Here is a 144179-nt window from a genome sequence, read left to right as displayed (position 1 = left end):
GAAAGGAGTGGGAACCAGGGAGTCTATTTCCAGGTAGGAAAATGCAAAGTCCTGGAACTCTAAGTGTATTTAATAGAGAAAGATTTATCTTGATTTGTACTCTGCCAGCAGTATACACAAACAGTTTTACAAGATAAAAAACAAAAATGCAATAGCAGAATGCAAGCATTTCAAGTGAAATGTAATTTACTCCCTTATGCATTGTTTACTCTGTCATGGCCATGTATTAGATACTTCTTTATTGACAACATTGATTATCTCCATGAAACCAACAATTCGATTAAGTAGCAAAAGCTTCAGGTCTCTCAATTTTAATCTGGAAGGAAGAGGGAATTTTTGTTGCTAGAGATGAGCTTCCACTGCTCATTAAGTCCAGCTGCCCATCTTGCTGTTAAATTACAAAAAATAAAAATAAAATAAAAATAAGATGAACTAAAATAAAAGGAAAAGGTGGCTGTACTTTCATTCCTCTCACAGGTTGACTCCCTTTTGAAAAAGATTAAATTTTATAAAGTTTTAATTTTTACAATGTAAGCTAGAGAGCTTGAGTACAGCCTTTGTTTTTTCTTTTAACTGATATATCCCTTTAATAACAGATGGACATGTGGCAAAATCCTCTACTCAGCATATTACCTAAATGGAGAATTAAGTAAGAATAAAGAATCTTTGCCACCTGCTTAGGCGTCTTATCTTCCTTGGTTTGTAGGGACAGTTATTTTTACATCTTTTAAGGGGTTCTCATTAACTTCTTATAGTGTCACAACGTTCTCTGATCATAAATGCTTGCCTTCTCTTTGTAAGCCATTCCAGTTTTACAGCTTGTCTCTTTCATCTATTGCTTGATCCGAGATCAGTCTTTCATTTGTTTATAGATAGTTTATTTCTACTGGTTATTTGGGATTTTCAAGCACAAAATGTCAATCAAAGTGAGAAGTTCAGAAAAGAGACTCAAGTACTTTGAAGTAGAAGACCTTTAATTTCAACCGGGTGCAACCGCCTTTGCAAAATTAGGACTGAGACAGTGAAAGAGATCTAAAGTAACTGATTCCATCTTACCTCTAACCTTTAAGCTGTCCTTGTTATTTCCTGGGCATAGACTGGCTAACGTTGGGAGGAACTTAGTTTATAGTTTAAAACAAAGACAGTAACAGCCCTTTCCTAAAACAAGTCTCGTTGTTGCCCAGCGACTAGAATGCCTTTGTAGGACTAACAGATTAGCCACAGGATTAGAAACTATGGTTTAGAAGTCATGCACCTGGAAGACACAAGATTCTGACCCTCCCTAAACTGTTCCTAAGGTCAGTGCTTGAGATATTTTCCTGCACTTGATGGATCAGCTGGCACCACCTAGATGGATAAACTGGCACATCTGATCTTGTGCCCCCCCCCCCCCCCCACCCACCCAGGAACTGACTCAGTGCAAGAGAACAGCTTCAGTTCCCTATGATTTCACCTCCTACCTGACCAATCAGCACTCCCGGCTCACTGGCTTCCCCAACTCACCAAGTTGTCCTTAAAAACTCTGATTCCCAAATGCTCAAGGAGACTGATTTGAGTAATAATAAAACCCCAGTCTCCCACACAGCTGGCTCTACATGAATTACTCTTTCTCTATTACTCAGTTGGCCAGTGGGCAAGCTGAACGCATTGAGCAGTTTCATGGTGAGGGGCGTTCATACTCCAAAGGTGAGAAGTCTCATAAAGGTTGAGAGACTGGTAAACTCATGAACTGACTTCTAATGTCTCATGTAATTTGCTTTTAAAAAAGAAGCAGTGTGTTTGTAATTTGAGTTCAAAATAGAGTACACACTGATATGGCTCCGATGAGTGGAGGATCACCAGGGTTCTTTGTCTCTAGTCGAGTTAGATAAAATGACACGGACACACGTGGAGTGTTTTACGGAGCAGAGAGTTTAGTAGGCAAGTAAGGAGGAAGAAGCTCCCTCATACAGAGACAGAGGGGGCTCCAAAGCCAAGAGAGGAAATCCCTTGTGCAGAGGAAAAGTGGCTGCTTATACGAGGAGAGTGGAGGAGGTGGTGTCTGATTTGCATAGGACTCAGGGGATTGCTTTGACCAGGAATGTCACTCACATAGCCCGCAAAAAAAAAAAAAAAAAAAAAAAAAGAAACAAAAAAAAGGCCCTCCCACCCTAGTCTTTTAATATGCAAATACAGGGCACCATGATGTTCTACACGCGTGGGGATAGGTGGGGGCAAGGAAGAAGACAGCGGGAATTTCCATATTTGGGTGGACCCAATTTCTAATGGCCAGTATTTGCATATCAAAGGTTGCCTGCCCAGCTCTAAGACCCTGGGCTTTCCTGCAAAACAAGAAATGTTTCTGAAGCTGCTTTCAAGGAAATAAAAACTTTCCAAGTCGCCCTTTTCCTCTCTATCTGCCTAAAATAATTTCTTAATAACTCCTACAACAACACAATGAGAAAATTAATACTGAACTTTAAAACAATTTTTTTTTTTTCCCATGCAGATGGGGAATTTAGTGTGGAAACTGGAAGAAATTGATCCTGCAGCCAGCTAGTGGTACATATTAAAATATAAATTATGTAAGGAAAAAATAATTTTGTCTCTACCATGGTAAGTTCTTGGCTAGGGTCCTTGTAACAAAAGACAAATTGACAGGAGCAAAACAAACAAGTTTATTAATATTTGTATTTCATATATATATGGGAGATACCCAGAGCAATGTGTAGTTCAAAGTGGTGGCTTAGATTCAGGCCTAAATATCACCTTTAGCTAAACCAAAGGAAGAAGGATGATAGCAAAGTCAGTTACAGGGAGGAGACCAAGAAAAGCACATTAGACAAGAATAAGTTTTGCTATGTAGATTAAAGTCAGTACCTTCTGCATAGACGCGACTCTCTTGTGATTGACAGTCATCCTGATTTTCCTGGTAGAGAGAAGGAGACACCATTACAAATGGAGATTTTCTTTATAAATGTAAATTTTCCTTATAAAAGGGTAACTTCTACTCTGTTTTTAGAGCTTTTCCTGTGTCTGCTGTTCTCAAAATAATCAGCTCAAAGTAATCCTTATGCCAAAGAGGCATATTTGAGGTGGCATATTCTGGCCTCCTACAGTCATATTTTGGGGTGGCATATTCTGGTCTCTTACAGTCATATTTTGAAGTGGCATATTCTAGTCTCTGACAGTGGTAGTATTTTTAAAGCATATTTTAAAGCAATCCAACCCAATTACAGGGTTAAAGTTATTTGAATCCTCAGCAAGTTTTCAAAATTTGCAAATTGTTTTGGTTTTCTCCTTTTTTTCTATCTTTTACTGTTCTTGTTTACCCTTGTGCTCTTTTGGCCTCACCTATATTTTAGCTGTTTAAATTTCATCTGGCACTTAACATCCCATATGCCCCCTTTTTCTTCATGTCCTTCAAAAGTCTTTTCTCTGTAAGGTGATTTCAACTAGGTGTTAGAAGTTGTTGATGAAAAGCGATGAACTCTAAAATATTTAAAGAGATGTATTCTGAGCCAAATATGAGTGGCCATGGCCTGTGACATAGCCATCAGGAGGTCCTGAGAACATGTGCCCAAGGTGGTTGGGGCGCAGCTTGGTTTTATACATTTCAGAGAAGCATGATACATCAATCAAACATTTAAGAAATACATTGATTTGGTCCAGAAAGGTGGGACAACTCAAAGTGAGGGCTCCCAGGCTATATATAAATTTAAACATTTTCTGATTGACAAATTGGTTGAGTTTGTCCCAAGACCTGGGATTGATAGAAAGGGAATGCTCAGGTTAAGATAAAGACTATGGAAACCAAAGTTCTTTTGAAGTCTTATAGTGGCTTCCCTTAGAGACAATAGATGACAAATGTTTCCTATTCAGATCTTAGTTAATCTCTTTAGGATTGGGAGGGTCTGGAAGAAAAAGATCTAGCTGTATTAACAGAGATTCTTTACAGATGCAAATTTTCCCCCACAAAGATTAGCTTTGCAGGGTCATTTCAGAATATGGCAAAAACAAAACAAAACAAAACAAACAAAACACAAAACCATGTTTTGGGGTTAAATATTTTGATTTTCTTGCCTGTCTTGTAATGTTATGCCAGAGTCAGGCTGGAAAGTAAGTCACAATATACATGGTTAAATATAACCCATCTAATGAGGATTTATGATTTGTAGGGCATGACTCCCCAGACCCTTTAGATAAGAATTTGGGCAAGATTCAATAATCAGAGTTTAGTCCTTAGAGTAAATAACTTGTCTTTACTAGACTAGTTGTGAAAAATATACTTGGAGAAAAAAATATCTTATTAAAGTAACAAAATTCCGATGTGATGGCTGCTTACTGGTATTGTCCGTTCTGGGAAACAGAATCTTGATGTTGTGAGGGCCAAGTTCTTTGCTCCCTTAAAGACTCACTGAAAAATCGACATGAGGCACATAATTAATGGGAAAAAAGGCATACAAATTTATTTAACATTTATACATGAGAACCTTCAGAATGAAGATCTCCCCACAACAAGGTACCTACACTTAACATACCATCTTGAGATTATAGAAAAAAGGTGGGCTTAGATTCTGGTAAAACATATTATGGGAGGAGGGAGAAGAGGAATTCTATTGAGGGGCAATACATGATTACTTGGGGGAATGATTGGATCAGGAAACAAATTCTTCATAGGTTTCTTTGGAATTCAATGATTCGTAGAGATAGCCATTATTTTGCAATGGGTTTGTTTAGATGTGGTTATATTCTTGGTCCTCTTTTCTGCTATTACGTAGAGGGGGCGGGATAAATTGTTCTCTTTGGTGGGTCTGGAATTTAGGCAGACAAAGGAATCTTCAGAAAGGTTTCACCCACTAAACACTGAGTTGGTAGCTGTGGAGGGAAAAACTGAGTTAATAGCTGAGTGGAAAAGGATCCGATTGAACCATTCTCCCGTTTCTGGGAATAGGCCAGTCTCATTAAACAGCTGTGTCTTATGTAAGGATATGACATTGAAGATGGGTTTTCAAAAGAAGAACACGAAGATTAATGTTGAGAGCAGTCTAAGAACCCATGTTCTTAGAGTCTGAAGGGCAGCCAGTTGAAGTGTCCAGATGTTAGACTCAAAGCATCTTCAGTTAAAGTGAAAGAAGGCAGTGGCAATCTGACAAGTTTTTCTCACCTGTATTTCAAAGTATGAGTTTAAGTTTGCAGGGCCTTAGGAAAATGGCAGTGGTGGCAATTTCATTAAGCTCCAGTGAGAAAAACAGAAGAAAAATATAAAAATCTTAATTTGGAGACTTGTAGTCAGGAAAGAATTCAGCATTCATTCTAAATTGTAAGTAAATAATAAAAACTGAAAAACAATGGAAGAGGCTAGAATTTAATAACAAGTATACTATAGTTTTTTATTTTATTTTATTTTTATTTTATTAAGTTTCAGGATACATATGCAGAATGTGCAGGTTTGTTCAATATGTAAACGTATGCCATGGTGGTTTGCTGGACCTATCAACCCATCACCTAGGTATTAAGGCCCACATGCCTTAGCTATTTATCCTGATGCTCTCCCTTCCTCCTGCCCCACAACAGGCCCTGGTATGTGTTGTGTTGTTCCCCTCCCTGTGCCCATTTGTTCTCATTGTTCAGCTCCCACTTGTGAGTGAAAACATGCACTGTTTGGTTTTCTGCTCCTGTGTTAGCTTGCTGAGGATGATGGCTTCCAGCTTCATCCAGGTCCCTGCAAAAATCATGATCTCATTCCTTTTTATGGTTACATAGAATTCCATGGTGTATATGTACCACATTTTCTTTATCCAGTCGATTAGTGATGGACATTTTGGTTGATTCCATGTCTTTGCTATTGTGAATAGTGCTGTAATAAACATACATGTGAATGTATCTTTATAATAGAATGATTTATATTCCTTTAGGTATATATCCAGTAATGGGATTTCTGGGTCAAATGGGATTTCTGATTCTAGATCCTTGAGGAATTGCCACACTGTCTTCCACAGTGGTTTAACTAATTTATTTTCCCACCATCAATGTAAAAGTATTCCTATTTCTTCAAAGCCTCACCAGCATCTGTTGTTTCCTGACTTTTTAATGATTTCCATTCTTACTGGCATGAGATGGTATGTCATTGTGGTTTTGATTTGCATTTCTCTAATGATAAGTGATGTCAAGCTTTTTTTCAAGTTTGTTGGCCCCATGAATGTCTTCTCTTGAGAAGTGGTCTGTTCATGTCCTTTGCCCAATTTTTGATGGAGTTGTTTGTTTTTTTCTTGTAAATTTTTTTGTTTCCTGTAAATTGTGGATATTAGTCATTTGTCAGATGGGTAGATTGCAAAAATTTTCTTCCATTCTGTAGGCTGCTGGTTCATACTGATGATGGTTTTTTTTTTTTTTTTTTTTTTTTTGCCATACAGAAGCTCTTTAGTTTAGTTGGATCCCATTTATCAATTTTTGCTTTTGTTGCAATTGCTTTTGGCAATTTCATCATAAAATCTTTGCCCATGCTTATGTCTTGAATTGTATTGCCTAGATATTCTTCAAGGGTTTTTATGGTTTTGTATTTTACATTTAAGTCTTTAATTCAACCCAAGTTAATTTTTATATAAAATCTAATGAAGGAGTCCAGTTTCAGTTTTCTGCATATGGCTAGTCAGTTTTCCCAGTACCACTTATTAAATAGGGAATACTTTCCCCATTGATTTTTTTATGTCAGGTTTGTCAAACATCAGATGGTTGTAGATGTGTGGACTCATTTCTGAGATCTCTATTCTGTTCCATTGGTCTATGTGTCTGTTTTGGTACCACTACCATGATGTTTTGGATACTTTAGCATTACAGTATACTTTGAAGTCGGGTAGCATGATGCCTCCAGTTGAACTGCATTCTTTTTGCTTAGGATTGTCTTGGCTATATGGGTTTTTTTGGTTTCATGTAAATTTTATTTTATTTTATTTTATTTTATTTATTTATTTTGAGATGGAGTCTCACTTTGTCACCTCGGTTAGAGTACAGTGGGACAATCTTGGCTCACTGCAACCTTCACCTCCTGGGTTCAAGTGACTCTTCTGACTCTCCTGCCTAACCCTCCTGAGTAGCTGGGATTACAGGTGCATGCCACTGCACCCAGCTGATTTTTGTACTTTTAGTAGAGATGGGGTTTACCATGTTGGCCAGGCTGGTCTCAAACTTCTCACCTCAGATGATCCACCTACCTCAACCTCGCAAAGTGTTAGGATTACAGGCATGAACCACCATGCCTGGCCAGTTTCATGTGAATTTTAAAATAGTTGGTTTTTGTTTGTTTGTTTGTTTGTTTGTTTAATTCTGTGAAGAATGTCAATGGTAGTTTAATGGGAATAACATTGAATCCATGAATTACTTTGGGCAGGATGGCCATTTTTATAATGGTTCTTCCTATCCATGGGCATGGAATGTTTTTCCATTTGTTTGTGACCTCTCTTATTTCCTTGAGCAGTGGTTTTTATTTCTCCTTGAAGAGGTCCTTCATATCCCTTGTTAGCTGTATTCCTAGGCATTTTATTCTCTTTGCAGCAATTGTGAATGGGAGTTCATTCATTACTTGTCTCTCTGCTTGTCTATTGTTGGTGTAAAGAAATGCTTGTAATTTTGTCACACTGATTTTGTGTTCTGAGACTTTGCTGAAGTTGCTTATCAGTTTAAGGAACTTTTGGACTGAGATGATGGGGTTTCCTAGATATAGGATAATGTTGTTTGCAAACAGAGACAATTTGACTTCCTCTCTTCCTATTTGAATATCCTTTATTTCTTTCTCTTGCCTGAGTGCCCTGGCCAGAACATCCAATACTATATTTCATATGAGTGTTGAGAGAGGGCATCGTTGTCTTGTGCTGGTTTTCAAAGGGAATGCTTCCAGTTTTTGCCCATTCAGTATGATATTGGCTGTGGGTTTGTCATGAATGGTTCTTACTATTTTGAGATATGTTCCATCAATAACTAGTTTATTGAGAGTTTTTAACATGAAGGGATGTTGAATTTTATCGAAGACTTTGTCTGCATCTAGTGAGATAATCATGTGATTTTTGTCATTGGTTCTGCTTCTGTGATGAATTATGCTTATTGATTTGTGTATGTTGAACCAGCCTTGCATTCTGGCAATAAAGCCACATTGATCATGGTGGATAAGCTTTCTGATGTGCTGCTGGATTCAGTTTGCCAGTATTTTATTGAGGATTTTCATGTAGATGTTTATCAGGGATATTGGCCTGAAGTTTTCTTTTTTTGTTGTGTCTCTGCCAGCTTTTGGTATCAGGATGATACTGGCCTCAGAAAATGAGTCAGGGAGAAGTACTTCCTTTTCAACCATTTGGCATTGTTTCAGGAAAAAAATGGTACCTGCTCCTCTTTATAATTTGGTAGAATTAGGTTGTTAATCTGTCTGGTCCTGGGCCTTTATTGGCTGGTCAGCTATTTATTACTGCCTCAATTTCAGAACTTGTTATTGATCTATTCAAGGAATAAACTGAATAACAGAAATGTATCCATTTATCCAGAAATTTATCTATTTCTGGTAAATTTTCTGGTTCATTTGCATAGAGGTGTTAATAGTATTCTCTGACAGTATTTTGTATTTCTGTGGGGTCAGTGGTGATATCCCTTTTATCATTTTTTATTGTGTCTATTTGATTTTTCTCTCTTTTCTTCTTAGTCTATCTAGTAGTCTGTCTACTTTATTACTTTTTTTCCCCCAAAAAACCAGCTCCCAGATTCACTGATTTTTTTGAAGGATTCTTTATGTCTCTATCTCCTTCATTCCATTCTTAGTTATTTTTTGTGTTCTGCTAGTTTTTAGATTTGTTTGCTCTTGCTTCTCTAGATCTTTTAGTTTCAATGTTAGAATGTTGATTTGAGATCTTTTGAGCCTTCTGATGTGGGCATTTAGTACTATAAATTTCCTTCTTACCACTGCTTTAGCTGCATCCCAGGGATTCTGGTACATTGTTGCTTTGTTCTTATTCCTTTCACAGAACTTCTTGATTTCTGCCTTAATTTCATTATTTACACAGGATTTATTCAGGAGCATGTTATTCAATTCCCATGTAATTGTGTGGTTTTGAGTGAATTTCTTAATCTTGAGTCCTAATTCAATTGTGCTGTGGTCTGAAAAACTGTTATGATTTCAGTAGTTTTTGTATTTGCTGAGGAGTGTTTTACATCCAATTATGTGATCGATTTTAGAGTAAGTATGAGAAGAATGTATATTCTGTTGTTTTGGGGTGGAGAGTTCTCTAGTTATCTATCAGGTCCACTTAATCCAGATCTGAGTCCAGGTCCTAAATATCCTTGTTAATTTTCTTTCTCAGTGATCTGTTTAATATTGACAGTGGGGTGTTAAAGTCTTCCACTATTATTGTATGTCAGTCTAAGTATCTTTGGAGGTCTCTATGAACTTGTTTTATGGATCTGGGTGCTCTTGTAATGGGTGCATATATATTTAGTATAGTTAGCTCTTCTTGTTTATTTGAACACTTTACCATTATGTAATGCCCTTCTTTGTCTTTTTCGATCTTTGTTGGTTTAAAGTCTGTTTTGTCAGATGTAAGGATTGCAACCCCTGCTTTTTTCTGTTTTCCATTTGCTTATTACATTTTCCTCCATCCCTTTAATTTGAGCCTATGTGTGTCTTTGAGATGGGTCTCTTGAATACAGCATACTCATGAGTCTTGACTTTTTACTCATTTGGCCAGTCTGTGTCTTTTAATTGGGGCACTTAGCCCATTTACATTTGAATTTAATATTTTTATGTGTGAATTTGATTCTGTCATCATGATTCTATCTGGTTATTTGGCACACTAGTTGATATGGTTTCTTCATATCAACTTGTATTTCAGTGTGTTTTTGCAGTGGCTGGTACTAGTTTTTCCTTTCTATGTTTAATGCTTTCTTCAGGAACTCTTGAAAGGCAGGCCTGGTGGTGATGAAATCCCTCAGCATTTGCTTGTCTGGAAAGGATTTTATTTCTCCTTTGTTTATGAAGCTCAGTTTGGATGGACATGAAATTCTGGGTTGAAAATTCTTCTCTTTAAGAATGTTGAATATTGGCCCCCAATCTCTTCTGGCTTGTAGGGTTTCTACTGAGAGTTCCGCTGTTAGTCTGATCGGCTTCCCTTTGTAGGTGACCTGGCCTTTCTCTCTGGATGCTATAACCTTTTTTCCTTCATTTCGACCTTAGAGAATCTAATGATTATGTGTCTTGGGGTTGATCTTCTTCTGGAGTATCTTACTAGGGTTCTCCGTGTTTCCTGAATTTGAATGTTGGCCTGTATTGCTAGGTTGGGGAATTTCTCCTGGATGGTAAGCTGAAGTGCGTTTTCCAACTTGGTTTCATTCTCCTCATCTCTTTCAGCTACTCCAGTCAGTCATAGGTTTGGTCATTTTACAGAGTCCCATAGTTCTCGGATGTTTCATTCATTCCGTTTCATTCTTTTTCCTCTATTCTTGTCTCCCTACCTTATTTCAATGAGATAGTCTTCAACCTCTGATATTCTTTCTTCCACTTGATTGATTCAGCTATTGATACTTATGTATGCATCATGAAGTTTTCATGCTGTATTTTTCAGGTCATTTATGTTCCTCTCTAAACTGGTTATGTTAGTAAGCAGCTCCGGTAACCTTGCATCATGGGTCTTAGCTTCTTTGCATTGGGTTAGAACATGCTCCTTTACCTCAGCAAAGTTTGTTACTACCCACCTTCTGAAGCCTACTTCTGTCAGTTCATCCATTTCCTTCTCTGTCAAGTTTTGTTCCTTTGCTGGAGAGATGTTGTGATCATTTGGAGGAGAAGAGGCCCTCTATCCTTGTGAGTTTTCAGTGTTTTTTCACTGATTCTTTTTATCTTCATGAGTTTGTCTAGTTTTGATCTTTGAGGCTGCTTTGATGAGGTTTTTGTGGGGACTTTTTGTTGATGATGTTGAGGCTTTCTGTTTGATTGCTTTAGTTTCAATAGTCAGGTTCCTCTTCTGTAGGGCTGCTGAAGTTTGCTGGGGATTCACTTCAGGCCCTATTCATCTGGGGCACTCTCACACCTGGGGATGTCACATGAGGAGGCTGGAGAAAAGCAAAGATGGGTGCCTGCTCCTTCCTCTGGGATCTCTGACCTCAAGAGGCACTGACCTGATGCGACTAGGAATGCTCTTCTGTAGGGTGTCTGGTCACCCCTGTTGGGGGTGGTCTCACCCAGTTGAGGGGCATGGGAATCAAGACCTATTTAACAAACACTTTGGCTATCTGTTGGTGGAGGGGGTGTGTTGTGCTGGGGGGAAAGTCACTCATCTGGGCTGCTTGGATTCCTCAGAGCTAGCAAGGCAAAAGGCTAAGCTTACTGGTCCATGGAGACTATGACCACCCCACCCCTTAGGGGTTCAGACCCAGGAGATCACAGTTCTGTCCCTAAGCACCAAGCTGGAGTTGCTGGAGTTACTGCAGGGAGGCCCAGCCCAGTGAGGAAGGATGGGTCAGGGTCCGGCCTAAAGATGCAGTCTGGCCATGGTCTGCTACAGCTGGTGTGCTGTGCTGTGGGGAATACCGACTGGGACCAAGCCATCTAATCTTCCCAGCTGCAGCACGGGAGAAATGCGGCCTGGAGGTATGGTGATTGTTGCTGCCCTTCCCCCCGGGAGTTCGGTATTTTAGGCAGTTAGCAGCCACCATGATGGTGGCCATCTCTCTCCTGGGGAACTTAGTTTTCTTAGGCAGTTGGCAGCTGCAGTGATGCTGGCCACCCCTTCCTCAGGGAGCTCAGTTTTCTTAGGCAGCAGTGATGATGACTGCCACTCTTCCTCCAGGGAGCTCAGATGGCTTAGACAGCAGGCAGCAGCAGTAATGACAGCTGCCCCTCCCTTTAGGAACTTGGTGGTCTTAGGCAAACTCCAGCCGAGGGGCTGATGAGAATCCGCATGGGTCTGTGGTTGGGGCCCAAGGACCTGGTAGTATAGGCTCCTGAGATTTTCTGATCTGTAGGTTGCACAGTTCCATGGAAAAAGTACTGTTTCCTAGGCTAGGTAGCATGCTCATTCACCCCCTTCCTTGGCTGGGGGCGGGGATTCCCCTGCCCCATGTGGCTCTCAGTGGGTCAATGCACCACCTTGCTTTTCCTTGCTCTCTGAGGGTCATGCCAACTGCCTAGTCAGTTCTGATGATAGAACCTGGATATCTTGTTTATTAGTCCATTTTCATGCATACCCAAGACTGGGCAATTAACAAAAAAAAAAAAAAAAAGAGAGAGAGGTTTATTGGACTCACAGTTTTACGTGCCTGGGGAGGCCTCACAATCATGGTGGAAGGTGAAATGTACATCTCACATGGAAGTAGATGAGAGAAGAGAGCTTGTGGAGGGAAACTCCCATTTTTAAAACCATTAGATCATATGAGACTTATTCACTATTACAAGAACAACAAGGAAAAGACCCACCTCCATGACTCAATTTACCTCCCAGTAGGTTTTTTCACATGTGGGAATTATGGGAATGAGATTTGGGTGGGGACACAGCCAAACTGTATCATTCCACCCCTGACTCCTCGTGTCCTCACATTTCAAATCCAGTAATGCCTTCCCAACACTCTCCCAAAGTCTTAACTCATTTCAGCATTAACTCAAAAGTTCATAGTCCAAAGTCTCATCCAAGACAAGGCAAGTTACTTCCATCTATGAACCTGTAAAATCAAATGCAGGTTAGTAACTTCCTAGATACAATGGGGATACAGGCATTGGGTAAATACAGACATTCTAAATGGGAGAAATTGGTCAAAACAAAGAGGCTACAGGTCCCACGCAAGTCTGAAATCCAGCAGGGCAGTAAAATCTTAAGGCTGCAAAATGATCTCTTTTGACTCCATGTCTTGCATCCAGGTCACACTGATGCAAGAGGTGGGTTCCCATGGTCTTGGGTAGCTCTGACCCTTTGGCTTTGCAAGGTACAACTTCCCTCCTGGCTGCTTTCATGGGCTGGCATTGAGTGTCAGTGTCGGTGGCTTTTCCAGGTGCATGGTACAAATTGTTGGTGAATCTACCATTCTGGGGTCTGGAGTATAGTGGCCCTCTTCTCATGCCTCTACTAGGTGGTGCCCCAGTAGGGACTCTGTGTGGGGGCTTCAACCCCAAATTTTCCTTCCACTCTCTCCTAGCAGAGGTTCTCCATGAGAGCCCTGCTCCTGCAGCAAACTTCTGCCCGGGCATCCAGGAGTTTCCATAAGTCTTCAGAAGGCAGAGGTTCCCAAACCTCAATTCTTGACTTCTGGGTACTTGCATGCTCAACACCACATGGAAACTACCAAGGCTTGGGGTTTGTAGTCTCTGAAGCCATGGCCCAAGCTCTCCATTGGCCCTTTTAAGCCATGGCTGGAGTGACTGGAATGCAGGGCACCTAGTCCCTAGGCCGCACACAGCATGGGGACCCTGGGCCTGGCACACGAAACCACTGTTTCCTCCTAGCCTCTGGGAGGGGCTGCCAGGAAGGCCTCTGCCATGCCCTGCAGACATTTACCCAATTGTCTTGGGGATTAATATTCGGCTCCTCATTACTTATGCAAATTTCTAGAGCCAGCTTGGATTTCTCCTCAGAAAATGGGATTTTCTTTTCTATTGCATTGTCATGCTGCAAATGTTCTGAATTTTTATGCTCTGCTTCCCTTATAAAACTGAAATGTCTTTAACAACACTTGTCACTTCTTAAATACTTTGCTGCTTAGAAATTTCTTCTGTCAGATACCCTAAATCATCTCTCTCAAGTTCAAAGTTCCACAAATCTCTAAGGCAGGGGCAAAATGCTGCCAGTCTCTTTGCTAAAACATAACAAGAGTCACCTTTGTTCCAGGTTTCAATGAGTTTCTCCTTTCCCTCTGAGACCACTTCAGCCTTAATTTTATTGTCCATGTTGCTATCAGCATTTTGTGAAAAGCCATTCAACAAGTATCTAGAAATTTCCAGTTTCCCACATTTTCCTGTCTTCTTCTGAACTCTCCAAACTGTTCCAACTCCTGGCCGTACCCTTTTCCAAAGTTGCTGCCACATTTTTGGGCATCTTTCCAGTGGTGCCCCACTCTACTGGTACCAATTTACTGTATTAGTCCATTTTCATGCTGCTAATACAGACATATCCAAGACTGGACAATTTACAAAACAAAGAGGTTTATTGGACTCACAGTTCCACCTGGCTGGGGAGGCCTCACAATCATGGTGGAAGGTGAAAGGCATGTCTCACATGGGGCAGACAGGAGAAGAGAGCTTGTGCAGGGAAACTCCCATTGTTAAAACCATCATATCTTGTGAGACTTATTCATTATCATGAGAATAGCACAGGAAAGACCCACCCCCATGAGTCAATTATCTCCCACCAGGTCCCTCTTATAACACATGGGAATTGTGGGAGTTACAATTCAAGATGAGATTTGGGTGGGGACACAGCCAACCACATTACCTTGGTTGCCAGTGCAGGATTCACATGCTGTTTTGGTTCTTCTGGGTAGGAGCCTCCAACTGCTGCTGCTTCTAGTTGGCCATCTTAACCCCACCCCTCTACAGTTTTCTTTAGAAACATAATTTTCCCTCTCCTGCTTCCCATTTCTACCAAATACAAGTCACAATAGGAACAACTTATTTGTAAAATGTATTTTAGTCTTATTATACTTGGTGTGATTATTTTTATATTAGTGTATGCAAGTAATAGTTATTGGCTATATAGACTCTTTTAAAATTGGCTTTGCTGGACTATTTTCATAAATAATTTTAAGTTATTTATGTTTTTTCATAAATAATTTTAAGTTAGACTTTTACAAGCCTCTTGATCCAAGCCAAAAATTTATCTATGCCTGCAGATACCTGTATGAAATGGGTAAATTCCTCTCTTTTTGAGGTTCTAAAATAACTTGGTGTTCCTGGGCCTGTCAGAAAGTGGCATTCTTTACTTACTACAGGAATTTTGTAAAGAAATTATATTATATAAAGGAAGTATCAGAGCAGTCTTTTCAAGGATCCTTTTCTCACCTCTATAAAGTCAACCTTAATTCTTAAAAGTAGTCTGGTCATATCTGGAAAATATGACATTTCAGTCAAAGCCTTGGTAAAATAACCAGTGTTTTGTATTGTGTCCTGTTATAAAAGAGAGCAAATACTTATTGAGCTTATTCAAGTAATTCTAATGCCATCAATTAAGAATATTCATACCTGGGTGATGGGATCATGTATACCCCAAACCTCAGGGTTACTCAGGTAAGAAACATGCACATGTAACCCCTGAATCTAAAGTCAAAGTTGAAAAAAATACTCAAAAATATTTTATTCCAGAGAAATCAGATGGAGAGAAAAAGGTATGCTTTAAATTTTCCTTACAAGAGTAAGTATATTTTGCCCAATTTGTTGTAAGTTATACGCAGCCCAACAGAAAAAAGTTCATCACTCTGGAAAATAAAATATAAAAAGAATCAGTATTTTTCACATTTTAAAATAAAAGTTTAGTTCTCTATTATTTCAATCTCAGGCAATTAACTGTTATTCTGCTTAATATTGGATTAGGAATCCTCATGAACAGATCAGCTTTTTAGTTAAAGTCTTGGAAGATTTTTTCCAAGCCCAAAGGTATAATCTCCAAAGTTATCAGAAACCTGTACTCAACTTGTCAGAGTCCTTTCTACGATTTTCTTTAAAAAAGCAAATTTTTGACTATAATCTATTTTTTTGAGAAGAATCAAAGTAAAACAATAATTGCTTTGAATGTCATTAGTCTTAGAACAATCATAATTAAAGACAAAATTGACAAGGAAATTTGGTTATTTCTGTGACACACAAGAATTTACCATAATAATCATAATTATTAATCCTAACATACAGTAAGACATCAGAGTTTTAGGAATTTCATGCAACTGTGGGACACATGTTAATAACATGTTTTTATAAACATAACCCACAGAAAGTTAAATATCATTTTATATTTGGCACTGCTTCTTGTATAATTTTAATAGGCTGATTATATCTCTCTTGGACTTTCAGGGGCCCTAATATCCAAACTGTTAATTTGAGGTAAAAAAGATTAAATTTATAATTTGAAATACAATTTTGGAAAGTTTGTCAAATATCAAAGGTCTAAAAACTTGATATCACAAAATAGTTTCACAGGTCACTATAAAATAAATCATTCATTTAGCCAATGTGATAATTCAAAGATTTCAAAAAGCAAAGCAAAATCCTTTACTCTTTTATAGAGAGAAGACTTTGTTTCCGAAGCAATCAAAATACATCAGAAGGCAAACTGAATCTATCTCTTCCTCTTTTCCTCTTTTTGTTTGTTGCTTACTCAAAAAGTAAACAAAAATATTTTATTTCTTCTTATTATTATATGGAAATCTTTCTAAAGAGAAACCCAAATTTCACTTTTACATTATGGTAAAATTTGCAAAATGTCTAGCCTTTCCGTATTTTAATACCTAATGTGCATTTTCAACAGCATATTTATTATCAGGGTCACTGAGATCTGCTCCCTCCAAAGCCCTCTGAAAAACATAGGCTTCTTGTATATGTTAACAACCTGTGTTGGGTTTTTTTTTTTTTTGTCTCTACGTTTAATGCTGAAGTCTGTTTCTTTGGGACACTTCAAACTCTCCGATTCATAGCCATGTGAACTACCCCTCTGCTTTCTGCTGCAAACAGGAGAAAGTGCTGCAAATAAAAAATTCTTTAAAGTCTGTCTTATAGTGTGAGCTTAAAACAACTTTTTTCCTACTTACACTATCTTCCTCCTCAAATGAATAAAGATATAAACACCGTCACAATTTCTATGTTAAATGCTCTCATTATTTAACTACGCTATACTGCACTTCAGGCTGGGCATGGTAGCTCACGCCTGGAATCCCAACACTTTGGGAGGCCAAGGCGGGACCCAGGAGCTTGAGACCAGCCTGAACAACATAGGGAGATCCCATCTCTAAAAATAACAATAAACAAATCAGCCAAGAGTGATGGTGCACACTAGTGGTCCCAGATACTCAGGAGGCAGAGTTAGGAGGATCACCTGACCCTTGGGGGGAGGGCTGAGGCTACAGAGAGCCATGATTGGGCCACTGCACTCCAGCCTAGGTGACAGAGTGAGACTCTGTCTCTCCATCTCTGTGTGTGTGTATGTGTGATACATACATACACACACACATACACGCATATATACATACATATATATACACACACATGTATACTGCACTTCCAAATCAAAAAATAATTTTATTCACTCATTTGAAAGTTAATTGTAATAAAACCTAATAAACAATTACATTCTTAGTCAGTTTGAACACAAGGTAATATGGTTGTTTTGTAAGGGGCACTTCCTGCTTCGCTCAGCACTTCTTCCTGCTGCCTGTGAACAAGATGCCTTGCTTCCCTTTCACCGTCTGCCATGATTGTCAGTTTACGGAGGCCTCCCTAGCCATGCTGAACTGTGAGTCAATTAAACCTTTTTCCTTTATAAATTACCCAGTTTCAGGTAGTTCTTTATAGCAGTATAAAAATGAGCTAACACACAAGGTAAGATTACTATAAATCTTTCATAATGCTTTACAATATTTTCCATTCTCTTTTTTCAGCTTTCTATACATTGTTTTATTTATCATTCTTTTTGGTTATTTCATTTAAAACAATCCTTAAAGCCTCTAACTTAGGCAAAAATATTTTTCCTTTAACAAAAATCACATCATTATCATGTCTTCTTATAATCTTTTAAATCAAAAACACATCCTGCTTTTCTTATACACTTTGTATATAGAATTGTTTATCTCATGTCTAGTGCTTTTGATTATATACATTAGTTACAGTGTTAACTGTTAGTAACCCTTGTTTTTAGTGAAAAACTTAGAAGGTAAATACTTTTAAAGATGCAGAACCCAGGACAAAGGCACGGAACTTAGATATAAACAAAGGTAAGATTTGTTATGTAAACTTTAAGCCATTTTCTTCTCCATCCTAAAAGTTTGTAAAGGTTTAGGTGCACAGAGGGAGATGCTCTCACAAATGGAGATTTTTGTTTATTGATGTAAATTTATTTTCAAAGAGTTTCATAATAGCTAAATAAATGTCAGAAAGTTGTATTTTGGCTTTTTAACTTAGCTTGTATCTTAATTACATTATTGGCTTCCAGGTGGAGCCCTTTAATGAGAAGAAAGAAAGTATGCAGTTTATAGTGCTAAAAATTTTAATGTGAAAAGCAGGCACAGATGGAAGGTAGAAAACAGGTCCCTCAAAATCAGGGATCCCATTTTTACGTTAAACTCTGGGTCCCAAAAGTAGGGAAACACCATGGGACTAGAGAGTACAATGCTTCCACGGAATATCTAGCTGCAAGCACATTCCCATTCCTTAGAGGCTGGTGGGCAACCCACTGTCAGTCAGCCCACTCTGTAATCACCTAATTCCCCATGAGTTTTATGCCTCAGTGGGGAGTGTTTCCATAGCCTCTAAGGGTCTCCAAATCAGCCTTTCCTTATCCAAATGCACAAAGAGACAAGTAGCCCCTGTGGTGATAATCATTTATTGCCAACAACTGTCATTAGCCATTTCTAACATAGTGAATAGTTCTATTTTCCAAATATTTGTGAAACCAGAACTCTATCCCGTTGACATTCTTTGAGAGTAGAATTTGGAAGAATATATTCTGAAGAAAGTTCCTAAAAGCATAACTTATGCAGGAATGTGTGAAGCAAACTAAGCAGAATATATAATTGTGTTACATATAACATCCTCTTTTGGACACTAAGTAATTGTTCCACCTTACCAGAACAACTGCAGTAGTACACAACATAATGCAGTCATTTCTTTCATTTAAAAAAGCAATAGGCCAGGTGTGGTGGCTCATGCCACCACTTTGGCATGGCTGAGGCAGGTGGATCACGAGGTCAGGAGGTCAAGACCAGCCTGGCCAACAAGGTGAAACCCCGTCTCTACTGAAAAATACAAAAATCAGCTGGGCGTGGTATCAGGCACCTGTAACCCCAGCTACTCAAGAGGTAGGCTGAGGTAGGAGAATTGCTTTAACACAGGAGGCAGAGGTTGCAGTGAGCTGAGACTGCACTCCAGCCTGGGTGACAGAGCAAGACTCCGTCTCAAAAAATATATATAATAATAAAATAAAATAAATAGAAATCTCTTTATTGACTGCACTCAATTACCATCCCATTTTCTGACTCCCTGTTCTGCTCATCTCATTTAAAAAGTTGTCTGCATGAGCTGTGTTTTATGCTGAACTGTGTATCCCCTCTAAATTCATACATGGAGTCCCTGACTCCCTAGTACCACAGAATATGACTACGTTTGGAGACAGGGCCTTGATTAAGTTAAAGCGAGGCCATTAGGGGAGGCCCTAATCCAATGTGACTAGTGTCCTTAAAGAAGAGGAAATTTGAACCCACAGAGAGACGCTAGGGGGATGGGCACAGAGGAAAGACCACGTGAGGATCCCATGAGAAAGCAGCCCTTTGCAAGCCAAGGAGAAAGGCCTCAGGAGAAACCAGACCTGCCAACACCTTGATCTTTGGACTTTCAGCCTCCACAATGGTGAGGAAATACATTTCTGCTGTTTTAACCCAGAAGTCTGTGATGTTTTGTTATAGTAACCCTAGCTGACTCCAATTCGTCTCTTCCTTTTCCTCTTGAGCCTACTCCACCTGGGTTTTTACCAACACAGCTCTTCCAAAATGACACGCAGCAAGGATAGCACACTGCATGTGATACAGTTGATTACTCTTTCTTCCTTAAAAACCACTTTTCAATTGGCTTCTAGGACACCAAACTCTACTGGTTTTCCTCCTACTTCCCTGACCATACCTTCTCGGTCTTCATTCAGATTTTTCCTTGTCCCCCTAACCTCTTGAACAACCCTCTCACCCTGGGATTCAGTACTCCACTTTTCTTCTTCTGCTCTCTCAGCCCATTATTATCTAGCTTGCATACTTATTATTATTGTCTAATTCCAACACAGGAAGGTGAGGATTTTCTGTCTGTTTTATCCACTGATAGATTACCACCTAGAACAGTTCCTGGCACATGTTAAGTGAGCACAACAAATGCTTTTTGAATGAATACATTAGACGAAGTCAATCAATGCACTTAAGAAAATGGTATTTTGTTTAGTGTAGGGTCCTGCCTTTCTCATTAAGTTCTCTTCTGATGAACTTTTCTTGTGTTTCTTTGTTTGGAAGGAGGAGAGGTTTATTTCAGTAACATTTCTGAAGTTCTAGGATAGTCTAGTGTGAAGAGCATGGGCTTCAGACCGACCAGATGTACTTTCACTGGTTTAACCTTTCTGTGCCTGCTAACTCAAATTTGAACAAAAGCTAATAATTATTTCTCCCCATAGGGTTATCATGAAGGTTAAGTGAGAGAATGACTATGTAACACAGAGCCTCTTGCCTTGCAAGTCCTCAGTGTTATCTTCCATCATTGATATGATCAGAATATCTCTAGCAAAAATACATCAGTTTCTTGAATAGAGGAATCTTGGCTTTTCTTTCTTTTTTTTCCCCCCCACCAGTTGTTATTATTGAAATCTGCATAATGAAGACACTCAGAAATTCTCCCCAATAACCTATAAGAAACCTCCTAACTACCTAGGAGTAAGGAGACAACGGAGTCCCAAAGGTACAGACATCTCTGTAGAAAAGTGCCAGCACTCATTTTTATTTCTCTATTCAAAGCTTCACATGATGTCCAAAATATCTCTTGTAATTCTGTGCAAAAAGATGGAAGACAATTTGGAATCCTCTTCAAATTTAAGAGTTATGAGTTAATAAAATTATTTTTTGATTTGGAAGTGCAGTATATGTGTATGTGTATATATATATGTATGTATATATGTGTGTATGTGTGTGTGTTTATGTATCACACACACACACACAGACAGAGAGAGAGAGTCTCACTCTGTCACCTAGGCTGGAGTGTAGTGGCTCAACCATGGCTCTCTCTAGCCTTGGCCCTCCCCCCAAGGGTCAGGTGATCCTCCTAACTCCTGAGTATCTGGGACCACTAGTGTGCACCATCACTCTTGGCTAATGTTTTTATTGTTATTTTTAGAGATGGGATCTCCCTATGTTGTTCAGACTGGTCTCAAGCTCCTGGGTCCCACCTTGGCCTCCCAAAGTGTTGGGATTCCAGGCATGAGCCACCATGCCCAGCCTGAAGTGCAATATAACATAGTTAAATAATGAGAGCATATAACATAGAAATTGTGACGGTGTTTATATCTTTATTCATTTGAGGGGGAAGATAGTGTAAGTAGGAAGGAAGGTGTTTTAAGCTCACACTATAAGACAGACTTTAAAGAATTTTTTATTTGCAGCACTTTCTCCTGTTTGCAGCAGAAAGCAGAGGGGTAGTTCACATGGCTATGAATCGGAGAGTTTGAAGTGTCCCAAAGAAACAGACTTCAGCAGTAAACATAGAGACAAAAAAACCCCAACACAGGTTGTTCACATATACAAGAAGCCTATGTTTTTCAGAGGGCTTTGGAGGGAGCAAATCTCAGTGACCCTGATAATAAATATTTTGTTGAAAATGCACATTAGGTATTAAAATAAGGAAAGCCTGGACATTTTGCAAATTTTAAAAAGGAAATTACAGGCAAATAGGCAAGCAAATGTAAAGCAGGACCCAGTTAGCATAACAAGTGGTTTAGTACAGTTGGAACATAGTGTGGGAGTGAGGTTTTCAATATGCTTTTGTTTATAAAATGATTTTTAGATTGTTGCAATTACTAGCTCTCCCCAGTCTTGTAAGCCAAAAGTGGACCAGAGTTTTCATTTTCCTGGTATTGCATGAGAGATTTTGGACACTACAGTGCAAAACTCTAATAAGGGAATGGATTAAAGTTGCAAGAAGGGTTTAAGCTCAGCTTTGGTAAATGGTATAGTATAAAACTTGACAGATGGGCTTCGAGTTCAGGAAAACTAGGTTCATATTTCAGCTCTGTGACTTGTTAACAGGATGATCTTAGGCAAGCCTAAATTCTATTTTACATAATGTAGAGATATTGCCTTCTTCACAGATGGTTGTTAGTATTAAATAAAATTATGTATAATAAAAAAGTATTTAGCACAGCACATACCATGTAATTAATGTTTGGTAAGGGTAAATGATGTCATTAATGTGGACAACAGCAATGATTGAAATAGACCTAGAAGGGAGATATTGGGAAAAAATCTTTTTGCTTCAGAGAATGGACAAAATAGGCAAAAATTTAAATAAACCATCTTAGTTTCTACATTATGCTGAGCGATAAGAACCTCAAAGCTTCACAAGCAAGAATGTGCTGGAGTACCGGAACTTCTTGCATAATAGAAGGGAACTGGAGCTTGGGAGAGTAAGAAAATGTAATCAACTTTCTGCCTTGGTACTTGGCATGTAGCTCACTTAAGAATGCTTTTCTCCAACAGATGGCCAGCTAGTGTCAAAAGATCAGTGCTAATCTCAGTGAACTCCAACAAGCTTGATTCTAGAACTTCAGAAAGCCATAATACTCGCTTACTGGGTGAGGCCAATAACAGAGAGAGAAATAGTCTCAATGGATTGTCAAGAATGAAAAAAGAGAATGTTTATTTTTAAAAGTCCTTTTGGTCTTAAAAAAATGTGTTTCTTTTGCAGTGATATTTCAGTTCTGTAGTGCTAGTCAGGTCTTATACTAGAAAGGATGTACAAATGCTGTCAGAGGAAAATTCCTGCTGCTCTTTGTTCTAAATTTCACAATCACCCTTTAAGACTATGCCCCCCATGGAAATGTTATATAAAGCCATCATTTTTCCTAAATTGTTTATTAAAACAATTTTTGAAATGGTTGAAGATTTTTATCTGTTACCATAATCAATACCATGTCGATAAAATATTTTCCTGCTGATCTTCTCAGACTCTAAAGAAAAGCTTTCTATCCCATAATATGCTCTGATTTCTGAAATGATTACATTTTATGCTGGCTCATGGTATAAACTTTCAAAGCCACCAGCTGAGTTGTCATTATAGTACAGCTGATTCCTTGACTGATATACAGTGTCTGAGATGTCTTTGTTCTCCTGACTTCCCACTGGTTACGAGATTACAGATAAGAATAAAAGAAAAGAGTGTGACAACCAGAGGAACACTGGGGTCTCTAATGATATCAGAGGTTACCTTCTCTTTAAGAGAGGATTTGTTACTTTAAAATTATTGGATCATCCTAATATGTCATGCTGTGCAAGTCAATTCAGCTAAAGACGGAGCTTTGGAAAGCTTTCTTCCTGATCCGGAGTTCATCTAAGTTTTGGCTGTAGAAAATCTATGTCCTGAGAAATTAGATGTCTGGAATGATCTTTAATCTCAGTGGATGGCTTTTTTGGTTGTTGTTGGAGTGTTGCCCAATTGTGAGGAAAAATATAATTTTCCTTATAACACAGGGAAATAAAGGATTTTTAAAAAATTTTTACTTTATTATGTAAAGGAAAGTATTTAATCTGGCATATTAGTTTGCAGAAAAGAGATAATACTTTCCATTTGCTCTGAGAAAATGGTGGCCTGTTTTGTTTTCTTTTCTTTCACAATGAAAGAAAATTGGCATATTGAGACATTCCTTGGAAAGTGTATAGGACATCTAGAGTCAACTTCTGTTCTGTGTATACTCAGCCTATCAAAAGATTCAGAACTAAGCCTTGATCGGTTAACTAATTTTTCTGTTTTGGAAACTTCTCTGAATCCATTATTATGTAAAACAAATAAAATTGGTTTTTCTTTCAAAGATAAACATCCACTGTGCTTCAATACGTGTCAGGGTTATGACTTCCTAGCTGCCTATTTACCATTCTTCTACAGAAATGGAAACTCTTCCTCCTCCTTCCCTCTCATCTTCTCCAGAATGCAATAGCCAGGTGAGTTTGAGAGTTGAACACTTTAGATTTAAAATCAGTTCACTGAATCCCATCTGTGAGCTTTTACTCCTAATGAAATGCACTGATAGATCTCACACACTTGTGTCATGCAACAGCTATTTGGTGAAAGAAGTCAGCATGCAGATGTATCCTCTAACAAGGAAAACTAAGATAAACCATATCATATTGTATTTGAATTGGTATAGGCTGAGCTCACCACAGAGAAAATGTATAATCTATTTCAAACAGCCTAGGAGGAGAGTTTGAAACAAAAATCATTATGTTGAACAGTATTCTGCTTGACAGTAAAATTTGAGTTGTTATTTTATATCTATGGAGGATCTTTTTTTTAAGAAAACTTTTAAGGTTCAGGGGTACAAGTGCAGGTTTGTTACATAGGTAAGCTTGTGTCATGGGGGTTTGTTGTACAGATTATTTCATCACCCAGGTATTAGCCCTAGTAACCATTAGTTATTTTTCCTGATCCTCTCCCTTTTCTCACCCTCCACCCTCTAAAAGGCCCCAGTGTGTCTTGTTTCTGTCTGTGTGTCCATATGTTCTCATCATTTAGCTCCCACTTATAAGTGAGAACATGTGGTATTTGGTTTTCTGTTCTCGTGTTGTTTTGCTAAGGATAATGACCTCCATCTCCATCCATGTCCCTGTAAAGGACATGATCTCATTCTTTTTTATGGCTGCATAGTGTTCCATGGTGTCTATGTATTACATTATCTTTACCAGGTCTATTATTGATAGACACTCAGGTTGACTCCATGTCTTTGCTATTATGAGTAGTGCTGCAGTGAACATACACATGCATGTGTCTTCAAAATAGAACACAAATAACAGTCAAGCTGAGAGCCAAATCTGGAATGAACTCCCATTCACAATTCCCACAAATAAAATGCCTAGGAATATAGATAACTAGGGAGGTGAAAGATGTCTCCAAGGAGAACAACAAACCACTGCTCAAAGAAATCAGAGATGACAAAAACAAATGGAAAAACATTCCATGATCATGGATAGGAAGAATTAGTATCAGGAAAATGGCCATACTGCCCAAAACAATTTATAGATTCAATGCTATTTCTATTAAACTACTATTGACATTCTTCAAAGAACTAGATAAAACTATTTTAAAATTCATATAGAATCAATAAAGAGGCTGAATAGCCAAGGTAATCTTAAGCGAAAAGAACAAAGCTGGAGGCATCACAGTACCCAACTTCAAACTACACTACATGGCTACAGTAACCAAAACAGCCTTGTATTGGTACAAAAACAGACACATGGGCCAATGAAACAGAATACAGCATGATCTTATTTCATCAGACAGTTTCACCTTGTTCTATTCAGTCCCATTGTACCAGACTTGGGGGTTCAGTCCCAGTGAAGGAAACTAGAATATGTCACCCCAGAATATATCTCTTTAACATAGAGAAGGTAACCTCTAATTTTTTAACTAAAGGCAATTAAGAAGCAGCAAAGAGAGAGAAGCTCTCTCTAGCCTCCTTTTCTGCCTAAAGATAGGGTAGAAATTCTTTTTTACTGGAGACAGTTCTTATCAGCTCAGAGATGGCACCAGAGGAATATGCAAACAAGCCTTGCTCTATTAGTTTATTTTCATAAATTTACCTTCCCACAGTTTCCCACCTCTGCTTTCCTTTGTCCTGTTACTTCTCTAAAAGTTACTGTTCTTTGTTGAAGGTCCTATATAAGCCAGGGTTTTAAGGCAGTGCTTTGAGTCACCTTTCATTGAAGTTTCTTCTATGTGAAGTACACTGCATGTATTTGTAAACCTACTTGTTTTTCTCCTGTTAATCTGTCTTTTGTTACAGGAGTCTGTCTCACCTACAAACTTATGAGGGTCACAGAAAACACCCACAAACTTATGAGGATCATGGAAAACACCCCTACCCCAACTTAGAGCCAATCTATTCAAGCTGCATTGTTAGCACGTAAGACTGTTTGTTCAGGGCCTACCTATAATGGTAGAAAACACTTTGTTTTCTTAAAAGCAGACCTAAGAGGCTCTGACTCCTTCAAATATGCTGATCTTCTTCAAATAGGCAATGTACTGGTCTTGTTCGTCACAGTGGGAGAGGCACGCAGCTGATCCCTCTGATCCGTTTCACCAACAGTGCAGAAAAAAAAAAAAAAAAAATTCGTGGCTGGAATTGTTATCTTTTACCTTGGAACCAAAAGTTTCACAGAGCTAGTGGGCATGAGGGCTGTGACAGACAGCTATCGGTAGGATAGTATGGAGCCAGCACATGGATATTTCAGAATAGCCACTCTAGCTAAGGAGGCAGAATAGCAAGGCATAAGATAAAGCAAGCTTGGAGGAAAGTATCTTTAGTAAGAAAAGTTTTTCCTTGGTTCTACTGGCCCCTCTGGGATCAGATTCCTATGATAAACAATATGCTCCGTTAATTCTTTTACCCTGTGTGTCTCATGTAAATAATAGTGTGATTTATAGAACGCCTAATTGTGGTGCCTAAACAGGCACTGCGTATATTAACTTAAATTCTCTTCTGTCAGATATTTGTATCACATCCTTCCTGTTTACAGATGAAAACTATGAGACTCAAGAGATTAAGTAGCGTTCCCCAATTCACACAGCTAGTGCATATGTATTAGGATTCAAATCCACATGTATCCAATTCTTGTATTTTAATTACAATACAAACCTGTCCCATTTCCTTTCTGCTTTGGCTATTCTCTCTCCTAATAATTCTCAGGTTTGATTGTCAAGTTACTATCCGAGAGCAGAATTCTTCCTGGAGCCTCCTCACTAAAGAAGTTGTCTATACTTGTAGGTCATTAAGACAAGGACACCAACTGAGAACTGGTACTAATTGCTTGACCACATGTTCCAATGCAAAGTGGCAATGCCGATGGACCTCTGTAGACATGGATTTTTTTTAAAGTAACTTTCAGCAAATAAATAGTATCGACTCTGTGACACTGACTGAGCTTAAATTATTCTCAAGCATAATGTTTAATGAAAAACAGAGACACAGAGATACTATCTAATTTTTTTCAGTGGACCCACTGCTGGATCTGTATTAGGTCTAGGCACATGCTTAGGGCTCCAAGAGTTGTAGTTATAAATGTGTTATATTTACAGCATAGCATGATATACTTGCAGTATTCTATACTGAAATAGATCTTAAATTATTGATGTTTGGTGATGATACACATTCCAAGCCTCATAGGCCTTAGGCCAAGACATTGAAGTCATGTGTTCCTATTATGCTGTTTATAATAGAAAATACAGTATTCTTCTGATTTTAAACTCTCAAAGCAATAATGAGAGGAACCTAAGGAGATGGGCAAGAGAGGAGTTGAAGATGCTAATTAGCTGAGAATAGAGGGTAGCTGTGAAGTCTGTCTCCAGCCATGAATCCCCTGCCTACGGTTCCTTTTTGCTCCAGTACAGCTGAAGCTGCTGAAGAGCAGACCCTATGCCTAGGAAAGCAGGACTTCAGGCCTTTTGAATTTAAAAACACACTCGAGTTGTTTTTCCTTGATTAGCAGCATTCTCTTTTGGTTGACGAAGAGCGAGTCATTGATGGAGAGGAGAACATTAAGAAATGTAAGTTATAATCTCTAACCCAAGAAGCCCGGTCGAGGTGGGGAGTCGGGCAATGTTTTAGATAGGTATAGTGTTTAACACAAGCACTTGTAAAATGTTGAGTGCCACAGTTGTGGGGTGAAATTTCAGAGGAAGGGTAAAGCATGTGATCTCATATGCTATATTCTAGTCACAACAATAGCTCATAGGTATAAGTGAATTTTTCAGAGGTCCTATGAGTGTGTGTGAGTGTGTGTAACTTACATTTTCTTTTTGTGCAACTATCTCCTTATCTATTTTTTAAAAATCATTACTAATTTTAAAAAGCCTTATTGTATTAAATGTGAGGAGTAAATGAAGTAATTTATATAAAGATCTCAGTGCAGAACTTGGCACATGGAAGATTCAGTAAATAATACTGTGGCAGATATTGTTGATTGCTTACTTAATATTCATTCACTCCTTCTTTGCTGACAAAACTCCAGATTGGGGAGCAATGTGCCCAGATAGATGCTCATATTTCAGTTTCCCTTGAGCCAACAGTAGCCACATAGCTTCATTGCTTGGTTCTGTGTGCAGCTGTGCTTAACACGTGGTAGATGGAAGTCTCCTGAATGTTTGGGGAAGGTTTTGCTTTCCTATTAAAAGGGGACACATCTGCCTGGTATCATCCCTGTCTCATTTTTCTTTCCTTGAATGTGGATCTAATGTCAGGAACTGAAGCTACCATATGTGACCCAAGTGTTGGGGCTCAGAAAATGATATCCCAAAGTATGGCACTTTGGCATGCTGAGTACTTAGAACTAAAGGAGATGGGAAGGCCTTAAAAGCAAAATCTTGGCCGGTCGCGGTGGCTCACACCTGTAATCCCAGCACTTGGGGAGGCCGAGGTGGGTGGATCACAAGGTCAGGAGATCGAGACCATCCCGGCTAACACAGTGAAACCCTGTCCTACTAAAAATACAAAAAATTAGCTGGGCTTGGTGGCGGGTGCCTGTAGTCCCAGCTACTCGGGAGGCTGAGGCAGGAGAATGGCGTGAACTCGGGAGGTGGAGCTTGCAGTGAGCCAATGCCACTGCGCTCCAGCCTGGGTGACACAGCGAGACTCTGTCTCAAAAAAAAAAAAAAAAAAAAAAAGCGAAATCTCTCTCTGACCTTCTGCTCTCTTTCTCTCCTGTAGTGAGTGGTAGAATTCTCTTGCCTAAGGTGGGTCATAGAAACTAGAACCCTTTCCCCAAAGCAAGCCATAAAGCTTAGAAAGGTCACTCTTTTCTCCCTTAAAGAACCTCATTTTAGAGGGGTCCTGACCCATATCTGGAAGAAAGGAATTCTACAGAAACCCAGAAGAATCTGAACAGACAGGGCTTACTAGGTTTTCCTCTCAGTCTTTTACCACTCAATCACCTTTTTTCGTCTAATCACATTTCAACATGGATGTCCACTCTTTATCAAACCTAAGCATAAAAATAGACAGTTTTCGCCAGGCTCAGTGGCTCACGCCTGTAATCCCAGCACTTTGGGAGGCAGAGACGGGTGGATCACCTGAGGTCGGGAGTTCGAGACCAGCCTAACATGGAGAAACCTTGTCTCCATTAAAAATACAAAATTAACCGGGCGTGGTGGCCCATGCCTGTAATCCCAGCAACTCGGGAGGCTGAGGCAGGAGAATCGCTTAAACCTGGGAGGCGGAAGTTGCGGTGAGCCGAGATCCCGCCACTGCACTCCAGCCTGGACAACAGGAGAGAAACTCTAGCTCAAAAAAAAAAAAAAAAAAAAAAAAAAAATAGTTTTCCCTGGGTCCTTTGGTCTTCATTTCTGAAGGTTCCTGTGTCACATAAAACTTTGATTAAACAAATTTGTCATGCTTTTCTCTTGCTAACCTATCTTTTATTATAGGAGGATCAAACACAGCACTTACGATGGGTGAGTGAGTGCTACGTTTGATCCTCCTACAATATCAAGTTTTCACACCCTTTTCCTGCCCCTACAGTTTCTGGTACCCAATGTGGGGTCATTGAAACACCTGACTCACAGCAGAGCTTGGGACAACTGACAAAAAATCAACAACAACGACAACAGAACACATTTTTTTTTTTTTTTTTTTTTTTTTTTTTTAGCCAAGGTCACCTCTCCTGGATCTCTGCCTATAGTGACCAGTTAAGAATGGAAGGTAAGCATTTCTTTTTATCCCTTCCTTCCCAAATTCAGATTAGCAGGAAGAAATCATTTGTTTGGATTGTGTCTTTCCTGTAAATTTGGTTTGGAAATACATATTTGTTATTGGTCTTTTCCTTTCCAGAGACAGCCATTTCTTTCCTGTTTGTCTAGTTCTGTGTCCTGAAGGTTTGGTTTTATGATCAGTGAGAATATTCTCTCTGGTCTCTGCCAGCTGGAGGGTGCAAGTATCAGCTTACATCAGGCAGCCAGTCTAAATAGGCTGAGAGTCTGAATGTCTTTTTTGCATGTAGTGCCAGCTCTCAGGGGAATTTGTCTTATTAGAGGTTTCAATTAGTAAGGGGTGTGTTTTTTGTTCGTTTGTTTGTTTGTTTTTCTTTTGGTCTCAGCCTTCATTGCTTAGTTCTGTGGCAACAAAGGTCTTTCTTTCTTTCGACTATCTTTGGGGGATGATTCTGGATCTTGGGAGGACTACATTTTTTTGCACCCTCTTTTCAGGACATCTCATTCATCCTTGGTTAAGTCAAAAAAGACTTACTGATTTTGGTTCTGAGTCACTTGGTAGGAGCCTCAGTTTAAAAGAATAAAAAAAAAAAAAAAGCCATAAGTAGTTCAAGCAGTCGCTGTTTGTTCTGGCTGAAATCTGAAAATAACAGATTCGAAAAGTTTTTTGTTTTGTTTTTTTTCTTCAAAGAGCTCTGTGGTCAGAAGTCTGATTAATTGAAAGCTGATATTTAGGCTTTCCTTTTTTTTTAAGGCCTCTCTCTTCTCGCTATTGGATATTGCTTCTTCCATGGGGACTTAGTTGACTGAAACTCCTCTTGTTGAATCCCTGCTAACTATTATGCTCGGTCCTTCTGTTTTCTTTTTTGCTGGCATGATTTTTTTGCTGAGGAGAATGTAGAATATCATTGGTTTTTTAGGGGGGTGGGGAAGGGGACTTAAAATCTTCTTAAACTGGCTCCTCTAAAACCTTCTTAGAAGGACTCTGGTTTTTGTGGCCAGATTTTTGTTAGGCTCCTAAACCTTCTCCTAGGTCCATCTGTGTATGTCCTTGTAAAATCCTGTAGTAAATTCCCACAATTTTAAGTTACCTCAGCATTCATTTTGAACTTCCTCTGTGTCTCACTTAATTGACATGCCTGAGCCTAATTATCCTCCCAGTCAGGGCTCTACCATAGAGTAGAGCCTACCATAGGCTGTCTTGATAAGCCCATCTCTCTCACTAGAGAATGTCTGTAAACACTCTCCAGTGAGAACTCGGACAAAATTAGAGAAAAATGCAACAAATTCAGTTGTGACAGAAATGGATAACTCGTCCACTCAGATGGGTCTTTGGAGACATTCAAACAGCTGTAAGATGACTCCTCAGTCACCAGCTTACAATCTAGTTCGTAGCCTCCATAAGATTGGTCTCTGATAGTAGGCTTTCTCTGTGCCTTTGATATGTAAATTTTCTACAGTTTTCTCTAGAACTTGATAGTTACCTTTTGCAATACAAACTTCAGGGAGATGACTTTCATAGGAAAGAGGGAAAAAAAACTGTTTGGAAACTGGTCAAATGAAAAATTTTAAAAGCCTTCTCCAGAAGAATTGATAAAAAGCTGTAGCCATCTGAGTAGATAACCTTACCTAACCCAATTTACAGATCCAGCTAGTGAGCTTTAAATTATCGAACCTGGCATGTGTCTAAAAGTTATAGAATAGAAACTGTAAAATCTGCTTCTGTCTGTATGTTTATATCATTACATCTAATACACACACACATTTTTGCCTGGGTTTTCTGTACAGACAGGTTTATATTGTCTCTGTTAGATGTTCAAAGGTTATAAAACTAGAACTCTAGCCTAAAAGCAAAATGCACAGTAAAAAAGGAATTGCTTGATGCATGTCAGTTGCAAAAAATAAATAAATAAATAAGAGGAGAGAACATGTTTAACTTTTTAGTTTCTTTGTGTCTGATTTTTTGATACTTCTCTGATTTGTCAGCAAAAAAGATAAGATAATGGTTGGCTTTATTTAATGTATCATAAAATTTTCATAAGCATTTCAAGCATAATTCTTAAAGATGAATGAATTAGATGAATGTGAGATAAAAGTCTATAAGTAAAATTTTCAATATAATTATGCTTTATAACATATATCTCCTTAAGAATAGCTTCAAAAATCTTTTTTGGTAACTTAAAACCTTAATGTGAGATTAAGTAATATGTACTTACTACATGCCTCAGTAAGGTAAAATACTAAAACATTAAGTACTAAGAATAAGTTTAGGTTTAAATATTTTAGCATCCTGTTTTTATATGGCATAGAGAACTACATATATCTGAGCCTGGTAATAAGCATGAAAAATTGAGGAAATATCTTTCTGGAAATTATAAAATGGTAAATGCTGATGTAAGCCAATTTACAATACTTGCTAGTTTTCATTTGAAATTAAGGTTACTAGAGTTAAAGATTATAATTAACATATGTTATTAAGCTACTAGAAATTACAAGCATACCTTGGAGATGTTTCAGGTTTGGTTCCAGATCATTGCAATAAAGTAAGTCGTACATACTTTTGATTTCCCAGGGTAATAGGAGTTATTAAGAAATTATTTTAAGCAAACAAAGAGGAAAGGGGGTCTTTGGGAAGTTTTTGTTTCTTTTAAGCAGCTCCAGAAACATTTTTCCCTAGCAGGAAAGCCCTGGTTCTTAAAGCTCCGTCAGCAAGCTTTGATATGCAAATGAGCCCCTTAGAAACTGGGTCCACCAAAACATGGCACTTCCTGCCATCTTCTTCCTTGCCCCAACATGTGCCAGGCAACATGGCTGCCCCCACATATCCCCACGTGTGTAGAACATCAGGGTGCCCTGCATTTGCATATTAAAAGACTAGGGTGGGAGGGCTAAGTTTTTCACAGCTCCGTGAATGTGAATGACCTGCCTGGTTAAAGCAGCCCCTGAGCCCTATGCAAATCAGACACCACCTCCTCCAGCCTCCTCATACAAGCAGCCACTTTTCTGTTGCACACGGGAGTTTCCTCTGTTGGCTTGGGAGACCCCCTCCCTCTGTCTCTGTATGGGGGAGTTTCTTCCTTCTTTCTTGTCTATTAAACTTCCCGCTCCTTAAAACCACTCCATGTGCATCTGTGTCATTTTATCAAAATCGGCATGATGCTAAGGACGCTGGTGTTCCTCCAGTCATCGGAGTCGTATCACTAGTGCATATAAAAGTCATATTTATACTCGACTGTAGTCCATTAAGTGTTCAACAGCATTATGTTGAAAAAGAAATTGTACATACCTTAGTTTAAAAATACTTCATTGCTAACAAAAATGCTAACAAAAACAAAGTGAGCACATGCTATTGAAAAAATGATGCAAATAGACTCACTCAACTTAGAAGTGCCACAAACTGTCAATTTATTAACAAATGTAATATCTGCAAAGCACAATAAAATGAAGAGCAACAAAATGAGATATGACTGTATAGAGAAACAACTCTGAGGAAAATAAGATGTTTTTGATAAAGAAAGGCACAAATTTTATTTTTTTAAAAAAGCTTATGAATATAACAAAAAGTTATAAAAGGCTTGTAAAAATTTTACCTTGACTGAGATTGGATAAATTTATTTATAAGGTTTTTTTAAAGTTGGCTATTTTACACTGATCTAAATAGAATTTCTTTTTCTTAGTTTAAAATCATGAAGTTTTCTTGGAGTATTGGTCTGAGAATGTGACTTTTTTTTTTTTTTCCTTTTAAATAACTTGTTAGGAAACAAATATTTTGTGTTTTATCAAGATAATTTCTAGGCCGGGCATGGTGACTCACACCTATAATCCCAGCACTTTGGGAGGTCCAGGTGGGTGGATCACCTGAGGTCAAGAGTTTGAGACCAGCCTGACCAACATGGAGAAACCGTGTCTCTCCTAAAAATACAAAATTAGCCGGGTGTGGTGGCGCAAAGCTGTAATCCCAGCTACTCAGGAACTCGGGAGGGTGAGGCAGGAGAATCACTTGAACCCAGAAGGTGGAGGTTGTGGTGAGCCGAGATCTCCCCATTGTACTCCAGCCTGGTCAGCAAGAGCAAAACTTTGTCTCAAAAAAAAAAAGATAATTTCTTATGTTTTATCTTTATGTTATTAGGTCTTTGATAATTTTTTTTTTTTTTTTTTTTTGAGGCAGGATTTCACTTTGTCACCCAGCCTGGGGTGCAGTGGTATGATCTCAGCTCACTGCAACCTCCGCCTTCTGGGCTTAATTAATCCTTTCATCTCAGCCTCCAAGTCCCAACCTGGGACCACAAGTGCATGCCACCATGTCTGACTAATTTTTTGTAGTTTTTGTAGAAATGGAGTTTTACCATGTTGCCCAGGCTAGTCTTGAACTCCTGGGATCAAGTGATTTGCACACCTCAGCCTCCCAAAATGTTGGAATTAGAGGCATGAGCCACCACACCCGGCCTTGATTATTTTTATTTTTGTTAATAAAAAGTGAATCTTCTCAGTATTAAAAGAGCTAGGTTGTTGTTCACAATATGTAACCTCTTGCATTTGCCTTTAAAATATGTTATTGTCTTTTTGAATAGATAGCCAAGCTCATATTTAATCACATGTTTTAAACCATTTGACATTTTTGACAAACTTCCCAAAGTCAAATCCTAAATTAACTCTGTTTGACTTTGAATTAACTGTGGAATTTTTCAGTTGGGTCCCTGGAAAGCTAAAAGGATGTGTCTCTCACTTTATAAAAAAGAGATATTAAACTAATAAGTCTTATCTGATATGTTAAATTATACGGGATGCATTGTCAAATAATATTATAAGTGTTGCTAAACCTTTTAAACTTATATATATGTTAATATTAACAACATCTAAGTATGTTTTTGATAGAGTGTCCCCAAAATTATATAGGATTCCTAGAAATCTGTTAGTCATAATTTTGATTATTATTTTAAAATACCGTATACCACAGAAATAACCAAAAGTTTTTGTAAGTTGCATCATTTTTATAATGAAGTCTCTCACCTGATTTTGTACATGGTCATTCTTTGTCATTCATAGATGGTTATTGTTTTCCTTCTTCTCTAAAAGCACTTTCAGTCAGCTATAGTCCAAACTTGCCTCTTCAGGAAGACTCATGAAAAAGACTCTAAAGTACTCTTGAATATAGGTTTCTGATAACTTAAAGAATTGGACTGGGTAAGAATTTTCAGTACTCTAATGAAGAAACTGATGGCTTCATAAAACTGCTAACCAAAATCAAACAGAACAATAATTAATTACATGGAATTAAATTAACTGATAAGTATGTTTTTGGCAGGGCACAGTGGCTCATGCCTATAATCCCAGCACTTTGGGAGGCTGATGCAGATGGGTCGCTTGAGGCCAGGAGTCAAGATCAGCCTGACCAACATGGTGAAAACCTACCTCTATGAAAAATACAAAAATTAGTCAGGTATGGTGACATGCACCTGTAATCACAGCTACTCGGGTGGCTGAGGCATGAGAATCACTTGAATCCAGCAGGTGGAAGTTGCAGTGAACTGGGATCATGCCAATGCAGCCTGGCTGACAAGGTGAGACCCTGTCTCAGAAAAGAAAAAAAAAATGTTTTTATGACATTTTCTTTGAAATTTTGTTGTTTTAATATGTTTTATTATTCAGATTTAAGAAATTTATTTTTGTTTAAGCTATCTATAGCTTACAGTCATTTGGTAAACTATAATTTTATGAACAAAAATACAAAAATTTATTTTTTTCCCTTGTCTGATTCCTTCAGAATTTAAAAATATTATTTATGAGTATTCTTATTCTTTTTTCTTTTTTTGTCTTTTTTTTGAGACAGAGTCTCACTCTCTGTTGCCCAGGCTCGAGTTCAGCGCATTATCTTGGCTTACTACAACCTCTGCCTCCTGGGTTCAAGTGATTCTCGTGCCTCAACTTCCCAAGTAGCTGGGATTACAGGCACCTGCCACCACACCTGCCTAATTTTTGTACTTTTAGTAGAGATGGGATTTTGCCTGGCTTCAAGTGATCTGCCCACCTTGGCCTTTCAAAGTGCTGGGATTACAGGCATGAGCCGCTGTACCTGGCCTGATTATTCTTATTTTTGTGGCGATATAGTTATTCGCATAAATTCAATACAAATCTGTTATCCTTATAACAGGATACAAATAGAAATATTGGTCTTCTTACCAAAACTTTTTTGGAATGCCTTATTTTCATTTGTGATCAGACAACTTTAAGAAACTAGGGTTGATTTTATAGAGCCAGTAAAGAACTCCTTGGAAAAACTAGCTTGCTACCTTAAATATATGGTCCACACAGTTACCCTTCAAGTAGGTAAAGAATTTCACTTCCTAACAGACCAAGAAACCTCAGGATATTTTGGGGACCTCAAGCAGAAATAAATTTTTCCAAATTTATAGGTCCTACGGGTTAATTTTGATGGTGAGTTCTTGACTTGGCTTCCTCAGTGAGATTTCTTATAAGAAGTACCAGCAAAGCAAATGTAAAGAGAGCTTATTGGTCAATCACTATTCTTGCTGCACTTTTTAAAACAAGCAGGTCAAGTTTAATGAAACTAAACCAATTTTGCAAACAAATCAGTCTTACTCTGATTTATTTTTGGTAGAAATGGGAGTGACTGTATGAAAAAATTCTGTTTCAGAAGAAAATTATAGTGTACCTGTTATTAGATTCTAGCTCATTGTTTCTGAAGGTTTGTCAGTTACCTAAAACCTGGACTGCATTCTTGAATTTTCTAATTTCCTCCCATTTCTGGCTGCAAGTCTTCAAATAATTAATACTAATTTTTCTCCCACTTTCTGGCTTGGAATCATTGAAAAAAATACAAAAACAAAAAAACTGTTCTTTTCCTGAAGCCTAGCAAACTGAAGCTGGATCACTTTATATAGATTTCAGAGAAATTACCACAACAACTTGTGTATGAACAACCTTCAAGCCTGTTGCTATATAGACTATTCAGGAAGTTCACTGGGCCACCCCATGCAAACAGTAAACCAGGAAAATGTGTTCAAATTATCACTGCCTGCCCTTGCTTAAGCTGCAGCTTCTCTGAGACTAACATCTAGAAATCTTGACCGGGTGCCCTCTGGACTCAAAAATTGAGTTTAGTTTGTTCTGTTAACCTTTGTTTTTACTTTGTTTCTATAAAAATGCATCATATTGAATACTTGATTGCTTACACTATATAAAAGCCTAATGTTGGTGAAAGCTCACCTACAACATTGCCTCCTGAAATGAGATACAACTGTTAACTGTTCAACTGGACTGATCTATTCTTGAGACTGGGAGTCTGGTTTAATGGCAGAGGAGACAACACACCAACCAAATTTCTCCTCCAAAGCAAGCCATAAAACCTAGAAAGTCATTCTTTTAATTTTTCTCTTGAAGACTCTGATTTCAGAGGGCTCTTGCCCCATACTTGGGAGGAAAGAATGCTACACGGAAACCAAGGACAATCTGAACAGGCAAGCTTTACTGGGCCTCCCCTCCCTTACCAGTCTATTACCCTTTATATTATACCTTTTGTCCAATCACATTTCTATACAGCCATTTATTCTTCATTGAACCTAAGCATAAAAATAGATAGCTTTCCCTGGGTCTTTGGGTGTTCGTTTTTGAAGGCTCCCACGTCACATAAAGCTTTGATTAAGTTTGTTATGCTCTTCTCTTGTTAACCCATCTTTTATGTAGAAGGTATGTAGGCCATGATCCTTATAATGGGTGAGAAAATATATCATACCTTTCTGCCCTTAAAGAAGGAATAAGAATGGAAATTTCAAGAAAATTTCAGAATGTCAGCCCAAACAGCATCAACCTTCTAAATCAATACCAGCAAGCACCTATCTCTGTTTATTTTTATGTAAGAAAAATACCCCCATTTTTTGTTTTTATATTGATTCTGCCAGAAGGTCTTCCATTATTTGTAGCTGAAAGCATTCCTAATACTTATCTATTTTTTATTTTTACTTTGAGACAAGCATTGCTTTATTTAATTTTTATAAAATTCCAGGAGAGTGGGTAGTTTTTTCTTTTCAGTTGAGATGTTTTAAAAATTGGTATAAAAAAGTTTAAAAGTAAGCTTTTTGATATTAAAAATAATAGTAACAATAATATAAATAATAAAATATAATACAATAGTAATATAATAAGCTGACAGTTTTTGATTGCCTAATATTTTTGCCACTTAAATTATGTGTATTTAATCCTTTCAGTAACTCCACAGGAAAAGTACTGTTATGGTCTCTACTTTACAGATGAAAAGTATGAGCCATAGAAAGGTTATATAACTTGCTTAAAGTCACAGAATTGAGATCCAGATCTAGATCATTCTGACCACCAAGCTTATGTGCCTAATCTCATAACTAATCCTACCTGTGTTCCTGCAGTTGCAAAATGCTTTCTGTCTTTTCCAGGTCTTTGTATATGCTGTTTCTTGGGCCTGGAACAGTTTTTTTCCCACTATCTTTTCTTGGCTAAGTCTTGTTCATGTTTTTATACTTCAATTTAAATATATCTTATTCTTGGAAGCCTTCCCTGACATCCCTTCTTCTCTGTATGATTCTTTGCCTCTATCAGCACATGATCCATTCTTTTGAATGTTTTATTTATCTGTCTCACTAAGCCATCAGAATATTGTACTCTTGATCACTGAATTCCTTCCTTGTTTACTACCATTGTTCTAGGCTTTGGCATATAGCATACATTCAATCAAAAGGTGTCAAGAGCTGACTACCCCTTTTGTTTTAGTTTGGGTGCTTGTGGGGAGTCAAGGTTCCTGGGGAGGCAAGAGCAAAAGGAGGTTTGAAGGAAAGGAGCATGATAGGCTTCATTCTAGGGTGCCTAACAGGACCTGCATGCAGGTCATTTTATGTCCTTCCAGTGAAATTGTTTGCTGTTTTAGCATTTACTGCAATCAGCTGTAGGAGGGCTCCTTAGTCCATGATTAAAAAAAGAAAAAAAAAGTGCTCTGAAAAGGTAGCAATGTGTGTCTCTGGAAGGCAAGCCTAGACATGTGGTAGGAGTTAAAGAAATGTAGAATTACAAAAAAGAATCCCTCCTACGAATGTCTAAAAATGATGTTCCTAGCAGCTTTAGGTATCACAGTTGTGCAGGCAGAAAAGTAGTTGATTAACTCACTGGCATTAGCTCTGAGGAGTGGGTGTCTTGGAAAACTGCATGCACAATATTCCTTTTGGATAAGCTACTAGACACTGTTCTACATAGGCTGCACTGTGGCCCTTCAGCTCGCTCTGTACATGGCTGAAGGCATACGTTTAAAAACGTTGTCCCTCCCAAGGTGAAGATAGCTGTGCTGTGGCCATTTTGTGCCTGGCATTTAAGAACAAGATACTGAAATTTAAAATTGACTTGGAATAGAATTTCTGAATGTACCAGAATAGGCAACACAGCCCACTCCACCCCCTTCACTCTCTATACTCTACTTTCTCCTGAAGGTTTTCAGATAGCTCTTTTTCATCCACATTTTTCCTCCCGTATTCAAGTATGTGGTGAATCAGATTTCGTTCATTTAGGTGGCAGTTAGTCATACTGTGATATGGAAGCCTGCTAAGGCCACATAGGATAGGATCTCCAGAAACAATGGGATAAGAATGTAGTTTGCCAGTATTCTCTCCACTCTGCCCCCTTTCTGCCCCTGAGTCAGAAACACTGAGTGATTCCCATTGTCTTTTCACTTCAAGGTTTAGAAGGAGAAATCCAGGTAAAAGGAAATCTGAATTTCCAAATGTGACTAGGTATTCCTATTATCTTACTTGAGTCCATTGATTTATCAATGATTCCATTCATTTCTCTATTTGATTTAGTAGTAATAATAAACATTTTTAGATCACAGGAATATTCAGTAGGTTTATTTCCTTGTCAATTTCAGTCAACCGGTAATGGGTACCAGGAGCAAAATTGCTCCAGATTTGTTGATAACAAATCTGAAACTGTGTCTTAGTTACCAGATAATTATGCTCTAATCCAGAGGTTGGCAAACTTTTTCTGTATAGGGCCAGATAGTAAATATTTTAGGCTTTGCAAGCCATATGATCTCTGTTGCAACTGCTCGATTTTTCTGTTTTTGGTCCAAAAGCAGCCAAGACAATACATAAATGAAATGGTGTGGCTGTGTCCCAAAAACCTTCCTTTACAAAAACAGTCTGCAGGCTTTGGCCCACCGCTGGGCCAGAGTTTGTTGACCCCTGCAATTAGCAGTGCTGTCAGTGGACAGAGAGGGATTGGTGACACAGATGCCATACATGTCTCATCCCTAACATAGACACTTACTGCATCCAAACATTTTCACTTTTACAGTCTCACTGGTTCTGCTCAACGAATGTGAGGAAGTGCAGCAGCAGGTTATTTTAGGATAGTGATGTATTCTGGTTAAGAACAGAAGCTTTGGAAAGAGATTGGAATAGGAATTTATTCTGTCACTTATGAGCTGTGTGTGCTTGGGCAGACAATTACCCATTTAGTTCCTCAGCCACCTAATCTGTTAGATGAAGGTAGTAGTATCTCCCTCAAGCATAAAGAGCCCTTCAATAGATGCTTGGGATAAATGCAATTATTATTATCTTCTCTTTGTATAAACTGGGGTTAAGCTACTATGATATTTATGAAGATTAAATAAGGTAGCATATGTAAATCTTATAGCATAATAGTTAATACATAATAAATTTTTAATGAACAGTTATTATTCATATTCCAATTTTACAAATAAGGAAAGTTTTACATGATCAGAAAGTTCTGCCAAAGCTTTATAGTGAATAATAGTAAAAATGGAGTGAAACCTACTCCTTTGGATTCCAGAGATCATTCTGTGCCCACTAAAACTAACAAAAGTGTGTTAAAACTCCCTGAACAGGTACAAAGTGAAACTCAAATAGATTTTTTTTTTTTTTTGAGACAAGAGTCTCACTCTGTTACCCAGATTGGAGTGCAGTGGTGCAATCTGGGCTCACTGCAACCTCTGCCTCCCGGTTCAAGCAATTTTCATGTCTCAGCCTCCCAAGTAGCTGGGATGACAGGCGCCTGCCACCACACCTGACTAATTATTGTATTTTTAGCAGAGATGGGATTTTGCCATGTTGGCCAGGTCAGTGTTGAACTCCTGGCCTCAAGTGATCCACCTGCCTTGGCCTCCCAAAGTGCTGGGATTACAGGTATGAGCCACCATGCCCAGCAGAAATATTTTTCATTAGAAGTGATAGTACATAGACAAATTCTAACTTTTCACTCATTTCAATTGTTAATTAATTAATTAATTAATTTTAGTCATATATTTCTCTGTAAAATACCTTGAACTGAAACTTTTATTTTTTTTTTAAAGGCCTACCAAGAGACAGCTTGGCTCTGGGAATAGAGCACAGGCTTAAGAATTGTTAGAGGGAAGATATTCTATATTGCCTTTTCTACTAGACATGTTTCATCCTTTATGAAACAGAATCAATTGCCCTAAATACCTATGTTTTATTTAACATTGATTCCATCATCTTTGCCCTGGCTGAGTCAAGAAAATGGTAGACACATAAACCAAAGTGAAAGAGAGGCTATAGATATGTGACTTGTGTACTTGTGTGGCTCAAAAAGATGATATGGGACAATCAAAACCATTCCCATCATTCTCTCTTTATCTCTCTCTCTCTCTCTCTCTCTCTATCTTGGGAGTTTTTACTTAGGGACCCAGAAAAAGTTGCCAGTTTACAATGGCACACAAAGTTTAAGTAGAGTTAGGGCACAGAGCATGGCAATAGGAGCTCTATGAACTATCGGTAAATAGGAAGATAATCAGTAAAGAGAAATGGAATGATTTAGATGGGCAGAGAGGAGGAGTACAATTCCCAGTTAGTCCCCACGGGGTCAGCTGTACTCAATTCCTATTCTTGGATCTGTATGAGAACCTACTGAGCAGCCTTATAATACCACAGGTTCCAGGTTAATTGAACTAGCTTTGTGGGCCTTTGTTCTTTGCAAACTAAAGAACTCTGGCTGAAATAGTGATGTCACAGAGGCATTGTCAGTGGGACAGACATCTGAACTATTTCATACCCTTGCTACTTCACATGCAGGGATGGGAAGTAAAAAAGAGAAACATTCACCTTCAAGACTTGTTCTAAATATTTGCTTCAAAGAATAAATCAAAAGTCTTAGTAAATTTAACTACATACGGAGGACTAACTGATTGCCAGCAAGAGTTCCTGAAGAAAGCCATATATGGACCCTACCATAGCTGTTCTATGATTGTTGCTCATTAGGAAAAAAAAAGCCTTTCTTCCCAATACAAGTTGATACATTGCTCAGTGATATGGTGTGCATTTTATAATTTGGAAAATAAAATGGTTAGACACAATGCATTTGTTGGTGTTTTGCTCAAAGGAGTGATGGATTGGAAGAATGATCAGGTAGGAAATTCCAGGAAATGTTTTAATGGTGGTGGGATGGATGGCAACAGCAGAGATTCAACTGATGGTATGAGAAGGCAGGTTGCAGAGCACTGAATTTCTTGTTGCAGGCTCTTTTATTTCAGACACAATGTGGCCCCATCCAAAGTAATAAAGCAAAGCCTCCAAAGGCAGTTCAAACTTAATATGTATTTAGCACTTGTGTGCCAGAGATTATACAAGTTATAAGTGATGTATCAAATAAATAAGTAAATAAATGACCTTGAAAATCCCAATAATGATTCCAGGGAGATCGACAGGCAAATAAAACAATAATTATGGTATAGTGTGATAAGTTTTTGTGATGGACCTATGTGGACAAAGCTATGGGAATTCATAGGAAGAAACAATTCATTCTGCCATGGACTGTGACAGGGTAGGGAAAAGTTTCAGAGAGGAGATGGTACTAAGAAGGGCATAAAGAATGAATAGGAATTGAGAAAGAACAGAAATGCAGGGAGAAAGCACAGACTGAACAAAGAAGAGCTGGCTGGAAAGAAGAGTGAGCACCTAAGGAGAACTGCCAGGAAGTTTTTGAGATAGTTTCTTGGTAAACACCTAGCACAGTTTGGTGGCTGTAGCAGAATCATTCAAATACTCTTGGCTGCCCAATCCCTTTCCCCACTCCCATTAGGTTGAACATTTTGAGTGAAATCTAATTCAAAATCAGCAGCTGATACAGACGTTAGTGATGGGGAGAAAGTTGTCTCAAGGAAATCTCTTCATAAGTCATTCGGTATGTTCTTGTTTCCTATCCAGAGGCACCGACAGACTCTTTGACCCATGTTCAAACTGGCCCTGGGCTAAGTGGGGTATGGTTAACTCCAGTGAAACTCACCTTTGCAAATACTGTTCCATGAGTAATACCAACCTCTAGAAGAATACATTTACTTAAAATAGAAGGGAAATGAGAAGGAAAATGCCCAGGAGAAGGTACAGATGAGCACCTTTAAACATTTAAAAATAGGAAAGAAAGAAAAGCAAGCACTTTAAAAAGATGGCTCTTTCAGCACTGACACGCAACCGAGAAAGACATTTGTCAAGATCCCATGCGTTTTCTTGATGATATATCTCCTCCCTCTGTGAACAAATTGACAAAATTTCAAGAGCTGTTCTGGGGATAGCAAGCACAAAAGAACTCATAGTAGGTGTTGTACTTTGCAGCAGTGACTGTGTCTATTTGATTCTAGCCAAAACAGTCTCCTACTTTTCTGCAGAGAAGGGTGGAGATTCTGGCCATGACTCATAGAGGAATGGCCAGAAGAAGTGGATAGACAAGCATGGGCATCTCAGGATTTAGTGAGCCTGGTGTACCCTTGTATGCCCGAAGAATTGTGGGGGCGACCTTCCCTCATCTGCCTCCATTTACTTTTCACTCTCTCCATCTCTTTCTCTTTCTACCCCCACAAGTACATGCACACATTGAAGAGAAGAGTCTATTTTGAGAATGCTTGCAAAGAAAGAAATCACATTCAGACATAAAAATGCTAGGAGAAGACACTGCTAAGAAAGCAGATCACATCTGTGAACAACTGAGTTGACAGGAGGACCCTTCATAAGGAAAGAGACCTGCAGGTTACATTTGTTTTTTCCTTTTTGATTGACTTGTTTTACTTCAGTATTTAAAATTTTTCTCAATTTTGGCCATTAACAGCTTCCATAACAGTTTCTGAAAGAATGACAGAGTGACTCCTTCAAGCAGAATTTCTTCCCTACAATTCACTTGAACATTTAACATGAATTTCCTTAAATTTTGGAAGAATGGCATTGCCCAACTAGTTCTTGGGGGGTCTGGTCATGTTCTGTTCTCTTTTGATTCATATATTGGGGAGGAAATGAGTCATACTTGATTTAAGGGGTTGATAACACCTACTCATACAAATTATGTGTGTGGCCAAGGAAAGATGAAGCAGAATGCCATGGGGTAACAATCCTCCTTCCTCTGCTTGAATGTTGACTTTGCAGGCTGCAACTCCCAGCATGTTGATCCATAAGCTGTGAGGTCTGCAGCCAACGCTGCAGAGAAGTAGAATGTGTGTGCGTGTGTGTGTGTATGTGTGTACCAGAACTCTGGTTCATCATGATCGTCAAACTATTATTTATGTGATCTTTATTGACTTTATGGAAGAGACTATTTGAATGCCAAATCAAACTGCCAGGAACAGATCGTGGTAATAACAATAATGGTTATTTATTATATGTTTTGAGCTTGGCAGTATGCTGTATGCATCTCCTCTTTTAATCCTACCCCATATTCCATAGAAGTAGATATTTATAATGTCTACTATAATAATCTGAGAGTTTAAATGAGTCATCTTAACCTTAGGTCTTTATCTCTAAAATTTGTGCTATTTTATATCCTTTCCAATCTGATTTTGCAATTGCACTGTGAAACCCACCAACGTTTAAAAACATTCCTATGAAATGTAAGACAGTGAAATTGAATATTTTATTCATAATGTATGACAAAGCCAGAAATTGAAGATGTTTCAATATCTGCACCACTTAATTTAGCACATAATTTTATATTCTCACAAATTGTTCTGTTTCTTTTATGAAGATCAATCCTTGAGGGCAGCTCGGTTTATTTTTTACTTTTTTAAAACTATTCTTTGTATCCTCCTCTGGGCCTCACATAAGGTAAGAAATCCAGCTACAGCAAAGACAAGGGAGCAGACAAGATATTATCATATGTATGCTCAACACAGCTTCCTATGGAATCACATTTTATGTGAGGATTAGATTCTAAAGTCAGCACATATGGTGATTACTTTCCCGAGCATCAGGTTGCCTGGAAAGGCATACGCTCACTTCCTAGCCATGTGGAATTTGGATGAGATTGGTTCATCACAGCTTTAGGATGGGCCCTAATTGACTCATATTAGTCAATGAATTCCATATCATTCATCCTCAGCTACAGTTATTGATTCAAGGATGTCACATGACTCCAGCAAAACCAGTTGAGACATAATTTCTGGGTTTTGGCTTGAGGTATAAGAAAAGTTCATTTCCTTTTTCCACAGCTTCAAGTCAAGTCCTTTATGAGGACCAAGAAGAAAATCCTGAGCTATAAAATGGTGAATAAGATCTGGGTCTCAAGAATATTGTTTGAGTCCCAAGTCACTTCTAACCCAAGACTAGGAACTAATAGATTTTTGTTATTGTGTAGGATAGTTTGAGTTGTTTTTCTATTCCTCACAACCACAAATGCTACCTGATTATCCAGGGAAAGTAAAAAGTCTCATGTCATTATGTTAGAGATAGTCACAAAATCTCAGAGTAAGACCAATACAACAAGTGTTTTTTCTTTATTATTGAAACAGATTGTTGCTTTTTGAATTGAGCAGGAGCTTGTTTTTTGTTTGTTTTGTTTTTGTTTTGTTTTTTTTTGAGATGGAGTCTCACTCTGTTACCAGGCTAGAGTGCAGTGGCACGATCTCGGCTAACTGCAGTCTCCGCTTCCTGGGTTCAGGTGATTCCCTTGCCTCAGCCTCCGGAGTAGCTGGGACTACAGGCATGCACCACCACACCTGGCTACTTTTTTGTATTTCAGTAAAGATGGGGTTTCACCATGTTGGTCAGGATGGTCTTGATCTCCTGACCTCGTGATCTGCCTGCCTCAGCCTACCAAAGTGCTGGGATTATAGGCATGAGCCACTGTGCCCTGCCATGCTTGGTTTTTATTAAGGGCCAGGTTAGGAAAAATATACTTTTAAAGCTTTAATAATAATACTTTAAATACTTTAAAGCTTTAAAGCTTTAATACTTTAAAGCTTTAATAATACCCTGTGTAGTGAAATGCACAAAATGTGTAAGGCAAATGGGAACTGAGTTTATTTCAATAAATATTACAGATTCCTGTTCTTGCTCTAGGACATTTACTTATTGAGAGATTGTCAGGTAATACCACAGACATTATTTAAAATTATGTCTCTCTCTCTCTCTCTGCCAAGTATATATACTTTTGAAATCACATAAGAAAAATAAATATGCCTAGGATATGACTCCACCATATTATCTAACGTTGTCCTCACAGTATCGCTTTAAGAAAGGGTCAGTATTTCAGTTTTTTCCATCTGAAGGACATTGAGACTCAGGATAATTTAGTGCTTTTTTTTAAAAACATTTTAAAGATCATAACTAAAGCCAGGATATATAGCCACGTCTGTCAGACACAAGCTACATGACACAGGAAATCGATACTTTTATTTTGATTGATTGGAAAGCTTATTGGATTTTAATTTAATGAAAGTTATAAATATGATGGCTAAACTGCTATCACCCAGAAAGCAATGAGACTGTTTAATAATGTGATATTTAGAAGTCTTGACCTATATCTTTGACTGTTTGAGTTTGAGCCACTATACTTTAGTTTTAGAATCTTAGATACCTCCAAATTACAACATGCATGGGATCTATGTAACATCATGTCCCTCATGTAGTTCTATATGGCTAAAAACTGATAATTTCTTATGAAGCTAGGAAGTTATATAATGAAATATCACAGAAAATAGTTACTGGAATTCATAAAAAATATAATTACTCACTGAAAGAAAAGAACTAGAAATAACTTCATGATTATGATTTAAAAAAATCAAACTAGTTTTTAACTTCTTTTTCTTTTGAGAAGAGGAGGAAAGCCAGAGGGGGGCCAAGGTCTGCCAAACTCCAATGCAGAAGATGGTGCCATTTGCTCAGCCAGAAAATACCACACAAAACTCAGGACAGAAAATGGCTTCCTGGTATTAGCTGCTGAATTATTACTCCCTGAGGGAGAAAGGTCACTCTATAAGGAATTGGTCCGTGAAAGGCCTGAGTTGACCCTTTCAATTTACCTGAGGGATGCAATGATTCAAGGGGTAGAATTAGGAGAAGGAGTGACTGATAAGCTTTGAATATTTTATCCTATTTCAGAAATGCTGTAGATTTATATGAGCAGAGAGATACGTCTGAGGCTTGTGAGACCAAATATTTACATTCCCAGGATTGTGTATTCTCTTTTGAGTAGGAAAAAAACAACAGTGGGAGAGGAGCCAGGCTCTGCTCCTAGCTCTTAGAGCTCACTCTGGGTAGAGTTTCTTTTCACATTTTTTTCTTATTAGCAGAGTGGAGAGAATGAACTAACATTTATTGAGGACATATATTATACTAATCTCTTTCTTGATGATATTATTCATCTTCATCACTTCACATCTCTTTGAGATAGATTTCTGTTTTACAGAGATAAACAAATCATTGGAAATTTAAGAGATTTGCCAAAATTAATTAAATATTGGAAACCTAAGTCTTTAGATTTACAAATCCAGGTCAGAGTCAACTAGACCACATGTGTTTGCAAGTCTCTTGGTTATCAGAGGTGATCACCACACAGATGTTCTCTAAAGCTTTCTCCAAATCTACACCCTGATGATTGGGGAGATTTTCAACTTACTTTTTTTTTTTTTTTTTTTTATTATACTTTAAGTTCTAGGGTACATGTGCATAACGTGCAGGTTTGTTACATATGTATACTTATGCCATGTTGGTGTGCTGCACACATCAACTCATCAGCACCCATCAATTCATCATTTATATCATGTATAACTCCCCAAGGCAATCTCTCCCTCCTCCCCCCTCCCCATGATAGGCCCCAGTGTGTGATGTTCCCCTTCCCGAGTCCAAGTGATCTCATTGTTCAGTTCCCACCTATGAGTGAGATTTTTAAGTTAAAGAAATTAGTTCTCAATACTTTTCTTTGAATGTTTCTAGTCCCTAGACTGGGACTTTATCCTTTTTCCTGGCATTGCATATACTTTCTAGCCTAACTAGTGAGGGGTAATACATATTGAGAGAGAGTAGAAAGTGAGTGAAATGTGCGATCTTGGAAGGTTATCTAACCACTATGAACCTCCATTTTTTTCTCATTCTTAAAATGGGGATAATGACTCTTCATAAGATTGTTCTAATAATGTAAATGTATAAGTACAGTACCATACACAGTGGTATTTCAATCCACCATGTCCATCTTCCTTCTGTGGTTAACTTTGGCAAAAGAATGGAAATCAAGTGATCATTAGACAAAGACTAATCATTTAATATGTTCCAGCCAATGTACTTCATCTTGGATCCCCATCCTGGTGGAGGGTTATTCAATATTCTGTTGTTATTTAATACTTATAGCAGCTTGTTGTCTTCAATTCTTTCCAGTGATTCTCAGTCATGACTGTTCATAGGAACAGTTGATGAACTTTCTAAAAACCTGCATGGCTCAAGCTGACTCTGACCCTGACTTACAGGCCTTCTGGGCTAGAGATCAGAGGAGGAGCCCAATAATACATACTCTTTACATGCCACACAGGGGATTCTGCTGCACATGCCAGGTTGAGAACTACCATACTTGGGCCACATGTTCTAGAATGGCTCACTCTTGAAAATGTGAAAAGGTTGCATTTCCAGAAGTCAACTATACTATACCATTTCTTAAATATCTGTAGCTGTGTTTCTTAAAGAACTATCTCTAAACTACCTGCATCAGTAATACCTGGTGTTCTTGTTGCAAGTGCAGCTTTCTAGGCCTAACCCCAGATTAGAATCCTTGTTTATGCAGTCTCAGTAATTTATGGGGTATCTGTATTTAACATGTTTCCTAGATGATACTTATGCATATTATATTTTAAAAATTATTGACAGAGAGATTTCCAACCAGAGATACTTTGAGGATAGACTGGAGAGTAAAACAAAAATCTGCCTTCATTAGTAAAGTCTTTGTTTAGGGTAGAGGCAAAATAATAAGCATCCTTTGGGTTTCTCGATTTTGTATCATTTTGATGAAAGCCTGTAGATATGAGTTTATGTTACATTCGAATGAATCCAGTAAAGAAGGATAAAATATCACTTGGTTTTATAAATCAGAAGGGAAACTACTTGGCAAAGCATGCAGCTCAATGCCCTAGTTTTTGACAGCCTATCTGGGAAAATGTCATGCTGCAATACCAGGGAAATTGCCAATCTCCTACAAAGAAAAGCACGTTTTTTTTGGTAACTAAGGAGGTTTAGGGTTTACTGGAATGTGAAGACTTGAAAGCACTTGAATCCTCTATGAAAATGCCTGAACCACGCTTACCACCACCATGTCCACATCAATCAAATGCAGTTTTTTCCAAAGTTGCTTTCATTTAGCATCTTTCTAATCATGACTTCTGCTGAAATTTCATCATGTGGACAGGGCTTAGGAATAAAAGAACAACTGTGGTTTTAGAGATTTTCGTTTTATTTTAAATATATCTTGATTAAAAAGAATTAAGCTTCAGTCAATTTAACATCCCTTGCAATACATTCATCAGACCTCTGAAAACATGAGGGCATATGAAATTGCTGCTATATGCATGTATTCAGCTCTGGTCTGTAGTATTCTATGCTTTATCAGTTTAGGTTTTGGCCACCATTTCATGAAGTATCCTTTTTTTAGTGTTGGGGAGAAGAAACCAGGAGGAAAAACAATTACTTTATAATTTCCTCAATTGTTCTGATGCAATTTATTTTGGTACAGTGTTTGGTCACAACTTTAGATTTTGTATTTATTGAAAGGGTAAGATGTAGTAATACATTTAGTGTACAGTGTCTGGCCCCACATTTATCTGAATTTTGATCTACAGTTTCTCTAAAGTAGCAAGAGACAAGAAGCATTTTGAGGGCTGCTGGTTATCTGGATGTTGGTGTGATCTCCAGTGGCTTTTGTTCTAACTTAATTGATTTGTTTGTTTTTGTCATCACCATCCCAAAATGAGAGGAGAGAGTATAGAATTCACATCTAATACTCAGTCTGATGGTCATCACATTACACTCTAGTGTTATCCTCTTGCATATTTCTTTGCCTTTTTGGGCTTAGATTCCATAGATATGAATCATGCCTTCTGTGAAATCTTTAAATCCCAAGGGAGAGAAAAATTTTGTTGCCCAAAAAGGAAATGCTTCTAAAATAAATGGAGAAACTTTCTTGTAATTTAGAAATAAGGATTCAGATTGTGTTGAATAATTTAACACTATGATGGGTTATCTTAAAAAGGAAACATAAAAGATAGTATTTGAATTCAATAAATTTTACTTAACAGGATAAATTCCATGCTCCTCAACATGTGTCTGAGGTCCTCTTTCATTTACGTGCTTCCTACCTTTTGGCCCGTCCTGTCAGTCATCAGCTAACACTGAATATTTCAACAACACAGAAGTGTTTAAATTTTTTCATATACACCACACTGTAGGGAAACAAAAAACAGGTGGTTTTTCTGATTCTGGAAGCTGGAATTGTCCTGAAAGAGCTAGAACCATGGTAAGAGCTGTCTGGTGGGACCTGAGACTACAAAGAAATGGGTTTTCCCTTGGGAGGTAAATCAAAAAAACACAGCAACTGCTAGAAATTCCACCATACAGAGTGACAGACATGTAAATATTCTGGTTTCTCTTCCGGCCCTTCATTCTTCCAGACTTTCATTGCCTAAACTAGTTACAGGTCAGTTGGCAAGGGAGCTCAGGGGATGTCGTTCCCTGAGATACAAAGCAGAGCAGCAAGGAGAGGAGAGCGAATCTTACAGCAAACATGCCAATAAATTCCACAACCTGTCTCAGATTTGGCCTACTCAGAAGCGCTCTGAAACCAGGACTTGATTTCAAGTAGTTTACATGGGAGGTGAATCCAAGGTATGTAGGAAAAGAAGTAGAAAAATGATACACAGAAAATAAGGAAGTCAATGCATTAATAAGCAGATTGCCATGGTGGGCAACTGGGTAGAGCTCAGTCATGCTGGGGACACTGGAGATATTACAAAGAAAATGTCTCAGATATTCTATCTGAGGGGTGAGGAAGTCTACATATGTATGCACCAACTCTCCTCCATCTTTGGATGAAAACTGCTCTTGGGAGGAGATGGGCCAATACCTGGGTGGCACTTCCAGCCTGCCTTGGGCTTGGGGTTAACATGTTCCTATGGTCACAGAAAGTCCACAGGCAAAGAATCACATGCGTTTGCAGTAAGATCCTGTCAGCATGTGCAGGAATGGTGAGTGACAAGGGGTTATGGCATTATCTGCTGTATTCACAAGACTGAATTAGGTGCTTGTTTTCTGTGTATCTTTAGTACCTTCTTTATATGTCTATCACTACATTTATTACCTATCTGTTTCTAATGCAAACTTTTGCTCCTTAAGGCAGAAGCTATTTCCTATTCTTTATCTAGTCTCCATTAATAGGCCACAGAAATCCTTAATAAATGTAAGATATTAAATAGATATTTATTAACCCTGTCAGACCCAAGTTCTTCCCTTTTTATTAACAATAATTTGATATATTCTATTTACCACCCTGAAATTAAGATATAATATAACCTACTGTGATGGGCTAAATTCTCCCAATATTCATATGGTGCAACCCTAACTGCCAATGTGACTGTATTGGGAGATAGGGCCTTCAGGAAGTAATTAGGTTAAATGAGCTTATAAGGTGTGGCCCTAATGTGATAGAACTTTGACCTTATAAGAAGAAGAGATCTCCTTCTCCTCTCTCTTTTTTCTCCTCTCTCTCTCTCTTTCTCTCTGCCATGTAAGAACACAATGAGAGGTTGGCAGTCAGGAAGACAGCCCTCACCAGAACTGGACAATGCTGGCACTTTGATCTCAGATAGTAAGCCTCCAGAACTGTTAGAAAACAAGCTTCTGTTGTTATACCACACAGACTATGGTATTTTGTTATGGCAGCCTACTTACCTACATGATTAATGTGGGTATGTCTTAATTCTAATAAAAAGAAGGAATAATAAGCAACTAATATATAATAAAATAATATGAATTTCATTACATAAAAGATCAGGCATGAGTGCCCTAGAAGGCATAATAAGATAAAGTACTTGCACCTACTTATAAAAATATATTTAGTTTTAAGAGAAAACAGAAAACACTCATCTGAATATTGTTGCCATTGAAAAAGTCTTTGTTAATGAAATATGGGCTAATACATAGACTCAATGTATATATAAATAGACTCAGTGTGAATACAATAAAAATATGTAGAATAATAGGCAGTGCTATATCTACAAGTTAAATTTCATGAGATTGTGACTTACGGCATGCTTTTATCAACCTGAGGGCTTTTAGAAAGTACAAAGATGATAAAGATCTAACTTGAAAAATGGAAGACAGAACTGGGGATGTTGAGTGGAGAAGAAAATATTTAGGGAAGACATAGTATATATGTGAGTGAATTGAGACTCAGAGAGGTTGAATAACTTGTCCTAGGTATCAAAACTAATACTGATTGTCATTTAATTTATGAAATAGTCATTGCCAGGGTGAGACTATACATCTTTCGCAATATTCACAATCAACATGCTTCTGTGAAGAAATAAAATGAAAGATTTAATTTCATTAAGAAATGAAATGTTAATTCACAGTGAAATTACTTTTTTCATTGATTGACATTATGGCATTTCTGAAAAGTTCTTTGTAATTATAATGGAACAAAATATGTTTATATTTGTGTTTATTTGTAACTCTATGTAGAGAGCTAGAATCTAGGGTCAGTTATATAGAGTTTATTCATCAACATAAATCTCCCACAGGATATTTGATAGTTTCCAGATATAGAACAGTTCTCTGATATATAGGATAGGCCTGAGCATTTCAGGATGGATAGCATCCCTGTTCATCACCTAGACAATCCCTAATCATTGTGACAACCAAAACATACCTAAAATTCAAAAACATCTCTTTGAAAGTGATACTACTCCATTGAGAACTGCTGTGTTCAATGTTTGTTAAGTGCATCTGCTTCTTGAGAAAATAGGCCCTCAGTATTGGGTTAGTTGTGAATAGGTAAAATTTCAAGAGATTTAAATAGTCTAGAAATACAAAAAGTAGAAATTAACCAATGTATTAAAAATCACCTCCTGACAATAAAGATTGATGCTTGGAAAATATGGGTTTAAAAACTTGGATATTTTTTAGGATATTTAAAACCATCTTTTAGAAGAGAATATGATGGAAGTGACCCTTTCAGTTCAGCATTTTCATAATGGCTTAGAAAAAGATATAGGGGTCATGCTTATCAGATATAGAAATAAAACAATGTTGAGAAGAATAATTAATTTGATGTGTCACACCCATCATAAAACAAGTTAAAACGAATATGATGAAATTCAAACTCAGGTCTTAGAATATGATTGCATCAATATAAAATAAAGACATAGGCTCACTTATACACTGTACCTAATTACTGTCTTAATAAGTAAAGTGACACTGGTTTCACCTATGTCCTTGTAGTCTTTAACTACAATAGATGTCTAATATTCAAAACAGGCAAAGATATGGCACTCTTGTATTAGACCTGTCTATGGTAATGCCCTTAATTCTGAGTGCTCTACTTTAAGAGGAGCATTTATCAATCTGAGGGCTTTTAGAAAATACAAGGATGATAAAGATCTAACTTGAAAAATGAAGGACAAAATTGGGGATGTTGAGTGGAGAAGAAAATATTTGGGGATGACATAGTATATATGTGAGTGAATTGAGACTCAGAAAGGTTGAATAACTTGTCCAAGGTATCAACACTAACACTGATTGGCATTTAATTTATGAAATAGTCATTGCCAGGGTGAGACTGTACGTCATTTGCAATGTTCACAATCAGCACATGCATTGGTTGTAGTAATATAAACTGCTATAAATTAATTTTAGTAGCTTAACACAATAAAAGTTTATCCCATACATTTAACTACCCAGTCTTTGATCTTGTTAAATGATATGCTTTATTAAGTGCGATGATTCTAGAACCCAGGCTTCCTGCATCTTGTGAGTCTTTTATCACCTAAAGTATATATAGTAGCACAACTCCATCTTAACAGCCGCCTAGAAAATGAGTTCTTCTTATTCCATTAGCGAGAATAACTCACAAGACCAAACTTCAAAGCAAGGAAGGTGATGGGAAGAAAGGAGAGACCAAGTCAGAAAGGCCCTGAGAGATATAGGTCCCAAGTGGGTGGTTGTCTCCCAGAGTCCTGGCTAGGAAAGACAGAATAACTTTGGGAGTGGATGACTAACTGTATTAGTCCATTTTCACACTGCGATAAAGATATACCCAAGACTGGTTAATATATTTAAAAAAGAGGTTTAATGAATTCACAGTTCGGCAGGGCTGGGAAGGCCTCAGGAAACTTACAGCCATGGTGGAAGTGGAAGAGGCATGTCTTACATGGTGGCAGGCGAGAGAGAGAGAGTGTGAAAAAAGCAAAAGGGGGAAGAACCCCTTTTAAAATCATCAGATCTCATGAGAACTCATTCACTATCATGAGAATGGCATGGGGGAAGCAGCTTCCATTATCCAATCACCTTCTACCAGGTCCTGCCCTCAATATATGGGAATTTGGGGGATTACAATTCAAGATGAAATTTGGGTGGGGACACAGAGCCAAACCACATCACTAAACTTCTCAGCAACGAAAAGAAAGGTGCATTTCTCTTTCATTATTTTACAATTAAGAATACCGGCCGGGCACGGTGGCTCAAGCCTGTAATCCCAGCACTTTGGGAGGCCGAGACGGGCGGATCACGAGGTCTGGAGATCGAGACCATCCTGGCTAACACAGTGAAACCCCGTCTCTACTAAAAAATACAAAAAACTAGCCGGGCGTGGTGGCGGGTGCCTGTAGTCCCAGCTACTCAGGAGGCTGAGGCAGGAGAATGGCGTAAACCCAGGAGGTGGAGCTTGCAATGAGCTGAGATCCGGCCACTGCACTCCAGCCTGGGCGACAGAGCGAGACTCCATCTCAAAAAAAAAAAAAAAAAAAAAAAAAAAAAAAAAAAAAAAAAGAATACCAAAGGTCATGAAGATTCAAAGAACTTTAGGATTCATGACCTTTAAGTGGCTGCTCAATTTTTATCTAATTTTAAAGCCTAGGTATGCTACACTACACTAAACCATCTACAGTGAGCAACAGTCCTTTCTGTTCTTTCTTTGTGCTCTTTTCCCCAAATGAGGTCAATCTTCCTATTTTTACTGGCTTTTTTATATCAGCCAGTGGTATCTTAGCTAGTTCTAACTTTCTTGAATCAAGAATTACATGTTTTTTCTAAACAAATTCTTTGGTTAGTCCCCTGAGGCATGCCACCAATCATTTTTCTGGTTGAAACATATACATACACATAGACACACACACTCACACACAGACTTGCAAACTCCTTCACTGACCTTTTCGAACTCATGCATTTTTCTCCTTTGGGGGATTAAACTACTCTTGGCTCCACCTCTCTGGTATTTAAATTAGTCTGCATAAAATACTTAAGTCACTTATCTTCCAGGCTTTGCTCAGTCTCCTTAGCAACCTCCTTAGCAACAGATTTCTTTAGAAAGGAATCTCAAAAAAGTTGCACAGGACCGTATTCCTTGCAATTGTACTAAAAATTGGAAAAAAAAAAAAAAAAAAAAAAAAAAAAAAACCTCTCATAACAACTTATATTCACTTCCCTCTCATTTGTTTATTCAACAACCCTTTGATATCTTGACCTGCCTGGTATTGTTCATTCTTCACATTGCTGTCAGAGTGAGCTCCACACACAAATCAGTTTATATCTTTTTCCTACTTAAATCTCTCTTTGCACTGGTTTCTGCTCCCACCCTGATGATACAACCCAAATTTTGATGAGCGCCTACAAAGCCAACTCCAGCTGTCCCTCAGACTTCACTGTCTCTGCCCTCCTTTTCTCCAACTATTCTGTCTTGCTGTTACTCATTTCTCTCTTCAAGGCCTTCACATTTGCTATTTTCTCTCTGCCTGGGTTGCTCTACCCCCAGATTTTTACATGATTCATACTTTCTCACACTCAGTAGGGCACCTTCTCATATTCACAGAGTACCTCAATTAATCTACATTATTTTTTAATAGAATTTGACCCTATTTAAAAATACTAACTCTACTTGTTTATGCATTTATTTTGCACGTAATTTCCATGATGGGAGGGATTTTGCCTTCACTGCTTTATTCCAAACTTGGTACAGGTTTGGGTTAAATAAATTAAATAGCAACCATCAATATTTGTTTAGTGCCTTTCATGTATCAGTCTTCTTTGAGCAATTTGTTTGTTGTTAACAGTATCCATAAAATGTCTGGTATATATAGAAGACAGGGCCTGGTGTCACGCCCATCCTGGAAGCAAGGGTTTGTGTACCAGAGACATCCCACCACAGATTTTGTTCAAGAGCTGAATTGGTATTCTTGGAGGCAAGCAAAGCTGACCGTAATTAGTCTGCAGAAGTAGGAAAGGTGCTGTCTATGTAGTTTTGCTCCCTGTATTCATTTTCCTTCAAGATCATGCATAAAACATGTTTGCTTTAACTTTGGGCAAAGTTCAGCATACTGGAGTTGAAGGGAAATTCATCTTTCAGACAGGTGGTATGTGAGAGTCTAAAACTGAGCACAGGTGACAAAAGAGGTTTGCTTAAGAGGAGAGGAAGGATTCCTTAATGTTTTTTATGCATGTCCCTCCCCACCCTTTCTCAGAAACAGTGCTTGATAAGAAAAAAAAATTGGCTAAGTGGATGCTTTATAGATGATGCAGATTATTCCAGAGGAAACAAATGCAGCGTATAAGTTAATCAAAAGAATTTCCCCCGCATTGACTTTCCTTCTTAGCTCTTTAATTAGCTATTCAAGAGCAGCACTCCTGCACATGTCTAAAAATAGACAGAAACCCGGTCAGGAAAAAAGTAAAGCAATCTGTTTTCTCTTTATTTCAATAGTGGTTCAGAGTTGCACATTAGTGTCATGAAGCTGATAGGTTTATAACTTTTTTTTTAATTGTGCATCTATAATAGAAAATACATACTTAGAGGTTTTACTCATTTTAAAAGCATAGTATTACATTAATTTTGCATAGGACTTTCTAGCTTGCAAAGCACATTAATATAAATAATGCAACTTTTCTTTCCTGGATACAAATAGCCAATATTAACATTGAAACCAATCATGGTGGCATCTTCTCCCCGTGTGTGCATACACTGGCAGTGCCTCTCATCTTTGTGTTTTATAAAGCTTGGAGATGATGTTTGATCTTGTCTCAAAACACTGTGTGTTAGGTACTGCTATCCCAAGATGTTCATTGTTTTCTTTCTCTTCTGTTCTGGTTTGTTTTCTTCATGTTCTCTGTCCTCCAAACTACTTTGAAAATGCCTCATAGGGACTGTAACAATGCTAAAATGACAGTGCTAATATCCACGCTGACCCTTATGCCAGAGAGGTGCTGTGTTCCCCAGGGAAGTGGAGAGAATGCTTCACTTTAACCAGTTTTATGCTACATTTTCCTCCCTTCTTCTTCCGCATAATTGGGTACTTATCACCAAGTACAGATTTTTTGAGCAGGTCCCCCATCAACTCACAAGGCACGCTCAGAAAAACCCTTGCACTGGGCCCAGTTTAGGCTTAAGTGGGAGGTTTTTCTGACAACCTTTTGAGACAGTTGGGGAAAGTCATTGTTTGTTCCATTTAATGTATTAGAAACTAAAGTACAAGGTAGTTGGTTTAAAAAATTTTTTAAACAATTATGAATAATTATTTAGTTAAACTAGGGAATTAGGTACATTTCTACTTATCTTAACCTGGATCTTTTCTATTATTTCTTTGTCTAAGCAATAGCAGCTCTGTGGTGTAAGGATGTCTAACTGTCCCTAAATGAGAAAAGCTGCCCAAGCAGAGGTGCAGTTCATGTAAGTGGAGGTTTAGAGGCAGACAGAGACTGGCCGCTGGTACATCGGAGTGATTAGATACCAGATGAGGAATATGAGCTAGATAAGCTCTATGATGTCTTCCCAATCTTCTTTTGGTCCGTAATCCCACAGCTAAATGGAAAACTAATCAAACAACAATGTGGTTCTGCTGAAGGGAAGAGAAGGGTCTGGGCTTTTATTAAAAGAGGGGTGAGGGGCCCTGGGAGGAATATACAAAGCAAAGTGGTTGATAATATCTCAGAGAAAGGCAGAGGGAATGGCTTCTCAGTTTAGGTAAGGGCAGGGTGGAGAGAAGCAGCTTGTAGATTACTAACTCGATCCTAATGCAAGGGCAGAGAAGCACTGACCTGACTAAGTCTTCCCTGGCTGCAGAAATTTGAAGATAAAATAATGAAACAGGGTAAGGAGGGGACTGCCAGATACAGGTGCAAGAGTTGAGTGAGAGCAAAGTGTTTAGTTCAGAGGCAGCTCCACCAGACAGAGGAGTCTCAGAACACTCTCCAAATTAATTTTGGCTCCCTGTCCATGTCTAGGGGCAGCACCACCTAACAGACACCAGAGCAGTATCATTGGTAGTGGTGGAACAAAACTCTCTAATATGTAATAGCCAATCAGGGGAATTCAGTCTCACCGGAAAGAAGAAAGACAAATGACAATTGTGACACATCCAGAAACCCCCTCTTCTAAGGCCCTCATTTTGAATAAATATGAATCAAAAAGTTCCGGGGCAAAGAATCGTGACTTGACCAGTGACAGGTTGGGAGTCTGGGAGAAGTACCTGTTACTCTGTTAAGCTTTCTATAGCTAACTGGCATTTTTCAACAGTTTTCTGTTCATTCCTTTTTCGTTTTGTTTGTTTTTGTTGTTGTTGTTTTTTGAGGCGGAGTCTCACTCTGTCGCCCAGGCTGGAGTGCAGTGGTGCAATCTCTGCTCACTGCAAGCTCCGCCTCCCGAGTTCACGCCATTCTCCTGTCTCAGCCTCCCCAGTAGCTGGGACTACCAGCGCCCGCCACCGCACCCGGCTAATTTTTTGTATTTTTAGTAGAGACGGGGCTTCACCGTGTTAGCCAGGATGGTCTCTATCTCTTGACCTCGTGATCCGCCCGCCTCGGCCTCCCAAAGTGCTGGGATTACAGGCGTGAGCCACCGCGCCCAACCTGTTCATTCCGTTTTCTACAGGCTTCACAGCATCTAGGCTTTCCGTAAGCTTGATTCCTCTCACACACTGGGACTTGTTCGTGTGTGTGTGTGTGTAGGTCATGTTAAAGAAAAAAATTATTCAGTGTTCCTGTCATAAGGAACACTTTATTTCAACAAGGAACACTTTATTTAGGACTATTTCAGTAGGTGCCAAACTATCTCAATACAGAGAGAGAAAAGGCTCAATTCTTCACACTTCAAAGATAACTGGAGAACAGGGGATTTATAGCCAAGAAGCAAGGAGCAGGGGACAGTGAATAAATAATTAGTAAGAGAAGATATCAATGCTCTGGAGAATTTTTGCTAAACCAACTTAATGAAACCAAGGTTTGAGGATGAGGAATTTGATTAAATGTTGAAGATGATCAGATTCAAAAGATAGGGAAATTGCTCTAAAGTGACTTAGCAGGATTCTTGCTAAAACTGGACTATGTAAGCCAAAGACAAGGCCCAAGAATAAGGCTTACTTGAAAACAGGGCTTAGAAGAGCCTGTCTAAAATCTCACAGAGGACAGTGTCTTGGTCAGTGGAAGGCAGTAGACTTGTCATGGCACCATCTTTTCTTCTGAAATGACTGTGTTTCTTAACTTTGACCTATGAAGTGTGAACATTCATACTCCTAAGTCTTTAACCATTAGGACATGATACTCCACCTGACAACTCATACAGGTGCCTTTATTTCATTTATCTCAGCTGTAGAAACTGAGTGTTGTAATAAACAACACTCTGCTGAATGATGTAACATTTATATTGAAATCGTATTTTTTTACATTTAAAAAATGCGTACAGATAGTTTTAATAATCTAAAACCTGAGTGAAGACCACATCAGAACATAAAAGCAGTTTTTCTTTGCAGTTGGATAAACTGAGACAGGTAAAATGTGTTTCTCCTGGTAACAGCAAAAGTAACAGAAATGGGAATGTAATTCACAGTCTGATTCCTAGGTCCCTGTTCTCATCAATAAAATGCGGTAAACACCCTGCTCTCTTGCTCTGATTGCTGTATTTACATGCCCCAATTCTCCCATTAAATCTAAATTGTATTTGTATTTAAATCTAAATTGTATTTAGCTTCTCCAGCAGAAGCTTTAATTTTTATAGCATGTTTAAGAGTTCTGAGGGGAGATTATTAGAATTCTGTCTTGAGCGCTCAGGTGAAAAGGTAGTGCAAAGGTTAAATGACTCATCACAGGACATATACAGACCACTATTGCCAGTGTAGACAATGTTTTTCCTTCTACTTTTGTGAATGTTTGAACATTTTTAAACCAAAGCATTTAAAAATAACAAGGAAATCAAAATACGACAAATAAAAGGAAAAATGAGTATCCATTTGCACACTAAGCTTGCTTTCTAATATGACACCTTTAATAGCTAATTATCTTTAATTCCTATGTTTTCCAAACCCCATTCACCTCTAGCATAGGTTTGCATGCATATAATGACTATGATGTGTTGAACAGCTTCAGGAAAAATACTAAGGGTTGAACTTGCACATTGTCTTGGTATATATGTGCTAACTATTGACATTAATATACTCTTGGTTCCTGACTACACGTAAGATCCCTAAAGTGAAAGACACTGGATATAAAGTTGAAAGGAAATGGATATGATGAAATTTCGCAGTAATTCAGAATATTCTTATGTGACAAGGAAACTGAAAATTCTACCAATATTTTCAGAAATTTCTGTTCAATCCAGAATGTAGGTAAAGAATAATGTAAAGCTCTGGTTTTAACACAAAGAAATAAATAAGACTTTATAGATTGTACCAAGTTTTGGTAAGTGGAACTCTTAATTAGAATAGAGCTAGGAAAGAGTAGAATTTGTGCAAAATATAGAAGGGAAAATTGGGAAAATCTTTTATATGACTACATATGCTATACAAGATATAGTATTTTAAGAAATTTGAGAAGGGGAATGACATTAATTTGCATATTCTTAAAACAGCATGCCAGTAATTAGAGGGGAAAAAACAGGAGTCAAAAAGCCAATTTGGTGGTTTTACAGAAATGTAGATAAGAAATAATGCATGCCTAAACTAATACACTTACATGGTCAAAAGAAGGGGCCATATTTGAGGGATAAGGAAGTGGTGAAATTAACAGTAAATATGAGACTTAAGTCTTAGAAATTTGGGTAGACAGTGGCTCAATTTACCAGGATAGAGGATGCACAAATCTGTTGAGAAAATGTTGAGATTTGGAAATTTTGCTATGAAGTGGTTATGGGATATTTAATTTAAGATGACTAGCAGTCAATGGAAAAATCACACGTGGAGCTCAATCAGGATGTCTAGGGAGAGATACTTATAGTATCCAGGTTATGGAGATATCAGTCAACTGGAAAGACTACTACAAGTAGAAAGAGACCTATAGATTGAACCTTGGAAATGCCACATGTAATTTAGTAACAACTCTGCTATTGGCATTTTAAAGCACTAAATATAGTACTAAAATATATAGGTATGTATCTTAATATATTTAATTATGTTTAAATATATTTAATATATTTTAAAATATACACATAAACACATATATTCATATATAAAATACTTTGGAGCACAGAAAAAGAAATATTCTGTTCTGAACTCTTTTCTAGTAAAGTAGAAAACTTTTCCTTAATCTTGGAGGATGTCTTCTGAAAGAGGAAGTAGATTTAGCCTATATAGTTTCAAAGGCATAATAAAGAGCAATTAAATAAGAAAGGACTTTCTAATAAATTGAACTGTGCCAAATAAGATAATTTGGTCAGGCAGAAGCAAATTTCCAGACACTAAAACTATGTCCGACATACACGAGGCACACAATAAACATTTGTTAAATGAATAAGACTGGTCATTTTTCTGAGAGTTGTAAATGACAAAATATTTAATGAGAAGCTCTTTAAAATGCTCCCTAACATTGATTTCTGTCCAGTCTTACGACTCTAAGATTTTACACTGAATAATTCTCTGGTCCATTTTTTGAGACATTAAACATAAGAGCTCATGTGAAGATAAGATTTCCCTGAGATAGCTGCATAAAATTAACGTATCACCTTTCTCAGAGAGAAGGGTGTACCTGAATGTGTTTGAGCCTACTCAGTCAAACATAACCTAAAAACCCAATAAGACATTTGCACAGAACTAATACTTGACCAATATCTTTATCTTGAACATCATTAGTTTCCTTAAAATTTTAAGATTTTGTTCTGTTTTCATTTCAGTTTCTGCTTTACCATTGTGCTATCCATGTATAATTATAGAGCTGAAAGTGGCCAGAAAGATCATTGATTAATCCATCTCCCTGGATTCAGGAAGAATAACAATTAGATAATTTTGGACTAATGAAGTCATAAAAATTGTCATCATAACAATTTCATGGCATGTTATTTTCATAATTCATAAGTTTTATATTTAGAAGTGTGAAGTACACAGGAACATGTGTTTGATTTATTCTAAGACCTTTCTCCTAACCTATCTAGCTTTATTATTTTTTAAAAGGTTTAAAAGGTTTTAAAAGGTTTAAAAGGTTTGTTATTATCTAAAAGCTTGCTTTTAGATAAAACTTGAAGCATATGTGCACAATATTTCCTAATATTAACCTGTATGTATCATTTTAAAATTGTTTTCATTTTTCTTACTTTTTTATTACTGGTTATTCAACTGTTTTCATGATATAATTCTATATGAACAGTGAATTCACATTTTAAATTTTATACTTTTTTCGTTAAGTCTTCAATGGCTTTGCAATGCTTCTGAATTAGGATGATGTTTATTATTCTCAAAGACATGTTTTCATATATTCAACCTCTCTGGGTTTCCTAAATCTTGGTATTAATATATAAGCATGTTATTTTTATTTTTTATTTTTTTGACACAGAGTCTTGCTCTGTCACCCAGGCTGGAGTGCAGTGGTGCAATCTCAGCTCACTGCAACCTCCATCTCCCAGGTTCAAGTGATTCTCCTGTCTCAGCCCCGAGTAACTGGGACTACAGATGTGCACCACCATGCCCAGGTAATTTTTTGTACTTTTAGTAGAGATGGGGTTTCACCATGTTAACCAGGCTGGTCTGGATCTCTTGACCTTAGGTGATCCACCCGCCTTGCCCTCCCAAAGTGCTGGGATTACAGGCGTGAGCCTCCACTCCAGGGCAAACATGTTATTTTTATTGTAGTACAGAACCCTCTTTACTTTTAAAACATGGTGCAACTTTATGCTTCTGGATGCAATTAGGACCATATATGTATTTTTTAAAGTCAACTAGAATAAAATTGAATTTTAACACCAAATACATGCTATTGTCATTTTACGGCACAGTCTAAAGTAGAAATTGTAGTGACAAAAAAGCTAGCTTTCCCAAGCAGATGAGTCAATAAAGAAGCACTAGCTTCTTCCGTAATATTGATATTATAGCCAATATATGTAAATCATTTTTTTCTTTGAGTTCTATATGAAACCTTGTAGTTCAATATCTTACTGAATACACTGGTGGAAAAATATAAATAGTATGTAACTCACTTGACTCTTTACAGCACAAAGTATGTAGGAATTTCATCCCTGTCATTTAGATTGAAGATAGAGATGCGTGGCTTATTCTGTCCATACGGGTCTAAATATTGACTGAGAAGTTATTACCAAGTATTTATTTTGTGCTTGGGACAACGCACAAAGTCTGATGCCATCAATTAAGATTATAAAGGTAATCTGACTAAATAAAGGAACTAAAGAGATAATCAGTCCAAGTTCGACTCAGCAGATATTTAACACGTATGTATCAAGCATTTGCTAGTATGTGCAGGAAGAAAATTACTAAGTTAGTGCATCGCAAAGTGTTAGCTGTGGTTTAGATAATGGTTTTAGGAAGTAGATTGAAATGGTATTAAATGGCAGAGCATCATACGATGGGCAAGCTCTTTTCACTTCTCTTCGAAACCTCCTAAGTATTATCAAGGAGAATACTTCAGCTTGATTCTCCTATACCTTAAGCTCCTCTCTAATACAAGTATGTTTACAAAAGGGAGAGGCATCATTCTATATATTTGAGGTACACAATAATATCATTAGAATTTTATATTATGATTTTTATTTTTGTCATTTTATTTTAAGATTTCTCTTTAGAGCTAAGATATCATTTTTCTTTAGAATAAATGTATTTAAACCAATAAGCAAATAATTTAAGTTAAAAGAATATTAACAATACAAGTGACACTCCAATATGACAAACCTGTGGATTGTTACACAAGGCATAAAGTTGGTAACCACTGGACAGTTGTGTTCTTTGCTCTTGAGAACCACCATTTGGGTTATTTTGCATGGGGCAAACTTCTATTCCTGAGTAGTGTTTTTTCATTAGACTTCAAATCTACGTGCTCTGTTTTATAGTACTGGTAATATGAGGACAAAGATCATCAGCATCCTTGAAGCCTGTGCTATTTTAAAAATGAGATATAAGTGGTAGGGATAAGATTTATATAATAAGACAAAACTTTTTTAAAAGAAATAAATTGAGAGCCATGTCTGCCTCAAATGTGTTTTTCCTCAAACATCATTTTGGTGGGATGCTGGGAGAAAATATAGATAAAAAAGGGAAGAAAGAATGAAAGAGAGGAAGGGAGAGGGGAAGGGAAGGAGGGAGGAAAGGGGGATGGGAAGGAAGAATGAAAAAAGAATGAGCAAATTCTATTATCTAGAAAGGATGGCTTTGCTTTTATTTTCCCTGAATGTAGAGCTGTGAATTTAACCTAGATTTTAGCCCAAAAATATTTAACATGAATATATTCTTTTCTTACATTGTAAGATAACTGCAATAACTGTTGGTCAAAAGTTGTTTCTTCCTTAGTATCCATTTTAACTACAGATTTTTCTTTTGGTTAAAAAAAAAAAGAATTATCTCTGAAGTAAGTACTGTCTATATGATATGGCAAGCATATATACATGGCAATCTCAAAATGCTTTAGTCAGTTTTTTTTTTTACTTGTCTATGGGATTATTTTTGTTTTCAGCTCCAAAATGCCAAAAGAAAAGAAACATAATGCATTCTTAAAAAATCTAGATGATTTTGCTTTTGATTTGAGATCTGGGCACTCATCTTATTCTTGTACTGCAATTAGAATCAAGCAAATCATTAAGCATTTCTAAGAGGAAATCCTAGTGAATTTAAACAATTTATATTTTTACTTCAATTTTTCTGTTGTTAATTCACTACATCACACATAAAAAAGCAGATCTAGGTCTAAGGTTTACCTAACAAATTTCTTAACACAACTTTTTTATTGAGATAAAAATGTAATATTTATTTTTTCTCCCCAGGTAGTCACTTTCTAAATCCTTTATGATTATAGACGTAAAACGGAAGGCAGTAGACATAGGAAAAGGCAGAGAGAGAGAAAGGAAAGGAGGGAAAGGACCTTTTACTTTGATTCTTAAAGCCGCAAATAGGTAATGTTTTGAAGGCAAGGCTTCAATGCTGGGAGAAAAATAGTCAGAGTGGAGAAAGTCTTGTACAAACATAGAAAAACTAAGGAAGATATATTTGCTTTTCTGCCATGTTCTGGGAAACTTTAAGAAATGAATCTATGTTTTGTTATTATACAACATTAAACATCATTTCTCTCTATTGCATTTGATGTTTAAAAGTTTCTTATTTTCCTCTTAATATTTTAGTAGAGTTTTATAAAAACTATTCTTACCAACACTGAATGATGCTGTTCATAAGAGAGCTAGCATTGCATAAACACTGATATTTCATTGAGGACAGGTACCAGTATTTTTTGTCTTTATATCTTAATGCTTAGTAAAGTGGCTGAAATGTAGTAGACACATCATAAAGTATTTGACAAAAAATATATATAGATGATTAAATGTTGCGTAAAATGAGAAAGGTCAAATTTAAATCAAAACAAAATAAAACAATACACCAGCCTGAGTATCTAATTGAGTTGAAAATCACAAATGTTTACTGTGTGACTGCTATAGTTAACACACTGAATTCAGTGCTGTAAATTACAGGAAATTAATAAGCATCTGATCTTCAAAGAACAGTTTTAATATCAGTCACATATTCTGTCATGGAGTTTTTAAGTAATCAGCATCAAGTTTTGTTTAATTGACATAATTGTGACATTATATATTGAATATTAAGAATTCCATGACTATTCTTACTAATTAGTTTTCTGGTCTTTTGTCCATTTTGCAGAAGCTCAGAGGGAAGAGTCTTCATGTGTAACATTTTGTGCCAGGAAGATATAGCAGTCATTCACTGAAACTAGAGAAGCCTTTATAATTTTAAGTTTTATATGAAACTTGAAGGAATTTCATTTTAGTTTGAAAATGATCAATTTTTTAGTCCCTGGCCATTGAAGGCCCAGGTGTTGAGATGGTCAATCAGGACAATGAGCCAAATTTAAAGTAACAATCAAGCCTTTATTCACTGACTGTGGCATAACAATCAAGAGGCAAACATTGGCACTGGCTCACCAGCATTTCTTTTTTTCTCTGTGGAACAGCAGAAGGTAAGGGTCAGATGGATCAGTGCAGACAAAGAGGTGGTAAGGGGATGGTGGTTGGGGAGAGTTGTCTTACTGCCCAAGAGATCTGAATAAAAGGATCCTGCCTTTTATATGGACCAGTGGTCCAGGGATGGAGAGGAGGAGTGGAAAAGCACTGAGTTAAAGTGGAGAAAAATACCTCAGCCAAGGCCCCCAGAGCAGAGATTTTGAATGAAGCCACTTAGGCTAGAATGCAGATATGTACATGAGCATGGCTGACCTGGGAAAGTGGGAGTGGCTTGAGTCCTTGACTGAAACTCCTTTCAGAAAATTTCAGTGCATCAGGACTTGTGTAGGATGGGCAATTTCCTTCCATGAGTCCTGCCAGGCAAGACTTTATGGTTACCTATAATTGAGCTGGAAATATCACATGCAGTGATATTAGCGTGGAACCACAATGACCTGATTGACCATCATCCCTCAGCTCTTCAGCATTGGAGATTATATTAATGCATCTACATCAACCCTCTTCTGTTAGTGTCATCCTGACTAGAGTTCTCTGGCATTTGACTCAAGAATATTATTTCTTTGTAAGCACTCACTATCTTTCAGATACTTGGTCTAATGGTCAATTACCCTCTTTTTCTGTTAATCTTAATTTCCACTTCATATTGGCCATTTGTCACAAATAACGGAATAAAATACTGTCCCTGAGTTCCTTCAGTACTGTCCAAAAACAAAATTAACTTAATTTGCTATCTCTTGCCATCCTTCTTTTTAGGGACAAAAATTCTTTTCCATCGTATTTACATTTTCTAAATATTATTCTCTTAAATTATTAAATGAGTCTTCTCATGGTTGAATGTGATTTTTTTTTCCAGTCCAGACACCTGAATTCTGTTACCTCAATTGCTTGCTGATATACACCCTTGCTTTGACACGCCCATCTCTTGGCATTTCAGTAGCAAGCCCTGCATTATCCTCACATTTTGCTTTCTCTACTCTGTTCCTACTTCTGGGCTACAGTGTTAGATGTAGCCATCAAGCTTGGCTTACTAGACGCTTGTGCTCTCCAACCACAACTTGGCTGAGGACACTTGCTTGGCAATGCTCTTGTTCATCCGTCATTGGATTTCTGGCTCCCTCCCTTCAGTGGCAGATCTAGGCTTTGGCCTTCCATTCCTTTTCTTTCACCCACCTCTCCTTACAGATGACAACTTTTTCTGTTCCTTCAGTGAGGTGCGAATTCTCCATCCTCTCGCTTAGTACCTCCGTGTTTATCTTTACTATTCCCTGTAGAAGAAAAGATGATACTCTCTTTTTCTCTAAAAGTAGCACAGTAGCATCTGCAATATTGTGGTATAGCATAATAGTTAAGAGCACAGGCTATTTTGGGGAAAATATGAATTCACATGCTGTATTTATAGCTAAATTAAAATATAATATGATGCAATCTCAGAATTTTGATTTTCACTCAATGCCAAGATAATGCAGAAAAATGCAAAAAAGAAGACAGACAAATATATGAAATGCTTATTTTCAAGACACTAGAATTAGGTACAAAAGATGATAAACCATAAAAGACAGGAAACAAATGAGGTAAGCCTTATAATTACCCAAACTTAGCAGCTTGAGAGAGTTTCTAGGCTGTAGCTCACTGAGAGAAGACTCAGGCAGAAACCAACCAACTTCCTTAGTTGAGAAGATGAGAAGCAAGATCACGAAAACCAAAGTGACATGACAGAATACCAGAGAGCTGCATGAAGAAAAAAAAAGAAAAAAAAAAAACCTTGAGATTTGCAGAGGATACCACTCAACTATTCACTTGCGGAGTAATCAGTGTGTGCATGTGAAGAAACAACTTGAGGCTAGGGAAAAAAGGGATTACTGCCTTTGTACTCATGCAGGGTTGGGAGCCATGCCTCTTTCCACCATCCTAAATGGAGAAACTAACTTACAGCATATTAGGTGGAGTAATCAAGAAGGTCTTTTCTCAGGAGTGAAAAATAATTAGCCCTAGTTGGAGCACTGCTGAAAACCCACCTAGCAAAGCATAATATCCATACCCGAAAGAATCAAACTGTTTTCAAGTATTAAACAACTTAAAACTAAATTACTAAATTAAACACAACAAAGCTTAAATTGGGAATACAAAAATATTCACCACTCGACAAGGTAAAATTCAATATGTGTAGCATCCAATCAAATATTTTCAGGTATACCAAAAAAGCAGAAAAACATGACTCACAATGAGAATAATTAGTAAGTTGAGGTGGATCCAGAATGGAAATAGATGTTAGAATTAGTAGACAAAGATGTTTAATTAGTTACTATAACCATATTCTATATGTTCAAAAAGTTAAGAAAAGATACATAAGATGTAAGAAAGGTCAGAATCTGAATTATGAGGATTAAAACTACAATGACTGTGATTAAAAATGTACTAGACGATAACCTAGAGAAGATTAAAGGCATATTAGATGTAGCAGAAGAAAAAAATTGTGAATTTGAAGACATAATTAGAAAGTATCCAAACTGAAGCAAAAAGGGAAAAGAAGACAAAATAAATAAAACAACATCAATGAGCTGTGAAATAACTTTAAGAAACATAATATATGGATTATCAGAGTCCCCGAGGTAGAGGAAGGAGAAGTAAATCTGTGAATACAAGAAACTATATGAACCCCAAACATAAAAACTGTGAGGAAAACTAAAACAAGGTACATCATGATTAAAATACTCAATGTTTGTGATGAAGTAAAAAATTTTAATGCCAAGCAGAGGGTAAACAAGATGAATTTCATGCAGAAGAACAAATTTAAGGATAACAGCAGATTTCTTTTTGACAGCAATACAAACGAGAAGAAAATATAGCTAAGTCTTTAAAGTATGGAAAGAAAAAAATAATCTGTCAACCTAGAATTCTATACCCAGCACAAATATATTTCAAAAGTGAAGGCTAAATAACATAAACTCACTGTCAGACATACATACAAAAGCTTAAATAATGTATTACCAGTTAATTCACACTACAAAAAAACATAAATAAATAAAACGTCTTCTAGGCAGAACAAAATAAAATGGAGATGGAAATACCACTCTACACAAAATGAAGATGGAAATATGGCTCTACACAAACACCTCATGTTCTCCCTCATAAGAGTACTAGAAATGATAATCATGTGGGTAAATACAATATTATTTATTATTACTCCTCTTTAAAAGATATTAAGAGCTTCTTTTACACAGCAAAAGAAACTATCATCAGAGTGAACAGGCAACCTACAGAATGGGAGAAAATTTTTGCAATCTATACATCTGACAAAAGGCTGATATCCAGAATCTACTAAAAACTTAAACAAATTTACAAGACAAAAACAACCAACCCCATCAAAAAGTGGGTGAAGGATATGAACAGACACTTCTCAAAAGAAGACATTTATACAGCCAACAAACATATGAAAAAGGCTCATCATCATCACTGGTCATCAGAGAAATGCAAATCAAAACCACAATGAGATACCATCTCATGCCAATTAGAATGGTGATCATTAAAAAGTCAGGAAACAACAGATGTTGTAGAGGATGTGGAAAAATAGAAATGCTTTTACACTGTTGGTGGGACTGTAAATTAGTTCAACCATTGTGGAAGACAGTGTGGTGATTCCCCAAAGATCTAGAACCAGAAATACCATTCGACCCAGCAATCCCATTACTGGGTATATACCCAAAGGATTATAAGTCATTCTACTATAAAGGCACATGCACACGTATGTTTATTGTGGCACTGTTCGCAACAGCAAAGACTTGGAACCAACCCAAATGCCCATCAATGATAGACTGGATAAAGAAAATGTGGCACATATACACCATGTAATACTATGTAGCCATAAAAAAGAATGATTTCATGTCTTTTGCAGGGACATGGATGAAGCTGGAAACCATCATTCCCAGCAAACTAACACAGGAATAGAAAACCAAACACCACATGTTCTCACTCATGAGTGGGAGCTGAACAGTGAGAACACATGGACACAGGGAGGGGAACATCACACACCAGGGCCTGTCCAGGGGAGGGTCTAGGGGAGGGATAGTATTATGAGAAATACTTAATGTAGATGATGGGTTGATGGTTGCAACAAACCACCATGGCACGTGTATACCTAAGTAACAAACCTACACAATCTGCACATGTATCCCAGTACTTAAAGTATAATAATAAAAAGATATTAGATATAAAATCAAAACAAATAACAGTACCTTATAGATTTTATTACAGATATAATGGTAAAATGTATGGCATTAAGGTCAACAGGGGAAAAACAAAAGTATACCAAATGCTGACAAGGACATGGAGCAGCAGGAACTCTCATTCATTGCTGGTAGGAATGCAAAATGGTATAGCCACTATGAAAGACAGTTTGGCTGGCAGTTTTTAACAAAACTAAACATACTCTTACTATATATGATCCACCAATCACCCTCCTTGGTATTTATCCAAAGAAGCTGAAAACTTACATCCACACAAAAATTAACATATAAATGTTTATAGCAACTTTATTCATAATTGCCCAAACTTGGAAAGAACAAAGATATTCTTCAATAGGTGATTAGAGAAATAGATTGTGGTGCATATAATAAAATATTATTCATTACTCAAAAGAAATGGCTATCAAGCCATGAAAAAAGAGAGAAAACTTATATGCATATTATTAAGCGACAGAAGACAATTTGAAAAGGCAACATACTATATGAGTCTAAGTATATGACATTTGAGGAGAGGGAAAATGATGGAGACATTAAAACAAGTCATGGTTGTCTAGAGGTTGAGGAAAACAAGGATGAACAAGTGGAGTACAGAGAATTTATTTCTTTTTATTTTTTTGAGACAGAGTCTCACTCTGTTGCCTAGTCTGGAGCACAGTGGCATGATCTTGGCTCACTGCAACCTCTCCCTCCCGGGTTCAAATGATTCTCCTGCCTCAGCCTCTCAAGTAGCTGAGACTACAGGCGTGTGCCACCACACCTGACTAATTTTTGTATTCTTAGTAGAGACGAGGTTTTGTCATGTTGGCCAGACTGGTCTCAAACTCCTGACCTCAGGTGCTCCACCTGCCTCAGCCTCCCAAAGTGCTGGGATTACAAGTGTGAGCCACCATCCCCAGCCAAGAAGTTTTAGTGTAGGAAGGCTACTCTGTATGATACTATAAAAATGGACACGTGTCATTATACAATTGTCCAGACCCATAGAATTTACAACACCAAGAGTAAAACCTAATGTAAACTATGGGCTTTCAGTGATAGTGAGGTATCAATATAGGTTCATCAATTCTAACAAATGAACCTCTCTGGTGGGGGATGTTGATAATGGGGAAGGCTATGCATGCATGGGGACAGGAGGTATATGGGGAATCTTTGTAATTTCTGCTCAATTATGCTATGAACATAAAACTTGGCTAAAAAATAAAGTCTATTTTTAAAAGTATACTATTCTAAGACTCATACTATGCATGAAGTAAAATAATATCACTTGGAGGTTTACTAAATGAGTTAAAGATGAATGCTATATATTCTAATGCAACAACTAAAATGATTTATAACTAATAAGACAGTAACAGAAATAAAATAGAATCATAAACATATTCAGTGAACTCAACCAAAGGCAAAAAAGGAAACAAGAGAAAATAAATAAAAAATAAATAGCAAGATGATAGCTTTAAACTTAACTATGTCAATAGTTAAGATCAGTATAAATGATCTAAATGCATCAATTTAAAGATAGAGATTGTTATATTAGATTTTAAAAGCCAGACGTAACCATATGCTGTCTCACTTCAAATTAAAATGTTCTGCACATAAAGCTCAGATGGTTGCACTGTTAAATTCTACCAAACATTTTAGGAAAATAATGCCGATTCAATACAAACGTTTTTCCAGAAAAGTTGAAGAAGAAATACTTTAAAACTTATTGCATAAACAAGGCCAGTGATAGATGTTATTATTGCAGCACATATGAGGTATTTATAGATCTACCTGAGACGATTAGGAAAGCTTTGACTTTTTTCCCAAACCTTGTTGATTGTACATGTCCATAAGCTGTCATTACAATGCTGTACCTTGAAATAATGGCCAATATCTTTCCTGTTAGTACCAGAGGCAGTAACCAAAGAAATAGCCAGGAAATAAACAAATTTAAAAATGCATCACGAACAGAATGTCAGCTATGAAGCCATTAAATATCTATAATTTTAGAATTTTGATGTATTATTCACTGAGAAGCATTTTAAAGGTTATTGTGGAAATAAAGTAATTTTGCTTGATAGAAATTTTGTATATATCATTTCTTTAATGCAAGTTATTCCAATTACCATTTAGCTAATGAACCCTTCAAATTTCATTTGCATAATGGGTGCCAATTTTGACAAGAGGAATTTATCCTGCTGTGATAAAAGCATCATCGGACTCACCAATGGAGTGATGATTATTTAGTTTTAAATCAGCATGGACACACCATTGAACAGTCGCAATCACTGGCTTGTCATTCTGGGTTTCCAGAGCTCTCACTTTCTTTCTGGTTATAGGACCTGGACGCAAATCATGATTAACTACACTCAACATTAACGTTATAACTAGCAACAAGGCTTTCATTTGAATGGCTTCTTCAGATCAACTGAACTCTCTGATCTTCAAACTATCCCTTTGTCAAATGTGATGTCATTTTTATATGCTATTATCTGTGTAGTGGGGACTCTCTCAAACCTCTTTCTCTAGCTCCAACTTTGCCCCTGAGCTCCAGAGTCATGTATTAAATTGCATACTAGACATCTTTAGCTGGATATCCTGTACTATGCTATGCTCTGTGCTGAGCACTTTCCATACATCGTGTCGACCTTATTACAGCCGTTTAAAGGAGATAATATCATCCTTATTTACACACGAGAAAAAAAGAGATTACAAGTAAATTCCCAATTTCACACAGCTGGTAGAAGGAGGATGCAGAATTCAAATCAAATTACTCTGAGTCCTAGGCCATTTTATACTGTCTTGTACCTTATATTACATCTTGGAATTAATTTGACTTAAAATTGAGCTCCTAGACAGATTCGTGTTATTTAAAATCATACGTTTAAAGTTAAAAATAACTTCACCCTCCTGTACTCTCTATATTGATAGATAGCACAGCATCCTTTTGGTCAAACAAAAATGTCAGGTTTATTCTCTGCTTTCCTCCAAGCCAATGGTGGTAAACCATACCAACCTGTTTACAAAAGCTGTGTCTGGAGATTTTCCTTAAGCAGAATGTAGCCCGATTTCTTGGGGAATAAAGCAGTGGTTTGATGAAGCAGAATACTAGACAAAATTATTCTAAAACTGATCACTCTCTCAGGCCAGAGCATACTTAACAATTAGTACATATGCCCACAATACAACTATGGCAATTCAGAATGATTATATAGATACAAGAAATTGACCCAAACCAATCATCTACTTTTCGTTATCTTTATGTATCTTGTATATACACAAGCAGATTCAGGTATTTTATAAAACTCATAGGTCTGTGAAATATCACTGAGTTTGATGATTATGATAAGGAGTGAGAGTATAAAACCAAGCTCGTATTTCTTGTCTCTCATTAAACTCTATGAAACCTAGTGTCCTCCTGGAATCGCTGTGTGGATTAAATCTGACATGATGAAATCAGTGATAACAATGTTTCCCATACAACACAATAAAGCAGGGGTTCACTATTATTTTCATTGATTTAGATAAGTTAATTCAAGAGTACTAACCACTACTGGGTGGAAAATTGCCTTTATTAGAGAATAGAGAAATAGGTAACATAAGAAAAAAACTATGTTTGAAAAAGAATTAGGAACTTACCTAGAAATCAGAGCTCCAGTAGTCAGGGGAGTTTCAGGAATTTAATATTTGTTAAGTACTGATGGTGTGCTGGGAGGAGCATGCAAAATGCTTAATATGTTTTACTACATTTATTCCACAAGGATTTACTTAGTACGTAGAGTCTATGCGTTGTGTTCCAAACATAATGCTAGTAAAGAAACCTGTGGTATCAGTGCTATTTTGTCCTTTTCTCCCTTTGTAAATAAATTTAACATTAGAACTTTAAGTCACTTGCCCAGGATTTCACCTGTGTTAGTTAAAAAATTGAACCTGCATTTATTTGACTCCAAAGTACATGTTCTCAAACACTACATAATGCTGACTTCTATATTCCTAGAAGTTTTTCTTTCCATATAGTAAAATTAGTATATAAAGCCTGGTTTAGAGAGGAAAAAAGAGATTGGAGTTTAAAATCTGGTTCCATGATCTCTAATTTTATGATCATTGATGAGTCTGATGTCATGAGCCTCAGTTTCTTAACCAGTATAATGACTAATAAACTTTCAATTTATCTGGTTTGTAATGAAGATTACATGAAGCAGTGTATGCAAAGTGTGTGATATGTTGTCTTATAAAAAGTATTTATTATATTATTTTAGAAGATTGCTGTCCTTTTCACCCTGCATCTCAGCATTTAGCATACTGTCTACTATGTTACAGACACTTAAGAAACGCCTGTAGAATGAATAATGAATAAATGAGTAAACAATGCATACAGTGCCTCCAAGGTTGCAGACCTCTCACAATATGAGTTCCTCACTGAAATAGTCAAGATATACACCTACACTGTCAGTGTTCTTGCTTACTGTTTACTTGCTTCTGAATGATTTTTGCTGTGAGGTATTATCAATAATGCTTCACTTTGTATTTTAAAAGCATGCAATGCCAGAGGATATAGCTGGAACTGAGTAAGCACAAATCATATCCAAACTAGGGCAAGAGAAAATAATCCATTTATCCAGAATGCAACAACACTGTTACCGGATCAGAATTACCAGAGGTGGTTGAGTGCAATCTGATTTTATAAAATAGTCCATAGAATAAATATGCTATTAAGAAACTTCCAATGTGTAAAGATGTTTGGAGCTGTACTTAGAGTGAATCTCCTAATTCAGAGATGAAACACTGTAGCTAGAAATAATAAAAAGAAACATTCAGGTAACATAGAATTGTTTTAATGCAAATTGGCACAAAATGATGCATGGAGAAATTAAAAGTACTATTACTTTAGGAAATGGGTATTTAAATTTAACTGATATATTATCCAGAAATATTTGTATGTTACTTTTTCTGTAACAGATATGAACAAAGCCACTCAGACTGACTTTGCATTATGGCCTATGAACCTTATTATAATACAATTTTATATTGTTCACAAAAACAGATTTTTCAAATTGAGTAAAATAAAGCAGCCATTTTTTTCAGAAAAAAAATTTAAAACATCTAATTTATGTTATATTGATCCTTTTTACAGGCTTGACAAGTTATGGTAGATTTGATTGTTATTCAAAATATTTATTCCCTCCTTTTCATGACTTGAATGTACCTGACACTTTGGGGTCTGCCATGTAGATTTTTGTGGCCAATGAAATTTGTGTAGAAGCAATGACATTCCACTTCTAAGCTTGACTTAACAGTACGGTGGTCAGTAGCAAATAAAAGAGTGCCTGGTTAAATTTAAAATTCAGATACGTCACAAATATTTTTAACATAAGTATATCCAATGCAATGTTAGGGACATACTTATAGTAAGGTGTATTCTTTCTTATCTGATTTTAAAAATTAACTAAGTACGTTCTTTAAAAAGTACATTAAGTCCACTCTTCTTTGAAGACTTGTCTCGCAGCTATCCTTACACACTCTCCGTAGGCAGCCATGGTAACACCTTCTCTAGTCTTATCTTTATTATCACACTCACCACATAATATTGTAATCATATGCTTTTGCATTTTCTCCTCTTGCTAAATGTTAAAAGCTGCAGTTGATGTACAGGTAGTCCTCAATAGACGCTTATTGAAATTTTTATGAAATATTATCTTAAGGAAGCGTGATGAAGCTTTTGCTCACATTGAAAATTTCTAGAAATAAGAACATCTGTATTCTCTTTTGCCTGTATCAGAAGTTCACATAATGGTCTCTGCAGTAAGTTTATTTATAGTGTTTCTGTTATCTAATATATAACAGAGCATTGTCCTATGTCAGAATATTAGTTAAAACTAATATTGCTTGTAAAGTACATGAAGTATTTCAGTATATGATTAAAGTTATAGTTTTTACCTTTGCTCAATGATATAATTCTCCTCAAGAAACATTTTTGTCTTTGAAGAAAACATCAAACTACTTGAATACTTATCTTCATGATCTATGTTTCATTGCCCTTTATAAATAAGATTATAGATTGGTAGCTAAATGGATGGAGAGAGAACCTGTGGGGAAAGTGCTGGACATGCCAAATGTTTGGTTCTCTTCAGAGATTTGTTTGAAAGGTCATAGCCAAGGTTACTAAATCTGTAACTTTGTTAAAAAATACCCTATTACTCAAGAAAAATACTCCATTTTGATTTACTCCTAGTGGAGAGTGGTGGATCGATATTTGTTGAATTGAATTGAAGTACATTTAAAATCCATTTCCTATAACTCTTTTATCTAGAGCTCCTGAGTTATTTCTCAGGGAAAGGAAAAAAAGGTCTAAGTTTGAAAATCCCAGTGAATAATAACAATTTTATTTCCAAATGCTTTCTCTATCTTTATTTTCTATGCTCCCCTTTCCACTGTCCTTATAAATACTCTTCTAACTTTTTAAAAATTAATCTCCTGTGTAGAGCATCAGCAAATGGAGCCAACTCACAGATGGAAAGTTAGAATTTGGGCCAGACAGCTAACATATTCATCCACTGTCTTCCAGAGTTAGTCAAGTGTGTCCAGCTGGTTTAGCATAATAGGAGACTTAATACAACATAGCATCATAATCAGTGAATTGAGACTAAATTTTCTTTCAATAGAATTGAAACTATACAGTCCTGGTGAGTCTTCTACAAACTATGGGGAAAAGCACAAGCCAGTTTAAACTTAGGATTCCTCAGGACCTAACAAAAGGATTTTCATCATGGCAAGCTGAACATATATTTTCCTGGTACTGAATCTTATATCCCGTTTACTATGAAGACATTTCCATCAATAGCTAATAATAGCTACATAGGGTAGATTTTTAGGGCACTTTGTAGTAGATAAACTACAGTGTTCAAATCCAAATATTCTGATAGTGGCTTGAATTCCAGGTTGCCACAAGGTAGAAAGCCTGGGACATAAAATTCACAAGTGACATTTTAATAATTTTGCTTTCAACAAGAGCTCATCATTTTGTTACAGATTTTGCAGTGAATATCTTAAGCACTATCATCTAATTATGAGACAAATTCTCCTTCACATCATTCCTACCCAGCAGACATTCTCAGAGAAGGGGAGAAGTCAGACAATTCTAAAGCTAAGTTATGTAAGTAAACAAAATAATTAGGCTTAAAATATGTAAAGGAGTCCAGAACTTATGTAGATAAATTTTTCAACTTTCAAATTTATCTTGTCTGACTTTTACCTCTAACATTATGATATTTATTAACCTTAACTATTTGGAAACATAATGTGTTAGTATAAAAACCTAGAAATGGTCTTAAGATGATGAAGTCAGCAATGATACTATTATTGTGGTGAATGTTAGAAGGATGTCATATTGTAAAGAGACAGCATGGGGTACTGAAGAGCATGGACACCAGAATTTAAATACTGGCTTCACTAATTACCAGCTTTTACTTGTAACATCAATTATATATTAAACTGTACTTATTATACTCTGTATAGGAGAATTATAATAGTATTTACTTCATAAAATTCTTATGAGGATTTTTTTTTTTTTTTTTTTTTTGAGACAGGGTTTCACCCTATCACCCAGGCTTGAGTGCACTGGCATGATCTTGGCTCACTGCAGCCTCAACCTCCAGGGCTCAAGCGATCCTCTCACCTCAGCCTCCCAAGTAGCTAGGACTATAGGCACTCACCACTATGCCTGGCTAATGTTTAAAAATTTATTGTAGAGACATGGTTTTGCCATGTTGTCCAGGCTGTTCTTGAACTCCAGAGTTCAAGCAATCCACCTACCTCGGTCACTCTAAAGTTATAGGATTACAGGCATGAGCCACCATGCCCAGCCTTATAAGGATTATCATATAAGATAAAGCACTTAGAATACTGTCATATAATAAAAACCCAGTCATAGACATTATTATTACTATAATTATTTATCAGAAATATTATTACTGAGAGCCAGAAAGAAATGTATTTAGATCACAATTTTGTCACATACTAGCTTTGTAAACTTGAAAAACTTGTTTAGCTCCTTGGGTCTGTTTCTTTCTATGTCATAAAAGGATAATATTGTCTGCCTTATAGATACGCTGTGAGGTTTAAACAAAGCCTTTCTGAGAATTTTAAACTATACTGCAAAGCACCCATATAATTTCTGGCATAGCATTCAATAGGCAATAGTAATTGTTATTATCACCTATTATTTTCTATGTTAATATTTTAAAGGCAAATATTGGGAAGTTAAAAAATATATGTTCCAAATCTCTTTCTAAATATAATTAGGAAGTAAAGACATACAGAGTACACTAGGAAATGAATCATCCAAACATTTAAAATTTTTCATAGCTCACAGTAAATTAATTGCACTTTGCCAATATATGGATGTTTATTTATACCTAAAGCAAACTACCATGTGTTATTGTACTAATGTATTATATATACAAACAGACTAGAAGAATGACATAACATGCTATTAACAATGTAAAATCTGACCTGGCGCGGTGGCTCATGCCTGTAATCCCAGCACTTTGGGAGGCTGAGGCGGACGGTTCACCAGGTCAGCCTGGCCAACACGGTGAAACCCATCACTACTAAAAATACAAAATTTATCCGGGCGTGATGGCGCACGTCTGTAATCCCAGCTATTCAGGAAGCTGAGGCAGGCGAATTGCTTGAATCCGGGAGGCAGAGGTTGAAGTGAGCCAAGATTGCGCCACTGCACTCCAGCCTGGGTGACAGGCTCAAAACGAACAAACAAACAAAAAAACGTAAAATCGTTTTTACTCCTGCTAAAACAGTATTAACAATATATACATATATTATTCTTTTGGAAAAGCAATGTAATTAAATATGCCTCCTTTATTTTTAATATTGCTTTAGCATTTTGTGACATAGCAATAAAAAAGTCTAATTTTGGCTTCTTTTTTAAATTCCTGATTTTTGACTGCCATAACTGAAAAAAAAAAAAAAAAAAAAAAAAAAACCAAATTGTAAAAAGGTATTATTGACTGTTCTTAAAAAATTACACAAAAATTTAAATTCATTTACCAATTATGCAAAATTTATGTTAAATTTCATCTCGTAGAATTTATTCTTCTCTGTTTCAATTGATTGTTTATCAACCTAACTGCAAAATACTACATTTTTATATTTTAAATATAGGATTCAAACCACTCCAAAGATTTTAGGAAGATTAAAAAATGTATATTTCTGAGATGATATAGACTCCAGATATGAATGTTTTTAGGAATGATATACAGCATTTTTGGCAGTAATACACCTAGGAATGGAAACAATTCTAAGCATCTTTTTTTTTTTTTATCTCTCCACAGTAAGAGTTTCTTTCAAACTATGATTATTTTCTAACTTTTTTTTTAATTTGTACAAATTTATAGGTACATGTGCAATTTTGTTACATGCATAGACTGTGTACTTGTCAAGTCAGGGCTTGTAGGGTATACATTACCCAAATGATAATACTAATAGATACCCATTGTACGCATTAACTAATTTTTCATCATCTACCTCCTTCCCATGTACTCTGCCTTCTGAGTCTATATTGTCTACGGTTCCATTCTCTACATTTATGAGTATACATTTTTTACTACCACCCAATTATGAGTGAGAAGATGTGATGTTTGACTTTCTGTGACTGGTCTGTTTCTCTTAAAACAATGACTTCCAGTTCCACTTATGTTGCTGCAAAAGACATAATTTCATTCTTTTTCTTTATGACTGAAGGGTGTTCTATTGTGTATATAGTCTACGTTGTATTTACCCTTTCATCCAGTGATGGATACTTACGATGTTTTTATATCTTTGCTATTATGAATAGTGCTGTGATAAACATATTAGTGAAGCTATCTTTTTGATATATTGATTTCTTTTCTTTTGGATAAACATCCGGTAGTGGGATTACTGGAAGAAATACATGGTAGTTCTATTCTTATTTCTTTGAGAAATATCCATACTGTTTTCCATGACACTGTACCAATTTACATTCCAACAATGTGTGCGAGTTTCCTTTTATTCACCTCCTCAATGACATCTGTTATTTTTTGTCCTTTTAATAATGACCATTCTGGCCGGGCGCGGTGGCTCAAGCCTGTAATCCCAGCACTTGGGAGGCCGAGACGGGCGGATCACGAGGTCACGAAAGCGAGACCATCCTGGCTAACACAGTGAAACCCCGTCTCTACTAAAAAATACAAAAACACTAGCCGGGCGAGGTGGCGGGGGCCTGTAGTCCCAGTTACGCGGGAGGTTGAGGCAAGAGAACGGTGGTAAACCCGGGAGGCGGAGCTTGCAGTGAGCCGAGATCCGGCCACTGCACTCCAGCTTGGGCGACAGAGCAAGACTCCGTCTCAAAAAAAAAAAAAAAAAAAAAAAAAAAAATAGCCATTCTGACTCAGGTAAGATAAGGTCTCATTGTGGTTTTGATTTGCATTTCCCTAGCAATTAGTAATGTTGAGCATATTTTTATATACCTTTTGGCTATTTGTATGTCTTCTTTTGAGAAATGTCTGTTCATATCCTTTGCCCATTTTTAAATGAGATCATTTGTTTTCTTAATGTGGAATTGTTTGAGTTCCTTATATATTCTGGATGTTAGTCCACTGTCAGATCCATAGTTTGCCAACATTTTCTCTCATTCTGCTTGTTGTCTCTTTATTCTGTTGATTGTTTCTTTTGCTGTGCAGAAGTTTTGTAGTTTACGTCTCATTTGTATATTTTTGTTTATCATGCCTGTGCTTTTGAGGCCTTATTCATAACTTCTTTGTCTGGACCAGTGTCCAGAAGAGTTTTCCGTAGGTTTTCTTCTAGTATTTCTATAATTTTGAGACTTACGTTCAAGTTTTTAATCCATCTTGATTTGAATTTTGTATGTGGTGAGATGGGCTATGGTTTTATTATTCTGCATATGACAATTCAGTTTTTCCAGCACCATTTATTGAAAACAGTATCTTCTCCCTAATGTCTTTTCTTGTTGACTTTGTCAAGGACCAGTTGGCTTTAAATATATAACTTTGTTTCTAAGCTCTCTGTTATGTTCAATTGATCTACATGTGAAAAATGACATTGGTACTTTGATAAGGATGGCATTGAATCTGTAGATTGGGAAGTACGGTCCTTTTAACAATATTTATTTTTGTGTTTCATGATTATGAAACTTTTTTCCATTTGTTTGTGTCATCTACAATTTCTTTCAACAGCATGTTGTAATTTTTATTGTAGAGATCTTTCACCTCCTTGGTTAAATTTATTCTCAGTTATTTTTGTTGTTGTTGCTTTGTAAGTAGAATCGCCTTCTTGATTTCTTGCTCAGTTACATCGTTACTGGTGTATAGAAATGCTACTGATTTTTGTGCTTTACCTTTGTATCCGGCAAATTTACTGAATTAATTTATCACATCTAAGAGGTTTTTGGAGGAGACTAGGTTTTTATAGATATAAGAAAATATCATCAGCAATGAAGAACAGTTTGTCATCTTCTTTTCCAATTTGTATGTCTTTTATTTCTTTTTCTCGCCTGATTGCTCTGGTTAGGACTTCCAGTAATATGTTGAATAGGCATGCTGAAAGTGGGCATCCTTGTCTTGTTCCAGTTCTTAGGAGAAATGCTTTCAACTTTTCCTCAGCTTATATAGCCTTTGTTATTTTGAGATATGTTCCTTCTCTGTCTGCTATATTGAGGGTTTTTATCATGAAGGAATGATGAATTTTATCAAATGCTTTTTGTGTGTCTGTTAAGATGATCACATGGTATTTTGCCTTTGATTCTGTTTGTGTGATGTAGCACATTTATTGATTTGCATATGTAAACCATTCTTACGTCCCTGACATAAATACCATTTGATCATGGTGTATTATCTTTTTGATGTGCTGTTGGATTCAGTTTGCTGGTACTTTGTTATGAAGTTTTGCATCAATGTTCATCAGGCATATTGCTCTGTAGTTTTGATTTTTGTTGTGTCTTTGTCTGGTTTTGGTATCAGAATAATATTGGCTTTGTAGAAAGAGTTAAGAAAAATTTCCTTCCTGATTTTTTGGAGCAGTTTCTGGAGAATTGATATTCATTCTTCTTTGTATATTTGGTAGTACTTGTCTGTGATTTTATTGGTCCTGGGATTTTTTTCCTTGGGAGTTTTTAAAAACTATTATTACAGTTTCAATCTTGCTACTCCTCATTATTGGGCTGTTTAGGTTTTATATCTCTTCATGGCTCAATCTTGGTAGATTTTGTGCTCATGAATTTATTCATTTTCTCTAGGTTTTCTAATTTGTAAGCATACAAATATTCATAATGATTTATGATAATCTTTTGTATTTCTGTGGTATCAGTTGTAATGTCTCCTTTTTCATTCTGAACTTGTTTGGATGTTCTCTCTTCTTAGTTAGTTTAGCTATCAGTTTATCAATTTTGTTTTTCTTTCATAGGACCAACTTTTTGTTTCCTCGATTCTTTGTATTGTTTTCTTAGTCTGTTTTTCATTTAGTTCTGCTTTGAGCTTTGTTTCTCTTGTTCTGATAAACTGGGATTTTATTGGTTCTTGCTTTTCTAATTTCTTGAGATGCATCATTAGATTAATTTGTAGTCTTTCTATTTTTTCGAGGTAGGCATTTAATGCTATAAACTTCCTTCTTAACATTGTTTTTGTTGTCTCCTACAAATTTTGGTATGTTGTCATTTTATTTTCACTTGTTTCAAAAAAATGTTTGATTCCTGTCTTAATTTCTTCACTGACCCAGTGATCACTCAATGTAGTGATGCTTAATTCATATACTTTTATAGGGTCCAAAGTTTTTCTTGGTATTGATTTCTAGTTTGGTTCCACTATGGCCTAAGAAGACACTTGATATAATTTTGATTTTTAGAAAATGTGCTGAGAACTGTTTTGTGGCCTAATCTATAGTCTGTTTTGGAGAAGGTTCCATGTGCTGTTGAAAAGAATGTATATTCTGCAGTTATTGGGTAGAATATTCTGTAAATATCTATAATGTCCATTTTGTCTAAAGTCCAACTTAAATTCAGTATTTTTGGTTGATTTTTTTTTTGTCTAGATGATATGTCTAATGCTGTGAGTGGGGTGTTGAAGGCTCCCATTATTACTGTATTTCCATCTCTCTTTTTAGGTCTAGTAATATTTGTTTTATGAATCTGGGTGCTCCACAAGTAGGTACATATATATTTAGAATTGTGATTTCATTTCCTTTTGCCAAACTTACTCCATTATCATTATATAATTTCCTTCTTTTTCTTTTTTACTCTTTTTAAGTCTGTTTTATCCGGTAAAAGTATAGCTCCTGCTTGCTTTTGGTTTCAGTTTGTATGGAGTATCCTTTGTCATTCCCTTACTTTCAGCTGATATGTGTCTTTACTGGTAAGGTGAGTTTCTTGTAAGGAGAATATAATCGGGTGGTTTTTTAACCCATTCAGTCAATCTGTCTTTTTAACTGGAACATCTAATCCATTTGTGTTCAAGGTAAATGTATATATGTAAGGTTTTGTTTCTATCATATTGTTAATTGTTTTCTAGTTGTTTCATTTTTTTTTTTTCCTTTTCCTCTGATTGTTTTTCATTGTGGTTGGTGGGATTCTGTGGTGATGCCATTTGATTCCTTTCTTTTTCTCTATTGTTTAATTGGTTCACCAGTGAGATTGATACTCTTGTGTGTTTTCATGATGGTAAAAATTGTGCTTTTGTTTCCACGTTAAGGAATCCCTTAAGCTATTCCTGTAGGACTGGTTTACTGGAGACAAGTTTCCTTAGCATTTGCTCGTCTGGAAAAGGCTTTATTTCTCCTTCATTTATGTAGGTTAATTTTGCTGGATATAGAATTCTTGGCTGCCAGTTTTGTTTTTGTTTTTGTTTCTTTTTTTTTTCAGCACTTTGAGTATAGTATTGTATTTTCTCCTGGCCTGTAAGGCTTCTTTTGAAAAATCTACTGTTAGTCTGATGAGATTTCCTTTACTTTTAACTAGGTGGTTTTCCTATGATGTTTTCAGACTTTTCTCTTACACTTTGCCTTTAGACAGTCTGATTATAAAGTGACAATGCAAAATCCTTTATGCATTGTATTTTCCTGGAGATTATTGAGCCTTCTATATCTAGATACCTAGATCTCTTACTAGATTTGGGAAGTTTTCATCTGTTATTTCATTAAATAGGTTTTCTAAACCTTTCAATGTCATTTCAATCTCAAGGATACAAATAATCCATAAATTCTGTCACTCTATATTGTCCCAAACATCTCAAGTACTTTATTTAGTCTTTTAATTCTTTCTTCTTTGTTTTTATCTAATTGAATTATTTCAAAAGACCTGTATTCAAAGACTGAAATTCTTCCTTCTGTTTGTTCTACTCTATTGTTGAAGCTTTTGAATATGTTTTGTATTTCCTTCAATAAAATCTTTAGTTATATAGAATTTCTGACGTTTTTGTTGTCTTATTTTATTTTTTAAGATATCTATATCCTTCATGAATTTCTCAGTCATATTTTGAATTTTTTTTCTGAGATTTTCATATTGGTTTTTGGATTTATCTTGCATCTCATTTAGCTTCTTTCAAAATCAATTTTTAAATACTTTAGGATTTAGATAATTTCTTTTGGATTAATATTTATTGCTTGATAATTATTGTGTTTCTTTGAGGGTACTGTATTACCTTGCTTTTTTATGTTTCCCATGTCTTTAACTTGATTTCTGCACATCTGGTGTAAATATTGCTTCTTCCTCTTTTAAAATATCCTTTCACTGTGGTGAAAGCTTTCCTTGAAGATGCTACTATAATGTTGGTTAAGTAGAATTTGCTTCTGTGTGCATGTAGTAGTGAAGATTCTGTATGATTTCTTTGACTATAAACAGCATTATTGGTATCTGTAGTTTCCTCAGTGTGATAGTGTACAATTATTTGTGGAGGCTGTGGTGAAGTTGTCCTGGAGATTGGTATGCCAGACAGTATGCCAGACAGGCTAATTCTTGTGCCTCTGGGTGGCTTTCTCAAATGTGAGTTGTAGTAGCAGTGTACCAGGTGGATGAGCAGGATCTCAAGCCCCTGGGTGGCTGGCATAGTATGGCAACAGTGGTAGTGGTGTTGAGAGGCTTTTCTTGGTTTCAAATGCTATGGGCCTGGCAGTGGTTGCAATGGATTTTGCAGGCTGGCCTCCAGACCAGCAGGTAGTGCTTGCAGGTAGGAGGCAGCAGAGGCCATAGTGGTAGGATGTTTATGCCCAACCCTAGTACCATGGAAGGAGTGTTCAGGTGTTTCATGTGGTCAATTGGGTTGTGCATCCTCCAGGACTCTGGATCCCACACTCTGTTTTCTGTTCCACATGGGGGTGAAGCTGGGTAGAGTCTGACTGCGCAGGCTTGCACTCAGCCCCCACCCCAGTGGCAAGTGCATGCACCATCCATGACAGGTAAGGGTATGGTGGTCTAAGGCTTCTGATAGAATGCTTGGGTGAGAGGCAGATGCCACTGCACTTACGTTCTCCCATAGTGGGTGGGATCAGGCCCAGAAGCAACAGCCTTTACTGGCAGGTAGGTGACTTACATCCTTCTCATGCCTCAATCCCAGCAGGGCTTGCTTCCCAATCCTAACTGTCACAACTGACCTAGCTGTTCCTTCACATGCAGCAATTCACTCCTAGCCCACAACTCATAGGATTGCCATAGGATCCTTCACCCAACTCAAGGCCAAGCCTCCACAGTATCTTGTCCTGCTCAATTTTGGGGGTGGTTCCAACATCCAGTGACAGTAGCTAAATCCCACACGATCCTTGCTTCTCAGTCTTGGTTGCATGATCCCACCCCCTACTTTTGCACTAATTCAGCAAGCAGCAGCCCAAGTTTCCCTAACTCCTAGGACTGCTGTCACTGGTTCCCAGGTCTGTGCATAGTCTATTCAAAACCAGGATCAAGAATGACATCTTGCTGTAGCTGCTTAGGTTTCAGAAAGTATGTGAGACCCAGGATGTGTCCCCTTCCTGAAGCAATTTCTTCTCAGTCTCTCCACCACTACTTAAGTTATATTTACAGCTTTGGAGGTCAAGGCACTCTCCCAAGACCTGAATTGTAAAATTCCCCAGGGGGAAAGTGGAGATCCGAAATACTGTTACTCATGCTCTCTCGTTCTGGGAAGTCACTCACAATTCCTGGTCTATCCTGATAAAACATCTGCCTTTCTTCTCCTTCCTAGTTTTTGCTGTTTCCCATCACTTATCTGTTGAGCTCCCATGTCTCCTTTTGGATACTGTATTCAGCATGCAATTGTCTAGTCAGCCATCTTGAAAAAAATCTCTAATTTATTCTTGAAACATCACTTTTACCTGAAAGAGATGTTTTTAAATTCTTTATTTTTAATGTAATTAACAATATGATAACATCTCATAAATTCCAACTATGATATTCTACAATATTGAAGCCATCCAGTGAGAACACCATTATCAACATCTCCAACTTGTGGAGTTCTTCTGCTTTGCAGGGAAGATTTGAAAGAGTAAGGGTGTCATGGTTAGCCCATTTATTGAATATTATAAACCTTAATTTCCTCCTCATATTTATATTATAAATATCAGGTACTATAACTATATTTTCTTCCTGCCCTCAGTGGATCATCTTGCCCGTTCCTCGTTATGCACCTCCCACTTTGTAGACCACTGTAAAAACTGCAACCTTTGATGTAATGTATGTGGAAAAATTATCAAAAATCAGAGTGATGAGTAAAGCTGAGTTCTTTAAGTTTGAGCGAGGGGAACAGCCTTGACTGGACACCCGATTTTGTGACAAGTCTTTCAGTAAGTACTTTCACACTGATTCTCCTTTTCTGCATGGAAGAAATATAGTAAATTCATATTCTCAGGGACCTGTATCTGTGGTATCCAATAAAGTAGCTACTATCCACATGTGGCTATTTAAATTTAAGTGAATTAAAATTAAATTATATTAAAATTGTTGGTTCCTTGATTATGCTAGCTACATGTTAAATCACATGGCTAGTGATTACCATAACAGACAGTATATATTTTAGAATATTCCTATCATTTTATTTCTGTTACTGTTGGATAGAACTACTTCGGAATTAGATCGCTTAGAAGGCAGGGGTTTTCAGAGATTTTCAAACAGATATTTTTCCTGATGCCACTGTTACTATTTACAATTCTAAACAAACACTTTATCTGTATATAATATTATAAAATGAAGAATTTTATTTCCTCAATTAATCAAATAAAATTAGAACTCTAGACATAAATACTAACTTATATTTTTTTTTAATTTTTATTATACTTTAAGTTCTACGGTACATGTGCATAACGTGCAGGTTTGTTATATATGTATATTTGTGCCATGTTGGTGTGCTGCACCCATCAACTCGTCAGCACCCATCAATTCATCATTTATATCATGTATAACTCCCCAATGCAATTCCTCCCCCCTCCCCCCTCCCCATGATATGCCCCAGTGTGATGTCCCCCTTCCCGAGTCCAAGTGATCTCATTGTTCAGTTCCCACCTATGAGTGAGAACATGCGGTGTTTGGTTTTCTCTTCTTGTGATAGTTTGCTAAGAATGGTGGTTTCCAGCTGCATCCATGTCCCTACAAAGGACACAAACTCATCCGTTTTTATGGCTGCATAGTATGCCATGGTGTATATGTGTCACATTTTCTTAATCCAGTCTGTCACAGATGGACATTTGGGTTGATTCCAAGTCTTTGCTATTGTGAATAGTGCTGCAATAAACATACGTGTGCATGTGTCTTTGTAGTAGAATAATTTATAATCCTTTGGGTATATACCCAGTAGTGGGATGGCTGGGTCATATGGTATATCTAGTTCTAGATCCTTGAGGAATTGCCATACTGTTTTCCATAATGGTTGAACTAGTTTACAATCCCACCAACAGTGTAAAAGTGTTCCTATTTCTCCACATCCTCTCCAACACCTGCTGTTTCCTGATTTTTTAATGATTGCCATTCTAACTGGTGTGAGATGGTATCTCATTGTGGTTTTGATTTGCATTTCTCTGATGGTGAGTGATGATGAGCATTTTTTCATGTGTCTGTTGGCTGTATGAATGTCTTCTTTTGAGAAATGTCTGTTCATATCCTTTGCCCACTTTTTGATGAGGTTGTTTGTTTTTTTTCTTGTATATTTCTTTGAGTTCTTTGTAGATTCTGGATATTAGCCCTTTGTCAGATGAGTAGATTGCAAAAATTTTCTCCCATTCTGTAGGTTGCCTGTTCACTCTGATGGTAGTTTCTTTTGCTGTGCAGAAGCTCTTTAGTTTAATTAGATCCCATTTGTCAATTTTGGCTTTTGCTGCCATTGCTTTTGGTGTTTTAGACATGAAGTCCTTGCCCATGCCTATGTCCTGAATGGTACTACCTAGATTTTCTTCTAGGGTTTTTATGGTATTAGGTCTAACATTTAAGTCTCTAATCCATCTTGAATTAATCTTCGTATAAGGAGTAAGGAAAGGATCCAGTTTCAGCTTTCTACTTATGGCTAACCAATTTTCCCAGCACCATTTATTAAATAGGGAATCCTTTCCCCATTTCTTGTTTCTCTCAGGTTTGTCAAAGATCAGATGGCTGTAGATGTGTGGTATTATTTCTGAGGACTCTGTTCTGTTCCATTGGTCTATATCTCTGTTTTGGTACCAGTACCATGCTGTTTTGGTTACTGTAGCCTTGTAGAATAGTTTGAAGTCAGGTAGCGTGATGCCTCCAGCTTTGTCCTTTTGACTTAGGATTGTCTTGGCAATGCGGGCTCTTTTTTGGTTCCATATGAACTTTAAAGCAGTTTTTTCCAATTCTGTGAAGAAACTCATTGGTAGCTTGATGGGGATGGCATTGAATCTATAAATAACCTTGGGCAGTATGGCCATTTTCATGATATTGATTCTTCCTATCCATGAGCATGGTATGTTCTTCCGTTTGTTTGTGTCCTCTTTTATTTCACTGAGCAGTGGTTTGTAGTTCTCCTTGAAGAGGTCCTTTACATCCCTTGTAAGTTGGATTCCTAGGTATTTTATTCTCTTTGAAGCAATTGTGAATGGAAGTTCATTCCTGATTTGGCTCTCTGCTTGTCTGTTACTGGTGTATAAGAATGCTTGTGATTTTTGCACATTAATTTTGTATCCTGAGACTTTGCTGAAGTTGCTTATCAGCTTAAGGAGATTTTGGGCTGAGACGATGGGGTTTTCTAAATATACAATCATGTCATCTGCAAACTGGGACAATTTTACTTCTTCTTTTCCTAACTGAATACCCTTTATTTCTTTCTCTTGCCTGATTGCCCTAGCCAGAACTTCCAACACTATGTTGAATAGGAGTGGTGAGAGAGGGCATCCCTGTCTTGTGCCAGTTTTCAAAGGGAATTTTTCCAGTTTTTGCCCATTCAGTATGATATTAGCTTTGGGTTTGTCATAAATAGCTCTTATTATTTTGAGGTACGTTTCATCAATACCGAATTTATTGAGCGTTTTTAGCTTGAAGGGCTGTTGAATTTTGTCAAAAGCCTTTTCTGCATCTATTGAGATAATCATGTGGTTCTTGACTTTGGTTCTATTTATATGCTGGATTACGTTTATTGATTTGTGAATGTTGAACCAGCCTTGCATCCCAGGGATGAAGCCCACTTGATCATGGTGGATAAGCTTTTTGATGTGCTGCTGAATCCGGTTTGCCAGTATTTTATTGAGGATTTTTGCATCGATGTTCATCAGGGATATTGGTCTAAAATTCTCTTTTTTTGTTGTGTCTCTGCCAGGCTTTGGTATCAGGATGATGTTGGCCTCATAAAATGAGTTAGGGAGGATTCCCTCTTTTTCTATTGATTGGAATAGTTTCAGAAGGAATGGTACCAGCTCCTCCTTGTACTTCTAGTAGAATTCAGCTGTGAATCCATCTGGTCCTGGACTTTTTTTGGTGGGTAGGCTATTAATTGTTGCCTCAATTTCAGAGCCTGCTATTGGTCTATTCAGGGATTCAACTTCTTCCTGGTTTAGTCTTGGGAGAGTGTAAGTGTCCAGGAAATGATCCATTTCTTCTAGATTTTCTAGTTGATTTGCGTAGAGGTGTTTATAGTATTCTCTGATGGTAGTTTGTATTTCTGTGGGGTCGCTGGTGATATCCCCTTTATCATTTTTTATTGCATCTATTTGATTCCTCTCTCTTTTCTTCTTTATTAGTCTTGCTAGAGGTCTGTCAATTTTGTTGATCTTTTCAAAAAACCAACTCCTGGATTCATTGATTTTTTGGAGGGTTTTTGTGTCTCTATCTCCTTCAGTTCTGCTCTGATCTTAGTTATTTCTTGCCTTCTGCTAGCTTTTGAATGTGTTTGCTCTTGCCTCTCTAGTTCTTTTAGTTGTGATGTTAGAGTGTCAATTTTAGATCTTTCCAGCTTTCTCTTGTGGGCATTTAGTGCTATAAATTTCCCTCTACACACCGCTTTAAATGTGTCCCAGAGATTCTGGTATGTTGTATCTTTGTTCTCATTGGTTTCAAAGAACATCTTTATTTCTGCTTTCATTTCGTTATGTACCCAGTAGTCATTCAGGAGCAGGTTGTTCAGTTTCCAGGTAGTTGAGCGGTTTTGATTGAGTTTCTTAGTCCTGAGTTCTAGTTTGATTGCACTGTGGTCTGAGAGACAGTTTGTTATAATTTCTGTTCTTGTACATTTGCTGAGCAGTGCTTTACTTCCAATTATGTGGTCAATTTTGGAATAAGTGCAATGTGGTGCTGAGAAGAATGTATATTCTGTTGATTTGGGGTGGAGAGTTCTATAGATGTCTATTAAGTCTGCTTGGTGCAGAGACGAGTTCAATTCCTGGATATCCTTGTTAACTTTCTGTCTCGTTGATCTGTCTAATGTTGACAGTGGAGTGCTGAAGTCTCCCATTATTATTGTATGGGAGTCTAAGTCTTTTTGTAAGTCTCTAAGGACTTGCTTTATGAATCTGGGTGCTCCTGTATTGGGTGCATATATATTTAGGATAGTTAGCTCTCCCTGTTGAATTGATCCCTTTACCATTATGTAATGGCCTTCTTTGTCTCTTTTGATCTTTGATGGTTTAAAGTCTGTTTTATCAGAGACTAGGATTGCAACCCCTGCTTTTTTTTGTTCTCCATTTGCTTGGTAGATCTTCCTCCATCCCTTTATTTTGAGCCTATGTATGTCTCTGCATGTGACATGGGTCTCCTGAATACAGCAGACTGATGGGTCTTGACTCTTTATCCAGTTTGCCAGTCTGTGTCTTTTAATTGGAGCATTTAGTCCATTTACATTTAAGGTTAATATTGTTATGTGTGAACTTGATCCTGCCATTATGATATTAACTGGTGATTTTGCTCGTTAGTTGATGCAGTTTCTTCCTAGCCTCGATGGTCTTTACATTTTGGCATGTTTTTGCAATGGCTGGTACTGGTTGTTCCTTTCCATGTTTAGGGCTTCCTTCAGGGTCTCTTGTAAGGCAGGCCTGGTGGTGACAAAATCTCTAAGCATTTGCTTATCTGTAAAGGATTTTATTTCTCCTTCACTTATGAAACTTAGTTTGGCTGGATATGAAATTCTGGGTTGCAAATGTCCATCTGTGACAGACTGGATTAAGAAAATGTGGCACATATACACCATGGAATACTATGCAGCCATAAAAAAGGATGAGTTTGCGTCCTTTGTAGGGACATGGATACAGCTGGAAACCATCATTCTTAGCAAACTATCACAGGAACAGAAAACCAAACACCGCATGTTCTCACTCATAGGTGGGAACTGAACAATGAGATCACTTGGACTCGGGAAGGGGAACATCACACACTGGGGCCTATCATGGGGAGGGGGGAGGGGGAGGGGGGAGGAGGGAGGGATTGCATTGGGGAGTTATACATGATATAAATGATGAATTGATGGGTGCTGACGAGTTGATGGGTGCAGCACACCAACATGGCATAAGTATACATATGTAACAAACCTGCACGTTATGCACATGTACCCTAGAACTTAAAGTATAATAAAAAAATAAAAAATAAAAAATAAAAAATAAAAGTAAAATAAAATAAAATAAAATAAAATAAAGAAATTCTGGGTTGAAAATTCTTTTCCTTAAGAACGTTGAATATTGGCCCCCACTCTCTTCTGGCTTGTAGAGTTTCTGCCAAGAGATCTGCTGTTAGTCTGATGGGCTTCCCTTTGTGGGTAACCCAACCTTTCTCTCTGGCTGCCTTTAAGATTTTTTCCTTCATTTCAACTTTGGTGAATCTGGCAATTATGTGTCTTGGGGTTGCTCTTCTCAAGGAGTCTCTTTGTGGCGTTCTCTGTATTTCCTGAATTTGAATGTTGGCCTGCTCTACTAGGTTGGGGAAGTTCTCCTGGATGATATCCTGAAGAGTGTTTTCCTACTTGGTTCCATTTTCCCCCTCACTTTCAGGCACCCCAATCAGACGTAGATTTGGTCTTTTTACATAATCCCATACTTCTTGCAGGCTTTGTTCATTTCTTTTTCTTCTTTTTTCTTTTGGTTTCTCTTCTCACTTCATTTCATTCATTTGATCCTCAATCGCTGATACTCTTTCTTCCAGTTGATCGAGTCGGTTACTGCACCTTGTGCATTTGTCACGTATTTCTCGTGTCATGGTTTTCATCTCTGTCATTTCGTTTATGACCTTCTCTGCATTAATTAGTCTAGCTGTCAATTCTTCCACTCTTTTTTCAAGATTTTTAGTTTCTTTGCGCTGGGTACGTAATTCCTCCTTTAGCTCTGAGAAGTTTGATGGACTGAAGCCTTCTTCTCTCATCTCGTCAAAGTCATTCTCTGACCAGCTTTGATCCGTTGCTGGCGATGGGCTGCGCTCCTTTGCAGGGGGAGGTGCACTCTTATTTTTTGAATTTCCAGCTTTTCTGCCCTGCTTTTCCCCATCTTTGTGGTTTTATCTGCCTCTGGTCTTTGATGATGGTGACGTACTGATGGAGTTTTGGTATAGGTGTCCTTCCTGTTTGATAGTTTTCCTTCTGACAGTCAGGACCCTCAGCTATAGGTCTGTTGGATATTGCTTGAGGTCCACTCCAGACCCTGTTTGCCTGGGTATCAGCAGCAGAGGTTGCAGAAGATAGAATATTGCTGAACAGCGAGTGTACCTGTCTGATTCTTACTTTGGAAGCTTCCTCTCAGGGGTGTACTCCACCTTGTGAGGTGTGGGGCGTCAGACTGCCCCTAGTGGGGCATGTCTCCTAGTTAGGCTACTCAGGGGTCGCCCGTTTGCTTAAAGCGTGGTATTGGGGTGGGAGTTACCCGATTTTCCAGGTGTTGTGTGTCTCAGTTCCCCTGGCTAGGAAAAGGGATTCCCTTCCCCCTTGCACTTCCCAGGTGAGGCGATGCCTCGCCCTGCTTCAGCTCTCGCTGGTCAGGCTGCAGCAGCTGACCAGCACTGATTGTCCGGCACTCCCTAGTGAGATGACCCCAGTACCTCAGTTGAAAATGCAGAAATCACCAGTCTTCTGTGTCGCTGGCGCTGGGAGTTGGAGACTGGAGCTGTTCCTATTCGGCCATCTTGCTCCGCCCAATACTAACTTATAATTGTTAAGAATTTTCTTTGTTCTGAACATCATACTGTTTCATGATGTTTATTTCATTTAATTCTCATTATAGATTTTTACGATAAATTATGAAATAAATAAACAAAATAATTCAAGGCCATGAGGTTGATAAGCAGTAAAGTTGTGGCATAAATTCTGGAGCCAAGCAGTTAGTTAAGTGGCTCATGTTTGATGTCACATGTTCTATGGGACAGGGTGGAATGAAGAACCTCAGGCTCTTGCCACAAGCACAAAATTTAAAGGAACAAAATTTGCCATAAATCTCAGTAATCAAGATTGGTAATATTTTAATGCACTAATTTATTAAATCTAAAATTAATGCAAAAAAATCTATGTTGAATACAATATCAAAATTTTGAACAAAAATAGGATCATTATTAATGATTTTTTCTTTTCCTTCAGTTTCCAGTATGGCTGTGCCTGACACTTTATTTAAAGTTGTGGCATTTTCTTGATCATACTTTTTTTTGCATTAATTTGGTTTTAACAATACTCTCTTCATATTCTCTTTCAATTACTTCTTTTGATTCATGGTGAAATCATGCCTAATACAACTAATTAATCAGAATCTCTGAAGTTTTAAACTAGAAAGATTTTTTTTGACAGATCTTTAGGCTAGATTTGGTAAATACTGGTCCATGGCTCTTTCCATGCTTTGTTTACTGGTGGTATATTCAGATATATTAACTACCCAGATACAATGACTTTATTATATTAGCCTTTTGCAATCACACAACCTTAGTTACTTTCCTGATTTTTAGGGAAAATTTCTCTTCCCATGAGACCCTGAGTAACAAAAATAAGTGATACCTTAGATATAGAAATTATTAAATAGAATTTTCTAGGTATATAATTATTGGGGGCACATAGTATGTACTCAGTAAAAGATAGCAATTGTATTAGATGCCTTTTTTCATTCTCCTTTATATGTTTTTTTTTTTTTTTATTTCTGAGAGTTGAATACATTGACACAGAATAATTAAGAATTGAAAAAGCATAATGGAACTTCATAGTACATAAAATGAAGGCAAGAACCTTCTACCATTGTAGTCTACCATGGCCACTAAAAAAACACAGGACACATTCCTTCCAAAGATGTTTGTTCAATGTTCAATTCCCAGGTTTTATACTTTACAGGGTACCTCAGTTTCTAGAAGACACTGTGACAAAGAGGAAAAGAAAAAGAGACAAGCATGAACTTTTAGCACAGACAGACTTGGACTCAAAATTTCATCTCTGAAAGCTATGCAATCCTGGGCAAGATACTTGATCTCCCTGAAACTCAGTTTCCTCCTAGAAAAAGCAATGATTATCTGAGTATGTTTATATTTACTTTGGCTTGCCGTTTTTATTTTCCTAAGCTAAAGTGTATAGAGCTTGATTAGTTGTATGTCTAAAACATAACCTTTACTAGGTTATTACTAAATACCAGACACTGTATTTTCAGCTAAAAAGACTAGAATCCTACTGTGAAAAGGAAAACTAAATATCAAGAAAGGCAATTTAATTTCAATTTCTCCTAAGCAAATTAATCCAGCCTCCATATGTGAGCACATTATGTGAATAAAAGCGTAACTAGTAGGCACATTATTAGTGTTCCATATTAGTTACCATGACCTTTGGTATGCATTTGTGAGAAACACAGAACTACCTTATAACAAACATAATATCAAATAATCAATTCCTATGTATTTGTGAAGGTCAAACTTATTTCTTAAGCCTTTTATATTTCTGACTCATCATAATCAAGTATATTTGAAGAAATCACTAAATAATTAGAGAACTAGACTCTGTCATATTATTCAGATACATTTTGGTGGACACAAGCAACTGTCTTTGTGTCAGATTAGTGGCAAATAAGTGGGAGTTGTGTATGAGGGAACCACAGTTTTAACTGAGATGTAACATATTTGTGTTGCATGTGATTTTATAATCAAGATTTCTATTTCGGGTTTCTGCTGCTGCCTTAAAAACACTATAAAACTTAGTGATACAAAACATTATTTATTATTTCTCATAGTTCTATGCATTGATTGGACTAGTTTGGGTAGTTTTTCCATGTGGCTGCAAGAACACATTTGACTGGAAAGTCAGCTGGGGCTGAAGTGACCAAAATGTCATCTTATCCTCTAGGGTGCTTGTACAAATAGCCTGTTGACATACATTAGTCTTGTGACTTGGTTCCAAAAGATAGAAAGCAGAACATGCAGCCTTCCTAACACTTAGACCCAGAATGGTAGCCTAGCTGCATTTAAAGGAAGTGAGGAGACTAGGCCAATCTCAAGCAGAGAGGAAATAGACTCCATTTCTTGATGGAGAGAGTGGCAGACATGGACAAGGATGGAAAGAAGTGTTGACAGCCATATTTAGAGACCATCTATCTCTGTACTCTGCCACAAAAATTCACATCTCCCTTCACCTGAAAATGCATTCATATCTCCTCCAAAAGTGACATCCCATTATGGAACCAGCTCCAAGTCCAGGATTCTGTCACTTCAATCAAGCCCAGATATGAATGAAGATCCTCAGGATCTAAAGGATAAACTTGGGTAGAGTTTGCAACATAAAATATAAGCCCTTGCTTGGCATGTGACTGGGTAGCTGGCAGAGACCTGAATGGTAAGTGAAGTGATTGTTAATGGAGGAAAATGGACACTGGAGAAATTGCTATAGAAAAGTGAAGAAAGGGTAGATCATGTCATGTATTGGCAGAAAAATTTGTGAGATTGTTGCCTAAAGTTACTTGGAAGACAGATAAAAGTATCTAAAGAACTCTGGATCTGGCTGGGTAAGTTTCTAGGCAAATTTTTGAAATTTTAAGCTACCTATGAGAAAGTAATGCAAAAGACAGATGAACTAAAGAAGAAAATTTTCAATTTTCAAGCAGAATTGAGAAGAAATGTTTTCAACCCAGGTACTGCTGGAATGGAAAAGAACACTATTTCTCATTCTTAATTTTTCAAATGAACAAAAGGCTTCCAAAGTCAGAAGTAGCTTCAGAGAAAAGATCAAACTGAGGCTCTGACAATAATGTGTGGCCTCAGTGTTAAGAACAAATTAATGGCATAGAATGTTAAAAACTGAAGGATTGAAGGGTAGTGCTTGGTAGAAAATGCAACCAGACAAAAGCCTTCTAGGGCTTTTAAAGATATTATCTTGGGGCATCTTGAATCTCAACTTAAAGTGGAGAGAGGCCTGCCTTAAAGAGATTTGCGATTGTGCCATTTTTCTAATGTAGTAATTACAATTTGATATCTTGAAAACTCAGTGTTTTTTAAGGTAGTTGAATTACATTGGAACAAAGAAAAGGAACAAAGAAAGTTTAAAATGAAAAGAGGTATTTAAAATCCCAGCTTTCTATGGGCAGGATGAAGGACGAGAAAGTTACTCAGCTATAAGTATAGGACATTCCTTATCAAAAGGAAGGATCATTCTGAGGACAGAGCCAAAGGTTGAGGATGGAACTTAGAGTCATGGAGAACCACTTCCAGGAAACAGACTAGAATCAAGGAATATTTTCTGCCCCAGAGTAGCATGCTCTGGGGACATATGCCTTGCCATTGTATACATACATTTGTCTTCTTTGGATTACAAGTCTCCAATTGACAAGATCCACATGGGAAGAGATTTATCTGATATGAACGTAGATCACATGATACTAAGCTTCAAACTCAATTCCCTAATTAGATAAGACTTTTGTGTCTTGAGTGGGAGTGAGTGCCTTTTGCACGTGGGATAGATGTGAATTGTTAAAGCCAGACAGTTTATTGTGGTAAATTACCTGAAAACATTGCATTAACAATTAATTCCATCCAAATATGCTCATGATGCTCCAGCACTAAGAGGTGGAGTCTATTTTCTCTACTCTTGAACCTAAGATGCCGTGTACTCTTCTTAGACTAATTAAATAAGGGAGAAGGAAGGTCTGGGAGTACTGAGTCTAAGCCTTATGTGAATTGACAACTTCCACTTTTTCTCTCTTTTGGAGTTCTGAGCCATCATGTAAGAGTTCAGTTTTCCTGTTTTGGTGGGTGGTGTGGGTGGGATGTGATACTATCTTAGACATTTCCTCTGAGCTCCCAGCTGAAGGTAACCATGTGATTATTCCAGCTGACCCCACATGAGACCAAGTCAACCCAAAGAAGCATCAGAAATAATAAATCATTTTTGCTTCAGCCACTGTATTATTTTTCTGATGGTATATAAGAAATTACCACAAATTTAGTAGCATAAAACAACACACATTTATTATCTTCCAGGTTCCCTGGTCAAAAGTCAGGTCTTAACCTAACTGAGTCCTCTGTTCAGGATCTCACAAGATTGTAATTAAGATGTTACACAAAACTGCCATCTCTGGCTGGACATGGTGGCTCACACCTGTAATCCCAGCACTTTGGGAGGCCGAGGCAGGAGGATCACGAGGTCAGGAGATCAAGACCATTCTGACTAACACGGTGAATCCCTGTCTCTACTAAAAATACAAAAAAAATTAGCTGGGTGTGGTAGTGGGCACCTGTAGTCCCAGCTACTCAGGAGGCTGAGGCAGGAGAATGGTGTGAACCTGGGAGGCAGAGCTTGCAGTGAGTCGAGATCGTGCCACTGCACTCCAACCTGGACAATAGAGCAAGACTCTGTCTCAAAAACAAACAACAAACAAAACGAAAACAAAAACAAAAACAAAAAAACCCTGCCATCTCATCTAAGTGTTGTCTAGAGAAGAATCCACTTCCAGGCTCATACAGGTTGTTGGCAGAATCCATTTCCTTGCAGCTATATACTTCATGGCCTGTCTTCTTTCTGGCTGTCAGCAAAAGACCTCTCTCAGGTCCTAGAGGCCATTAGCAGACCCTGCCTCATGGCCTTCTCCACAGGCCATTCACAACGTGGTGTTTGCTCCTTGCTCCAATCAACTGAGACAGGGTCTTGTGTAATACAGCATGATCAAAGATGACATGCCATCACCTTCACCACACAACATAATCTAATCACTCTAGAGACATCTCATCACCTTTGTCATATTCTGATGGTTAGAAGCAAGCCACAGATTCCACTTGAACTTAAGGGCATTTGCACAGATTCCACTTATGCAAGAGCATGACTCATGGGTGGTCACCTTAGAGCAAGTCTCCCACAGCCACCTAAGTTTTAGATGGTTTCTCAAGCACCTATAGATAACTAGAAAACATCTTTCTTCCATCAGCAACTCTTTAGCTGAGTAAAATCTGTAATCTTTAGTCATTCAAATAAGAAATCTATTCAGAGAAGCCACTTCATTAATGTTTACAAAATTAAAGAAGCATCTTTTCAGTATTAATCTTGGACATAGTACTTAGGTAGAGACTGCTTTCCATTTGGGTCAGTAGGTGAGAAGAAGTACCAATTCTAGAAAATCTTTAGCCTATTTCAAACATTGAGCTCAAGCTGAGCAGGATTCTATCCACAGTTTGCTTTTATATTCAACATTCAAGCAAATTTCATTAGAGATGGGGTCACATTGGGTGAATATGCCATTTTAAAGCTCAAGAATAAAGTTCAGAAAAAGTTGCAATAATCCATATCGCCTGACATCATAAAATCTTGAAAGCTGTAGATCAAGAGTTGTGATGTGGAGACCATCCTGACTAACACAGTGAAACCCCGTCTCTACTAAAAAATACAAAAAACTAGCCGGGCGAGGTGGCGGACGCCTGTAGTCCCAGCTACTCGGGAGGCTGAGGCAGGAGAATGGCGTAAACCTGGGAGGCGGAGCTTGCAGTGAGCTGAGATCTGGCCACTGCACTCCAGCCTGGGTGACAGAGCGAGACTCCGTCTCAAAAAAAAAAAAAAAAAAAAAAAAAGAGTTGTGACGTGTATGTACAGTAACAAGGGCCTTCGAATGTTCTAACTTCTGTACTAACAATCGAACCACCCTAAGTGAAAATGGGAAAAACATCAGATCATGCTGACTCCCTAACTGGAAAGGTAGCTCCCAGGTTAGCTCCTCTCAAAGGGCTATTTGTCAAGATTGCCAGGATCAGCATGCATCATTCAGGTTGGGATTATGTAACAGTATAATGTTTTTATATACTCTGCTGCAGATGTTGCTTCATTGTAAACAGGAATGCACATATATAAACTATGATAATAATGTATATAACACTTAATGTTCACTACTCAATTAACACTCAACCTTGTTATAAGTATTGTTGTAAACTTTTTTTTTTTTCTTTTTTTTTTTTTGAGATGGAGTCTCACACTGTCACCCAGGCTGGAGTGCTGTGGCCGGATCTCAGCTCACTGCAAGCTCCGCCTCCCGGGTTCACGCCATTCTCCTGCCTCAGCCTCCCGGGTAGCTGGGACTACAGGCGCCGCCACCTCGCCCGGCTAGATTTTTGTAGTTTGTAGTAGAGACGGGGTTTCACCGTGTTAGCCAGGATGGTCTCGATTTCCTGACCTCGTGATCCGCCCGTCTCGGCCTCCCAAAGTGCTGGGATTACAGGCTTGAGCCACCGCGCCCGGCGTTGTAAACTTTTTAAAAAACAAATGAGAAAAGTGAGTCTGAGAGTGTTCATTAAAATGCCAAAGTTTGCACAGCTAGGAATTAATGAAGCCATGACTCCAACTTCATTCACTGCCATCAGATTTCCAAAGCCCATGTTGTATCCATTATGCCAAATTGCTCTTTTATTTATCTTCACAAGTAGGTGATGCCAAAACTTTCTGGGAAGCATTTGAATTGCACCAATGAAACCTAAGCATTCCTCTCATTAGAAATAATAATAGACAGAGGCAAGGATTATCCAGCGTTTTCTTCAAAGAATGAAGGTTGTATATGATAGACAGTATCATTTCAAATACAACAAATAACTGATGTCTAGAAATGTAGTTTTTGTTTGTTTATTAAGTTAAAAAGAAAAGTTTGATTAAGCAAAATAAGATCTTGACCCAGTCAGCATAGCTGGCAGGTTTTACCAATTGTAATGGTAATAAAACCCAGTGGCATTCTAAACACAGAGAGCAGAAAGGAAGAATCAAATAAATAGAGTGTTTAAAAGTAATGTTTATGAAAAATAAAATCAATCAGTTGAAGAAGACATTTTCAATGAAAGAATGAGTGTGTCTAGTCTCATAAATAAAGTGAAAAAGTTTCTTACTGCTGAGCAGAAGAGACTTGCTATACGTCACACCACAGAACTTCACAGAAATGCTAAACTTTGAACAGAGTGGCTACAGACTGCTATGAAAACTCAGGAATGCAGCCGTTTTTCTAGGGTCACCTCAGAAGCTGGGCTACAGAAGAAAGAATTTGAGACCCATCAGTTTCACTCAGATGGCTTCAAAATAGGCTTAAAATTTTCCTGATTCACTCGTTTATTTTATCATGTATAAATACTGCAATTCCTACTATGTGCGGTGGGATTGAGATAAGTAAGACACCTCTGTTTTCTGCTCTCACAAAGCTTATAGCGTAATGCAGTGGGAAAGAAGGACAAGAAAACAGGTATTTGTAATACAGTGAAATAGGTCAAATGCTGTGTTAAACGAGCCATAGGAGACACTCCCATAGTTAGTTGGAGTGTGTGTATGAGGATAATGCATGTCAGGTAAGACTTTTTGGAGGAAATCATTCACACATATGGTGAAAACTGAATAATGATAGATGACCAGGGTAAGAAGACTTTGGGAGCCTATTTTAGATAAGGAAATGGATTGGGTGAAGACATAATTCCGAGAAAGAGCAAGATAAATTGAAATAATGGAACAGATTGTCACCAGACAGAGCAAAGGGTGTAAAGGTAGAAGTGGTGAGGGATGATGGTGGAGTATTAGGCCAGAATAGAGTTTTGTGAGTCTTATGAATCTCTTTTGGGCAATAGGAAGGAGTTTGCTGAATAGGAAGCGCTGAAGGGAATAGAAATGTTCAGATTATTCTGGCAGCTGTTTAGAAAATCAATTAGAGTTGGCGAGACACGATGCAGTGAGACTAGTATGATAACTATTGCATTATAGAAGCAACAGAGTTTGATGATTAGTTGGCTAAAGGAGCTGAGAATGGGAAGGAATAAAGAGGGCCTCCAAAGTTACTTGATTGGCTGGGAGTATGGGTGGTGGTGCTTTTCAGTAGATAGAAAATTCAAGATGGGGTTAGGGAGAATTAGGGAAGGGTGATGCAATGAGTTCAGTTTGAGGCAAGAAAAGATTTGCACGTGTTTACTGAGAGCTGCTAGAGTAAAAGATAGTATGCTTTACTGTATGATCTGATGTGTTCCCATTTTCACTTAGAGTGGTTCGATTGTTAGTATAGAAGTTAGAACATTCGAAGGCCCTTGTTACTGTACATACGGTACACTTGAATTACAGTTTAGCTTTTTTTCTTCTCAAGTTTTACTAACATTACTTGCATTTCTACTACTACTATTACCATGACCATCACCTAGCATTTATTAAACAGCTTCAAAGTATTAGGCTTGGTACAAATGAATTATATTGCTTAAATTATTATAGTTATTAGGTCAGGTAGATACTGTGGGAAAACTGAGGCTTACTGAGGTTATGTAAACTATCTAATGTCATATAGATAATATATGGCAGAGGAAGGAATTGAATATGGCCTGTTGCTGAACTCTGTGTTATCAATTGATATGGTATATTGAAACTAGTAGTTCACTTGGAAGTTAGAAGAAAAAAAAAAACATCAATTTCTCTCTCTTAAGTTCCAAATACCATTTCTACAGATGTAAGTGCATCAAGTCCACCCACAAAGAGCACACACTTCAGTGAAAGAGAAAAGCAAACATATACGATTGCAATGCAATCTGTGAGAATTTATTTAAGGGGAGCAGGCCAGTGGCATTGAGAAAACAATAAAGAGGCTTAAACGGGCTTAACTCAAAGTGGAGAAGTCAAGGACAATCTTAAAAAAGTCATGAGGCCGGGCGCGGTGGCTCAAGCCTGTAATCCCAGCACTTTGGGAGGCCGAGACGGGCGGATCACGAGGTCAGAAGATCGAGACCATCCTGGCTAACATGGTGAAACCCCGTCTCTACTAAAAAATACAAAAAACTAGCCGGGCGAGGTGGCGGGCGCCTGTAGTCCCAGCTACTCGGGAGGCTGAGGCAGGAGAATGGCGTAGACCCGGGAGGCGGAGCTTGCAGTGAGCTGAGATCCGGCCACTGCACTCCAGCCTGGGCGGCAGAGCGAGACTCCGTCTCAAAAAAAAAAAAAAAAAAAATAAAAAATAAAAAATAAAAAGTCATGAAAGGTCACAGATGCAACATAAAGGACAGGACACTGATGAAAAAAATTCAGAATAACTGGGTCACAGTGTAATATGAGAATGGTAAGTGATACAGCTGAAAACTATCAGAAGTCAGATAATTAAAGTATTGGATGTCATGGTAAAGTGTTTTGATTTCAACCTAGAGTTAAATCTTTGGAAAAATTTTGAGTAGAGGAATTATGTCATTAGATTTACATCTTAAGACATGTAATTTCAGCAGCCAAATAGAAGACTCAGAAAGAACAAGAATTAAGTCACAGAGACCGTGTACAGAGAATTCACAAACCAGTAGGGAATTTGGACGCTGTGTTGGTAAATTTTAATCTTTTCAGTAGGAAAAACTCCAAGTAGTGCATCAGATTTCACTTTACTTAGAAGGAGAAATGGCCAGGTGTGAGGCCAATGGCTGGATGGTCAGGGACTTGGAAGATGATTGGCAAATTGATGACAAGGAAATTTTGGGAAAGGTATGCAGATAGAACTCTCTAAATAGGCAAAAAAAAAAAAAAAAAAAAAAAAAATGAAGATATTTGTGTGTCAAATGAATGCTTACCACAGTGTGACCTAAAAAGAGGACAATTTTAAAAATGAAGTTGTTAGGAAGGCACATTCAGTGAATACGAGTCCACTTCTTTCTCCACTCACTCCTGCCATTGCCTAACGGGCTCATGGACAAAGTGGCCATGGTGGCAAGAACAGAGGTTATATATGGGCTCAGCAACATGGTCTTCTACTCACCAAGGTAAGCCTGGCTGTGGCTGCTGCTGAGTGCCCTATGTACCAGCAGCAGAGACCAAGGGATATATTTGTTATGAATAATTTTATGTGTTAACTTACTGTGGAGTGAAAGATGTGACATTCCCAAATATACCAGATTGTATTCTGACTATTTCTAGTTGAAAACATTGGAGAAATTGTAGTTTCACAAAGGGCTAACCCACCTGTCTATTCCTGCATGCAGCAAACCATAAAAATTTATCTGAAAGGGGTAGCCTCCCTGTGCCAGGGTGAGAAAATAGCCCTATCACCAGAGACTGAGAATTGGGGGCTGCAATGGACCTGAATAAGTATGCTTACCGAAGTAACCCTTATCTTCCATTAGTTTTACACCCCACCTCCTATATCTTCTAGTGACTTCCCTAAAAATTTACTGCTCTTAGCCAGATTTTTTTTTGTCCTATCATTTCTTCTAAATTTATTATTTTTTGTCTAAAAAATATAGAAGCATTTTGCTTTGGCTACTTTTTTAGACTTCACTGTCTTGTGAAGATCCTCATGTATGTGTAAAACGAATAAAATTTGTGTTCTTTTCTCCTGTTAATCTGCCTGGTGTCCGTTTGATTTCTAGATGCAGCTGAAGAGCCCACTCAAAGTCAAAGAGGAGTTGAAGGTTGATATGGTTTGGCTTTGTGTCCCCACCCAAATCTCATCTTGAATTGTACTCCCATAATTCCCATGTGTTGTGGAAGGGGCACAGTGAGAGATAATTTGGATCATGTGGGCAGTTTCCCCTCTACTCTTCTCATGGTAGTAAATAAGTCTCACAAGAGCTGACGGTTTTATCAGGTGTTTCTGTTTTTAAATCTTTTCTCTTGACACTGCCATGTATGAAGTGCCTTTTGCCTCCCACCATGGTTCTGAGGCTTCTCCAGTCATATGCAACTCAAGTCCAATTAAACCTCTTTTACTTCCCAGTTTTCAGTATGTCTTTATCAGCAATGTGAAAACAAACTAATACAGTAAATTGGTACCAATAGAGTGGCGCATTGCTGATACCTGAAAATGTGGAAGCGACTTTGAAACTGGGTAACAGGCAGCGGTTGGAACAGTCTGGAGGACTTGGAAGACAGGAAAATGTGTGAACATTTGGAACCTCTTAGATACTTGTTGAATGGCTTTGACCAAAATGCTGATAATGATATGAGCAATGAAATCCAGGCTGAAGTGGTCTCAGATGGAGATGAGGAACTTTTTGGGAACTGGAGTAAAGGTGACTCTTGTTATGTTTTAGCAAACAGACTAGTGGCATATTGCCCCTGCCTTAGAAATTTGTGGAACTCTGAACTTGAGAGAGATGATTTAGGGTATCTGGTGGAAGAAATTTCTAAGCAGCAAAGCATTCAGAAGGTGACTTGGGTGCTGTTAAAGGCATTCAATTTTAAAAGGGAAACAGATCATTGGAAAATTTGTAGACTGACAATGTGATAGAAAAGAAAATCCCATTTTCTGAGGAGAAATTCAAGCAATCTGGATAAACTTGCATAAGTAACGAGGAGTCGAATGTTAATCCCCAAGACAGTGGGGAAAATGTCTCCAGGGCATGTCAGAGGTCTTCATGGCAGCCCCTCCATCACAGGCCTGGAGGCCCAGGAGGAAAAAGTGGTTTCGTGGGCAGAGCCGAGGGTCCCCTTGCTGTGTGCAGCCTAGGGACTTGGTGCCCTGCATTCCAGTCACTCCAACTGTGGCTGAAAGAGACCTAGGTAGAGCTCGGGCCATGGCTTCACAGGATGCAAGTCCCAAGCCTTGGCAGCTTTCATGTGGTGTTGAGACTGTGAATGCACAGAAGTCAAGAACTGAAGTTTGGGAACCTCCCCCTAGATTTCAAATGATGTATGGAATAGCCTGGATGTCCAGGAATAAATTTGCTACAGGGGTTTGGGTCTCATGGAGAGCCTCTGCTAGGGCAGGAAGGAAAATCTGGGGTTGGAGCTCCCACACAGTATCTCTACTGGTGCACTGCCTAATGGAGCTGTGAGAAGAGGGCCACCATTTTCCAGACTCCAGAATAGTGAATCCACCAAGAGCTTGCACCATGTGCCTGGAAAAGGCATAGATAATCAATGCCAGCCCATGAAAGCAGCCAGAAAAAGGGCTACATTCTGCAAAGCCACAGAGGTGGAATTTCCCAAGGCAGTGGGAGCCCACTTCTTGCATTAACATTACCTGAATATGAGACATGGCGTCAGAGGAGATCATTTTGGAGCTTAAGATTTGACTGTCCCCCTGGATTTTGGACTTGCATGGGACCTGTAACACCTTTGTTTTGGCCAATTTCTCCCATTTGGAATGGCTGTATTTACCCAATGCCTGTACCCCCATTGTATCTAGAAAGTAACTAACTTGCTTTTGATTTTACAGGCTCATAGGCAGAAGAGACTTGCCTTGTCTCAGATGAGACTTTGGACTGTGAACTTTTGAGTTAATAATGAAATGAGTTAAGGCTTTGAGGGACTGTTGGGGAGGCATGATTGGTTTTGAAATGTAAGGACATGAGATTTGGAATGGGTAGCAGAAGAATGATATGGTTTGACTCTGTGTCCCACCTAAATCTCATCTTGAATTGTACTCCCATTATTCCCATGTGTTGTGGGAGGGACCCGGTGGGAGATAATTTGAATCATGGGGGTGGTTTCCCCCATACCGTTCTCATGGTAGTGAATAAGTCTCATGAGATCTGATAGTTTTATCAGGCTTTGCATCTCTCTCATTTTCTCTTACCACCACCACCCAAGAAGTGCCTTTCACCTCCTTTCATGATTCTGAGGCCTTCACCCAGCCATGTGGAACTGTAATTCCAATTAAACCTCTTTTTCTTCCCAGTATGTCTTTGGGTATGTCTTTATCAGCAGTGTAAAAACAGACTAATACAGAGGTGATCTGGGGCTCCCCTGCAACAGGCCCACAGAATGATGAGATATCTGGCTAAACATTATTTCTGGGTGTGTCTGTGGGGATGTTTCTAGAAGAGATTAGCATTTGAATTATTGGCTAAGTAGATGAGTCTTTAAATGTGGGTCGGTACTATCCAATCCATTAAGAGCCTGAATAGAACAAGAAGATGAAGGAAGGCTGAATTTGCTTTTTGACTGGCTGCTTAAACTGATACTTTGACCTTCACTTGCCCTCGGTTCTCCTTGTTCTTGGGCATTCAGACTTAGACTGGGATCTATACCACCAGTTTCCTGGGCCTCCAGCTTGCAGATGGCAGAGTGTGGGGCTTCTCAGCCTCCATAATCATGTGATCCAATACCTAATTATAAATCTCATACGTATATATATTCTATTGGTTCTGTTTTTCTGGAGAATTTTGACTAATACAGCTATAAAAGTATTTAGTCACCATGATGCAAAACAAGATATATAAATAACAAACAAAACTTTGCTTGTGAATGCTTTTAAAAGGGTCAAGAATTATTGCTTCTTGTAGTCCTCACTACTCCTGATTTTCTTACAGCTGTCTGCTTCACTTATTTATGTTACTATCCTAGTCCCTCAATTAACAATTAAGACATTAAGGAATAAAATATCTTAAACCAAGAACGACTGTAGAAATAATTCAGAGCAAAGAGACTAGACAGAGATTAAAAAGATAGAATACAGAAGTTGAAATCGGGGAGCTGGTGCCAAGGAATATAATTTGAGTCACCGTGAATTACAAAAGATAATCTCAAGGTAGATGAGTTCACCCTCTGTGGCTTTGCAGCCTAGTAAGAGAAGCAGAGCAAGGGTGAAAGTTTGAGAAGCATTGATTTAAAAGAATGTAGTTAGGAAGAGTAGTTCATAAAAAGACCTTGAGGGTGAGCTAGTGTGCGATCTCTGCCTATCTCTGCCCTTCTTGAGTGACATTTGACTGTGAATCATGATTAAGAGAAAGAAATGGGGGGAAAATGTCTCACATACACTAAAAATGTCCTTAGAGTCAGAGAGTTACACTCAGCTCATTTTAAATTCCACTTCCTCAAAAGTAAATAGGAGAGCCCATCATGGCCAAATTAATGCATGGTACTATGCAGAGCCAAGGTCCTTGACACCCTGGAAGCTCAAAGATTACTGACGTGAGGCAGATTAATAGGAAAAAAAAAGGCATATAAATTTATTTTATGTGTTTATGAGGGAGACTTCAGAATGAAGAGCCAACCACCCACTGAGATTCAGAAGCTTATTTCCCATCTTGGCAAAACAGGTTCTGGGAGGTGGGAGAAGAGGGATTCTCAATAAAGATTCTCTCAATCTTTATTGAGAGACAATAAAGATTGCTAGGGAGAATGAATGGACAGGGAACAGAGATTAACTGGTAAGTAGATCTCTTTGGAATTTGAATGAGTCTGAGAGACAGCCATGATCTCATGTGTGCTTAGATGTGGTTACGTTCTTGGTCTGCTTTTCTGCAATAGATAATTAGACAACAGGGAGGGGAGAAAAACAGTTGTTCCCATTGGTCATAGAGAAAATTCAGAAAACAACTTTGACCTTTCTTTCTCCTTTTTATCCTATGTTTTATCCTTTTATCCTATGCTTTGGGAGACATATGTGTGTTGGAGAGGCAGAGGGGAGTGTCAGAGGGACTTTCAGACTTCTTCAGTCCAGTATGTCAAAATATCATATTTTGAGGTATTGGTTTCTGAGCTCCAAGAGTACTTCTGACAACCTAATAATTTGGCTCCCTTTAAACCTAATATTGTTTAGATAATTGTTCACATTATTTAGTGGAAGTGGGGAGAAACTGATTTCATTAAATTGTTATTTAAATCATGCTATGGTCTGAACATATGTGCCTCCCTAAAATTTATATATTGAAATCTAACCTCTCAAATCATGGTAATAAGAGATGGAGTGTTTGGAAAATGACTAAGTAGTGACAGTGGAGCCCTCAGGAAAGCGATTAGTGCCCTTATAACAGAGGCTCAGCAGAGCTTCCTGGTGCCTTTCTGTCATATGAGGGCACAGCAAGAAAGCATCATCTGTGATGCAGACAGCAAACCCTCACAAGACACCAAATCTGCTGGCAACTTGATCTTGAACTTCCCAGCCTCTGGAACTGTCAACAGTGAATTTCTGTTGTTTATATATTACCTAGTGTAAGGTATCATGTTATAGCAGTCCAAATGCACTAAGACAAATTGCATAAGATAAATATTAACTAATATTTTTTCCAATTTTTTATTGCAATAAAATAGACATAAAATAGAACTTACCATTTTAAGCAGCTTTAAGTTTGCATTTCAGTGGCATTAAGCATGTCATATTGTGCAACCATCACCATCTTCCATTTCCAGATCTTGCAATAATGAAACTCTCTACCAATTACAGACTAACTCCCCATTCCTCCCTCCCCCAGACCCTGGCAACCAGTATTATACTTTGTGTCTTTATGATTTTGACTACCCTAAGGACCTCACATAAGTGAAATCATATAGCATTTACCCCCTTTTTTTTTGACTGGCTTATTTTACTTAGCAAAATAACCTCAAGTTGCATCCATGTAGCATATGTGAGAAATTCCATTCTTTTTAAGACTGACTGATAAGGAGGAACGTACTTCTGTCATTTTGCTATTTTTTTTTCTATATGCCTTATGGCTGTTTTGTCCTTTATTGCTTATATTACTGTCTTCTTTTGTGCTTAGTTGATTTTTTGTAGTGAAATATTTAAGCTCCTTTCTCATTTCCTTTTGTGTATATTCTACAGCTATTTTCTTTGTGGTTACCATGGGGATTACATTTAACATCCTAAAGTTATAACATTCTAATTTGGATTTATACCAGCTTAACTATAATACCATATAAAAAATGCTCCTTTACATCATTCTCCCCACTTCTTTCAGTTTTTGATGTCACAAAATTATATCTTTATACATTGTGTGTTCAAAAACATAAACTCTTATTTTTTCAAAATGCATTCGTCTTTTAAATTATGTAGAAAGCAAAATGTGCATTTACAAACTGTTGTTACAACATTAACTTTTATACTAATAATTGCCATATTTAAAATGTATTAGTCTCTTAATATATTCTAGAGGGGGATGTATAGCTACTGCTACGTTAAGAGCTAAAAATGACCACAATTAACCACAATTTACTGTGTAGTCCTTCCCCTGGAAGTTGCAAGTCTTCAGTACTCTCCAGAGTTCCCAAATTGTTGTATCTGAAAGATTTTACCAGTGCAATTGTTGTCTAGGTGGGGAGAGAGAATCCTGGTGCTTCCCATTCTGCCTTTTTCCCTGATTCTTACTGTTAAAAAATACCTGAATATTTTAAAAGAACAAAGAGCAGAAAATGAGTGTCTCCTTACATTCCTTGCCTCTGATATTCCTCTGCATCTTCATAGCTTTGATTATATTACAGTTTACTGTTTGCTATATATTTTCCCAGAAATTTTGTCTATGCTGTTATATGAACATTAGTACATCATTCTTTATTTGGATAAACTGCTACACACTTTTACATTGTATAGTGAAAAATTATCCTTACCAAGGAGGAGTCTGAACTTCACCCTTGGCTTTTGGTAAAAGATCTCTAGGCCCTACAATGTCATGACTAATAGGAGTGTCTTTGTTCGTCTTTGGGGGCTTTGGCCACTGGACAGTCTAACAATGTGATTTATGTTGGGGACTTTGGGCTGTGACATAAAGTCCAAATTCCAGAGGAACTGATGACCAAAGGTATCAGCCAAATTTCCAGGAAGGGTTTGAGATTTAAGGTGAGTCATGCAGGTAGTATGTGATTGAGCTCCAATAAAAACTCTGGACACCAAGACTTGGGTGAGGTTCCTTGGTTGACAATACTCGGTGCATATTGTCATATAAGGTGACCAGAAGGAGGCAGTGCCATCTATGACACCACAGAAAGAAGACAATTGAAAGCTCCCTTTTTGGATCCTTCCCGGGTTCTAGCCTATGTGTCTCTTCCCCTTAGCTGACTGTAATCTGTATTCTTTTTCTGTAATAGATTGTATTGTGTATATAATAATTACTTTCAATAAATTCTGTGAGTCCTTTAAGCTAAGTATCAAACTTAAGGGTGGTTGTGGAAACATTTGTAAACTTGTAATTGATGTCAAAAGTGAGGATGGTTTTGTGTGGGAACTGTGCTCTCAAACATTATAGCTTAGATAATTCCAGGTACACATAAATATGGATCTCCTTGTTACATGAAAGGTTACATACAGATTTTAAAAAGTTTCGTTTATTCTCTTTTCCAAAAAATGTATTTACCAGTTCTATTTACGTTTCTTTTCTTTCTTTCTTTTTCCGTTTCCTTTCTTTTTTTTATAAATTGTAGAATTAGCTTGTCAGAGTTGACTAAGAATTAGGTTAGTATCATGTTTGGGACAACAGGGAATTTGTTTATTAACATAGGACATTTATAGATGTGGCATGATATTTACTTTTTCCATTCATGAATTTTGTATGTCTATTTACTTTAGTCTTCTTTTATGTTCTTTGGTGTATTAAATATGCTAGGTACATTACTAGACATTTTATATTTTTGTTGCTAATTCAAGTGATATTTTCCCTTTACTTTTTCTTATTGTTTATTTCTGTTGTATAGTTAAAGTAGTGGGGGTTTCTTGCATTAATCTTTTGTATGATTTTTTTTTTGTATGGATCTTTTATATCCAGCAATGATAACAAAAGCCAGTTACTAATGTTGAGAAATTTTCAAGTGAGTTCTCCCAGATTCTTTTTTTTTAGAGACACATATCATTTGTAAATCCTTATACTTTACTTAGTCTTCTCAAATATATGTGCTTTTTATTTATTTTTTCTGATTTACTTCATTGTCTGGGATATCCAGAAAGATAATAAATGACAGTGATAATTGGTACTAGAAAACTAAATGTTTGTGTTCCCCCCAAAATTTGTAAGTTGAAGCCTGATTCCTCATGAAATGATATTTGGAAGTGGGGCCTTTGGGGGGTAATTAGGTCATGAGATTGAAGCTCTCGGGAATGAGATTAGTGTCCTTATAAGAAGAGACACAGGAGAGCTTCTTTTTTTCTTTTTTTCTCTACCATTTGAGGAAACCAGGAAGTGGGCCCTCACAAAAATCTGATCATGCATATCCAATCCTCCAGAATTGTGAGGAAAGAAATATTTCTTGTTTAAACCACCCAGTCTCTTGTTTTCTTGTTATAGTAGCCTGAACTAAGACAGTTAATATCTATAATTTGTTCCTGAGTTCAATGTAATTTTAAAAACTATTTGCCCTTAAGTTTTGCTGGGAGATTCTGATATACAGATATTATCAAATAAAAAAAATTTTCTGCTGCTGCTATTTGCTAGTATATATTTTTTAATTACATCAATTTTTTTCATCTATTAGTTTTTAAAATTCATGAATGCAGTGATATATATAATTTATATATATTATGTATATATAAATTATATATATTATATATATATAATTTTCTTAATTTAGAACTCTCTTTGTATTCCTTGGAAAGAAGCCCTTCTTGAGCAGAATACATTATTTTTGCTGTCCATCTTTGTTTTTAATACTTATGCTTGTTTTGTGATATTACTTGAGAAACTTTCCAATCTTTTATATACTCTCAAAAGTTAATGATGTTGAGACATATTGGCATTTTGTCTCTTTTTCAGTTATAACAGTTGTGGAATATTGGAATATATTTATTTGTAGCATGTATCTGTAAAAATGTATGTGTGCAAAAGTAAATACTTTTCTAAGAACAGACATGACCAATTAGGCTGTGTACATACAAAATATTCAAGTATTAGACTCTTGACAGTGAGTTGTAAAACCTAAGGTTAGTCAGTAACACATCAGTGTGTCTCTGTTGAACCATAGCTCCTTCTGTGCTAGGCACAGGAGTGAAAATAAACATGAAAGTTATTGCTGCCACATTAACTGACTTCTTACTCAGGAGGGTTGTGCGTTACAAATGGAGTAACTTAGCAATAGCCTTGGTAATACGAGATTTGATGTTAATGATCAGAGCCTTCAAATGTCATACTCCTTGATTCTAGTATTTATCATATTTAACTAGAATTTAACATCTCTCCTCTATCTACCCAAAACACTCCTTTTCTGTGTTTTCTAAGTAAATGGCATCCAACAATTATCATTATTACTGGGAATCATTTGTAACTTCTACCTTTCCCTTATGTCCATATTGCACTGATCTCAATTTCTAGAATTCTACCATTTAATCTCTTGGAAATCCCTTTACTCCACATTAATTTACTCTTAGGTCTTTATAGTTTCATTTCTTACTGTCATAAAAGTTGTTAATTAAATACCACAAAGAAATTGCGGGCAGGGATTTAAATATTATAAAAGAAACCTTATCTGACCCTAAATGTTTGCTACAAATTGCTCATAAAATTTCTGAGCCTAATATTTGTATAGGCAGATCCTAGGATATCTTTTCATATTTTTCTATGGTTATTATTTAATTCAGGTTTTTGAAATGTTGAGTCAACTTTTAAAAATTATACGTTATATTTCTAGGTTTCTAATAATTATGTTTGATTTTGAAGCTTAATCTTTTTTTCAACAATGTCTAGGGTTAATTAATATTTGTATTCTCTGTCTGATCAAAATCCAATCTGAGAGTCTGCAAAGTTTTACTTAATGGGGAACTTCTCTTCCATCTGCCGCTGCGCAATTTTCTATGTAATAATCTTCTTGGACTTTAGATTCATGTATTATCATTGATATTGCACATCAAAATTTATTAAAACTTCACTGTTTTTATTGGGATTTTCACTTTGCATCCTCTCTTAAATTTCACATATTATTTTTCTTGAGTATATTTCACTTTGCTGCAGAAATTCTTCAGTTATGTCTTAATATGTAATAATTTGCTCATCTATTTGACCAAAATGTTGGCTCAGTACAGAATTCTTGTTTCAAAAGTATTTTCTAGGTTTTTTTTTTTTCCCCAAAAGATTGAAGATATTACTCCATTCATTCTAGAATATAGGCACCCCTGAGAAATCTAACACAAATCTCTTTAAAAGTTTTTGTAATTTGATTATTTTAGGGTGGATTTTAGATTTTTTTTCTTTATTCCTTGAGCTCTTGGGTAAATCAGAATATGTCTATTTTTTTGTAAGATTCATGTTATTTGGCACCTAGTGACAATTTAAATATAATATTTGATGTCCTTTTTAGCTCAGTGGAAAGGTTTTCTATTATTTCCTTTCTTTGATTATCTGAATTCTTTCATTTGAAACTCCCTTTAGATGGAAAATGGGTATCTTGGATTGCTCTCTATGAAGCTTCATGTATTTACACTTTAAATTTTGTTGTCATGTTGCTCTTTATTAATTGTGACTTACTAGGATTTATTTTATTTTTCAGATCATTAATTTGTTATTTAGCCATTTCCTTTTTCTATTTAATCTTTCTTCTAATTTTTATTTCTAATTTTAGTTGCCTTTTTTATTTTAACAATTTATTCTATAGTACAGACACTTTATATTTATCATTGCAATTGCAATGAAAATTGTTAATCATATTTAGTTTTTCTCTGAAGCTGTTAATTAAATTATTATGAAAATTTCTGTTTTTCCTTAATTTTTTTTTTCCAAAATCAACTCTTCTTGTTTATCTTAATCATTCTATTTTAGTTTATTGCTTTTCTTTTTTTTTTTATTTTTTTTTTTGTTTGTTTGTTTGTTTGAGATGGAGTCTTGCTGTGTCACCCAGGCTGGAGTGCAGTAGTGTGATCTCAGCTCACTGCAACCTCCACCTCCTGGATTCAAGCCATTCTCCTGCCTCAGTCTCCCAAGTAACTGGGACTACTAGCATGCACCACCACGCTCCGCTAATTTTTGTATTTTTAGTAGAGACAAGGTTTTGCCATGTAGGCCAGACTGATCTCGAACCCTTGACCTCAGGCAATCCACCCACCACGGCCTCCCAAAGTGCTGGGATTACAGGTGAGAGCCACCACACCCAGCCTATTGCTTTTCTTTAAAAAGTCTAGTGGCACTTGTCTGCCACACCCAGCCTATTGCTTTTCTTTAAAAAGTCTAGTGGCACTTGTCTGCCAATCTGATTTAGGAATGAAGGACTAGGTAGATTAATAAAGGCAATGAAAGACATTTTATTTCCAGATATGTAAGTCTGTCTGTCACCAACATTCCTCTCTTCTAACTGCTTGGGCTGGCTGTGGTATTTCTATTTTCGTGGGAAGAGCAACAGGCAAGCTTCACTTTAACATGTGTTGGGGAAAATAGTCATGGAAAGACTGAGAACCTTACCCTACACTTCCACCAATTGCCAGAATAAGAAGGTTTGCCTTGGCTCTGAAGCACTTTAGATTATTTTCTTTCTGTCAGGGCCACCTTTCTTTGCTTTCCAACCCTATCCCCACCCTCCACCTTCACTGTAACTCATGTCAGAATCTGAAGTTGACTGAAGCTCTGCTCTGCTCTTCTTTCTGAGTCCCATGCCCACACTAGGAAGAAAGAAGAAATGCTAAGTTTTAAAAAGTATATAGTAGTTTTTAAGTGATTTCTCTGGGATCCTCTCTGGCTTTTTGAGCAACCTGACTCTGAGTCTTGAGAATCATTTATAACTGTTTGAACTTAGATTCCAATTTTCCTCATATTTGTGACATTATTTGGTTTCTAGTCACAGTCTATAATATTTTTTTAATTCACTTTTCAGGTGGTCCTCAAATTTTCTGTTCTATTAGTGATATCCTATAATTTTATTCCACTGATATTCTATATTTAATCTGTTTAAAATACTTTTCTATAATTCAAAGAATTTTATGAAGAAAGTAGAATTGATGATTATGCTATGTCTGCATTTTTCATCTACTTTTTATGATTGTCAATTAATTAAAAGTAGATACTTCTTTATGTTTAAAATGAAAAATCTTTTATAGGCATTAACCATTCTGTAACTTTGTTACATTTGTAGTTAACTTCTATTTCATAATTTTTCTGTCATTCATAAATAATGTTAGCCACTGGGTTATTAAGGGCTCTCCAGAGGAATAGAACGAAAAAGATATGTGAATATACAAAGAGAAAGGCTTACTTTAGGAATTCCTCATTTTAAGGAATTGGTTCATGTGATTGTTGGGGCCTGGTAAGTATAAAATCTGCAGGGCAGGCTCTCAGGTTGAGACCCAGGAAAGATGTAATGTTGAAGCTAGAGTTCAAAGACACTCTGGAGGCAGAATTCCCTCTTCCTCTGAGGATCTCAGTCTTTTTCTCTTGAGGCCTGCAAAAGATTGGATAAGGTCCATTTACATTATGGAAAGTAACCTGCTTTACTCAAAAGCTATTGTCTTAAGTGATAGTTTTACCTAAAAAGTACCTCCAGAAGAATGTCTAGACTGGCATTTGATTGGATATCCGTATTCCATGGCTTAGCCAAGTTGACACACAGAATTAACCATTAAGTCATAAGTCATACACATTCACTAATGTGTAAATTATAATACATATGTATGATTTCAAAGCCTTGTTCAAAATATATTTTAAAGGTTCCCAAATATTTCTTGAGTTTTGAATTAAGTATTTTAAGAAGATTATTTATTCCCGACAGAAACTCCTGTGTCATGTATTAGTCAATTTCAAAATTTCAACCGATTACAACTATTGAATTTAGGCAATTCTTAATGGACTAGTCTCAAGGTTTCTGGCTTAGCTTGTCATGATACCAGTCAATTGGATAGATTATAGAATTCTCAACAGATGTAACTAATACCATAGGGGAGAGTTCTGCTGTTTATTGTTGCTTTTAAATTTTGATGAAAAAAATATGTCATTTGGGATAGATGTGTTAGATAGTATTTTTGTCCTAACTCTTTATACTTTCCTTATAATAGAACTTTATATCCAGACACTTAGCCATGTGCTTTGCCGTAGAGTAGATAGAGAATATGTCTCTTCATTGACACTGAGCTGGGAGATGTGCCTTGCTTTGGGCGATGGAATGTGCACTGGTTTGCAGCCAGAAGCTACAGTTGTGTGATTTGGTTTACCCTCTTATGCTCTCCTTATTTGGTATTAGGAGAGAATGCTCTGAATAGTCTCTGTTTCATAATGAGAAGTATGCAGAGAAGAGCTAAACTGGACCTATAGTTTGAAGTAGAGCCCTGTTAGACTCTGATCCACAGACATATGAATAAGAAAATTCATTATTTTTTAAAAAATCATTAATCTTCGGGAGCTGCTTCTTACACAATAACTTTACAAGAGCTGCCTAATATTGTAGGGGAAAAAAAAATTTCATGTCACTGCTACTTGAATTCATTGGTGTCACATTTTATCCACTTATTTCACAAATACATATTGAGTGACTACTGCATGCCTGGGATTTTCCTGGGAAGTATTGGTACTTTCCTACTGCCAGGGATATTTCTTCTCCTTTTTCATATAGGGTACAAGAAATCTACTTTTCTAGCTTCTAATTTGATTTGGATCCAGGTAGAGCTGCTGTTGAAGAAAATAAATCATCATATTACTTTTCCAGTGTAATGTTTTAGTCACTATGTGGCCTAAAGGAAGAAAGCCAGATACAGAATATGATACTTTCTGATTAACAAAGTGACAATGGAATTTTAAACCTTTTATATACAAATGAAATTATAGATTATGGGGAAGGACAGGTCAGAATAGGCCACAGTGACAAATGATTCTAAAATCTCAGTGTTCTACAAAAGCAAAGATTTTTCTCACTGGTGCCGTGGGGACATCATAGGGTGCTTATGGCTCTTCTCCATATTGTCTTTTCTTTGGGCCTCAGACTGGTGAAACATTCATATGTAAAACATTGACAAATTCATAAAAAAGGGAAACTACATACTTGCTCAAAAAGCTTCTGTTTGAGCTGGAACGTGGTCATTTTAATTCTCATTTCATTGGTCTATTCTGTCATCAGTAGGTTATAAAATTATAATCCTCCCCCAGGGAGGGCAGAAAACAATTGTTAATTGTAATAGACTTTTTCCATGAAAAAACAAGTACAATGTTTAACCTTATAATTAATAGTTAGTTTCCATAGGAGGAGATTTTTCAGCTTTTGAAGTCCACATGCCTTCAAGGAAATTCTTCAAAAACAGCCAAGATATTTTATGATGAGGAGCTACAGAACAGGTATAAATCTGATACATATCTTAATCTAACAAGAAACAGAGTGTATTTTCATAATAACTCTAGGTCAAATGCCTTCTAAACATTCTAAAATTTTGTCTTTATCAGTGAGCAGTCCAGAATTTTGCTTCCTGCAATGTATCTGAGTCCACAATATTCCACCAATTTTTCATTAACGTTTGCTAATGAGATCCCTTATTAAGATCTCTGGTATAAGCATCATTTTTATTAGATAGGACTGGATTAAGGAATATGGAACTCAGAGGTTTTCTATTTTGACATTAAAGATTATAAGGATTATGTATTTTTATCTTCTCAATAAAGCAACTAACGAAATACCTGGCATAAAATAGGACTAAGAAAATCCCTCATCTCTGCCTGCAATTGTACTTCCAGCTGCCTTTAAGGATCATTTAACCTTTATAAAACCTAAAGTAAGGCTTTACCATTTATAAAGCACTTTAAAAAAATTCAATTAATTCTCATTACGATCTTATGCAATATGTAGTACTACTTTCGTTTCTTTATGGATGAATATATTGAGACTACAAAAGTTAAATCACTTTTGAAACATCAAATACGTTAGCAACTATTTGCTAAGGGGACCTTTGTTCAAAATCCTATATGCTTCCCAGCGTGCCGCTATAATGCCTACAAGTTTGCTTCAAAATACTTCACTCCTGTTATTGTGATAGTAGGTGTGTGACGGTTTTTTACATTTTAGCTCTAGATGTGATTAGGTGATACTATCAGGACTTTAGGTTCAAAGGGTAGTCTGCTAGCAATGTGATAAAAGGCCAGGCTTCTGCCATTCCTGCTATTAATACATAATCAATAACTGATACTTTACTGAATAAAACCTTATTTTATTAATAAAATTAATCTTATTAAATATCATAATTTATTTTAAAAGGGATCTTATTTATAAAAGTGAAGATATTCAAGACATGCAATTTGACTACTTGCTTGCTGGTTCTGTGGACTCCTCTGGGATGGGACCTGTGATCTTGATACCCTAACTGGTTCCACTTCTACTTATTAGTTTGGGGAGGATTTCTGGATTGCATAATGCCAGATGGAGCCCTTGTCTCAGGAATTTTTCTGTATCTTCTTCAAAATGAACTTAAGTGGTTGGAATACCCAAAGGGCATAGATTTGGAATTTTTTCCAATGTAGACAATGTGGTATGAACCCATTCTGTGCCAGCATTGCTAGTAAATAGTAATCTAATAAATGTCTGTGTGAAGAACAGAATTTAGGAACAATATATGGCATGTTTTATTTATAACCTGACAGCTAAGTTATGGAGCTTAGCAAACACTAGCCCCCTTAGATTTTTCTGGTGGCTACTTTTATCTATGACCAGATTATCCTAGGTCAGCTCTCAATCACACTATGTATCTTCTCAACACTGTGCAGCATTTCTTCCTGAATGCTGTTCTCTGAAATCTGAGTTTACTTGTGTGCTAATATTGAGGACACTGACTCAGTGACTAGGGCATGATTTTTGCACGGCCTTAAAATGCTCTGGATAAGTATCTCAATTCTGAACATAATTGTGTAAGCTGGAAATTAACTCCTTTTAAGTGTTGCTTCAGATATCTCTGCAGCACCCTTGTTTTTTTCTGCACAGCTATGGAGAGTGAGAGATTTCTACTGCAGTTTTAAAAATTAATGTTACTTATATGCAGCCAGCATACAAAGAAAATATTGAAACTTGGTAATAAAACAAGTGCTTAGCAATTATACAAAGCCCATCTTTAGACAGCTTTACAAATACCAGCTAATTAAATTTTACTAAAGACAAGTTATTTATAATACAATAAACATATGTAGACATAACAAAACAAAACATAGTCATAGAAAATAACACTCAAATCAAATGCTAATAGATTGAAATCTTCCTCCTCATAGGGTACATGCCCCACAGTCTTCAATACTTTTTATTATTGTTTCAAAAAAACTGGATAAATTCATTGTGAACATCACAGACTTGAAAGTCATTCTTACCATGCCTTTGAGAATGTCTATGGTTATCATAGCCATCATTTCAAAGGAAAAGAATTCTTTAACTATTATTGTATATACAATTTTGAATTAAAAAAATCAAGTTACATTGTTATTGAAATTAAGGACACAAAGTAATTTTCCTTTGGTTTTTCACCTTAAATGGTTTGATGCTTCAATTACCACCATTTTTTATCTTTCTTGTTGTGCTTTCCAAACTGGCACTATTATTTTGATACTGAGTTTTTGTTAATAGCAGGAAATAATTAGCCAATTGTGCAGCCCAAATCTTTTTTTTTTTTTTTTTTTTTTTTTTACATTTTTATGCTGCTTTGTGTGTTTGAAATCAGGTCTGTAATAGGAATTTAGAAACTTTGATTTGGCCTTGTAACCTTGATTGCTAATTACTGTGTCAGTAAGTCCCAGGAGCTGTATAGATGGAGTAGGTGGTGAGTAGGTGGTACTATCATATTTTTGGCATTTTATAATAGAGTCTAATAAACTTTTCTTATTTTTCCTTTTTCAGGAGTCTCTGACTTCCTAATATTATTATCCTCTCTTAAAACCTACTGGGGAAGACTGGCCAATATAAATTAAAAGTGGCAAACTTGCCTTATCACCCGTAGGACAAAACTCAAACCTCCTTAGCATGATATAGAAGACTTCTTAGGACTTTCATTTTCTGATTCCTGTTGCTTATTCAGCCTAATCTCTCAGTGCTGTACAACCTGGATCTGGAACTCTAGTTACATAAGGAGTTCTTATGCTATTTTATGTCTTGATTCTTTAGCACAGCTTGCTTCTATGCATAAGGTAAATTTTTGGCACCTGGTAAACTCCTAATCTTTGAAGATGACCTTGAATGTCTACTTTAATATTACCTGCTCAGGGAGATAATTATAAAACCTATCCAGTAGATTTTATGATGCTCTTCTCTGGGTCACACATATCATCTTGAACAAACAAACATCTTGAACATTATGTTTCTATTTGTCTGGATTACCTTCCTGATTTATCTACTAGTCATTGAGCTCTCTGATGACAAATGTTATATTTTATTTCTCTTCATGGCTTTCATCAACTCTAGCACCTGGGATGGGTCTTTAGAGGGAAAGAAAGCTTACTCTAGTCTCCCAATCCCAGGGATGGCTTCATTGTCCCAACTCCTTTCTCATTATTCTTGAGGGAAGAGTGTCATTTATCTGATTGGTCAGACACAGCGTGATGACCAGCCACATTAGGTAGTGGGCATGGTCATGGTGGGTTCTCTTTTCTGCTTTTTCCTGCCATGCAACTGGAGCAGTAAGTGGACCAGAGCCCTTCTTTGCACTGTAAGCCTGCTTACTTCTCTCAATTTCTGGCCATCCTTTCCACAGTATCAATAATCTGGAGCACAGTGAGACTGGACTTTGGAGGTAGAGATAAGCGGCTTATTAAACTTACAGTTTAGGAGGAGCTGCAAGAATTCCCTTTCTTGACCATTCAGAGCTCTATCAATCTAGGATCTCCACTTAGAGGGGCAGAACACGTTTTGGCTCCCATGATTTGTGAGTCTATTACTAGTTAGGAAATTTCAAAGACCAGAAGTTGGCTCTAGAAAGGTGAAAAAGAAAAGTCACAGCAACAGGGTGGTGGACCTCATGACCCACATGGCCTCCAAGGAGTAAGACCCTCAGACCACCAGCCCCAGCAAGAGCATGAGAGGAAAAGAGAGGCTCTTACTGCTGGGGAGTCCCTGCCACACTCAGTCCCCCATGATACTGAGAATCTCCCTTCCTCACAGTTTCCATTCAGACCTCCTGGAGAGGGAGGGGCTGAGGGAGCCCTGCCTTGTCATGTATTATCAGTAGAGTCCCCTGTGCTCAGTCAAAAAAAAAAAAAAAGAAAGTCATAGCATATTAAAGGAATTCTCACAGCTGTAGAGAGAAAAAATAGCTATTGGAGGAAAAAAATGTCAACTTGAATAGAAAAATAATATGAACACTTAATAAGATTCAAATGAAGACTCATAGGAATAACTTTTTTAAATTAAAAAAATAAAAATCATGATTCCAAACTAAACAATTTGATAAGTAAACCAAAGAAAGTATGACCTTGGTTGAGAACTGAATTAGTATCCTAGAAGATCAAAGAAAACTTAGAGCAAACATTTTTAAATGGAGATATTGATGAAAAAGATAAAAGACTCTAAGGATAGATCCGGGATATAACATGCCAATAATAGAATTTCCAGAATATGAAAGAGGAACTGATGTAGGGGTTACGCTAATTTAACATTCATTCAACAAAAATATCCCTGGGATAACAGAGGATTTAATTTTATAAATTTAAAAGATGTACTGATTTCCTGGAATGAGTGATAAAAGAGACCATGGACTTAGGCATAAAAATTTCTGTATTTGAAGATAAAGGGAAGCAGCCCTTAAAGCCTCAAAAAGAAAAATCAAAGTTCTTACAAAAGTAAAATAAACTAGAAAATGGTGGAATTAAATACAAATGAGTAATACATAAGAATTAAAACCCCAGAAACCTATACTTGGTCAATGTATTAACACGTAAGAGCAAGATAGACAGACAGATGTTGGATGGATAGATAGATAGATAGATAGATAGATAGATAGATAGATAGATAGATAGATAGAATAGATAGATAGAATAGATAGATAAATAGATACATACATACATATATAATTGAGAATTTAAAATGTGTGTCCCCTTACATAGGGCAATAATATATAATTTATCATTCCAACTGATAGTGAAAGATGGCACTCTTAATGATTATACTATAGCAATAAGCATAAATTAGGATTTTCTAGGAAAATTGGACTGGCATATAATTTATCATTCTAACTGAATGTGAAAGATGACACTATCAATAATCCCCACCAAAGTAATAGTACTTCCTAGGAAAATGGGGACGAATGACCTCTACTCTTATACCACATTTGAGAAAAATGTTGTAAAATTGAATTATTAAACAAATATTAGGAGAAACAAGTAAGAACTCAAGACAGAAAAAAATGAATTTTGGGAAGGAAACAAATGATGAGCATAAAGCTTACAGATAAATGTAAATTAGTAGTGACAGATCATTTGGAAATAACAATGTAATATAAATAAAGGTTTCTGAAATATGGGAAACTCATTCCAGATAGCTTCTAATAATAACTCAGAAATAAGAGTAATAAACATTGTCAGAAAGAATTGAGATAAGAGTAGGAAAAAGTGGGGGTGTAAACCATTTTAATCACTTCATTTGGAGGGAGAGATAGTATAAGAGAGAAAGTAGTGAAAGTGTTCTTATGGCCTTAGTTTATTAGGGAGAGTGGAGGAGAAGCAGTGAAATAAATTACAGAGAATTAGGCAAATTCACAGGTAAGGCACAGTCCTATAAATCTTCTCAATCTGCCCAGATTTCTGACACCAGCCACAAATTCAGGTCTCCTGTGAGCCATCCTTACTTCAGACCAATTTACTACAAATTTGAGGGTCTCCATGGACTTCTTCATGTTTAACAATTGGCTTGAAAAACTCACAAAACTCAGGAAAGCACTGTACTTAAGATTGCAGTTTTATTATAGCAAAAGGATACAAATCAGAACCAGCCACAGGAAAGGACACATAGGTCAGAAATTAAGACGGCGAGTGTTCTGATCACAAAGATTCCATGTTCTCAGGGATGTGTTATCCTCCCAGAGTTGATGTATGGAGATACATACAGAGGGTACTGGCAACCCAAGTAGCTCACCACAGCTTTGGTGTCCAGAGTTTCAAGCCTGAGGCTTGATCAGGGAGGTATTGTTGAGTGTGTTGCTGTTCATGTGGTTGAATTGAGTCTCCACTACTACTGCCCTTCCCTGGAGGAGAATGGGCTGATACCATGTGGCTGCAGGTGCCAGACCTCTAATCACATGGTTGCTCTTTCTAGTGTGGCCAGCTCCTATCTTGAGCCATCTTAGTTGCATACATTATGTAAGGGACCTGACAGAAGTCATCTCAATAGCATAAATGATTAAATGTGGTCAAAAGAGCCCACTGAATAACAAAGTCATTTCTATTATTGACAAATTACAAGGTTTTCAGGTTACCCCAAAGAAGCTGGTTGCAAAGGCCAGGTCTCTCTTTGGGCAGAAACATTTTATTTTTTATTTTTTTTATTTTATTACAAAAGAGCATCTTTGTGTAGCAATTAAGCTAATTTTTTTTTTTTTTTTTTTTTTTTAGTTTATATTTTAGAGGTTATGTACCTAAAAAAGGAGTAGAAATATCTAGAATCACTTGTAAATTATCCAGGGAGAAAATTTTTTTTTTTTATTACACTTTAAGTTCTAGGGTACATGTGTACAACGTGCAGGTTTGTCACATATGTATACATGTGCCATGTTGGTGTGCTGCACCCATTAACTCATCATTTACATTAGATATATCTCCTAATGCTATCCCTCCCCTCTCCCCCGACCCCTTGACAGACCCCAGTGTGTGATGTTCCCCAACCTATGTCCAAGTGTTCTCATTGTTCAATTCCCACCTATGAGTGAGACCATGTGGTGTTTGGTTTTCTGTCCTTGCGATAGTTTGCTGAGAATGATGGTTTCCAGCTGCATCCATGTCCCTACAAAGGACACAAACTCATCCTTTTTGATGACTGCATAGTATTCCATGGCATAAAATAGTTAAATTGCTTAGCTACATCAGCAGAAATAAGGAAATGTTAAAATATAAACTATTGGCTAATGGATAAAAAAGAGAGTCATATTTTCACCTTGCAAGTCGTTCCCTTGAAAGTGAGGGTCCTATCTACCCATTTGTTCTTTTTTCCATGCTGCTAGCTGAAATGTGGATGTGATAGAAGATGAACTATTTCTGAATGCAAGATGAACTCTGAATTGAGAAGATAGATGCCCTGGACTTTAACATTATTGAGCTATCAACTAAACTGCAGACCACTTACTTTCATATTTGTGAGATGAAAATAACTGTCTAGTTTTAGAGGAGCCCAACCTGTGTCCTAACTAGTATAGCCAGGCAAAGAGATACTAACGAATTGCTATAAATAGATAACTATAATGGAAATAATAATGCCTGAAAAGGTGGTGTTTAATGTTGCAAGGACAAAAAAATGGCTAAGATAGATCATCGTGTGATGATAAGAAGCAAAATTCAATATGATGGCCTAATAGTCATAAACCATGTATTTCAAACAATATGGCACCTAACTCCCTAAGGAAACGCTGTTAAAAATATAAAGTTTTAAAAAATAATTGTGAATTTATAACAGAAGACTTTAATGGTGCAATCAACAAGTTTGGTTTAAGGAGTATACGTACATATATTATATATTATATAATATTACAGCCATCAAACAAAGAATATTCAGAATTGTATTTGATGTTTGCCTTCATTAAAAAACTATACTTTTAAAAACATTTTGACTTTTTTTCAGGGCAGATTTCCTGATTTTGAACCAATCAAATTAGAAATAGATAATTTAAGGGTGTTAAAAAAATCCTAGCAGTTTGAAAGATGCTAATAAATAACTTAGATTAAAAAGAAAAATCAAAACTGATATTAAGAATTATGTAGCAAGAAAGAAAAGGAGAATATCTTATATCAAAACATACAAGAAATACACTTGAGGAAATGGATAGCCTTGAGTGCCTTTGTTTTCCAAACAAGATGAAAAATAAAAGAACTTGGTATTTATCTTAAGGAATTAGACATACACAATAAACAAAAATAATTTGGAGGGATGTACTTAAGAGGAAAAATGACAATATAATGAAAAAATAGTGGAAAATAAATTTTAAATCTAAAAACTGATATGTAAAAAAGATTTTTATTAATTTATACATACTATATGATCTTAGAGACTTTATAGTAGATAAACCTTAATGTGGGTTAAATGTTGTTTCCATGACAGAATGGTTTAAATTTTATTTGAAATTTTCTAAGTTTTTATTGTGATAACTTAAAAAAAATCACAATGAAAATAAACCTTATGATACGCAAAAGCCATCTGCAAGTTGAATTCAGTCTGTCTGTCACCGGTTTGTGACTTGTAATATATAAGATTCCTTGGTGTGACATTCTCAATGTTTAGCATGCTGTCTGTCAAATATGTCAGGTAAACTATGAAAAACACTTTTATGAAAAACAATCAACCTCTTTTGAGTCCGTTATTTTTCTTCTTGGTATGCCTCTATTAATAGTACTGAGAGCTCAGTTACTCTATTTTTATCTCAGGGAGAACAGCGTTACACCGACTTCAGAAGTGAAGGAAATAAAATTCTTAAAAAAAAAAGTCATTTCATAATTAAACTGATGAACAAAGACAATTTTACTTGATGATTGTCAGATCTATGCACTCTTAATTATATTTTCCCATCATTTTTGTGGTGTTAGCAAGCCACAATCTACTCTGTGCATGTCATAAGATGCTCAATAGTTTAATTCAACTATCCTTTCTCTTTTTAACCAAAGATAATCATGGAAAAACAGATTAGTATATATTCTGATTTATTTCAGACAGGCAGGATACAGTCAGCCTTCACTTTTCATGGCTTTCAAGCCAACGACATTCATCTTCCTCATGAATTCTGCATAAATTCAGAATTGCCAAGGATTAGACCATAACAGATTATTTAGAAATGTGGATTAGTCATACAAATCTTTTTGAATCAGTTCCATAAAGATGATAAGTGGCTAAAGCTGTGGTGCCAAAGAAAAGAACAATGTACAATCTGTGAACAAAAATGCAGGCCATTTGGCTTTACTATAGCAGTATCCCAGTGTTTTGCCAGAGGAGAGGAAGGGCTTGGAAGGTAAGTAATGAGTCTGGAGATTGAAGCCCCATCTGTTCAGACAGGCTGAAGCTTGCTGAGTTGACAGTGCTTATGCTGGGCATTGATTGATATCATCTCAATTGGCTCTTGACATGAGAGGCAGTTGAGGATGTCTGAATTAGAAATTGGTCCTAGAATCCTGAACGTGGGCCAAGAGTCGTAGTTACAAAAAACAAAAACAAAAACAAAAACAAAAACTATAATAAAACAAAGTAAGTGTCCTCTCATTACTGCCTACACCCCTTTGAAAAGAAAGAAGAAAAAAAAAAGCAAGAAAAAGAAAAGAAGAAAAAAGGAAAAGATAAAGAAAAAGCAGAAAAAGAAAAAAGAAAAAATGTACAATGGAATTTGAGTCTCGGAAATGACAAATTACCACCTGCCTGTTTACAATGAATAATCATTTACATAGACTTCTTCCATATGTTCCTTTCTGTCACACGTATTTCTTTTATTTCTATTGTTCTTAAATGTCAGTTTTCTTTGACATCATAAAGAAATTTATATTCAATATTGACAGGTTCTGATAATTTATGAAATTTTCTTTATTTCATGTTTATGTTGTTAAAGCCTTCTTTGTAACCCTACTATTTAATATATACTACAGTTACTTTCTGTGTTAATTTGTAATGTATTTCCACATTTATAATATTTTAAAGACATTATTTTAACAATTGTATAATTTTCACTACATTAATATGCAGTAATTTAATCAATTTTTTTTTTGTTATATAGAAGGTTTCCAACCTTTCAGTATTTTAAATAAATTTGTGATGAATGTGTGTTTACATGTATGTGTAAAATTCTTTATGTCATTCAGATTGTTTTCTTTGACTGAATCCTTTAGAGAAATCTCTAGCAAAATACAGGCACTTTAAATTATTTAGATGTATGTTGCTCATTTGCTTCTCCCAAATATCCGTAATATCTGACATGACAATGAAAGAATCTAATCACACCCAGCAACTATGAGTAATCTCATTGGGTTTTGTTGCTGTTGTTGTTTTTATTGCTCTTGTTCTTGTTTTATTGGTTATAATGTGACAGACAACATAGTATCTCATTCTTATCTTAGTTTACATTTGTGTAATTACTTGTGAGATCGAATAAGGTATAATACAGTTTCATACATTTCTTTTTTTTTTTCTTGAGGCGAAGTCTTGCTCTATTGCTCAGGCTGGAGTACATTGGCACGATCTTTCATAATTAAACTGATGAACAAAGACAATTTCACTTGATGATTGTCAGATCTATACACCCTAATTATATTTTCCAATCATTTTTGCAGGGTTAGCAAGCCACGATCTACTCTGTACATGTCATAAATGCTCAAATGCAACCTCTGCCTCCCAGGTTAAAGCGACTCTCCTGCTTCAGCCTCCTGAGTGGCTGGGACTAGAGGTGCCTGCCACCACGCCCAGCTAATTTTATATTTTTAGTAGAGATGGGGTTTCATTATCTTGGTCAGGCTGGTCTTGAACCCCTGACCTCATGATCTGCCTGCCTCAGCCTCCCAAAGTGCTGGGATTATGGGCGTGAGCCACCGTGCCCAGCCCAGTTCCACACATTTCTTAATCAGTGGTTAACTGTTTGATGATGTGTTTGTCCAAGTTTTATTTTGTGTGTGTCTTAGCACATCAGGCACTGTAATCAGACCTATCCAATCTCTGCCCACTATAAATTGTATGATCTTTGACAGTTTTCTTAATTACTCTTATCTGGATTTGTTTACCAATTAAATGGGAACAATATTGGTATGGTATTTATCTCTTGATTCATAATTTTATATTTCTCATCTGAATTCTACATCATTATATTCAATTATTTCATGGAGTATTCTCTTTTATGTCTCAAAGTTTTTACAAGTTCGAAAAAGCTAACATTAAGTTCATGTTTTTAATCCTTACACTCTCCTATATATTTCTCTCTCTCTCTCTTTTTTTTTTTTTTTTTTTTTGATGATGATTTGCATTCCCATTCAACCATTTTTTTTCCCCCATTCAACCATTTGAACAGGCCAGGAACTTAACAGTCAACATTCTCTTTTATTTTCCATAGTCAATACTTAACTATATTCTTTGACAATTTAACTTCCCAATATCTTTGTCACATTTCATTGAATCTAAAATCCAATCAAGTGTAACATGCCACATTATTTTCAGTACCTCTAAGAAAGAAGAAATGCCACCAATTGACACATTGCTTGACTCAAGGGTCCTAAATGACCAAGGCTTTTTACAAAATATTGTCATCTGTGCCTTCAAGAATTTTGGCTATGTACCTTTTCTAAGAATGTTGTTCTATTATCTTGTGAATTGTGCAAATTTTCATGCACTTACATAGGCAATGATGATTGAAAGGCTAAATACAGCACGGAGACTTAAGAAGCATCCTAATTTCAGAGATGTTAAACATGTTTTAAATGCATCTTAGAATTTTGAATTATGGTGTTCATCTTTTCCTCCACTGCCATCCCAATAGTCGAAGCTTTACTCATTTATTGCTTAGATAACTGCAGTAGTTATTGAAGTAGTCTATCTGCATTCAGCTTTTCCATTTTCTACCCAATCCCATCTTTACCTAGCAGCTACACAGTTTGAACATATGATAATATCACTTGCACTGACTCTTTCTTCTCTACTCTTCAATGGCTTCTCATTATTTTTAGAATAAAGACAAAAACTTTCTTATCTACCAACCAGGACTTGCATGGTCTGACACCCATCTCTTCTCCAGCTTCATTCTTCTCTGCCTTTCTTCAAACTCCACTCTAGAGGTCACAGCTCCTCGACTTCTCTGTTGAGTCTTTGCACACATGTAGCTTTCCCCAACCAAATGTTCTTCTTCCCCATAATTAAATTATCTTTGTACTTCAGATTTCAATTCCAATTACTTTCTCAGGGAGCATTTCCTGACCTCTTTAGCCAGGTATCATTACCCACTAACTTCATTTGTATAGCACTTAATACAGTTACAGTCTTATAATTATTTCTGTGATTATTTGGTTAGACCATAAGCTCTATAAGGACAAGGATTATGCTTGCATTTGTTCACCACTGTATTGTCAGCAATTAGCACAGATTCTGGGAAAGAATAGATGATTATGATGTATTTATTTAATGTATGAAAGAATAAATGGTTGTTACTAGAAATAAATGTAATCATGAAGATTTGAGTAGTGGAGTATTAACTGTTTCATAGTAAGCACTTGATAAACGTTAACTTTTATTGTTGTGGTTATTGACTCATTCTTCAGATGGCATCTATTCTGGCTTCTCACCCACTTTTTAAGAGTTAACATCCCTATATATTGTCACTAATTTCTATGTGTTTGAAGTGTGATGAACCCAAAAGATCTCTCTTAGTTGTAGAATAATTGTATCTTCCCTGCAACACTGGTTTTCTTGGCATCGATTGTGATGAAACTTATTGAATTGAGAGCACATCAAGCTAACACCGTCTGGAATAAGCCTCAGATTTACATTTCTAGAAGAATGAGAAATCAAGATCCAAGTTTGTCCCTATTTGAGAATCTCAAGTCTATAATCATGATTTATCTTGTCTTTGGTTTGTTTGTTTTGTATTTTTTTGTAAAAACAAAGAAGAAAAACAGGTTTGCTTTAAGTTGCTTATTATAACAATTCTACTTAAGGAATGCTAGCATTTCATTTTAATTATCTATCCTTAAATCCCTTAAAACTATGGATTTTTTTGTTCCAAGGCCAACTCTACTTCTGTATTACTTATTAAAATTCCTTTTATATAAACTCCATTAGTATAGAAAAGAAGCCCACAGAAACATCCCATTCAACACTATCATTTCTGCGCATTTGCTTCTGGTTTAATTGGAGCCCTTGATGGCTATTTCATGATCATTATACGTTTATTGACCATGTACTGTGGATAGGAACAAGATTAGCTATTGCAAAGGACATGGATAAAATTTAGAGGCATATACGATAAGCTCTTTCAAGTTCTTTCTTTGTTTCTTAACAGCTTTTAATACTGGAAAGCTCTTCTTCTTTGAGAATAGGCAGAAAAAGCTTGCTGCTTCAGTTAAGAGCAAACTTACTAAAATCAAGTTTCATAAGACACATCAATCTCTAATTCCTCATCTGTAATACTATAGCTATCTGTGATAGATTGCATCATTGTCACCAAATCTTTATCTTTCTTGTATCCATGTCCTTTGCCTTCATAATTGCTCTCACTAAGGGCAGATATATTTCCTCGCTCCAGTGATACTGGACTTGGCCATGTAACTTCCTTTGGCCGAAGGAATTTTATTAGACCTGATGAGAACAAAGGCTAGCTCTCCTATGTTTCTGTCACAATTGTGAGAAACACATACTCAAGGTAGCCAAATTGTACAAAGAAAAGGAAAGTCATATAAAGCATATCTAGATGACTCATGCCTTGGAGCCAACCCAAACTGAACCCAAAGTATATCAGCTGACTCTCAGCCTGACTGGCAAACCTATGAGCAAGAAAATAAGCTCTTAAAATTGTTTGCCACTGACTTTTGGAATGTCTTGTTATCTACCAATAGCTTGACTAATATATGTCATCATATTTTTTACATAATAATGAAAGGCACTATATTTAAGGTGCTTAATACACTGAGATTCTAAATAAATGATAGAATGAGTAATGAATAAAAACCTCCAGCAAGATCAGAAGGCTTTGGCAAAGCACCTTAGAGTCTAAAATAAACTGAACAGTATTTGACATTCACCTCTACCAACTATGTGTCCTGGGGAGAATATTGAACTTCTGTAAGTCTTGATTTGCTCATCTTTAAATTGAAGATAGTAATGATGTATAACCGATGGTGTTTTAAGAATTCATTGAGATTATGCTTAGCAACAGTGTGACACGTAGTAAGCTTTCAATAAATGTTAGCTATTTTTATTACAACTACTTTTATTATTTATAAATATTCATAATAATTTTCGTTGCTTTTGTCAATACTATTTTGATAATTTCCTTAGAGGGAAAAAGAGTGCTCAGTTTTAGAAATATTGGCAAATTATATTTCTTTTCTCAACCTACTTCAAAAAATCTGCCAAATGAAAAATTAACAATTTCCCCTTTATAGGTCCAATATATCAGTTGTTCAGAGTGCTTGTTTTGACAAAGGTTTCAAAACTGACAACATTTGAAACACCAAGTAGTTTGACTTCCACTGTTGTCTTCAAGACTTTTTGTTTATTTTTCTGCATCTAGTTTGTTAATGGGGCAAGATCATGAGTGAAGACTATAAGGATCATTCTATTCCATCATCTAAGCCTGGTAATTCCTCCTGGCCAGCACTTCCTGTTAATATTATATGGCATTTATGTAAGGAGCTTTACTTAAATGAATGTCTTTCTTGATGTAAAAGGTCACTTCCAACCATTACAGCATATATTTATTTATTCATATATAACATTTGTCTCTCTCAGTAGTAAGTAAGCTTTCTGAGGGAACAGATCTTGTCTTGCTCACTGAAGCATCCTTAAAGCCTAAAATATTACCTGGCACATAGGGCTCAATCAGCAAATACTTGCTGAGTGAGTAAATGAACTAACATAATTAAAAATGGTTAAAACTCCTTGCATTTTTACATGAATTGTTAATAGCATTCTTACACTATCAATAAGAAACCAGTTAGTTGCCAAATATTGCACAGCTTTTGGAAATGAAATCAGGTCAACCCCAAAGTTCTACTTCTAAAAACTACCCACTAGTTACAGTGCTGGAGCACCTATCATTTTATTATCATTTCATCTACCTTTTAGAGAAGTCAACTAGATTAGACCCATTTGCAAAGAATCAAAAGAGAAAACAAAACAAAACAAAAAAATCACTAGTATATATAAAGAAAACCTATCAATTTGAATTTCTCATTCAAAAAATATTTTTAGTGCAGACAAAATTGTAGAGGCAGCAATAGAAAAAATATTTTATAAATATTAATTTTCAGTAGACACCTTTCTCTTCATTCACATGAAGGTTTTCTTTGTTACTTTTTTTTTTTTTACATTTATCTCTTGAAGTTATGAAGTCATAGCTGTTAGAGATAAAAATAGCTTGAAGAGTCTGTTTCTGGTTTCTTTACAGTCATGTATTGCTTTGCTTTTGTTTTAAGATGTCTCTTAAATTTAGAAAAGAAATTGGCTTTCCCTGGATCACTCAACCACGCATGAGCTTTTTACTTGCCTGGGTAGCATTGCCCGAAATTCAAGGGTTATGATTCCAAAATATGATTTATTCAAGGAAGGTAAGGGAATGAAGTAAGAAAGTATGCATTGATTTATTTTAGGATAGAAACATAGACTCAAAAATTACAAATTTCCCAAGTAAGTTACCTGTTTGGTTTTGTTTCCTTAACCAGATCACACAGCAGTCCACATACACAGTCACACTTAAAATGATTGAACTGAATTAATGGATAGCAGCTGATGTTAGAGACAAATTACTGAATTATTTTGTTCAAGGCATGAGATTTTGCAGAAATGCATGTAAGGTTTTTAGAGTATGTTTAATTAATTCTGAGAAGTTATTTTCCATAGTCTAATGGACCGTTGTGGAGATGCATCCTATGCTACTTAAAAGACTTGTGTCTCTAGCTGCTCAGAGCACCCACTGGCAATGTAGCCCTAAAATAATCAAACAGATTTTCTGGAGAAGATGAATTTTTTATCTTAGGGCAAATGCACCCTTTCACCATTTCTCCTCTCTCTCAAAGCTGGAAATTTAATGCTTAAAAAAGAGAATATATATTTCTTCAAAGGTTATATATGAATTGGTTATTCTAGTCTTTTATTAGCACTCTGGTTTCAAGTGAAATAAACACACTTGAACTACTTTAAGCAAAGCAGGAGGATTTATTATGAGATTCCAGAGATCACAGACACTGAGAGCATACAGCCTGCTGGACCTCAATAGTAACTTGGATGGTAATGCAGATAGTTTATAAGCTGATCCAAACATGTATGCCTTGTTGAACTTCCTGAGCTTGACCAATTCTCTTAGCTGGTCACCACTTACAGTAGTTCCTAGCGTCATGCTGCAATTATTTTTCTACCATTCTAACACCTTTGTTTTCCCTAAGTTCGAAGTGTCTGAAGCTTCCTTGAAAGAGAGGTAGCAAAGGAAGCTCACCTCCTTCAGTTCTACTGGTTAATAAGAACTTTTCCTCTCTTTCCTATAAGCTTCAGAGAGTATGATATTTGCTTTCTTCAAATTATGGACAATTATGTTTGCAAGTAATTGGACTAGTTAACTCTTCCATTAACTGCCTCTCAGACAGGAAGGGAAGATCAGCTTCAGGCTCAAAGCAGATTCTCTGGGAGCAGAAAATACTTCAGCAGGTTAAACTTATGACACAATTCAATTCCAGAAGCTATAAACCTTCTGTCACTTAAAGTGATTTGTTATTTGCGCTATCTATAATTATCCCAGATTGACATTTTATGGATTTTGAAAAGATTAAGGAAAAATAATATGCCATGAATTTACATCTTTTGAAATAATGGCGTATGTAAACAATCAGTAAGTGCCAATAAAATTTAAAAGTTATTAAAAAATTGCAGGATATTGAACCTACACTAACAGTCAATACTAATTGCTGACCCTTCATGATGAAGCTGTTGAAAAATAAATTATATCATTGCTTCTTCTTACTAACCTGACTGGAAATATGTATTGCTTAAATCAATGGTTATTTGAAACTCTCTTAAATATTCCTGTATATCTAATTCTAATCAAAGTCTCAAAAGTGGGTGGTACCTGGAAAAAATGATTCAGCTTAAAAACCACCGCTTTATCAGTTCTAAGAAATACTTCCAGAAAGATATTTTTTACTGTAACTCTCTAGATGTATATGATCATATAATATCACAAAATGACTTTCAGACATTCTTCAGAGTTCTGGGTTACAGACCACAGAATTTACTTATATAGAATAAACAGAAAGATATTTGTTAGATGGGTTACAAAATTTCCAGGAAGGCCAGAAGCCAAGAGCGTATCGTACAGAGCCAAGAATAATGCATCCAGGAGATACCAAATATACCACTAAATGCTACTGTTGGCCACACTGCTACCACTACTACCTGGCACTCTGAATCTGTGTTTCTAGGAGGTGGAGTGTAGAACCTCCACCATCATAATTCTGGAAGACATGGTTTCCCCACATTGATCATGTCCACTTTTCTCACCAGTGCATAGGTATGACAAAACTTAGATCATTTCCTAGAGGGAGCCTGGGGAGTATACATTTTATCTTTTTATTCTTTGTCCTATAGGACTAGGTTAGGGATTTTGAAGTACAAACTAATGAACCAATCAGCAATGTCTGCCACACCATGAGACCCTAATTTAGTGAAACACATTTTGAATGATGTTGATTCAATTTATTTTTACAAATTTTTTACAAATTAATTTTTTACACATTTACAATTTTTTACAAATAAAAATGTCTGTTAATTCTACCAAACATACCCCAAATATCTCCTGCTTTATGTCTTCCCAAGCCTCATCAAGACACAGAACTTTATGCCTCCAGACTAGCATTTTAATTCACAAGTTTATTTTTTCATTATTATTACTGAACTGTGAACTCCACAAGCACAGAGAAAGTTTACCTCTGAAGGAATGTTATGTTGGTGGCTAAATCAGATTCTGATTATGGGCCATTTTAGAACCTCCTTGCTTTGTTTAATTCTCCTTCTCCCAATGCTGTAGCCTGCTTTCCTCTCAAAGCAGCACTCCCAATGGCTCACACAGTTTGCTTGGTCTTCAGCCAACCTCCTGGGGAGCTGCCTGCTGGTTTGAAAGAGCACTCATCGATCTGGAAGACTGTCTGCTTTAACTGTACATGGTTGCACTAGATCCACAGAGCCCTTGCATTGCCCCTTGGCAACCTTAAAAGGACCTAGAAGTATGAAAAAATCATCAATGTCACTTGGGATGGACTTTGCACAAGGTAGGAGACAGCCAGTGGATATGTTTGTTTCTTTTCTCCCCTTGATAAACTGTTCAAAGATATGATACTTCACAGTCACTCTGAAGACACTCTCCATGAGTGAGCATTCATCTGCCCTTAGTGGGAAGCTGTGGTCAGTTCAGTAATGCACACTTTTTTATTCCCTTCTTCTCTGTCTCACTTCTCTTCTCCCTCACTTCAGTTTTTATGTGATTTCATACCCCAGTGATGTGTTAACTCATAGCTTTGGCCTCAATACTATTTTCTAGGGGGACCAAGCTAAGACAATATTTACTGAATGAATACATGAAAGAATAAAGAAAATATAGCTAAGAGTATAGTATTGACCTGCTTAAGGTCCAAAGACAGTTAGGGCAAAGCCAGAACATAGTCTCCACTCAATTTTAAGACCATTGAAGAGGGAGACATTGGTTATGATTTTATGTTCAACATTTTACACAGGGCCTGGCAGATAGCAAGAACTTGAAAACAGTTGACTAGTAAAGAAAGAAAGGCAGGGAGTCAGGAAGGAAAGAAGGGCAAAGAAAGGGAATAGATAATCAAAGTAAGAGTTAAAAATGAAGCCCAGCAAACACCAGGATTTGAGAGGTGGGATCTAAGTAGCAGGCTGAAGTGGGCTCCAGCTTAGGGCTGGATCAGGCTATGGTTTAGAGTTTCAGGGCCAATGCTCAGGCTTATAGGGGATGTAATACATCTCTAACCTTTGAGAATATAAAAAAGGATTCCAGACACTAGCAATCTCATGAGAACAAAATGCCCAAGTGTGGAATTACAGAATAATATGGGCTGAAAGGGCTTAAAAAATGCATGGAGCCTCCATCCTACTCCTCCTTTCCCCAGCACATCTCCAATACAGCCCAGATTCTAATTCCATCTCCTTTTTCTTTTCTACTGAACTCCTAGGAATCCTCAGAATCTTTCACATAGTACTCAAGGCAATCATGTCCACAATCATTTGGCGTTTGTACATAACAAGAATTTTATCTGTCTTCCTGAATCTTACATAATTTACTCATTTACAGAGTCAAGAATGTAGACCAGAGATGGGAGGAAAAATTCCCAGTGTCACACCACACACATCCTACTTTAATATCAGTCCCTTCTCTTAGTCATCTGAAATATTTTAGGTTTATGATTTCAGCCACTTAGAATTTTGTGATAACTGACTTATCTTTCACTGATGATCTCCTTAAAATATAGGCTATCATCTTAACCTATTCTGAATTTAGAGTTCTCTTCCATCAGTTATTTTTTTCTAAAGGTCTATTCCACTTGAAGTATAGAGATGAATCTGTTCAGCCTTTCAGATTTTCATAATTTGACATTAGTTTGCATTTTTAATAATCTTGTTTCAAGGAGAGATAGGTGATTCTGGATCTTCAATCTGCTGTTTTTGTTTTGTTTGAGTCTCATGCTAGAATTCTCTTTTTTTTAGATTTACTATGTTTTATTTTATTGATGCATACTATTTCACATATTTATGGGGTATATGTGAGTGCTTTTTAATACATGGCATGTGAAATTATCAAGTCAATCGGGTATTTGCATATTTATCATTTCTATGTGTTGGTATCATTTAATGCTAGAATGCTTGAGCTATTTGCAATGGGGATTACTAGACTTCTGGTCAATTGGCAACTAAGGGTCAGATGTAGTTTTAAATGTATTAGGGAATTATATTCATATTATTACATTTATATAATACATATAGCATATTGGAGTTATTTCTTTATTACATATATTATATATATACAATATATATTACACATACTGTATATATGTGTATGTTTATAGATACACACACACCAATAAAAACAAGGAAGAAGGAAGGAAGGAAAGAAGGATGGAAGGAAGGAAGAAAGGAAAGAAAAGGAAAAGGAAAAGGGAAGGGAAGGGAAAGAAGAAAAGGATAAAGCCAGGATGTGGTAAAGACCATCACCATCTCAAATTCATCCGTGCTCCTCTACGTTTCTCACCCTCATTGAAATTATGTTCAAGGAACTTGTGATTGGGTTCAGCCTGATGAGATGTGGATACAATTGATATCAGCTGCATACAGACCAGGACTTTCTAAAACCACAGAAAATATCCAGCCTCTTTTGCAATGATTTTGTAATGATATGATCGAGAACTAAACTTTCAGTTTGATAAACCACTGAAATTTCAAGGCTAATCTGTTGCAGAAGCTAATGTTAATTGCCCTAACTGACATAGAAATTGCTTTCTGGAAATCGGTGCTGGCATAGAAAGACCCAAAATATTTGTCAGTGGCTTTGCAGTCATGGGACAGGTGGCAATGAAATTGATTTTGGAATCTGAAAGGTAGTGATATAAGTCAGACACAAAATATTTAGTGAAGCCATTGCCTGTGATAACTCAAAGGCAGGCTCTATATCTGTTGAATTTTTATCTCTGGAGGGCTAGCATGGAAAACAAAATGCTAGGAATGTGCTCTGGTTACTTATGATTTCATTCAGGAAGGACTGAGGAGAAAGATATGAGCTCAGGAAAGAATTAGCTGGTTTGCAAGTATAATCAAAATGAATAACAAGAGACCAAATTTAAGACCTTGCCCAGTTGGAAAATCTATTCGGCATGTTTTCTGAATTTTAAAAAATGTCTTATATTGAACATGAACAGGCATACCTTGGAGATAGTGGGTTTATTTCCAGGCCACTGCAATAAAATGAATATTGCAATAAAGTGAGTCACACAAATTTTTGGCTCCCAAGTACATGCAAAAGTTACATTCACACTATACTGTAGTCTATTAAGTGTGCAATAGCAGTAGGCCTTTAATAACAATGTATATACCTTAATTGAAAATGCATTATTGCTAAAAAAAAAAAAAAAAAAAAAAAAGTAACAATTATCTGAGCCTTCAGTAAGTCATCATCTTTTTGCTGGTGGAGGGTCTTACCTTGATGCTGATAGCTGCTGACTGACTAGGATGGTGGTTGCTGAATATTTGGGTTGTTGTGGAAATTTTTAGAAATAATATAGTAATAAAGTTTGTGGCATCAATCAAATCTTTCTTTCATGAAACATTTCTCAAGAGCATGCAACGCTGTTTGATAGCTTTTTTTTTTAACATTAGAACTTCTTTTAAGATTGGAGTCAATCCTCATAAACCCTGCTACTGCTTTATTAACTAAATGTATGTAATATTCTAAATCTTTTGTTGTTGTTTCAGCAAATATTATGACATCTTCAATAGCAGTATATTCCATCTAAAAGAACCACTTGTTCATCCATAAGAAGTAATTCTTCATGCATTCAAGTTTTATCATGAGATGACAGCAATTCAGTCACTTCTTCAGACTCCACATCTAATGATAGTTCCCTTACTATTTCTACTACACCTGCAGTAACTTCTTCCACTGAAGTCTCGACCCCTCAAAATTATTCATGATGATTGGAATCAAGTTATTCAAAACTCCTGTTAATGTTGATATTTTTTATCTCCTCCCATGCCATGAACCATAAATATTCCTAATGGTATCTAGAACGGTGAACCCTTTCCAGTGGGTTTTCAAATTACTTTTCCCAGATCCATCAGAGGAATCATTATCTATGGCAGTTATAGCTTTAAAAAAAAATTTTTTTTTTTGAAATAATAAGACTCGATCAAAAGCACTCCTTGATCTTTTGGGCTACAGAATGGATTTTGTGTTAACAGGCATGAAAATAGCATTAATTTCCTTGTACATATCCATCAGGCTCTTAGGTGCCTCAGTGCATTGTCAATGAGTAGTACTATCTGGAAAGGAATCTTGTATATTCTGAGCAGTAGGTCTCAACAATGGGCTTAAAATATTTAGTAAACTATACTGCCAACAGATGTGCTGTCATCCAGGCTTTGTTGTTCCATTGATAAAACTCCAGCAGAGTAGATACAGCATAATTCTTAAGAGTGTTAGGGTTTTTGAAGTGGTAAGTCAGCACTGGCTTCCCCATAAAGTCACCAGATGCATTAGTCCTTAATGAGAAAGTTAACTTGTCCTTTGAAGCTTTGAAGCCAGTCATTGACTTCTCCTCTCTAGCTATGAAAGTCATAAATGCCATCTTCTTCCAAAAGAAGGCTGTTTCATCTACATTGAAAATCTGTTTATTGTAGCCACCCTCATCAGTGATGTCAGTTAGCTCATCTGGACAACTTGCTGCAGCTTCTCCATTAGCACTCGCTACTTCACCTTACACTTTTATGTTATGGAGATGACTTTCCTCCTTTAACCTCATGAATCAATCTTTGCTAGATCCAACTTTTCTTCTGAAACTTTCTTGTCTCTCTCATGCTTTATAGATTTGAAGAGGTACAGGCTTGCTCTAATTATGCTTTGGCTTAAGAGAATGTTGTAGCTAGTTTGATCTTCTATCCAGACCACTAAAAATTTATCCTCATCAGCCAAAAGGCTATTTTGCTTTCTTATCATTCATGTGTTCAATGGAGTGGCAATTTTAATTGGCCAAATTTCAATATTGTTGTGTCTCATGGAAAAGAAAGGCCCTATCAGAGGGAGAGACAAGGTGGGACATCTAGTCAGTGGAGCAGTCAGAACATACAACACTTATGGATTAAGTTGACTTCCTTATATGGGTGCAGTTTATGGCACTCCATAAGAATTACAATAGTAACATCGAAGATTGTTGTTGATCACAGGTCATCATAACAGATAATAATAATGAAAAAGTTTGAAAAATTGTGAGAATTATCAAAATGTAACACAGAGACACAAAGTGAGCATATGCTGTTGGAGAAATGGCACCAATAGACTTGTTTGATGCAGGGTTGTCACAAACCATCAATTTGTAAAAAAAAAAAAAATACCTGCAAACTGCAATAAAACAAAGCACAATAAAATGAGGTATGCCTGTGTTGCTTTTATGATATAGAAAAATATTTGTAAATTAAGGAAAGTTTATTCACAACAAAACGAGTAGTTTCCAGAGCACAGAAATGGTGAAGCAGAAGTAAGATTGAACAAAGTAAGGTGAAAAAGAGAAGAAATAATAAGGCAACAAGAATATCAGGTGCAGGTCACTGGGAACTGAGCTGGAATAATAATGGACAATACACTGTTAACACTGAATAAAAGGCAAGTACGCAGACCTGATCAGTACTAGCTACAATGACTGGGGGGCTATGTCAGGAAATGATCTTCTTTAACTCATCTTTACAAACTAGAGTCCTTGAGAGCATGGTAGTCAGTCCAGCTGGACCCTAGTTCAGATACTAAAACTTCAAAAATGGCTCATAGGGCTGGGACCAGTGGCTCAATCCCATAATCCCAGCATTTTGGGAGGCCAAAGTAGGCAGATCACTTGAGGTCAGGAGTTCATGACTAGCCTGACCAACATGGTGAAACCCAGCCTCTACAAAAAAATACAAAAATTTGCCAGGCTTGGTGGCGTGTGCCTGTAATCCCAGCTACTTGGCGGGCTGAGGAAGGAGAATTGCTTGAATCAGGAGGTTGCTGTGAGCCGAGATTGTGCCACTGCACTCCAGCCTGGGTGACAAAATGAGATCTTGTCTCAAAAAAAAAAAAAAAAAAAGAGTATAGGAAACTGTTACCAAATTCAAGCTTCTGGCAAGGATTTGTCCTCTGTCTCTAAAGGGAAGAAGTGCAAAGACATTTGTCAAAGGCTCTGTAGAAAAGGTAGGTTGAAGAATAGGGAAAAATAATGCAATCTACCACATCTGCCTCATTTTTCTCTCTCTCCCCAAAGCTAGAATGTAAACACCATTAACAGGACTGGGTGTGCTATATACATTGCCATTTCCCCAGCATCTATAACAGAATCCATTATAACCATCAAACAATATTTTCAAATGCATGATATGATCTTGCAAGTGAGCTGGATTATCAACCTGTGAAAATGAATCAAAACTTAAACTTGTAGTTTTAAAAATACAACAGTTAAATAAACCTCAATTTTTGGATTACTTTGAAAAGTAGGATTTTAGGATAAAATGTCCGTTGGTTAACATGGAAGAGAGTCTAAAAATTGAAGTTTTGATATTGAGCACAGACTAGTTTCTATAGCAATGAAGCAGCCTCAATTCAAGGTTTTATGATTTCAAATTAAAAAAGGCAAACATCATATTGTCATATTTTACATATAAGTGGTCAGCACCAAACACATAAAAAGATAAATAAACACATCCACAACTTATGAGCATTTATAACATTAACCAGAAGAAGCAGCTTTCTGCTCATGCCCTTGGTATTAATCATTATGGCCATTGTCTTACATTTTATTGATTACATTTTATAGCCTTCTTATGAGGGAAGGATTTTATGGTTTTCACTGCTCTTGGAAAATAATACAGCTTATGTCCACAGTGACAAGACCAACATAAATCTACCAGATGCTTGGTTGTGGTTTTAAGAGGTGGGTTTAAAGAATCTATATAGTTTTAATTTAGCATGCCTCTTCAATACAGTCTCTGTGAAACATAGAAGTATAGAAAAGTGCTTTTTTGTTGCTCTTATACATAGATTTTATGTGTAGTTCTGTTATAATAATAACAACCGACATTTATTAAGTGTTTGCTATATGATGGGCATGCTTTTAAGTATGCTATATATATGTTTTGTAAATGTTCATGCTGACACTGAAAAAGTGCTATACTTTCCTCTTTTAATAGATATAGACACTGTAGGAGAGGGTTTAATTAAGTTGCAAATGATTTACATGTCCATCATTTATTCACTCATTTAACAAGGATTATTGAATATCCCTTTTTGTTAGGTATTATGATAGAGATTGGGAAGAAAGATGTAAATAAGCAGACAAGTTTCTGTATCTCGGAATACTTAAATATTTGTGATAAAGAAGATACATGAAAACAAACAGCAACAATAAAGAAGATAACTTTCTCTACTGATATCTCTATGAAAAACAAATTAAATTTAATGATATAGTAAATATGGCTATAGATTGTGGCTTTAGATAGGAAAGTCAAGGAATGTTTAACAAAATGAAAGTTGAGTTGAAGCTAAGTGGAACTGAATCTGTGAAGACAAATTAGGCATAGAAGTTGTAGGGAAAGAGACTTCCAGCCAGGGTGAAGAGTGAGCAGGAACAGAAAGGAGACCAGGATATATACTTGCAGCATAGTGCATGAGAGACAACAACAAAAAGAGGGCAATCAAGTAAACCCAAGTCCTCTCACTATGGAGCCTGCTTTCTTATGTAATAATTAAGATTTTGAATACTTTTAGCCATAGAGTATTCCCAGATTGGGAATGAACTGCAAGGCCAAAGTAGCTGTCCCAAAGTGTGAAATCTCTGAGAACTCTCCAGCATTCTTAAAACTCACATACATTTTACATTCTATTTCCAATATAGATTTAATTTATCATGAGAATAATACCCCCTTCCTCTTAAAAATTTGGATTTCTTGGAAGATGAGCCATATTTCTTCTGAGACTCTGCAGGGAACTACCTGGAGCACTTCTGAGCATACCTGAATGTATATAGTGTGGAGAAAAGAAAGAAAGATCAGACTGTTACTGTGTCTATATAGAAAGAAGTAGACCTAAGAGACTCCATTTTGTTCTGTATTTGAGATGCTGTTAATCTGTGACCCTACCCCAACCTTGTCCTTGCAAGAGACATGTGCTGTGGTGACTCAAGGTTTAAAGGATTTTGGGCTGTGCAGGGTGTGCTTTGTTAAACAAGTGCCTGAAGGCAGCTTGATGGTTAAAAGTCATCACCATTCTCTTAATTTCAAGTACCCAGGGACACGTACACTGCCAAAGGTCGCAGGGACCTCTGTCTAGGAAAGCTAGGTATTGTCCAAGGTTTCCCCCCATGTGATAGTCTGAAATATGGCCTCGTGGGAAGGGAA

General features: G+C 36.8%; 1 long non-coding RNA gene across 1 annotated transcript; it reads left to right on the top strand.

Annotated features, from left to right (window-relative positions):
- The first annotated feature begins 25699 nt into the window (after positions 1-25699).
- Positions 25700-120615, top strand: LOC115900676. The gene is made up of 4 exons (XR_004060336.1): positions 25700-25835; positions 29577-29624; positions 118395-118486; positions 120398-120615. It is a non-coding gene; the product is annotated as an uncharacterized LOC115900676 (long non-coding RNA).
- Positions 120616-144179: the final 23564 nt, after the last annotated feature.

This window comes from Rhinopithecus roxellana, chromosome 12 (assembly GCF_007565055.1).
Source record: "Rhinopithecus roxellana isolate Shanxi Qingling chromosome 12, ASM756505v1, whole genome shotgun sequence".
In the NCBI taxonomy this organism is placed as follows: domain Eukaryota; kingdom Metazoa; phylum Chordata; class Mammalia; order Primates; family Cercopithecidae; genus Rhinopithecus; species Rhinopithecus roxellana.
The sequence above is the reverse complement of the archived record's forward strand: the minus strand, read 5'-3'. Positions and strand labels throughout refer to the sequence as shown.